At 43.8% G+C, this 112,758-nt stretch overlaps 2 protein-coding genes across 2 annotated transcripts; both read right to left on the bottom strand.

Moving 5' to 3' along the window:
* Nucleotides 1–8,261: 8,261 nt before the first annotated feature.
* On the bottom strand, nt 8,262–64,304 carry LOC106497269 (inactive cell surface hyaluronidase CEMIP2-like). Its single transcript, XM_067305790.1, has 23 exons — nt 64,036–64,304; nt 59,554–59,789; nt 58,722–59,283; nt 58,196–58,365; nt 57,690–57,878; nt 57,165–57,334; nt 55,997–56,206; nt 52,040–52,245; nt 50,340–50,409; nt 49,481–49,609; nt 48,132–48,217; nt 46,637–46,768; nt 46,481–46,516; nt 45,701–45,853; nt 43,415–43,592; nt 38,146–38,361; nt 29,492–29,700; nt 18,356–18,538; nt 15,886–16,108; nt 15,284–15,385; nt 12,622–12,782; nt 11,223–11,332; nt 8,262–8,623 (listed from the first exon to the last, which is right to left on the bottom strand). The coding sequence occupies exons 1-23, from the start codon at nt 64,302–64,304 to the stop codon at nt 8,442–8,444; spliced, it is 4,182 nt and encodes a 1,393-aa protein (XP_067161891.1). The 3' UTR covers nt 8,262–8,441.
* Nucleotides 64,305–69,209: 4,905 nt separating this feature from the next.
* ABHD17C (abhydrolase domain containing 17C, depalmitoylase) lies at nt 69,210–105,787 on the bottom strand. The gene is made up of 3 exons (XM_067305340.1): nt 104,865–105,787; nt 75,387–75,566; nt 69,210–70,713 (listed from the first exon to the last, which is right to left on the bottom strand). The coding sequence occupies exons 1-3, from the start codon at nt 105,395–105,397 to the stop codon at nt 70,494–70,496; spliced, it is 933 nt and encodes a 310-aa protein (XP_067161441.1). The 5' UTR covers nt 105,398–105,787; the 3' UTR covers nt 69,210–70,493.
* Nucleotides 105,788–112,758: the final 6,971 nt, after the last annotated feature.

The raw sequence follows: 112,758 nt of genomic DNA, 5'->3' as shown, positions 1-112,758 counted from the left end.
AGTAGCCAGCACCCCAGCAAAAACAAATAAGCAGTATCATGAAAGTCAAAGTTAGAATTAATGCGATTCCACCCGACGTTCTTGACTGATTGATTCTGCAACTCTACCCCATGCTGGTGACAATTTATTGACATGCATATTCACACTGAGGCAAGGAGATCCAATTCTGCAAGTGTTCAATGATCTATATTCATGAGGCACTATTTAAAATTCACACATGGTCCATTAGGTTTTATCGTTGAAGCCCGTATCAGAGGAATATGGAGAAATTTATTTGTAACTGTCATGTCACATCACAATGATAAAATAGCATAAATGTATGCATCACATGGCTTAATTATACATGGCAAAAAAGCAATTGAAAGAAACTCCAGGGTGCCCCAGTTTCTTCAGGGCAAAACCCACATCTTCGTTTTCATGTCACTTGTTAATATAAAACAAACCAAAAAAAAAAAAAAACAACAGAAAAAGATATGCAAAAAATGGGGATTTAGTCTGGAGCAAATTTTACAGTGTAAACATGCATAACACGTGTCTGTACTCTCATAGAGGTGACATAGTTCAAAGTACAACGATACATTCAAACCACTCGTCATCCAATGGTTGTATTAAAAATAGCATTAGAACCAGATTTGTGAGGAAATGTTGCAGCAGGAAAATGTTTGCTTGCATTGGTACGGTGCATTTGACAGCCGCGAGCTCTGGAAACGGCGCAGACTCAGGACCCAGTGCAGACAGTCTATCAGGTGCTGAAATGCTGTTACAGAACAGCAGAAAAGAGGAATGCACTTAGTAATGCTATAACTTCAAATGATATACATTATCAGAGAGCAATAACATCACCGCAGAATTTGTGCCAGAACCGGGCTGCACGTGTTTGACATTTTAACGGTATTAACCATCAGCATTTGATAAGCCAGGGCTCTTTTAAAGAACATTGTAAGATAGTTACGCCCAAAGTACAGCAGTCACCATTAAAACATCAAGATTTGTTAACGATTATTGCAAAGCATAATCTGTAAACCTGGTCACTAGATTCTGCTTTAACAATAGCAAAAAACTGAAAGACTAGTAATATCACAGGATGGTCATTACAGATAAGAGTGTTTATTACCATGTGGACACAAGCATGTATTGGCATTGCATAAAGTCAAATTCCAGCTGGCAAGGTGTTGATTTTATTATGCAATCACATAATGCCAAAGTTCATAGAAATGAAGGGACTGAATTTATGACAGTGATGGCATGCCTTTGCTCTCCCGCTACTGTGTCGGTAGCAAAGAAATTTCTTTTCTATGGCCCATTAAAACCTGTGGACTCAGAGGAACAGCTCTGCTGGTCAGAACAGCAATCCATCCAGCTTATGATCCATCTCTGACCATAACCAGTAGCAAATTGGTAGGAAAATTGTATAAGGAATTTCACAGTCCTTGTCTCCTTTACAGCCAAGAGCTGCCCAGTACTTACTATCAGGTTGTCCCGAACGGCTTTTGCTATCATATGTTACTCACAGGCGGATGCTTCCCTGATTGCATCCGCCTTCATTAGCAGAGACCAAAACGAGCACTCAAACAACACTGAAAATTCATCTCATTTTTGGAGGAGTCAGGTTTATGCTGAGCTCTAACATTTTTGTAGCGTCTGATCTGCTACACGCCAAACAATATCTTGCTTATTTTGTGAGCTAGGTAGGGCAATGTTTAATTCAGCTCTCAGTGAGCAGAGTTCACTGCAATGTTAGCATTAGGTGGCATTCGGGTTGGAAAGGCTGAGAGCTGGGCAGGCCAAGCATGGCTGCTGCTACCAACGCTGACTCCTCTGATCCAGCCTGATTAACACAGTGCCGGTAAAGCTCTGCTGGGAGGATAATCTCAGGAATTTTCTTTTGAAAACATTCAATTTAGCATCTTCCCCAAAATGAGATATAAACAGTAAAGTGTTTAATTTTCCTCCTATAAGAGGAGGAAGGGATAGTAACTCTTTTCATTAACGTCTCCTGCTGGAGAGGATTCAGGAGCAGTTAGTTATCTCCTGCCAGCCGGCCGCTGTGTGAGCTCAGCGCGCGGAGCCGCCTGGGAATAGAGCTATTGCACTACATCGTACTTGAACGGCCGCCACACTGCTGAGTTCAGCTATGATGTAACCACTTGTGTCAACAAATCTCCCCGTAGGCTCAGGCACTCCGCAGGCGTAAGGGCCATACAAGTGTCCTCCCAAGTCTATCTCGAAGGCTTCTCAAATACCATCTGTGAATCCTCTCTTGGGCGAGAAAAGCTTTTCCATCTAGGCATGGAGAGCTGCCTGGCGATGGCGAGCGGGACGCGTATCCCCAGCTCTGGCAAGGCGCGCTTTCTGAAATGATTCCCAGCTGTTGGATCGCTCCAAAGAGTGAACAATAGCAGCAGACAATGCTAAAAGTAGATACAGGAAACCATTAGCACTTAGCCGGCTGCTACCACAGGTGCCAATAGCGATGCTGTACTAGAAAGCGCACGCCGTACACAGAAAGCCTGGTCTGCCGTGGTCCCTGCAGTTTTAACGCTCAAGCCAACATGGAGCAGACGATGCTTAGGGCAAAACGGCAAACCAATGCCCTGGGGAGGCCGGATTCCCCGCAGGCTTTGGGGCAAAGTGGCACAGAGGCTCTCACGGAGCCCAGGCTTTGGAGCAGAGCTGCCTCCCAGGCAGCACAGCAAAGCGGGACTTAGGAAAACAAAAACCAGGCTCTGTCCTGGACTCTGCACTTGCATGACTTGGGGCCAATCACACAAAACTTCAAAAAGTAACTCTTGTTATTGGGTATTTTAAGGGGCTTTTCAAGCCCAGCTTGATACACTTTGGAGGATGTGCCTTCAGCATGTGCTGAAAATGAGGCTCCTTTCCCATACATCAAGCGGGGCATAACGGGAGCATTAAGCCACTGGTTACTCAAAAACAGCGCAAGGACAGAATAAAAGCAGCAGCTACCTAATCTCCCCTGAAAAAAATGCCAAACAGGAGCAGCAAACCTGCCAACCCCCCGACAGCTGCTCCTGCTGCTCCTGTCCAGCCACCAACCCACGCCAGGGCTGAACGGGGGCTGGAGTTAACCCCAGCGAAGAGAAGGAAGAGCTGTACAAGCCCAAAAGGAAAAGGTCCCATTTAGCCTGGCAGGGGTGAGCTTCTCTCAGCAGCTGCTCGTCTGCACAGGTACTTAGAGGGCCTGCAAGTAAAATCTGCGATCCCGTGGGAGGGTCTGCATCAGGCAGCTGGCACTCTTGGAGCCCATGCCGGGACCCGTGCCGGGGTCGTTAGGCTCCCGCTGCGCAATTCAGGGGCCAAACCCCAAACCTTCCACGTCTTGGCTAGAAAAAGAGCAATCGAAGCTGATGATGAGGTTTTAGTGGTTTGATGACTGAGTCAGAAGTGCTGCTAGATGCCTCCTCATTCATATGCAAAGAAGCCTAGGTCAATTAGGAAGCTGATTCCTAAGAGACAGAGGAGGTGTTTAATTAGTGCCTCTGCTACCTTCCTGCTGACACTGCACAGGCAGCAACTGTGCCCTCTCCCGCACAGCTCTGCTCTGCTGTCTGCCTCGCACTGGGAATTTTGCATTTCAGCCCCAGCTGGGAAGACTGATTTGACTGGCGCATTTGCCTTTCTGACCCGAGGAAACGTCAGCAGCTTGTTACTGGGACATTCCTGGGCAAGGGCAGTCTTTGCACACCGATCCGCCAGCACGGTTAAAGCCTTCAGACAGCCTTGCAAATAAACAAACACATTTCCAGGCATCGGTAATGAAAACACCTTCCCAATCCTGGCGCGAGCAACACAGCTGCATAGCTGCTCCTGCTCATCTTGAGCTTGTGTTTGCCACCAGTCATTAGCCACTTTTTTTAAATAGAAAGAGGAGAAGGATTAAACTCAGGATCAGACCTTACTTTTCAATAAAATCAGTACTCAGGTCCAAAGCACTGGTCTGATGTTTTTCCCAATAAACCTGGGTTCCCTAACAATTTGCCCAACATCTTCCCTACGAGGAAGATGGTTCAGCTCACACCTTCCATATATAAACATCGCTGCAAGTTCCCTAATTCCTGATATTCATAAAAACAGATTTTGAATGAGGAACTGGAGTTAGAGGGAGGTTTTTACAATTAATAAATTAAAGGGAACTAAAGTGTTAGCAAATTTGGTATAACATTGGCAAACAATCTGGGGCCAGGAACAGAGGAAAATAATTTACACTTAATTATTAAACTATGCATTTTTTCAGAATTAACCTCATTTTTGCACAGGTTACAGACCTTGGAAAGGAAAGGAAGAAATTTTTGGCTGGGCTAAAACAAAATCATTTGCAATTCACATCACTCCACCCATTAGAGGCTCACTGACTTCCATTTTCAAATGCTTTTGAAGTGCTCAGCATTTCACCGCACTAAACCCTCACCCACTGCATAAAGTTTTCAAAGCATCAAAGTGATGGGAAGCTGAACACCATTTTCTGAAGCTCAGGACACACTGAATTTACTATGCCCAAAGACAATAATTCTACATACATACATCATGCTTTCAGGAAGCACCAGAGCTACCGTGCATCCATGCAGAAATGCTTTGGGGATAACCAGGAAGGCAGTATGTCCTGAACGCATTAAATTTACCGAATGTGCCTGGATGGGCTGTAGGACACAGGCACAGTCCGTGTGGACTTCAGCATGCAGGAGTGCATACTCCTATCCAGGAAACCCTCGAGACGAACACAACAGTACAACAAAAGCGCAACACCCGCACTGCACTTACCACCGCAGCTTCACACACACAGACTTCTGGGGCATGCAAACTCAGCAGCAGCTTTTGCAGGCATTGTCCTGAGTGTCCAAGGAGGAACCGTACCCTCAGCTGAACGTCCTTGGTTTTGAAGTTTGTTTTCCCTCTCCAGGTAAGGAAAATGTGTGCAGTGGCTCAAGAGGATCACAGCATCCTAAATCCTCTTCAAACTGCTGCTTTTAACTACTCAAATATCTGCATCAGGATGTAAATATTTTTCTTTTTGCTTTTGTGGTACTTTAGTGTTTGCATCTGGCTCACCACGGCTCCTTGCCTTCCTCTCCAGGACATTTGCCATTTGCTCTCATTCTGTGGCAGGAGGAGGAAGCCAGATTTTTCAGAAGTTTAGGCACATTCCTCGCCTTCCTTCACCAAGCTCTGCCTTAGCCAATTGTTTAGTCTCAGGCTGGGGTTAGAGCTCTGCAAAGTTTTATTGGGATCCAGGGTCTGGACCTGTCACAGATTATCAAATAAATCTCCAAGAAAATAAAGAGCTTGTTCTGTAAGTAGTTGTTCCAATGTTGGGCTAAAGCTCACAGCCAAAAACATCTTGCTTTTCTTCCCCTGAACGGCCTCAGAAATCATAACGATTAGGCACTAACAGGAGTTCAAAAGGACTTCAGAGTGTTACTTGGAGGGTCAGTCCCAGCCTGCTCCAGCTCTTACATCATTCCTCACCTCACCGAGGGCTCCCGCAGTGCCTGCTCCAGCCGGTTCAGTCCACCGCATCCCACTTTACATTACCTTCCCCAAGCACCAGCAATGACTTTTTCACATTTCCGAGCAAGCCAGAACCTCTGCCCTCACCAGACCTGGCTCCCACCTCTCCTACCTGTTGCAGAGATGGAGCCACAGTCTGTTCCTCTCCTCCGCCTGTCCCTGCAAACCTGTCAGGTGTCCTTTTAGCTCCCGGTCCCTAGGGACCAAAGGGCGTTATGTATCTGATGGAGGTAAGCTTCTCAGCAAAGGAGTTTAGTCCCAGCTCAGTGGCACAGTATCAGCTGGACAGCGGGCGCGGATGCCAGAGCGACTTACTCACCAGGGAGCAAAAGTCTAGCCAACAGAACTCTAACCTTTCTCTGCAGCAACTTCTTTGGCCATTTCTGAGAATTTCAAAGAAACAACGGGACATTAGTAATGAAGCCGTCACCTACCTGTTGAATAACCTGCATGTAGCTGTCAGGAATTCAAAGGAGAAGAGAACTGGTCATGTAAGCCCCAAGTGAAATAAGGTTTAGCCTTGAAATGCAAGGCTCCCGTTATACTACATATACTGGGAGGAAAAGGTCAACTACATTCAGTAGAAGAGCTAGAAAAAAACATGACATTCCATAAAGAAAAGGTCTATAATGTTACACAGATCGACATATAGACATGGATTGCATGTACCCATTATAGACGTGAAGGCACATTTAGGGATGCACACATTCACTTGCATATCTGAGTAGTAAATGTACCAACAACTACATCTTTAGATTTCTCTCTGCTAGACAAGATCTATCACCTGTCGGTTTGCCTTATGTGCAAAAAAAGGATGAGGCAAAAATGAAGTTCTCCCTATCTAAAGAATCAAAACTTTGGCCTTTCACTCTGACCTACCTTTCTCTTCAGTTGGATGCCCTCAATCAAAACCACAGCACCAGCCCTGAAGCAAGCAAGAAAGCAAACTATTGCCAGGGTGACCACAAAGATGCTGAATCCTTGCTAAAATGCTACAAACCCATCTCTTGGGCCAAAAGCAGAGGAGCAAACAAACGGTAGCAGGGAATCCAGTACAAGCTTTTTACCAGTCACCTTGAAGCAAAAACGTTCAGTTAGGTTTCTCTGACAATATAATAAGAGCTGATAACTGGAAAGTCCAGCACCATCACGGAGGAGGTACAGGACAGCAGCAATAGGACATGTCCCTTACGCCAGCCTGTACGCTGGCATGTTCCAGTTAATTCTCAGTCTGGCAGCCCAAACCACTAACAAAGTCATTACCTAATGCCAGCTGCAGAGCTGGCAGCTCTGGTAATGTTGAGCTCCTCCTGGGAAATGCTCTACAGAAAACACCATCCGATTAGCGAAGTGATCAAATACCACTACTGTGAGCAAACAGACACCCACCTGCAAGTTTTCTTGCACTCTCCTGTGTAAATACAAAATGATTTCTGTTTAAAACCAACAGCATCCTTTACTGGCTTTTGATTTCTGCACATATAAAGCAAATCTAGGATTTTAGATGCAGGTTTAATAGTAGGCAAGTCAATAATAACAAAAGGAACACCGTAATTATTTTAGTCACCAGTGCTGGGAGTGAAGGTGGTCAGAATCTCAACTTTTCACTTGCCTTTGGTTTTGTTTTTCCTTCCTCATTTCTACCAAGTAACACCTTTTTCCTCCTTTTCTTGACAAACCTCTTCTTCATACTGAGTCAATACAGAAATAGCAAGCACCTTGTCTCCAATCAAAAAAATGTCATCTTCCATCTTGTAAGATTTTGGAGTTTTTTCCATACAATGGCATTTTCATTAGCAGTCAGTGATACCTAAATACATTTTATATCCCGATGTCTTTGGCTTTGACAGTTCTGAGCATTCTGGAAATTTGTTCTGAGCCTGTAAAGAAGTCTGTGATAAAAACATGGATAGTTTGACATCACTCTCTCCTTCACTGCTGTTTCCAGGTAACATCATGTTCAAACCAAAATGAGCACATTGTCATTTCAGGGAAGCTTTGTAACTGTGGTCACTGAGGTTGTTAGTTTTTCCCCAGTTTGTATTCAAAGCTCTTATTTTGCCTTTACTGCAAAAAAAAAAGCAGCATAAATGAAAAAGAAAGAATGTAAGCTACAAATACCAGAAGTTGCCCGGTCCTCAATGGCAGAAGGAATTCAATATGAGCATTGTCTGGAAAGAGGAATGCAAGATTTTACCCTACACAGCATGTGCTTTATCCTGGTTTTCATTCCTGTTGGTCTTTAATTAAATACTCACATCAGCTGGGCAAATATCATTTCACCAATCATTAGCTACAGACAGAAACACATTTATAATTCCTTGTTTTGCCGTATATATTGTTTGATTAGAAGACATTATTGTGAGATCAGTGCAGGCTTATCCATCGACGCAAGCAGGTTTTATTAACTTGAGTTCACCTACAGAGCCATGTCAGATGGACACGTATTTTCTTTAAAAGCAGACATCAGTGTACGGAAAATGGGATGAAGGGAGAATTCCCTACCTCTACTGTAGCTCATCTGTTTCTCTGGATGCTGCTAAAATGTCCACGCCAAGTTTCATTTCCAGTTCCTATGATTCTGAAGAGTGTTTTTTACCTTCAAAACTTACCGTTTTATACCAAATAGTAGATATGTTCAAATACTTCTCATCTTCTTGGGAACGGCAGCCCGCAGGCTTTTCCTACCCTGCCCTCTGAAGCACTGTTTGAAAAAAGAACTCTACTACAGATGATAAGGTGAGAATATATTTATTAGTTATAAAATATACAAATGAACAACATTGGCTTGGTACAATCCCATAAAAACACTGGCAAGCTTTGGTAACAGCAGTAGGATTTGCCTGGCTGATGTTGTGCCAGGGAGGCAGGAGGATTTAGTCGCGGGGCTCTGCAGTCTCCGCAGAGTTGTGCTGCTAGTTGTCCTGAGACAAAGCCAATTCTGGGGGCTCGTTGGCACTACCTGAACATTGATATTCCTTCAGCTTCAGGGGAACATAATGCTGTAGAGAAGCAGCTTTCTGATAAGCAGCATGATTAAGGATTTTAATCCAGGAGGGCTTGGCTCGCCCTTTATAGCCAAGCATAGCAAAACTCCCTGAAAAACAGACACAAAGAGAGTGACCCTCTGGATGGATCAGTTCACTGATTAGCGGCACAGCATGGACTCACTCCACACACCACAGAAACTTCTTAGCCTTTTTTTTTTTTTTTTGCCTTGGATTAAAATAACAGAACATTTAGGAGACAAAAAAGGATGATGAAAGAGGGAATAAGCCTTGCTGAAGCTGTAACCTCACTGCAGCACAGATCTGCAGGTATTTCAATAAACTAAGATAGATTCCCGGATGTGAGTTAGCAGGAATATTGTTTTACTCTTTATTTTTAAGCATTGGTACTGTTTCATATTTGACTACATGAAAATGGTTAGGAGCTTTGAATCCTTCTTTTATTAGTTTACATCAGTTTCTTCCTGCTATGGCTAAACTGTTCCCCATGTCATCTCCATTATGGTTCTCTGCCATCACAAAGTACAAAGGCATTATGTCTTCTTTGATTTTAATAATAATGTCCTGTGTTTATATTATGCTTTTCATTGCAAAGACTCCCGAGGCTATTTGCAGATGGTTGGATTGAGACTATTCCTGTAAACACTTCTAATTCGAATAAGGTTTTGAAAAACCAGGCAACAAGACCCTAAATCCTGATCCCACTGGTGTCAAGAGGATCACGGTTTCTGCATTACCTTTGGTAGGAGCAATATGCACTTAGGAGAATTGTTTTAACCTTCCCTAAAATGCAGCCACCCCCAGAGCGGACCGCAGCGGCTGCATAAAATCATTTGGGAAGTTGGGAAGACAAATAGTGCACATACCTGAAGCAGCAGGAGAATGCTAATGAATCAGAACATAATTACCCGGCCTGGAAATCAGGGCAGACCATGGGTTAACACCATGGCTCTTACGAAAAGCTTAATAGGAGCAACATGTGATCGGCCAGCAGCGGTTTAGTCCAGCACAGCATCCTCTCACGGCACCCTGAGCAAGAGCAAGGAGAAGGCCACCTGCAGCTCCTTGGCTTTTCCCTAGCACTGGGTGTTTTGACTGCTCCTTTTTATGCTCCGGCAGCGGTCGGGGCTGGAGGCAGAATTGCGAGTGCCACGCGGAAGCGAGCAGCACAGGTGTTTCAGGGAAAGGAAGTTCGGCAAAACAAACAAAACAAGATTACTTTTTAATCAAGAAATTCCTTCCAAAAGCATTCAGGGCTTTCATGAAAGAATGAAGCAATGAAGTTCTAGGACAAAAAGGGAAAAAGAAAACCTCAAATTTTTGCTTTTAAAATGATGAAAGAAAAAACAGCTTCTCAGGAACCAAACAGGCACCAAAGTGAAATTGCTGCCTCGGCTGTAAAGAATATGTTCTCCTCCTCCTGGGACAGTAGTAGGAAGGAGCTTTAGACCTTGAACCAAAAACTGATGTACGTTTCAATAAAGCAGAAGCAAAGAAAGAAAAAATTTAAACAGAGCTGAAAATACTGCCAATTCTGCATCTGATTTCTGCTTAAGAGACAGCAAATGAATCCTCACCAAGCTGGCTGGTTGCTCTCCTGATTTCCTTATCAACTGAATGAATTATTTCTCCAAACCTGGACTTCAACAACCGCCTGACTTCCAGTAGGAAACCCAGCGCAGTAAAGGCAAGGTGTGGAGAGCAGCTACCTGCACCCTGAGCTTCCACAAGAAGTTTAGCTAAGTCGATCAGAAACAGGGAGTTCAGACCGAGACCTGTGCTGCCGCAGAAGGGTGCCGGTCGGAGGCGTCGCAGTGCGCCGCGTGGCACGTGATGCTTGGAGCAGCTCCGTCACAGCAAGGACGGACAGATTTCTGATGGGTGCTGCAGGCCGCTGCTGGGGGCAGCACTGGGACCGCAGGGGAGCTGCTCAGACCTACGCTGGGCGGCCTTTGCCTTCCTTTGATTATTTATATTATAGGGATGTGCGGCTGCACGATTTCGAGATAAGACCCCAAAATACTCCAGCAAAAACTTGCTGCCTTCTCACCCCGAGGAGAAGCGTATTGCGGGTTGAATAAAGCTTGACTGATTGGGATTGGTCCCCTGTTTTCTGCAATGATTTTTCAACTTGCCTTCTTGTTTCTTTGAAAATGCAGGGGCAACGTTTCTAAACCAATGCTCTAAAACTCTGCCATGCAAATCCACTTGGATTATCTGGACCAATGATACCAAGGTAAAAATATGGTAAGAACTTTCCCAAACTGATGATTTCACTTTCCTTCCATCCAAAAAATTTTTTTTTCCTATTTCACTTCAGGCTATTTTCTTTTTCATCAACCTTTTAGTTTATGGTTGTTTTCCCTTGTAAAGCATTTGAATTTTAGAGATGGAGTCTTTATCAAATGTTTACCAAATGATTTATTTTTCACTGGAAAAAAAGGCTCTTTTTAGGATGAAAAATTTGCAGCATGCAGCTTCTTACTGCTGAGCTAGGGTCAAAAACTTAAAATAACTCCTCTGCTTCAGACCATCCCTGAGCCAAGAAGTTTTTACTAGATTACATTGGTATATTTTATAGTAGCAAATACACTGATAAACACTATGAAAGTTATCTGTATATTTTTGCTAAGAAAACACAGCAATAATTTTTAGGCAAAAAAACCATGACAGAACAAATATATTTACCTTTTTTATGGAAGATAATAGGCTTTGCGGACCCTAACCTGGTGAAGACAGACGTTGCAGAACTCCCCGCCATTTCTGTGATATCTCTGGAGCACACAAGAACAAGTGATCTGAAAAGAAGGGCAGGAATTACCGCATGATCACAAAATGTGACTTTTGTTAAGCACTGCAAGCCCTTAAGCTCCAATCCAGAAAAGCACTTAAGAGCCTGCTCAACTTTAAGAACACGCTTAAATCTCTTTGGTTCCAACCACACATGAGCCTCCATATCTTTAAACCTCTGTTTAAATATGTTCCTGAATTAAACCTGTGCTTCACATGGAATCAAACACAGCATGAATGATTGTTTGAAAGTGCATCCCATGGGAGAGAAAGATACTCGGCTGCAGAAGAAATTCAGTTACTGTGCAGTCCTGAGACCCTGCAACCCTCTATATTCTGGCTCTGATTTTCAGTCAAGCCTCAGTCTGACTTTGGTCCTCACAGATATGCTTTAAGCCCTCAGTGAGCTGTACCTGCAATGAATTACAGGCACAACTGGTTGCACTTAGTTGAATGCCCAGGCTTGCAAAATATGCGTCCATAGGAGAAAATCAAGCCAAAGGTACACTCATCACATCATCACTCATCATTCATGCACTTTACATACAGATACATGCTCATGTGCATAAATAAAGATGTAATAACTCTGGAGCGTTCAAGTTGCTGGTCATGAACTGCTCAGAAATGTCTTGGACTGAAAGTCTGTTTTCTGGTTATTTGACCTGCTTCTGTCAGCAGCCAAGAATTTATCTATAAATCTCTGTTGTTCCGTGTTTATGTGGCGACACATAAAACCACAAGGAATGCGGATCAGACACAGACAGAGATGATCCAGACCGTTGCCAGCGCACATTCAAGGTAAGAGAGCCGGCAGGCAGGCAGGCAGGCCTATTCGCGGCTTGCCCAGGAAAAATCGTACTGGCAAACCCGGCACGCCTAGGATTTTTTCATCTGCCGAAAGATGCAAAAACAATCAGCAAGAATAAACAGAAGCCAACTCATTTCAGAAATGGAAAACTACATCATCAGCTGCCAGGAAATTGCTGGACATCAGGATAAGTGGACAGAATTGCAAATGTCACTGCAAGGACCTTATCTACCCCATACTGGAAAATGAATTGTTAATTTAGAAGGAATTGCCAATTTTCCAGAAAATCTGTTTCTGTCTGCTCTAATCTGTGCAGTCCTGTCAGAGAAACAGTGCTTCTCTTATATCTGGCCGAAACTTGGTGTCTGAATATATTTAATCTTTGCCAGATTTCTTCAGCGCACAGGTTCAGGTATGAAAGTAGGTCATTTTCTTTTGTCTGTCACCCACGTGTTGCTACATGAACTGGGCTTTCAGCACTTTGCTTACCTCTCTTTTATAAATGTTTGAACATAGTCAGTTATTGAATTGGCAGCATTTTCACCACTGACTGTGTCAAAGTGCCGCCTACTCACGACTGCTCCAGAACATGCATCTAGCACCACGAAGAATATCCCACGGCTATTGAACAGGAAAATTTTATCATTTATCTGCAACAAAAACACAGGTAAGTTTTATGGAAGCAGGCAGTAAATGACAGGGGAGCTTCATATTTTGATCCTACTTTTTCACAAGATGGAAGTTACAAGCAAGGAAAATAACAAGCACTTACATCCCATAATTTTAAGTGTGTAATTAGTACAGATGATGTGAAATCCCTTACAACTGGTGAGTCACAGGAAGCAGGCAAAATCTTATTTCTCATCGACTCTGGTATGCCCAATGGGGTATAAAAACATGAGAAATAAGGTCATCTACATCTTTTGTGCATTATGAAGATAAAGTTGGGAAGCTGAGAATCCCAGGAGTAAAATGTTTAGTTTAGTCTTAATACAGATGCTTTTCATGTGGGTTGAAATTACTGTCACTTAGCAAAGCAGATTTGACCAAGTAGCAAAGGAGAGGTGCTGGGACAGTGGATGGGGAATAGAAGTAAAAAACTGGACACTTTTATTTTCCCTGGAAATGTGATATCAAAAGTTTCAAAACCAAAATATTTCTTCTTTGTAGTGCTGTCCCAGTGCCTCGAGGAAGATCTAGCACAAGTGGCTTATACTCGCCACCTTTCCTAAAGCAAGGGCTCCTTCCTCAGTTTACATCTCTCATGATGCACCACCATCTTCATGTTTAGCAGTGTAAGGGCTCTCTGAGGTGCCCGGCCCTGGTGCATCTCCAGGGCATCCCTGGGGGCCAGCCCAGCCGCGAGGACAGATAGCACACAACCTCCTCCAAGCCCAGCAATGGTGTGCCACAGCCAGGTGGTGAGAAACCTCAGCCCAGGCCACACGCCACATACTCCACGTAGTCTCCGAAGCCCTCAAACGCTCAGGAGCTCAAATGCCTCCCGTCCATCTGAGACAAGCGGATGCCTCCAGGGAATACACAGCCAGAGGGAATAGGAAAGGGAAGTGTTAAAAAGCGGCTACTGCAAGATGAGGAGGCTGAACAGGATGGTGAGTGCAATAGAGGGTCAAGGGTAAGGGAAACATGAGTGTCTGGGTCATGGGTGGGCAGCGGGGAGTTAGGACGAGGATGTGCAGACGGACTAAATCCTTCACCGCGGTGCTGCCTGTCCCAGGCTCCTCGGACTAGGAAGCTTCAGCATGTCAAATTCTACATGCTGACAGGGCACAGATCAACGACCTGAACGTGAGCAGCTGGCAAAAAACCAGCCCACTGTACGCCTACCTCCCCATTGCATGCTCCCGACGGCTCCTCTGCGCCAGCCCATGGCTCAGGTCCTGCACTGGGAGCAGGACCAGGGCACCGCGAGGGGCTTCAGCCGCCTGGGGCGGCTCCCCGTCACCCCGCAGCCGCACGAGCCCTTGGGCCAGCACGTGGGGGAAGGTGGGAACATGTAGCTGAGGGCAGGATGAGGGAGGGTGGGACTGTCCCCCCCTCTCCTTAGAAAGAAAATTAATTCAAGCCTCATGGAAGCCTGGATTATAAACTTAAAATATTTTTTGAGATCTGAGTTTCATTTGGCAAAACATGAACAAAACACCTGCCTCAGTAGTGCGGGGCTTCTCTCCTTCATTACATTCTTTCTATATTTCTTCAGCCTTTTAAGGTTGAGCGTGAGAATCCTCTTTCAAACATTAGTCCTTATTGTTTGCCTAGCCCAGCCTTTAATTCAGCTAGGAGTACGTGTGTCTGAAATAAAACTTTCTTTGGAAAACAAAGGTTTGAATTAAAGCTTTGGAAAATGCAAAGAGGCTTTGTGGATACCCCTAGTTTTGCCACCTCGCTGAGCAGACTTGGCTATGAACAAAGAGCCCGTAAGCGCGGCACACATGCGGGGCTTTGCAATTCCCCGCAGGTAAGGAGGATGCTTCCTCAAATAACTCCTACTTGCTAATGGTTTTGAATTAAATGTTGACAACACAGCCAGTGCACATGGCAAAAAATCTTGGCTGCTCTGATTCCTTAAGGATGCTGTACAAGCTTTGCTTGGCATTTGTTAGCAATGATTGCAATTCAGTAGCATACAGGCATGTTAACCTGGATAGTGTCCTGGCAAACATGGTTTCATAGTCACCCTTCTCCATCTAGGCAGACATGTAAGATCTTCTAATCTTGTAATTTTATTTTTTATTTTATTTTATCTTGTAATTTTACTTTTTAGTGCAGTGCCAGCAAAGAGAATCAGAAAAACAAACTTGTTTTTGTCCCCTAGGTCCTTTGTAAACAGTGACTTTTGGTGTGCTTTTCCCCACCATTCCTCTATATTAGAGTGGTGGCGTTAATTCTTCTTTTGAGGCGATAAAAGGCTTTTTTTTTCCCCCCTAAGGGCTCAAATCCTCATCTGAATAGAATACAAGCTCCTGGCTGCTTTAATGGAGCTAATTATAGAGGAGAACAATGTAGCTGGATCTTCCACTGGAACATCCCATTTCCTCTTGTCAAGGCTCAGCAAGGTTTTGCAATAACTTTCATTGGAGATAAAGTTTCCCCTGTTTAATCACCATTTCAAATGTGGTAAAACACGTACCTTAATGAACGCAGATGTCAAGTGGTTTTGTATATCAGCCGTGCTGAGAGACTGGATCTGTATTCTTACATACTTGATTGAGGGTTTGCTAGTGATAGCAAGCTGCAATTACATGAAAGACAGAAACTTAAAAACTGGCTTGCTAACTAGTTTTCATCACCAAAGGACATCAAGTACCAATGCTTGTACCTATGACTGCAAAACTTTAAGAATTCACTTTTTCAGATTATGGTCCTTGTTCACATATAAGTGCTCCTTAGCAAGACAGCTTTTATCAAAGAATCATGGCAATATTGGTTGGCAAGGACCTCCGGAGGTTGTGTAGTCCACTTTCCCACAAAATAAGTTAAAAAGTTGAGTACGAATTTCAGATATTTTGCCTGGCTATAAAATTGGTATGAGCTTGAAACAATTCTACAGGATTTACACCTTTGACACCCTACCGTCTACGTTACATGATGCTGGTCGGACTCGCAAGCAACTGGGAATTCCCTAAGACTTCTCCTTGGACACTATGAAAATGAATTGACTTTATGCAGACGCACATACACCGCACAACCTAGACGCGGCTGAACGCGGCAAAGCAAGCTGCCGGGGGGTACCTGAGGGGCCCCGCAGGCCCGGCACGGCCCGGCCCGGCGCTGGGACGCGGGGCACCAGGGAGCCGCCGGCCGGCCGCTGTGCTCCGGGAACGGGTTCGGGGCGCAGCTCCAGGAGCCCCCCGCAGACATCTCTGCCATGATCTTAACACGTTCGCAGCCCCGCTCAGAGCAATAGCTGTGTCCTTCCCGAGCTTCGTGGGCTTGCAGGCGAACAAACAGGTACCTGCAGGTGAGAGCAAACGGAGGGGTCAAAGCCGCTGAGGAAAACCTGACCAGGGACAGGGTCTGCACTTGCTAAATTGCATTAACCCTCCCGTTTCCCAGCATCACAAAATAACTCTGTCTTACGGTTGTGTCATGCAGCGCTCGAGCAAGCTGTGCTTGCAGAAGGGGTCCTGGAAGGATGCAAGGAGAGCTCCCCTCTCCTCCCGGCCCGCCGAGACCAGCGGCGCTTGCCGTGTGCCCAACGCGTGCCCGAGGCGGCCACCTTCGCCGTGCCAGCTCGGCGCGGGGCCGTCCCCACCCCACCCTGTCCCCACAGCGCGGGGGCACCCTGCAACAGCAAGAGGAGCCTCGGTGCTCACCCTGTCGCGCAGGCACAGCCTAGCCCGCGGCATGCACGCCAAGCACCCGCGGGCAGCCGGATCCACCGGCCTTCCGAGTTCGTTTTTTCTAGCTGTTCTGAGCTGTTTTCAGTCATGTCCAGTTTGTTATTCAGGCCGAGGAAATTATATAAACAGCTCAGCTCAGCTTCAGGATCAAAAAGATGCCTGAGCTTTAAAGGCATTTTTCTTTCTTTTCCTTTTAAAAATAAATATTTGTTTGTATTTTCTGGAAGCAAGAATGAGTAAGCTTGGTTCCTCGCCAAGGACCCAGCACGTGGGGTTAAAAAAAGAAGGGGAAACATCCCACTTATTATGAAATCAAGTCTAAAAAACAACAACAGGAAAAGAAAAAAGCCAATCCCCTAACTTCTATCTTCTGAAAGGCTAAAAAAAGCAACACTGAATTAAACAAAGAACCAAAAGGCTAATACTGCCAGAATTAAGTTAGGTTAGACCCATCAATCTGCACATACCAGGTCCAGATGGCTGCTGGCAGTTCATGGCTCTGCCCCCACAGACCCACGCGTTTAACTGTTTTCCCCACCCTTCACTAGTAAACAACCTATTTATAGAATTTGGGTGACATTTTATTTCCAAAAAAAAAAAAAGGAGGATTGATTAGCAAATTGTTGTTTCACAGTTCCAATCATGAGAGAGACTTGCCTATCACCAAGGCCTGGTGAGCAAGGAAGGCATTCCGGGATCTAATTGCTCATATGTTATGATTGAATGACTAAATATATCCCGTCTTATTTTAAAATCTGGCATTTGTGGATTGATTTCCAAATGAGCTGTTTAGTTAGGTAAAGCATCATGGGACCCATGGTTAGACCACAAAAACACTTTTTTCCTCCCCAACTATTTTAGCTGACCGAGAAACACAGTTTCGTAATATGTTTTTTTAACCAAAGGTGTTCTAGATTCTTTCAAGGGTAGTATTACTATTACTCATTTTTGGTACTGTGCTGCATCTTGAGCTCCCAATGATAAGCCCCGAAGATAGGAAGATAAGTAGAGAGGTAAATAAATGCACATTTGCTCCTCTGAAAAGGTGAAAATTAATAGAGTCGGCCCCAGCTGCGGCCCTGCTGCACGCTTGCGTGTCGTACAACGGGCAAATCCGGCCGGGGAGGCTTTGGCCCTGCTGGAAGGCAGCGACGCACGTCCCATGGGAGCACGGAGGGCAGAATATCGGAAAAATATGACTCCCGCTGACTTGCACCTAGTCACACGCCTGATATTGCACTCAGGGCTTAACGCAGTTGTGACACCTACCGGAGACTCACACATGGAGTTCGGGCACAGAAGTGTGTCTTTTCTACCTGAAGAATTTCTTTAAATATGACTTGAGGAGCAACTGGTGCATGTTCTCTAGCACTCATTTTATGACTTCAAAATAAAAGATGCGCTAAGATGCTCTCCTTCGTTTTAAACAAACTATTTTCAGAGAGTGTTAATTTTAAAAGTCTCTCGTCAATATGAAGCAGTTGAAATTTCCCAAACTCTCTCGGTGTTGGAGTCACGAGAGGGCTCCTTGTCATGGTCCTTTGGGATGGATGGATTCTACCAAATATTTACACCAGACCCACAGCTCCAGCAATGTGAACACCAGCAGCCGGGATGCCTCAAAGGAGACAGGGCCGGGCACAAAATTAGCCTTTTTCTTAACAGCAATGCAAGGCACTGCTCAGTGGTACAGAGGCAGACCTAGACCAGAGGCTCCAGTCTGCAACTGCATTTTGGCCTGAAATCCAGTGAGAGGAGCATGTGAGATGGCCACACCGAATTTTAACCGGGAGAGAGGGAGAGGAGGTGCCGGGGCAGGCGAGGAGGATCCCCAGCGTCGGCCGTGCGGCTCCACTCACCCTGACGCCCGGTCGAAGTAGAAGAGCCGCTCGCTGGTGCCACCGAGAGCACCGTACCGGGAGGCAGCTGCCACGTAGTGCTTCACGCTGTGCACCGTCCCTGTCCGTCGCTGGTAGACATCCGCCATCACGTGGAAAACGGCTTCCCGGGGATAACAGAGGGCAACACGCAGCCAGTCTCCTCTGTCAGCAGAAAAGGGGAGGCAGAGGGAAAAAGAGAAAAAACAGTTACAGGCCTGCAAACAGGAGAGATGGTCTTCAGCCAAGAGCTTAATCTTTAGGGGAAAAACAAAGAAATGCCCCTTGAGGTTCTCCTCCTCCTTAAAAATAAAAATAAAAATCCTCAAAGCCAAAGAAAAGCAGAGTTTTATTTTCTTTGTCTGGAAACAACGACTGCTTATTACGAGAGATGTGATCCAGAGACCTTGATTGACCTCAGAGGACTCCGAGTCAGGTGCCAGGACTGCTTAAAACCGGAGACTTTCTCTCCCCGGCCCCCTAAGGCGGAGGTATGACCAGTCGCATATCCACGACCACGTCCTGCGGCACCCCGGGCTCCATCCAGCGCATCCAGAGCTGCTGCAGGAGAGGGAACCAGGATCCAGCAGACGTTTCTCCAGGGGCACAGATTCAGGAATTACAAGTAATCTCTGACTTGAACCAGAGCCACGGTTTAGAGAGACCTGCTTCCTCCACTTTACTGCAAAGTTTATTATTATGGTTTCCATTCAAATCTCTCTCTGCCCTGCTCTCTCTTCAACATTCAAAGTTCAGAATAACTAAGGCCAAAGTTAAAGGGTCTTTTAACTCGTCTGCCAGAATTTCGGCCTGCACGTCTACATCAGCCAAACAACTGCCCCTATGGCTTTCCTTTGCCCTCCAAATTGCATCGCCACCCTTGCTGAGAGGAAAACTGGCTCCAAACTATCAACCTATGTTACAAGGATCAGAGCCAAAGATGTTGGTACAGTGCGATTCCGACACTGATGGGAAGGATCCTCCCCAAAATCCCGAAGCCCTGATCTTCCCGAGTGAGGCACTCTGCTGGGAGAGTGCTCCCTATGGCTACCAAAAAGCAGAAAGCCACAAGCAGGTTACACTTGCAAACAAAACCTGAATACCAAGGTAATTAGCTTAAATATTTTTTTCCTCTTCAGCCTCTGAAGTGGCTCAGTGTGCCCCATGTAGGTGTCTGAACCTGTGGCTAACCTTCCTTATATTACCAGAAGCCATCCAGGCTTTAAACGTATACTTTTAATTACCGAGTTCCCTGGTTAAAATGTGAGAATATAAAGTTGGCTTAGAGATAGACAAACAAAACCTTCATCGGCCATCTTTCTGGGTCCTACAAGGCTGCGCAAGACAAGGTTTCTCCAAAGGCTCCACTGAAATGACACGTCATCCATTGGGAGCAGTGAGTGGGGGGAAACCCCTTTGATTTGGAGACATCTGGGAGTCTACATGCCTAGACCTCCACTTTGCATTATACATGAACAGCGCAAGAGCAAAGCTCTGTCAGTCTTCTTCTGGTTTTCTCATTAAAACAAAAGAAAACAATATCTACAGGATGGAAGGGGGGATAGGCTGTTCTAGAATAACAAATCAAAGCCATACAAAGACCTATCGGCTTAAGCCAAATACTGCCCTCTAGATTTTAAGCAACTCCAGCTGTGTCATAACACAGGACGGCTAGAAATGGATATATTTTCAGATGATTTGGCCACTGACCAGAGGAAATGAAAAAAAATGCACTGGAGCCATGTCTGTAGAATATTTTTAGGACAGAGTCCCAGGACATTCAGCTGTTTCATAAGGGTGATTTGCATTGCGTTAGCACATTTCATCCCCCGAAGACACCGTCACAAAAAGACCTTGTCATCTCCCTCGAACACTGGGAACCAGCTTCAGTGCAGTGTTACACTGACTGCCACCTCCCCAGGGAACAAGAAAGGCACTAGAAAAGGAAATTGGAGGGTGAAGGAAAAAAAGAGTGAAAAAAACCACAGCTGTGACTGTCTTGAATCTCCGGGCATTTGGGAATATGATTGCTAGAGCCTATTGTGCATGTGAGCAGACTGAGTGAAATACTGAAATATATCATATCAAGATTGAGAAGATCAAATGAAAAGCGCCTACTTTGCAGTTTGTGGAGGAAGAGATGGGAATAAGTACATTCCCCCAACAAAGGGTTTGGGAGGAGATGTCAGATGAGAAGTTATTAGAAGTTATCCTTTACGTAAATATAGAAAAGAGTAAGGTGGTTGTTTTCTAACTTAGTGGTATTAAACAGCTTCCTTCTTAGTTCTTTACTTTGGTTTTGTTTCTGCAGCTTGTACAGAAGCCGTTGTAAACCCTCTCCCATATACCTGGCGGTGCTGCTGAATTGGATTCCACTATATCTAGGAAAGCAAAGCAAGAAACAACAGAGCTCCTGAGAGATGGCCTGCAGGACTCTGCCTGGCATCTGGCAACCAGATAGGGCTTAGCTGCCTTTCTTCCAGTCATTGCCATAACTAAAGGAGAAACGCAACCTCAGGCTATGAGCTGTAATCAAGCATGGAGGGTTTGAAGATTGTGTTCAAAGGGAAACAGAAGCGCATGTGCCTTCCTTGGCCACTGCACTGGCCACAGAGGACCTTCTGGCTGGATCTCAGGTGCAGGAAGCCTTTCTCTCTCTGAGACTGATCAGTTAACTGTGGCTCCTCATTTATTTCTGTACTCAAACCTCTCTGTTCTGTTTTCTTTTCTACTTGCTACTTTGGGGTGAATATTTGCAGACAGAGGAAGAAAAATTTGACCCATTCTAAATGCCCTGTAAGAACAGAAGTCCTTGTCCTGCCACTCTAGGCACCAGCATAACATCGCTTGGGATCTTCACGGGTGACCGGGAGACTTAGGAACACAAATTGCAGTAGCAGTCAATAGGTCTTGTGCTGTCAGTCACTTTTGGAGGCATCTCTGTTTTCAAGAAGAGAAAACACTGAAATCGTAATACATCCCAAACTATGAATTCAGACTAATTTCAGACCCTTGCCTGAGTCTCCTGGGAGCACCTGTAGCTTTACTTTCTCTAATGCTCAAAGACTTGCACAAACAAAAGGGGGAAAAATCATTTAAAACACAAGGGGTAGGAGCCACACTAAGCAACATACAAAATGCTATCAAATGTAGCGATAAGCAAGGCCTGCCTTTCTTTCACTCTTGGGAGTTATTTGCAAGAGAAACAAAAATATGCTCAGGTGGAATGCCCAACTTTTGAAATAGCTGTCGCCTTAAGTGATAGTCATATTAGCATGTATAGAAAACTATTGAGCTGTTTAAGATGTTTTCATCCCAAAACTAAATAACTGTGTTCACAATCTTTTCTAGTGATAAAGTTCAGCTTATTTTAGACATAAGGAATATTTTTCTTTCCTTTTTTCTTGTTTGCCAGCATTTGCCAGCAATGTGCCAGGCTAGCATTTTCTTACCAAAAAATTGGCATTTGAAGAAGCAAAATTAAATATGTGCTAGCACAAAGTCACTTTTTAGTGAGTTGTACCGGTTTCAAACACCACTCTGAAAATGTTAAAGGGTCTGCTGAAATCAGCCTGTATCAGACCTGACACTCCTGCCCCTCTGTTACTGTCATCCAGCAATCCACATAGCGTGTTTCATGTATTTTCATGAACGTATTTAGTCTGTTTTTTTCCTTTTGGAGATGGCTGGGTGAAACAAACCCAAGAAGCCATTCTTTTTTCACCAGGATATTGACATTTGCAGCTCTGGCTCCTTCGGGTGAAGCAAAAACACCAAACAAAATGTTAAAAAAAGTATCCTTGTGTTTTGGCAATGACCAGTCTTCCCGGGATAACTGAAAGCAAAAAAAAGGAAGCAGGAAAGACAAAAAAGCAGGCAAGAGGTTTCCCATTCTTGGACATGTGATAGATACATGTTTGCACATACACACATACATACCTCATTTATAGGTCTCAAAACAACCCGTACGGTTAAACCCCAAACTCCAAAAAGCAAAAAAACTCAAAAAAACGTGATGAAGGCAAAGGAGGAAGGGAGACTCCTGTGAATGGTGGGGACCAAAGTGAGTAACACAACTTGGAGATGGGATCTGGCTACAGCAAACATAGCAAGAGTGTATTTATGGGACTCCCCCCTCCAGGGAGAGGACCAACAAACACTGGTTAAATATTGTGAATGTGTCCCTTGACTGTCTAGGATGGAGCATCAGCCCTGGCAAAATGGGCATGATCTGGTGCTGGGGTTGGTGGTTATACTGGACAACAATCCTAGATGTGTTTTAGCCAAGGGAACTTCTAAGCTGATGAATATTATTCTAGAAAACAACTTCCACCATGTTTGTTGACATGGTGTGTCACGTAGCTGATGACCATGGAAGTGCAGAGTCCAAGTCCTGATCTCACTGATGAAAATCTGGGGTAAGCCAGTGAGGAATGCAGCATGCAACTGAAAAATTACTTATTTTTTCCTTGGGCTTGAAAAAACAAGAGACTCTCATGCAGTGAGTCAGCTTCCCCCAACTGTTATTACTCCTATTAAAAACAATCCCTCTGACATTTTGGACAGACCTATGTGAGCCGAATTTTCAAAGGGAATGAGACAACTGAGAATTTGAAACTTTCCCTTTCATAAAATGGGAAGCAAGCATGAGTCCTCGTGTGCGGCTTCTGTATGTTTGTCTCTCATAGACCAAATTTTGCACTTCAAAAGGCAAAAAAAGCAAAGGCCACCATTCAGCCTCCAGCCCATGTCAAGAACAAATCACAAGCGGTCACTGCTACACACTCTCAAGGAGAACACAACTCTGATTTTTCTCTCCAACAACATCTCTTGACCTCAGGATAACCTGCCCCGCACCAGGCAGAATCTCCTCCGGCACAAAACTCCCGTTCAACAAGTCACCTCCGGCCAAACCAGCATGCCTGTCCAACCCGGGGAAAACAGAGTGGGAAATACCCACGCCTCTCACTGCTGCTGAGACGGCACGAACGGCTGCAAGGAACTGGGATCACGTCCTTGCCGCCCTCTCCCAGTCTAAGCTCTGTTCCTTGAGTCCCCATTTGCCACCAGCTCACTGGCGCTGTCACTCACTCCTCCTCTTCTATATTTCTTTTTATGGTTCTGCCTTCAACTCAAGTCCATTAAACACATCCAAACCCCCATGATGACAAATACAGCTACTGGGCAAACATCCAACAATTTTTTTCCAGGACCTTGTTATTCAGGCTAGACACTTCTGGAAGACAGCTTGCTACAGGGCTGCTAACAAGTTAGGTATGTGTTTAGCTAACTCTAGTTGTGTGTATTGAGATTTAAACGCCTTTCCTAAATGTTACCATTCAGGATATGTCAAATGGCAAAAAATTATAGCCCATTTTTAAATATAAACTGAAATTTTTCGTTTTACCCATGTACCTCCTTAGGCAAAAGGAATGATTTTTGCTTTCCGAAGTTCAACAAGTTATATAACGGATCCTGCCCTGAGGCACACTCCTACTGTTCCTCATGAAACCAAGTTCTCGGTCAGGCAGCATTTGGCTCACAGACAATTGAATTCAAGCAAAAATAAGAATTTCCTGTATTTAAACACAGCACATCATCTTATCATCTTTGATGTTTTTTCCCCACCCTACATGCTTTCTTGCAGGAATTGCACAACAATTCTATTTGTCTCTTTTTTTAACGAGTTCCCAAGCACTACCTTGCTGGCTATCATGTGTGTCTTCCTGTTGATGTGCCTCAGAGACATGTGTAAGGTCAGGGGAGGCTGGTGGCCCGGAGGCGCTCAGAGCTCCAGTCCCTGGGTCAGGAGAAGGGTGAAACCAAAGAAAAACCTGCAGGTTTCATGGGCTGGGCTTGGAAGGGACAAGCGGCAGGGTCTGCCTCGGACACCTGGGCCCGTTTGATGCTCGGATTGCTCTAATTCGTCCCGTGAAACAATCCACTCCATGTGGATGTCCCTCCTTAGAGTCACCTTGTTAATCGTGTCCCTGCCACTGGGCCAGCCATGAGCATACGCCATGGTGGGCAGAGAGCAGTGAGGGCTGTGGATGCAAGGAGGCAAAGACGGGTGTTTTAGGATTGCTCCAACACAGAAATGCCGGCCCCTCTTTTGGCCCAGCTGTACCAAAACAGTGCAAACTGCAAGCTACTCTTTTGGCAAATGTTTTAGCTTCGTTTCCTTTCTTTAAAATATCTTCCATCCACTAATACCTGTGGGTCAAAGGATATTAAAAAAGGCAGAAGGGAGTGTAAATATATCTGCTGACTTCTGTGGTGGTTGGATGATTAATTTTGAATTAGAGATGCTATTGGCAGGGGCAAACTATGAGACCCAAATAGACCTTACTTATTATCATGGAAATAGCATTGGTGTTACTGATATTACACCCAGATCTAGAGGATCTAGATCAGAACTCCTGTACATACAAATAACAAGAAAGCAGTCCCAGATTTAAACTATTAGCTCCACTTCGAAATACTAATTTCACCTTCCTGTGCATTTATCAATCTGGGAAGCAAAGGAAAAAGCTCAGATAGCAATTAAGCTGAAAAAGAAACAATTTAGGAAATATCCATAAACTGGGTGAGTCTGCAACAAGCACATTCTAGCCTTGTCTCATTATCTTTGTTTTCCTCCAGACCTTATCACTGCTAAAGAATTTAATCGCAAAAATGACAAGTAGCTGAAAGTATGAATCAGACTGGCATTGAAGAAAAGTCAGAGGAAGAACACCCACCTACACAGCCCTGAAAACGACAAATATAACCAGTCCGCTGGCGTTTCAGTGTGGACGCAGGGTCCATAGGTTGGTTGGCTGCATTTCTGGATGGAAGTGGGTTACAACATCCTGGAGGCTTCATATCACCAAGTGTCTGAAGGTCCCACTGTTTTTCACTCTAGACACAAGCTCATCCCAGGCTCTTGAATTTTCAGATAATTAAGATTATTTTCTCGTAAATACGACAACAAGCCCTAGCGCAGAACGCAGTCTAGTGAACACAGGGATATAATGCACCTGTGCCTGTCCCCCCACAAACGCAGTACCACGCGGAAAGGCTGAACACGCACCCAAGTACAAACACGGACATCTGCTCTTTCATTTGCTTTTGATGAGAAATTTGGTCAATCCCCACCATAAAATCTTTGGAAAAGCTCTCATAAGGATCCGACTCCTGCAACAAGGCACGAAACATCAATACTACAAGCTTCACTGCATGCCCAGTGTCTCTCCAGGTGAAGCTAAGAAGGGGCTGAAGACTAAACCTGGGGAAGACCGCCTTGCACTTTCCCTTGGAGCCAGTGTCCGTTGGGAGAGCTGGGGTGCAAAGGGAATGCCTGCTCGTAGGACTCTAACATCTGAGCTGCAGAGAACACCCTTCCAGCTAGCTGTTCACATACACCCCAAAATTCTCTCTGTTGACCCACAGCAGAGAGCCCTAATAAGGGAAAATGCTTCCCTCCGAGCCTTAATAGACCAAGCATACAGATATTTGTCTGTGCTCATAAAACACAAGGAAAGTTTAATCTAATTGCCACTGCTTTTCAGGCCATTTCCAGAATGCGATTTATTACACAATACTTCAGATATGTACTCTGAGGAGATTTAATTCTTATCTTTAGATCTTCTGATAACACAAATAAGCCAGACTGATTTACTGAACTACCCTGTGCCTTTGATAATAGTATTTGCCTTAACTTCTTCTGCAATTAGAAAATTTGCACACACACAAAGACTCAGTCATTAAACTGAAGGATTTAATTTCTGACTTTGCTTACCGTATAAAGTGCCAATCTTTGCACTGTTTCCAGCACCTGAAAGGAAGCGCTTCCTTGCAACCAAATAATGTTTTCCACGCTCTCCTCCTGGCTTACCAGTCCCTCTCCCCCTTCATACCAAGCCTGACACTTTCAGGAAGGGGATAGCAATTTTAAGCAAAGCCCTTAACCTGGTTTTAAAGATAATCCCCATTCTTATGTGAAGCACAAAACCCAAGAAAACACAGAAACAGCCCTGAGGGGGTGGAAACTGCTCTAACAGAGACAAAGCCCATGGTGGAGAGGTCTAAGGTCCCCGTTCATGAAGCTTTCGCACACACTTTATGCCCACTGAGAACAAACTTCAGAAGGTTTGGACTGGTTCTGGAGCACACTTTACTCCTGGTAATTAAAATTCCAGCCGGCACTCGCCTTCTGTTCACTTGCCAAACATTCAGAAGCCGCTTGTTCTGCATTAACTCTTTCAAGAAGCATCAACAGCAGGCCTTCTTCTCATCCTCACAACAAAACTCCCAGCCATTAGTCAGACAACCCTACCCATAGCTAAAGAAAGGCATTTATTCTGAGCCACCTACATTACCCAGTAGCCTGAAAACACAACCTGCAGGTCTCAGCCATGGCTTTAAATTTGCTCATCAGTCAGCTAGTGGCACAGCTAACAAGATAAATACAAACAAGTATATCTCTCATTGGAAGGGAGGCTGGACTGCATTAGACAGCTTGCTCACACGCGAGTTTGCACTGCATAGTTGCAGCTAGCAGCAAGTGGAGATACAGCAATTTTGCTTGGTTTAATTACATGTTTTGATGGAAGCAAAGAAATGAAATAGGGAAGGTTTGCGGGTTTTTTTGGGTCCCCTTCCCAATTAGTCTACACTTGATTTGAATCAGTCCACTGAAGGCACATGTACCGCAGCAATCCTTCAGGTGTCCGTCGACAGAAAGAAAAGGATCTGCTCAGTGACTGTGCCGTAACTGGTGTCCTCATTCACTCAGTAAATGTGCCCAAGCAGAGCCTCCAAATGCATCAAACTGGACTCGCAGCGGGCTCAAACCAGCAGCGCTGCCAATTCCAGCTGAATCACATGAACTCATCCCAACGGGGCTCCTGCTCACCTGAGGAATCCTGATGTTTCAGCCTTTTAAACAGAAACTGGAATTACCTCCATTGGGTCTTTTTACAGCACTTCAGAGGCAGTGAAAGTGTTAATCATACAAATATTCAGCATCAATACTATGCCTGATCTCCAAAGAAATCCAAATCCTGGTACACATCTCCCTGTCAAATTCCTTATTTCCCCTCTGACCTTCTTTTAGCCAGCACAGAGCAGTCAGTCCAGAAACACGAGGGCTGTCTCGCTGAGAAAGCAATGTCCTGGATACATCTATCCTTCGGTTTACAATGACAGGATTAAAAATAGTTTAATTGTTCAATAAAGCTATGCCTGAAATTATTAATCCTAGAATACTGTTATTCAAGCTCGTCAAACTATTTTGGTTTGCATCAAATATTTTTTGCACAGATGTTACTATGTTAAGAGCTCATTTTTTTGGCAGATTATTCAGTATTTTGGAACAGCAAAGAACAAACAAAGCATAAGGCCACTTGAGACAGGTAAAATCTTCCCTGATTTTCTAACTCTGACTGCTTTGGGCTCCACAATTTGAGATTTCTTCCATTCCAAAAGTGGTTGGAACACAATGTTTAATAAAGGTCATATATGGAACTGCTTAAGCAGGAACATGTTTTTCTTCAAACTCTTAAATCCTCTTTTTCACCTCAATTGCTGTACCCTTCCATGAGAACCACTTTTGCCCATGTTTTCCTATGCTGTCTGGACATTTCATCATTGCTATTGCATCACCTTAAGTCTGACAGTAGTTAGTGTCCAGTGTACTCAACATCAGAGAACTGCTGCAAGTTTCATTCTCAATTATTTCTTAGCAAGATGCTTTTAAATTAAATGAAGCAAAACTGCGGTTTTCTCCTGCTACAACATATTTCTTATTTATAGTTCTACAAAACAGACACTTTGCCAACTGTTTCTGGATCAGAAAAGTCTACAAACCTTTGCCCTGTTCAAATAACTTAATTGGTTTCACAAGAGACAAGGAGAACCACAACCACATTGTGGTTTTCAAGAGTGAAATGTATTTATGTTGCTGCTTGAACAAGGGGTAAACATCAAGCTGAGTTTTATCAAAGACCCAGTGCTTCCTTAAAATTTGAATCCGTCCTTGAGGACAATGGGTCAAAGCTTCAACAAGTATTAAGAGACATAGTGATAGTGCAACCACCAGTTACACCGGCAGAAGGCTTAGCTCTAAAATTGCAAGGAAATAGCTAATTATTTTACGACAGATAATAATTGCAAAGCTCAGCTTGTCCACGAGTGACTGATGGGTTTTCCTCTTCCTTAAAGTGCACTGTTATACTAATGCAGAATACAGTAATTTATTTCTAATAATTCCTCTGTGAAAGGACTGTCCAAATATTGATCCTCCAGCAACTCAGTCATGGCTCTACAGCTACCTATATCTTTAATTCAAAAACCCCTGCAGTGCCACTGCCTTGATGTTTTGTGCTGTTCATCTCTTGCAGTGTGTCTGTATAAACCATGACAATGTCTGCCACCAATAAACTGAAGGGATTGCAGGACTCTCCTGGTAGTTACACCAGTGCAAAGCACAAGTAATTTCACTCATGTAAGAAGAAATTTGGTCCTGAATCAGTGCTGAAAACTGTAAATGAAATTATGCAAAATGAAACAACTTGCAGGGGGAAAAAGTAGGTCTAAAATGGGTCTGTCATGCTTTTATGTAACACTAGATGAGATGGAAGGAAACATGGAAAATAAATGCAGCACAGCCTACAATTTTGCTGTACCGAGTTGTAATGTTTTAAAAATTCATGTCAGAAAAACAGGGGTTGCAGTGCTGTTTGGATTACAGAAAATGTAAACCTCTGTGCACATTCTGATGTATTTCTGCACTTTATACATATGGGAGATAAATTATGTGTGCAGCAAGTAGTACAAACAAACGAACAAGAGCCAGTGCTCCTCTGGAGTGATTTCAGGCACAGTAGGCCAGGACTTACTTGGATTCTGTTTCAAAACGTACTGGAAAGAGAAACATCTCTGCACATCAAAACCACTGGAATAAAGTGAAAGCAGAGGCATCTCTTTGCATCAGTAAGTACCAGTCATTAACACCTTGCTTCAACGCTCTCAAAAATTGCTGACACATTTAAGAGCCTGGTTGCGGAGAAGCTGGAAAATCATTACAGCTCCAGCTCTGTTGAAAACCGAACATTTTCTGGCAAGATAGGGTGGTACCTGTTGAAGTTGATGGGGTACAGGATAACATCCTCAGGTGCTCTGCCGTCCCACCAGATGATATAAGCCTGCTCGAGCATGACGACTGGCTGGTACTGCTGGTATGGTACTCCTCGGTTCACGCCTTGCAGCCGCAAGGGATGGGAATGGTATGTCGCTCTGGCAATGGATAAGGTCAGATTCTCAGGGCGTCTGGCCTGAATATAAAGCTGAGGGTAAAAGAAAAATGACAAACATATCCATTAAACCTGCCAGGCTCAGCCATAACATGTGCATTTGATCATTGTTGCCTGTAAATGGCTTTTGCCAGCAAAGAGCTGAGAACATTTGGAAAGTTGCTGAAACATTTCCAGTTCAAATACAAAGGTAAAACAGAAATAGCATCTGCAGCCATTCGTAGGGACACCATGAGGTGAGATAGGAATTGTGCAGCACCATGAATATGCTCACTGTTCAAACTCTTAAGGGAGTTTGAAATATCACAAAGTAACTTCTTATTTATGAATTCAGATAACTGCACTCTAAAATGGGCTTATTCCATTGAAAATGAAGAAAACTCTTAATTGATTTCAACTGGCTTTGGATTCAGGTCCCGTAATCTAATGGAATCCACATCTCTGCTCTCAAATAGCAGACAAGGCTGAAATTTTGGGGGCTAAAACTTAATGGCTTGACTACATGCCCTGACAGGCTAAATAACGTTGCACATGCTTCAGTGGAGAGCTCTTCTGTACAGGGACCGGAAGATGCCCCTGGCATGGAAATCAATGCTACAACCAATTACAAAACTACACCCCAACTGTATGTTTTTCTCTGTCCTGTCATCACTCAAATGAAAGCCAATTCATGCGGAAATTGTTAGCTTTAGGGCTGAACATGTGATGTTCACCTGCCATGCCCCATATGAAATTCTAGTGCAGAAGGAGGATGCACAACCAGTCACATAAATCTGTTTTGGCATGCGGGGATGTAGCTTGTCATATTCCTGAAAGGTTTCAAATACACAGAGGAAAGCTGAGAACACCTATGATGCTGCTTCCTTCCCTCTCTTACATTCAAAGAGTGCTCTATGCACGAAGAACTTAAAAATCCAAATTAACTCAGAAATATCTATGTCTCTATATGGACATCTATCCAGCACAATTATTTTTAAACTCAATTTCTGTCTTTGAGGCAAGTCAAAATGGAGGCAGTAGTCTTTTAACATATTTTAATACCACGGGCAAGAATACAAGCAGAGCCAAGACTAGCAGAGGGGTGAGACACTGCCTACTGGGATATATGCGTTCTCATGTGAGTGTTTTCTGGACCTTGCTATGAGACCTTGGCCCTTCGCATCTCTGTAACTGCTTCTCTTCCTCATCTCGTCTGCTTAGATTGAAAGCTCTGCAGAACAGGCCATCTCTCGCTGTTTTATATATGGGCTTGTTTTAGTTGGGGTTTCTAGCAGCTATGTACTCATGACAATCACAGCTATCATGTCCTTAAAACACAAGAGGAACTGCTTTACCGACTCCAAATCACAGCCAAGAGGCGGGTGCTTGCCATGACATTTGGTTTGCCTTTTGGTGGACCACATGAGCCCAAAAGCGGCAGCCTCTTGCCGCTTTTTCCTTGGAATGTAACTCCTTGGCAACAGCAAATTAATTTGACAGAAGACAGAGGTGGGGTATCCAGCATGGGGGTTATTTAATTTGAAGTCTATTTATGGCATGATATTTTTGGAATTGTTTTAACTTAAGATCTAAAGCTGCAATATTCCTGCCTGGAAATTGCCAGTTTGGCTCCCAGTTCCAGTTTCATGCTCTAACAGAGGCGCTTGGTGCTCAGAAAAAGCCTGCACTTGAGCCTGTTCTTGGCTCTTGCTGAGTTTGGGCTCCTCAGCACCTATGAAAGGCAGGCCACTTCTGCCTAATCCCTGCCTGGCCCCTGAATCCATTCAAGTTGAAAATCTGGGCTGCAGGTCAAAAAAATTGTCCAAAAGTGGTCGTAAAAGTTTCTTGGATATTTATTTAATCCATTCCTCCTTTTATACCAGTGCAAATCTTTAATGATGAAACACTGCTCTGAGTAATATCTATAGATCCTTTGAGATTAATGCTTATCCCAGAATTGTATCAAACACCAGATTTTCTTCATGGCCAAAAACTATTGATCAAGTAATTTGCCCCAGTCTCTGAGTAGCAGCTCATTTGCTCATTCTTCGTGACTCAGGAAAGAACAAATTACTTTTACCATCTGATAAAAGACCTTTTTATCTATGAACCCAAAGAGGAAAACCTATTTTCCCTGAAAATTCAAATGATGATCGGAAAGTCAGTTTATGTGCAATGCAATAAACCACATTTCAACCTCATTTGCCCCCCCCCCCCCAGCCGGTGTAGCACTGAGGTCAGAACAGGTGATCAGAAAGGTCCTTTCTGATATGGAAGCCCATGAATGCATTAATCATTCTCAATCAAAACAACATTTTTATGGCAAAGAACAGTTCAAATGATATCTGATACTGCAAAATAATGCCCCACTTGTGTCTTTCTGGATAAAAGACAACAGTTTCTGCCCTGTCACAGTAAACTTCAATGTTATTTCCTTCAAATATGTGTCACAGAATGTTAAAGGTAGCAGCTTCAGTGCACTTATTAGAAAATTAAAAGCAACAATAATAAAAGAAACCAAGAAACTACAGAAACACATTCAAGGCGACCCAAAAGTTCCTAAATTCGAGAGTACCAAGAACAAAAGGTTCCTATATACTTTAAGGTACTTGACTGTGTTAAAAAAAAAAAAAGAAAAGAAACACTATGCATAGCCTACATTGCTTACTACAGCTACTGTTGCTGGGTTCAGTAAAGTACTGGAAGAGCTTGCCGTATGCTACAACAGTAAGACGACAAAGAACATGTGTCAGGTGTCTGTTGGTAATATTTTCTCAGGTGCCTAAGGACCCAGTCACAGGCCTGACATAAAAGGTAATAGTGACAGCTGGTTTTAGAACACGACAGGAATTACTAGAACAAGAAAAACTGTCATTTTTGTGGCTTGCTAGAAATATTTGTAAACTGACTTTGTCTCTTGTGATGGCCAATGAGTGAAAGTCTTACAGAACTGCAAGCCACCAGGGATATAGTTTTCAGTCCTGTAGAAAAACAGTACTATACCTGCTGGATCTTTCAAAATGTTTATCACTAAAGGAGATGACAGTGGGTAAATGCCCTGATCCAGAAATCCAGATCCGAATCCTAGGCGGAGCATCACTAAGTCAACAGGACTCTGCACAGGAGTTCCTTTCACATTGCTTGGCTGCGTTGTTGGCTGTCAAAGTGGGGCAAAAGATCTCAGAAATGAGAAGCTCAGAACATCAAGACGTTTCCTGCAGCTACTGACCTCAGCTCAACTCCCTGCTGTGATGCCAACTAATGTCTGTTCTAATACTGGGTTTGTGTTACCCTTTTGAGACTACAATCAAGACCACCAGATTACTTTAGAAAAATCCCAGAGGCATCATCCACCAAAGGCTACTTTTAATTCCCAACAACCTGAGTGAAATAAAAAGAAACCTTGAGCTCCACTGGCCCAAGGTAGATGAAGCATCAGTCACCATCCCTGCATATTGTTCTTAGGAAGTCACAACATGGCCTCTTTCTTCCTCAGTCTTTCACTCTGTCACACCTTTGCTCACTTGAACTGATCTTGGAGAACTTTATCGCTTTCCTTCCTTGCATCTACATTTGCAGGGGCAAACACTGGTGAATAGGAGCAAAAAGGAGTGTAACAAGAGAATTTTGTTCTAGGATAAAAATCCAGTCTTCCTAGTAACATCTGATTTTTCATTAGATCTACCAAATTATTTAAGAGAAGAAAGTGGGTAATAAAGATACTCTAAAATATGAGAAGTGGTGACAGTTTAATGTAGTAGGAGAAGAAGAGCTAGTTAAAATGTTATAAAATGTGATCCTACTACTTGCCTGGATGGTTTAATGGACATAGTTGTCATTTTAGCTGCTTAACACTTCATGCTGGAAAGATGTGTCAGATTTCCCTCTGCTTACATGGCAATTTTCCCAAGTAGATTGTGAAACTGAGAAGATAAGTTCTTTTACAATTCATATGGGATTTGCTATCCAACTAGGTAGTGAATATGAAGATAAGCAACATGCAAAGTACTGGAACAGAAAGTCTTGGTTTCTGAGAGACTGCTTGCTTGCTTTCTAGTTTCTTTAACATTGCTTGGCTGCTCTGTTGGCTGTCAAAGTGGGGCAAAAGATCTTAAAAATAAGAAGCTCAAAATACACGTTCTGCTCTTCTGGTTGTTTGACTGGTCAAGATAGGCTTATTTCCCAGGACAACAATTTTTTCTCTATGAGGTTTCCAAATGAAGACCTTAAAATTCCTTCAGAAAGAAAAAACATGTTTTTCTTTCTGTAAGACATGCTGGGATCAGTTCTGGCCCTAAAAACAACAGCATCTTTTCTGATGTCAGCAGAACTACCTTGAATTTCTACTGGTGTGCATCAGAGACCAAAAGTGGACCTCTTTGTCCACATACGGACAGTATCAGCAGAAATATATCCTGCAGACCTTTCCTTCTCCCCAGCCTGTGAGGTGCTGACACTCCTCTAGCACCATGGATTACAGGTGCACGTGCAGTTTTGCCCGTGCTTGGAAAAGCCAACTTGCCCTAGCACAGCTAGGTATGTCCTGCATCTCTTGCTCGCTTTCCACGTAGAAACATCAGTGTCCAAACTGGCTAAGCAGGCACTGAACATGCAAGTGGATGCCAGCTGAAGGTACATAACTTAGCACAGAGAAGATGCAGGATCAGTGCAATCGCAAACACCCACCGCAGAAACAGCATTAACAGAAATGGAACAATTTCTGTTTTAGCCGTCTGCAGGAAGGTAGTGATCAAGTGGAGTGAACTGGTGAAAAATCAACAACCTTGCCTTAAATTATTTTATAGTAGCTAGGCATCCATTTTTCTTTAATTCAGAACTTACACTAATTGAGCTATGCGTCAGTCTCTTATGAATATCTAACATCATCTTTTTATGCTTATTTAAGAAAATAGCACGTACCACCCAAAACACTGCCTATTTTAATAAAGTATCAAAAAAGAGAAGTTGCACAGCCTCTTCTGACAAATTGCTGCAAAGTCAGTGAGGAAGCAGTAATTCTGCAGCTTCCACTGTCCAGTGGGAGCCAAGGCACTTGTCTTTGGATTTATATAAAAATCAGGCATTGTTTAAGAACCTAATTTACATTTTCTGCAGTAACAGAGGCATTGAGGAGTCTCCAGTTCCGTGCCTTGGGAAACCTCACCCACCTACATGGAGATAATTACGGGATGGGCCGCTCCCTACATTTTTCTTTTATTACAGGCCTTTGCAGCAGCTGAATGGCAGGTTGACAGGGCACCTAGGACAGGATTTCAGCGCATGCCGACAGAGGCTGTGTGAGTCATCGAGACTTGCCAGAAGATGTGGTGCTGCCAGCTCCTGTGATTTCCTTGTGAGTCTCACTCTATTTGATGTTCTTCCTTAAAGCCTCGCTGTATTTATATTGCAACACGACTGTTTCAGTGGTCATTAAAAAGAAAGGGGCTGGCCCTGTTTTGACAGCACAAACCCTACAGACTCCAAAATGAAAAAGGGAGGACAACAAAGACCTGACATTTATTACTTGTGTAAAACTCATGATTTCAAGCTGATCCCAGAAGTCTTTGCCAGTAGCGAAAAGCTGGCAACCCGGGCGCTGCAGCACGGGGCACTTCCCAGGGCTCCCTGACGAAGGGAACTCAGGGAAAGTGCTCAGGGAAGGCGACAGGATGCGGCTTGGGGACAGCGAGGAGTGAGGGACACAAACCAGGAGGTGGGACACCACGAGGAGGTGGGAGCGCGAGCACGAGCTGTCAGATTGAAAAACCCCGAGGAAAGCCTGCCGGCAGGAGTTTGCAGAGCTAGAAGTGCTGCCCAAGGAAAAGGCTTTCCCAAGACTTTTCCTTTCCTAGGCAAACTAAATCCAGGAAAATAAGAGCAAGAGAAATGAATGAGAGAACACAGGCAGGAAGGAATTCACTGAACTCTAGGCACTTTGCTCCAAAAGGATTTGGCTGCAGCACTAGCTGAAGGACTTGGAGCTCATTTTTCCGTGCCAGGTAGCCCATCCCTAGTCTAAGCATCTTGGGCCCAGCTCAGCAGCAATATGAGAGTCACTGTTTCCTTGAAGGGAAAGGGCATTTTCACCTGCTTGCACTAGGGAAGAATAAAAGTTCTTGTCTAGCACTGCTACACGAAAAGGGAAAGAAAAATATGTCTTGTAATAGAGCTGCTAAGATCAAAGTAAATCATCTTTCTCCATAATTGGATTCTCTCTTTTAGGCTTTTGGTCTGAAATATGATACTCAGAATTTAGCACACAAACAAATCATCAGTTTGTCAAAATGCTGAGAATCAGGGTTATGCTCAACTACTCCAACAATTATACCCTGCAAATTAAATCAAATCCTGCTGCACAGGACAAATTTAATCTACATTGCATGCATATACGTTTCCCTACCCAAACCCATAAAGCGAACCATTTAATCTGAACTTTGCTCTCCCTGCTGAATGTTGATTAGATGAAAAGCGCTGGTAAGTAACGGATCCCAGAGAAGCTAATGTTTATACTTGCCTAAACTTAGCCAAGGAAATTTTCTATGGTGGAAAAACTGCCTCACCACCTAAAGTGCCATAAGTGGGAGGGTAAAAATAGAAATAAAAATATAAATGCCTACTTATTTACAATTCTGAATTTAACCGTTAGGTTGCCAGAGCACAGAGTATTATTTCTCTAGAGACACGGAGTAAAATGTAGGTGCCAAGCACAAAACCCTCAGTTTAGTGGGGTGGTTTCATAGGTGCCCAGTCCTGTTTCCGCCTGTCAATAGTAAAACAGGGGACACAAGTCCAGTATCTAGAGACTTAAAATATCAGTTCCTGCTCTCTGCTGTGCAATTAAAGCAAATGCATAGAAACACATTAGCTGGATATGAGTGCATATATTATGAATGCATAGAGGTCTCAAAGACAAATAAATTCCTAAAAGTTTCATGCAGAAAAGTGCCTTGGAGAAAAAGGAGCAGAGTGCTGTGAGTGATGGCCTGAGGGGATGCTCGAGGCACAAGTCCACACATCACTACACATCAGAGAAGCCACGGAAAAAGAGCCTTCAGGAATCCTCCGATGTGGAAAAAACATCAGTCTAAGTTTGCAACCCATCGCCAGACATAACTTGAGGCAATCAGGTTCTGTTAATCCCTATGCTCACAGAACTGCTTGTGAAAAAGTGAAACCTGACAGTCCGCTCCTCTCAGGGGTCAATTTCAACACTACTCTGTCTTTGATGACTTCAGGGTGGGTTTTATTCCGTGCTATCTTATCCTACTGATGTCTGGGTAATGATTACTGACTCCTGATGAGATACAAGTTTGCAGTGTGCTGCCAAATGCACAGAAGAATCTTAAAAAGAAAAAAGACAAAGAAGAAAAGAAAAACAGAAAAAGCACCGGCTGTATCTAATGAACTCTGATCTTATTTTAAGATTACTCCATAATCCATTCTTGCCTTTCAGACCCAGCAGTTCACCCCATCACACTCTTCACTGAATGGTGAAGGGCTGTTCTTGGGGGTAGGGAGAACATCATGTCCCTTTCAAAAGCTGTATCTCCTGGGGGCTCCCAGGACATGCTCTCCAATCACAGTTCACGTGGTGCTGGGGGCACCTGCCATACACAGTCTTAAAATTCAGCTTCTTCAACAGAAGGATGAAGGAGGGCTGGCAAGATTTCCAAGGAACTGGAGTTTTGAAACACCTGCCACCTTTCTGTGTAAATGCACGAATAACCTTTAGAAGTAGAGGAGCAAGGAGAGCTGCCTGCAGTCTCTCCCAGGTGACTAAGGGAGATGTGAAGAATTGCATATTTACAGCATGCTCTATCTCACACACAGAAATCCTGTGGAAATCTAAGCAGCAATATGATGAACCACAGTTTGATTTTGAGGTCATATTCCCCTCAATTTACTATTCCATTCTTTCACAGCCCTTTTTACCAAAATGTTGACATATCAACTAAGGCCTCTAACTCACATGTGCTGCAGAAAACTGCTGAGACCACCCTGCCCTAGACTGACCTGTCCCTCAGCCAACAGTTTCTGGAGGGGAAGCAAAACTCAATGCAAGTTTGTGTCTCAACCACCCCATTTCATCAGCTGGGACATAGGGGATGTGTCAGGGGAGTAACATCTTCCATTACTGAAAATAGGGTCAACAGTTATCCACCAGACCCCCAAGACAGAGTGGACGGATTGAAAACAAGGACTAGAAAACCTCCAAACTTCTCCTCAACTGGATTTCAACTTGCAACCTCTTGGGGAAAATGGGAAGTGAAGGGCTTCTTGCAGCCATGGGTTTCTGGAAGCTGCAAAGTAGGGGCTTTACTGACTCCTTGGAGATAGGCCGATAACACCAAGAAGAGTAAAATTATACCCAATTCATGATTCAACTCTCTCTTATCTGATGCAATGTTGAATAGGTTGCACTCCAGCACCTCTCACCAGCATGTGAGAACATCCACTCCCTGACATGCACTAATGTTGCCTGCAGCCTCCCCACGTTACCTGGGCAAATTTCCCGGTACATATCATCCCGTTCCACCGGGGCACAGTGAGACATCCGGGGTGACGAAGCAAGTAGTTGTCTGCTCTGCCTACAAAAGTGTCTGGGTAACCTGTCACGGAGCCATCCAGATCATGGAAGATAGACATTTTGTCACCATCATTATCGTTGTTTCCAAACCACTGGCCTGATCTGCCAAAAAACACTTTCAGTCCAACCTAGCAGAAGAGAAGAAGAGGAGAAATTATTGGTTAGCTCTAAATGAGTACTTGGATTTGCAGTGTCTTCAGAGACAAGTCAGTGATACATCTATAACTAGAAAGCCCTGTTGTTTCAGTAAGGCATACTTTTGCCTCTTCTATTTAGAAACATTTCTGATGATACTGGTTTTCCCCCTTATTTCTTAATCCCAGGAAATATTTTCACAAAAATTAGATTTTTGGTTCTTCGAAATGCACCTGCACAACCATTATTCCTTGAAATCACACAGTAATAAATTGTGCTGTGTCAAAAAGAACAGGATGACTCAAAGAGTAGGGAAGTACTGGAAGGTTATGAAATTTACTGAGTAGTAGTCACCCTCTCTCGCAGTTGTGTTTCAAGAGAGAAAAAATACTAGCTATATGGTGAATTTTCTTGCATATTTTCAATGGCTGTCCTAAGTGGCTCTGTAAGCGCCATTTTGTTCTAATTTGCTCCTCCTAAACCTTATAAAACTCAGTATTTGACAGCAATTCTCAGAACTGGCTCTTGTGCACATTCTACCATATCCTCTGAAGAATTTTTTTTTAGAAAAGAGAAATAACAGGAAACAACATTATCCTTATTATGCATAGCTGTGTTTTCAAAATTGTTCAGTAGCTAAGGGAAATAATCTGTCCTGATATGAAAATACAGCAAAACAGGGAAACTGCAGACGTTCAGCAAAAAAAAGGTGTGAAATATCTGAATGTCCATTCAGCTAAGCTATTACAGTGCATGATGATTAAGATCTGAGGTACTCAAGACAATAAGTACTCCAGGTCAAGTACTCTGAATGAATCCTTCAGCAATATGTATTTAAGGAGACAGCATAAATAGTGGCCCGATCATGCAGACCCAAAGGAATGTAACTCATTCCACCTAATTCCATTGATTTTATTTGGACTGTGCACATGAGTAAGAATTAGAGTCAGGAGGATTAGGCTGCAAGTTTACTAAGGGTTTTAACGGCTTTACTTTCACAATACTAAATAGAACAGCTTAGGAGAATAGTAAGATCCTTGTTACTCTTACTTAGACGGAAAGTCCCATTGGCTTAAAACGAATGACCATTGTAGCAAGAACTACTTGCAGAATAAAAATAGTCAGAAATTTAACTGTTCTGTTAAGTTTTTATTACTTTAAAACTAAATTAGACCCTAGAACCATTTTTCTGCCACCTCCTTGTCTATGTACTAGTCTCATAAACAAACAGCTGAAGCAGTCTCATTTAAAGGAGATTCAAACATATGGAAATTTAATGTGTATTTTTGAGTGTTTCAAACCCTTTTCCTACTGCACTGCAGGATTTTTTTGCCCAAAGGGTTATTTGGCAAAGAAGGAAGATCCCCAATTTTTTTTTTCATTTATAGAAGAGGAAATATTAGCAAAACACACGCTGTGCTGCAGCTCCAATCTCCATTATAAATACTTGGTGACAGTGCACTTCTGGGGTTGAACATGAAAGTGGGAAGAGAATAAACTCAGCTGTACTTCCAAACAAAGTAAGGTACACTCTGTACAGCTTACATTTAATTAAACCATTCAGTGTTCCCATTCAGGAGCAAACAGTTTGGGTGCTAACACCTTAATCTGATTTCTAACATTCTCCTCTAAAAAGTCTGAAAGTCAGAAAGGAAATGGAAATGTTAAAGAGCAACGCCACTTGCTTTATAAATCTGAGGGTAACCTTACTTTTGTAAGCTGAGGCATACAGTGGGCATTGAACTTGCAGTTACAGTTATGGCAACATACTCCTTTCTAAGCAAACACCCACAGACAGAGAAAAGACTCAGCTTAGCAGGTACACCCATTTGTGGCTCGAAATGAGATAAAACAGAGTACAGAGATGGGTCACCTCTTGCTATCACACTACTATTCAGATACCTAATTCTCCCAAGGTGCGGACTTCCTGTGAGTGACATGGTATAAAGGAGATGTGGACCTTGCCTGAAGCATGGCAGTGGCACCTGATGGATGATGGTTACGGGAGGACGTAACCTTCTAGAGAGGAATGTAGTAACTAAACCTCTCCAAAGGCAACAGCCTAACACACCTGCAGAAGAGTCCCAAGGACTGCAGGGGAAATCAGTAACTTCTCTTTAGATTAAAAATTCATAGTGTACTGTAAAATATCATAGCAACTCACAGCTTTTTCTAAAACTCAAGTGGCGGCCCAAGCTGCCAATGCAAGCTGTGTTGTTGTATCACTGTAATCATTTTAAGGAAACCATTTTTAACAAGTTTGAATCTTCCTCTACTTTATAACCAGCAAACTCTGCATGCGTTAACATGGCTTTTACTTTGATTGAGTGATGTAAGCCCTGATCCTGCAAGTCCCCTTTGGTCAGGAGTCTCTCTCATCCAAAGATGCCACTGTGCTGGCACAGCTAGGACTAAAATAGGCTTGAATCCATCCTAAACTCCTGACTGCAAGGCAGAAAAGGAAAAAAAAAAAAAAAAAAAAAAGCAAAAGGGACTATTAAAAATGGATGTAAATTAGGACAGTTTGTGAGGTCTTCAGCACCTGCTGGAGGTGGGCTCGTTCACTGGAGTCCAAAAAGTGACATAACGATCTCTTGCTCCTCTCCTCACTCTACAGGAGCCATGCAGCAAAAAGATAGAGGGATTAATGGGGTGCTATTTTATGACAAAATAGAGGGATTAAAGGGTGGCTCTTTAACGACTAAATAGATAAATGTCAGATCTTCTTAAGAAACGCTGCACAATGTCTTGTTTGGGCATGGTTCATGCCCAAACATGGTTCTGAGCAGGGGCCATCTCCTCTGAGCTCTCCAAGTCCCATGGACTGACAGCAGACAGATATACAGGAGACCACAACCATCAGTCATGCCCTCATCTGGATGAAGACCATTACTGCTGCCATTGCTTTGAAATAACCTTTAAGGAGCATCTGAATTAAAAAAAAGCCTAGCAATAATGATGTTATTGATAAGCAAAGAAACATCTTCATACGTGAGATGTAGGTTTGTCAACAGAAAGGCAGTTAGAATACTTTATGCGGGATATAATGCTTAGTTCTTTTGTTCTACCTGACTGTTTATTTTTATGCGGGTGTTAAGCAAGACCTGACTGGATTTATTATTTTGTTGTCTAAGCAATCAGCCAATTAGTCTGAATAATTATACAATTATTCCTTCTGCATGACTAACAGTTTTATTATGACTATACAGCTTGCAGTAATGGTTAATTTATTCTCGAAAACAACTGTAAAATGATTGTCCTTTAGGGAATGAGTACTAAGTTACCCTTTAAAAAGTAATAAAATGAAGCCTGGAGATGGAAAATTAATTAAAACAGTCTACATGCTCTGTCTTAACTAGTCAAAGACATATTGTCCCATATAGCAATTAGCAACAAAACAATAAACTAACCATAGTCCTTCAAGTCTGAAATCAGATTTAGCACATCTGGGTTCAATCCAGATAAAATAGAATCAAAGTGAAAAATGCTGGGATGCAGGTGGTTATAAGCATAAATGGCTTTTAAGCTGGCAAAATACCAACTTCAGAAATGGACACATTTGTTGGAAATATATATACAAGAAATAATTATTTGGATAATGTCATTATTTTTTATAATAGACTGAAGCTGTATTATTTTAATTTACTTTACAGAAGCTTTTAGTAAGTCTTCTGATCATATTTACCTTGAAAACCTCAGATTTATAGGTGTTGCAGTATTAAACTCTCTCTTAGACAAAATATGCTGGGATATTTAATAGGCTCATTGGCCTCAAATGGTGCAACTGCATTTTCAACTATTCCATAGGTAATTATCCCCTTTGCTAATGTGCACAAATACAATCTCTCTGAAACCATTCTGTTGCAAAGAGTCCTACAGTCATTATTGGATGAAAATGTCCACTCTCTTCAGATCCACTGAAGGATCCAGTTTTTTCATTTTACATTTTTCTCTAAGCACCCCCTTCCTGTCCCATGTTGATTGTCTCATTCATGTTCCCCACAATCGTCTTGTAACCTTTTCCCCATGGAGGACATAAAAACGGTACAGCAGATTAGCCCTTATTCTCTTTCTAATGTTCCTTACACTGCCTAAGATAACTAAGGTCTCTTTACCGAAATGCACGGGGACTGTATTTTCCTTAAAGGAGCAGTCAAGTGACTGCAATCAATACCACCTTTGCATAAAAGACCTTCCTGTTGTTGGTCAAAAGTGTAACAGAGTAGGGACAGACAAATTGACTGCTTGCCAGAAGTAGTGATATTGGTCAGTTCCAGAGCAATGGAAATTTTCCTTAAGATAAAGCCAAACCTCAAGCCAAAGTTACTAGAGTTCATGGACTTCCTAACAAGCATGGACCTTGTTTCAGGAAAGCTAAGCAGAGGTTGTGATCCCTGGGAGTAAGCCAGGTGGAATCTATCATTTCCCAGGCCAAGTGTCCAGGGACATGATACCTGCATGAATCCCGGACAAGGACTGGAATTGCTCAGCATCCTACGGCTCCTGCCAAGGCACATATAAAGAGCCCCATTCTGCTGTCATTTCTCAAGAAAAGTCCCTGTTGTGCTCAGCAGAAATTCCACTGCTGACCCCGGAATGTGGGCCATGGCTTTGTTTCTACTTGCATTTGCTTATTTCTTTATGAGAATTGTACTGCAGCTCACTGACACCTGGCATTTCGTTCGTGCCCTTCTCAAACCCCGAGGCCAGGTCCTCGGCACATATAAGCGGGCAACGCCTCACCAGCTAAGGCTGCTGCTCTGGATGCTCTGGTTACAAGGTGAAATCTTCCTCTCCTGCAGATTTTTTCCTGTATGTCCTCCCAGGCATGAGATACCTCTGTATCAGTATTTCCCAATTTTTACTGGCTTACAAATAACCCTCGTTATAAAAAAAGAAAGTGTTGCCAAATGAATCAATGGTATGCACCAATGTAACACACACCACAGCCTGGAAATTCCCACTCTAGAATAAATCTCTCACCACCTATAAAAACTTTGAAAACTTGCACATCTAACAGCACGTATTCCTGCTTTTCTTACTTACACTTCTCTCCATCAGGATCTGTGACACATTATTCTGGGGGCTTATCTGCCAGGAGTTTTTCATGAAGAACCCAATGGCGCTTGAGTATCTGTCAGCAGTCGGGGTGAACTTCTTGAAAGTGCATTTTGCCATCCTGACAGGCCCATCATAAATCTGGAATCCACGAATAGGGAATGTCCTGTGAGATTTAAAACAACCCACAAATCTGTATTAAAAAGCTTGGGCAAAGTCTGAGTCCTCTCCCCAAAGAACAGAAAGGTATTAACAAGAGCTAAAACTCTTTTTCCTTCTGAAACTGGGATCTGGATGCTCATCACACAATTAATGAAAGGTAAAATTCTGCTGAATGTCCTCCACAGGACAAAAGGCCTAAAAAAATGACCCATACACCCAGCTTATGGCTTGTCAGCTGGGGTAAAGCAGTTCAAAGCTGTCATCCCTTGCCTCTGGGGACTCACTGCTATGAGGAAACCCCTACGGGTATGGACTGTGTTGGATCCTCCTGTCGGGTTTCCTGTTCCAGGGTAGACGGGTTTCTCAGGAAAACGTAAGTGCGATTGAGAAAGCAGTATCAGTCACTCCCTGGAGGCCAGAATGGCTCCTTGGAAATAACTCCCGGGTCATGCAGCACAGCGTCTCCTCTCCCTACCAGCTACGTTGTGCGGGAGATCCCCAGGATCTACTGCACAGAAAGCCGATTCCTTCAGCACCGGCATACAGATGCACTGTCAAGTTGGCAGAATTGAAGGAGAAACCACTGGAGTCGCAGGTAAGTACTTGTCTCTTTCGTGTTCGGTTTTGAGAAGGTACAGGGTTTTGTTTGGCCCCGCACTGCTCGATTAAAGGGCAGCCGACTTCGATTTCATAGCCTGTAACGAAGTGACCAGCAGAGAGCTGGAAGGGCAGGGCTCTACCCACCCGTTGGCAGAGACAGCTGGGGTGTTCAGACGTAAGGGCCACAAAGCAGACAACACGAACCTGCAAAGGGCTCCACGGGGTCTCTCTGGTCTGTGGATAATGGAGGCCCAGATTTCTCCTAACCCCCTGTCTTTTTCCTTACCATTTGGCTCTAGGGACTCAGAAATACTTTGCCCATTGAAAACAGCAGTGTTTCTGCTTGCTCTCTTGTTTGTTGCTTCTGCCAGCAAAGTGACTTTGATTTCTGGCGTGGTGAGCCCAGTAGCAGGGACTGGTACCGCCTCCATATCCCATTTAGCACCGTGGCGTGTGGAGAGAACGAATATCAGACGTTCTATCATATTCCTTCTTTTCCAAGAGTACGTTGCTTAACAAATACTGCAGATGATTAAAGGCTGATTAAACTGCAGAGGAGCTGTCTTGTAATTGCAATTAAAACACCACCACCAGTAATAGCTGAGGATTGCTCTGATTGTTCCTGCTGCCTCACCCAGGTTCCCATTCCTATGTCAGTTATGGCTGAGACAAGCACAGTGAAGGCTCTGTGCAAGACGTGTCTGCTGAGTCCTGCTTATTGTTTAACTTAACATTCCTCACGAGAGGGTTTAATGATTGATGAACATCACCAAGAACATACGTTAGGTTAGAATTTAGGCTCGAGAAAGCCTGGCTTACTCTGGGAGCGTGGGTAGGTGCAGCCGTTGCTGAAGAGGAAGCTGTGCTACCATCAAAACAGAAAATAATTTTGAAAGCGGGATGAGATGCAAAATAAAGAGATCTTTCCCCTCTGTCAAGCTGGCCCTGTTTGCCCAGCTACCCTGGCAGGAAGAGCGGAAAGCAGTACAGCACCATCGTGCATGTACGGACTTTCGCCCGGGCATTTCTGCGCATGTCTGCGTAGGGAGGCTGCGATTCTCCATGGAGGCTGCAGGTAAGACGTGCGAGCAGCCTTCCTCGCCTTTCCCCCTCCAGCCCAGCCGGGACTTGCACAGCTTTCCCTGTGATGCTGGCTGGCACGTCCAGGCACCGTTTGTGTTTCCAACACAGTGAACGGGAACTGGCCCCATCGGCTCAGACGCTGTGTGTTACCGAAGCACTAAGGAAAAGCAATCTGGTATCTCTCAGATTCTCTAATCTACTCTCCAGTGACCAATAAATTAAGCAGAAAATTAAAACAAACACATTCAGTTGTGGAAGCTCTCAAACTGTTGGCCTGAAGGAGGAGTTTCTTCGGACGCTTATTACTTCTGGCCTGTACAATAATTTAAACACCCGGTATAGATTACTCTTTGCTAGTCACATTAATTCCTGAGGCTTTTATTCTAGCTTCTGCTAATGCCAGGAAGAAGTGGCAGATAAATAACTTACTGGTTTCTGGGCAGGGTTCTGTATTGTCCGTTTGCCCCTCTTCCCCAGTAGCTGTTTTGGCCTCCCCGGGAGCCACGGTTGCTGCTTTCTCCAACAAAAATGGAGCGTGAAACCTCCAGGCTGGAGCCGTCATCTGTTGGGAAAGTTCCATCGCTACAATCACACAAAGAAATACAAGATAACTATGCAGCGCAGTGCGAGGGATGAATTGATGCTTTTAATTACACCTCTAAAACCGGGAGAATTTTTTTAATTTGAAAAAAGCGCATCCACCAGTGTAACAGCCTGCTTTACAACCTCTTTAGAAAGCAGCAACCTAGTACCAGTGACAGAGGTAGCTTAGCACTTGGCCATCGGGGGGCTTTGGACGTGGCTCTTCTTTGCGGGTCCTCTGCGAGGGGGTGGGCTGGGAGCAGCCGGAGCATGTCCGGACGCCGGCGGCAGGAGCCGGCCCCGCTGCTCGCCCCGCAGCGCCCCAGCCGCAGCTGCCTTCGCTCGGCCTCGCTGCACTGCGAGGAGAGTCTCCTCGAACGCAGAGCCAGATGTTTAGTCTACTGGTTGAGGACCTACGGTCCAAAAGGCAGTAATCAGCTCTAATGACATGTTCCCCAGGCAGAGAGCGTGAAAGGCCAAATTGCCCCTCCTATTAACTGCTGCGCCGGGAAGGCTTGATGTGATCTGGGAAGGAAACGTGAGTTTTGCTAGTGCCTTGCCGTAATTATCAGCGGAATGTTACATTGTGGAAAAAAATGGAAAAAAAAGCGCATTTTAAGAAATTACCTCGCTAGAGTGAGTCCAATTCCGTTGTCTGAAAACCTAGGAGAGAAGCAACGCGAAGGTGTAAATCGCTAAGCATGTCTGAGGTACGGCCGGCCTGCAGACCTACGGACGTCTGTCAGGAGGAGCGCGATACACCGCAGAATTACAGTAACCTACCCGGAGTTGCGGAAAATAATGTCGCCGCCCCTGGCCCAGGCCCCATGGTCGTTATTTTTAAAAGCAATAAGACCATCAATTACGGCAGGAACTCGTGGCTTTTCGGGATCGGCGTCTTGATGTGGGCGAAACCTGAAGCGAGGAGCCTGGTTAATACGGCACTAAAGAAATAGGAAACAACCTTAGACGCAGGAGGTCCTGCCAGTCAGAGCTCAAAATGTTTCTGAATAGGATGGGCCTGAAGAGGTAATATTACATTCTGGATCACAGTCAGACTATTAGCTTGATTTCATTACTGTACTTTCTTACAAAGCAGAGTATAATAAACCTTAATGAGGGTGAAAGCCTGGTCCTGGTCAAACTGACAGGCGATGTCTCACTGGACTTCAGTGGACCCACAGTTATTCCTTAATTTGATTGAGTGTGATTTAGAGGCATGGAATGCATTTTTCCCAGTCACTTGGGCCCTTTGTAATTGCCCTTACAAGTCCCATTGAGAACCCCTGGATTCATGCTAGAAAAATCAATTAGGTGCTTTCAAAATCTCATTCAGCAAAGATAACCAAGTAATTGGAGATGCTTTCATTGCATCTACACACACTTCCATATGCTCCTTGCTCTGCCAACAGTGAAACTATCACATGAAAAAAGGATTCAGCCTAGAAATTTGACGCTTCTCAATTACTTTTAGAATATTTCTTGCCACACTGGCTGTTAATGGGAGACTTGTGCCGTGTTTGGGAAAAAAAAGCTGTGTTTATTCTCAGTCTACCTTCACATGCTACTTCTTCCAAGTGAGATACTGAGACACATCCTAGAGTCCAAGGGGACAGCCCTGGCAAAGAAGTCACAAACAGGGCGGCAAAGTCGACCTTTTCTTTTAGCCATAAGGGAGAATCATATGTGGCATTAATGATGTATGAGAGAGCAGGAGAAAAGCCAAGACTTGGCCCAGAGCAGTGGCTGATTTCTGCCATGTCCTTCTCACATAGGCCCACAGGACTGCAGTGAGCAGGAAAATGGCATTAATTTACCTGCTTCCTCTCTGTGAAAGGAAGCTCAGAAAATTTCAATAGACAAGTTTATATACTGACAAAAAGCATCGAGACTGCATTAGCTGAGCCTTACTTTCCTCATTAATCACAGACTTGTCTCAACAATCTCTTATGTCATCTTTCAGATTTAAAATCCTCTAAATAATTAATAAACGACGCTGAAGTTTCCAAACCTGCTAAAGGAATAATGGAATCTAGATCCTTTCTCAAGTGCTTCACTGCTGAGTGCTCGTAGCCCCAAGTGCACGTGGATTAGTTTTGATCAGCAATAACACAAATGATTCATAGCTCTGAAGTATGTGCCTCTAGACATCACAGATAGCTTGTGTGTACTTTCAGATGTTCAGCCATAACGAGGCATAACGACGTGCTAAATACAACGCAGAGGCCAAGAAGCAATACAAGGAAGCAAAGCACTTAGCCGTACAGTGTGTGCTTACCTGGCATTATCTACAGTGAGATACTCTCTGGGATCTTCAGCGCTGGCTCTCGTTGTCTTTACTCCTTTACCAATAAACAAACCAGCCTGAAAATACATGCAACACCAATTATTTTAACAGACTGCACCTCAGAGACTCGCGGTCACAGATTTTATCAATGAACGGGGGCAGCCAGCATGCTCAGGCACAGTGAGCGCCCCAAAGCCCGGGCGTGCGCTGCCTTTTCTGTGTCACTTGGCACCGCTTGGTGTGACACAAGCGCTGGATGTAGCGTGCCGAAGGCGGGACGGAGCTCTACGCCGCCATATGTTATGCATCAACATCTTGGGCTGTCTTCTGACCCAGCGCAAGGCATTGAACTCCCACTCACTTGCTCGCTCTTGCAGAAAGCAGCAAGAGCTGCTGCCAAGCTCTTGATAACTTTTTGGAAAAAGAGCGTTGTTAAGAAGCGAGGCTTTAGCTAAAGAGCGCCAAGTCCCCCGACATTCAAAAAAGAACGTGAGCCACTGTAGCCAAGTTAAAAATTTTGGGAAAGCAACAGCTGCCATGGACCAAGATACAATATATGCAAGGCACAGAAAGCAGCACTGATTTCAGGTTAGAATCCTAAGAAATAAGTTTAAAATGCTTTTTATAGCTTACAGTTTAAGTTTTCACGTCAACAGTATATTTTGCAAAAAGAGTTTTTCTTGCAGTTACTCTTGAATTTTTGGTCTCATTTTGCAAAGGTGATGAGCAAGCCCTGGCACGAGCTCCTTTTGCTCACCCCGTAACTCCTTGCGGCACTACAGCCAACAGCGTGCTCAGTGTCCTGCCTGCGCTTCCTTAGATCTCACCTACTGGTAGGTGCCTCTATGGCCTGGATGCTTCTCATCTACCACAGGCACCCAGCTGAAGCACCCGAACGAGGAGCCTCATTCTGCTCAGCTCCCTCTGTAATCAGTGGAAAGAGCATCCCCAAAAGCTGATTGTCTCTTGGCGATAGTGAGCAAAACGCACTTCACTGTGGCACCCCAGTTAACCACCTAAAGCTAAATGGGATGAAACCAGGCCTTCATCTGTAGCAGTATACATCCTCCTATGTCGTCCCTGTAGCAAGCAGCCCTTCGAACCATCTCACTGCACCACGCGTCAGGGAGCAGATTACTGCCTGCTGCCCCTTTGGGCAACCAGAGCTTAAACACTCACCTACCCCATGAGGGAGTAGCACAAAAACACCTGCTCGTGTTAGAAGACCATTACGAAAACGTAAGGCACCCACAATGATCTTCTGATATCGGAGCACCGCACACGGTCAGCCCTAAGCCTTGCTATCACATTGGTAGGAACATACAAAATCATCCACTTGCCTTGAAATTGGAGTGGACTCTGTTGTTGTAAAATATGCCCAAGGGGGTATGTTCAGCCTGTCCCTCTGGATATTGCCCCTCGGACTGTCCAGTCGGAACCCGGTGGAAGATGTACCATATCCCGACATCCTAAAAAACAGCAGAAGGTCAAAGAAATGGGGCAGCACAACTAACGATATAGATTATCCCACTGTGCTGGCCAGATTTCTAAACTGAGCCTGTAAAACCTGTATGAGTCCTGGGGACATTGGCCAGCCCATGATCTTATACCTCCCAACTTATCCTGTGGCAAGCACAGTGCGCCCCGGGGACACACACACATGGATTTTAAAAATACATATATTATGGGTGATATTCAGGTGGTTTATTAGAAAACATAGCCTCTTCTATACAGGCATATTAAACACAAACACGATTTGAGTAAACATCAGAGATGATAACTAGCCAGAATACAAATACATGTAATTTTACTGGGCATATTAACCATTAACTACAAATAAAAACCAACATTTGCTAAGAGACACCACACACCATTTCCAGGCACAGTTGTGATGGAAAACTGTATCGGAGATACCAGTGTGAGAGCGGGAGGCAAACAGTCGTTCTTAAGAGAGACAAAGGCACATGAGGCGTGTGAGGCTGCTCTTTGGGTACAAACAGGACTTTCCAGACGATATTCTGTGATGTTGTATATTCAGACTGTAATTTCCTAATTGCTTTTGGACTCATGTGGAAATATATATCCAGATTTTACAACGATGCACTAAAAATTCATTGCCCTCATGCTAATGACATCAGTAAGAGCAGAATATATGGGAACAGGAGGCAATATATAGCTCTTGCTGTTAAATGATTTTACCTGAGCACCAGCTGCTGCATTCTCTATTAAGTTGTTGTTTGGATTTGCAATCCAGAATGTGCTGACAGCCCTGAAAAATCAAAATCAAAATGATCCTAAGCAGTTACCAAACAGGAAGGGTTACATTTTCATAGCACTGTACTGGACTTCAGCCACGATGCTCCCATTGACTTTAAAACTCCACACAACCTTTTAATGACACTCTTTAAGGAAAAAAAAAAAGCAGCTAGTGATGTCAGACGTGTTCATTTATGGAACCACATGCTGAAAGTATTGTAAATTATAGGAGACTATTAACACAAAATCCACGCTCTGTTAAATGCAGCTTAAGGAAACCTGATGTCATTTTTTTCAAAAGTTAAAACATTTGGAAAATGTCTGAAAAGTAAACTTCTGTTTTGGTTTTCAGAACTTTGGGGGAAGGGCAGGAGCTATGGGATTCTCTATGGATTTATGATGCCTTTACATGAAGCACAAAACAAACGTCCTTGCAAGCCACAAATGTCTCATTAAGTGGGAGATTAAGGAGGTATTATTTTGACATTTGTTCAAATAAAGATTTTTTGCTTCAGACAGAAGATGAGTAGTGGCACAAACAGAAGCCAGATGTAGTTATGAAAATATTATCATCTGTTGTCTTACTTCATTTGATAACATCTTTTGCAATAATAAGAGCAAGTGTAAAACACCCTAAATATTTTTCTAATGATCACACCAGTTAATTTGATCATTTTAAGCAGAAAATCCCAATATTTTTTTATCCACCTTAACTATTACATATTCAAGAATCCACACTCCTTTGGATGAACTCAACCACTGAATAGGTGCAAAATAAATCTATATTAACCACACAGTCAACTGTAGCATTCTGACAACAATAATTCTAATTCATTCAGTAGGGTTATTTGAATAAGTAAAAATAAACAGTGTTTGGCCCCTGGATTCTTTTCCAGAAAACATGACAATATAAACTTCCTTGGCTAAACTATGTTCTTACTTGCAAACACCAGCCAGGTCAGCACTTGGGTGACCTGAGCACCCATATTGCAGTAGACCAGTCTCCAAAATGGAAGCGAACTCTAGCCAGTTATAACAGATATTGTTTATTGTGTTATAAATGAGGCTCACCATAATTTATGCTAATCTCTACATTCTCACTAAATCTTCTAATTTACTCTAGACATTAATGTACTCATGTACTACTGACTAATTTGCTCTAGCTGTTGCAGCCCAAATTCATCCCTGGTGAAAACAGGCAAAAAACTCTCTTGGAAGTAAGTGATATTTATGCCAGCTTAGACCAGGGCTGAAACGACCTACATTTATCAGACAGATTTCATGAGGCCTTCAACATCCTACTTAAAAAGAATTAAAAAGAGTCCAGAAATGAGCAAAATGCTCTAACATATTGATGATTCCCAGGAACATAACAGGAATAAACAACAGCAAATATGCATCGTTAGGATTCAGGCAGATGTTAACAGGTGTCTCCACATGTGAAACACTGTCAAGTAGCCAAATTATTTTAAAATGAGAAATGATATGAAAAGCTACAGTTTTTCATTTGACGTCGAATGGCACTATGTAAAATGGAGATCGTGCACACTCCCCTCTGAAAAGTTTAGTTTCACCACAACATTCTTTAAGCTAAAAAGCGCAATGCAAGAGCAAACAAGGACTACGGGTGCTGGGGAACTTACATGCAGTCCGTGCTTGGCATGGGAACGTAATTCCCATAGACGTGGCTACGGATTGCAAGGCACATGGCTTCATTGCGATCCGAAGGTAAGATCGTTCCCGACCTCGTGAGGAGGCCCAAGTTGTGATAGAACGTATTGCGTTGCTCTGTCCCATCTTCAAGGAAGAAACAGTGTCCCAAAGTGTCATAGCCAATACTGTCTTTCACCTGGAAAAAATATACAGGCCACAGATTGCAATGTTAATAGCAGCAGCAACTGTGAATGACATGCTTTGCTTATCAATAAACTCCAAAAACCTCACGGAGGGGTTTTGCCACCTTTCTGCACAGCGAGCAGCACCTTCATTCGCACCGGTTCTGGGGCTAACTCAAACTATTTGCAGGTTGCACGAGAGTGCACCGACCTTGTTACACAGCAAAACTCCTATTAACATTACTTGCAGGAAGATCACATGCATAATTAAAGGAAAATAGTAAAACACTAGATTTAAAACTGGCCTCAGTTCTAGGAGAGAATATTCAGTTTGGTGTCACGGACTAAACATCTTACATGATCAGCCAACAGAGCAGCCTGGTTAATCCAGAAATGTTCATGACTGCAACACTTCCCAAATAAAATAAGATTTTTTTAAAAATTTGCCAGGCAAAATAATTTATATTAGCAAAGCTTCTGATCTTTCTCCTCCATTCTCAGAAGCTGCAGGTCCACTTCATTCCTGTAATGCCCAGCTTGTGCAGAGAGTGCCCTGCACTGTTTCAGCCTATTTAAGACTAACTGACATGAGCAGAGATATTGCATTAAACCATAATTTGACCAAGAGGACTTAGCACAAGCCTCCTTTAATGCATGGTCTTATGAAGACCAATTTAGAAATTCTTCCTTTAAATGTGAATAGCAAATCAGGCTAGTTAAAATACCAGCTATTTATTACTAAATCTTTCTGAAATGTAACTTTGTGCTTCAAATGGTCCATGTCAGCACATTTATTCACTCTTCAGGCATACAAAATTCCTGTTGATGTCAATTAGAGTTATGTCCGTGCAAGACTGCAAGATTACCTAATCTTAACCTACTTGGTCACTTCTATATACAGAGGGATACTTGAACTAAATCCATTTTGGTGTCATATCCCATGACTACCCTGTGATGAACTGCAACTGTACATAACAGCTGGAGTCACAAACAGTGCAACTCCCATAGGATTATGTCTACTGGATTTCACTGTTTTCCTGGCAGTCGCCCCTCAAACATGTCATCAGTTGCTTTTGTTTCTGCCTCAATGAGGTGTTCAAGAAATAGTTAAAAATAATGCAAAACGCAGCCGGGCAACCATGCCGTAATTAACACATTGTTGGAAATCAACTGAGACCAGAATGCAAGTGCGATAGCCCCAAGTGAGCTATGAGGAACATACAGAAAATCGCATGCAGCGAGACCGAGGGAAAGCATCCCTATCAGTTGAGTCTTGGAAATACAGATAGTTAGGAGGTGAATTTACTTAAAAATGCATGTTTCTTTGCCAACCTGCAAAGAACAGTAAGCCCAGCTACTTATATCCTTCCAAGTGGTAGGCAGAAGACTATTTTTGGAAAGAAACTATAAAGTAAACCTCCCTCTGCCATAAAGGAAACAGCATTTCAATTGTAGAGTTTTGTTGTCATGAATTTAGCTGAAGTCTAGATAATCTGTGCTTCAGAGGGGTGCATTAAAAATCAGCCCTGTATCTGAATCCAGATTTTAGCTTTCATTAATATGATTTGTCACAGCTTCAGAAACGCATGGCAGCCCTGAGAACTTTCATACTTGAAACTAAACAGACCACCCTCCTAACCAGAAATAACGTTATTTAAAGATCATTTATATTTGCGCAAAAAGATAAGGGTCCAGACTGTTAGGACAAAACTTGCAGTAATAGGACTGACTGGTTCTGGCCTGTCACAGACAGAAAATACAGGCTTGGAAGCGAGAGCCTACCTGTGGCACCGTGACATTAGGAGTAGCGTATTACTGTACGTGTCAGCGTGCAACATCGCCCGCAATGTGGTCTACAGCCCCTTTGGTGCGTCCAGCACAAGATAATTATGATGCCTTCAAACATTGAATTATATATAGTTCAGCAACACAATATAAGTGACCTTTATGCCCTGCAACATTATACATTAAAGACTACAGTATTCTGCGGTATGCGTGACGTGTGCCGGGGAAGCGAGAGGCAGGTCGCAACCTGCTTTTTAACCCCGGCGAGTAACCTGAGCCGCGCTGCCGCCAGGGGCCCGAGGCTGGCACGCAGCAGACGATGGGAGCAGCGACTTGCACGCGGCGCTGAGCCACCCGGGCACGGCGCAGCACAAAACACAGCATTCCCGCCGCGCGGATCTGAAATTACATCGTCTAAACACCGCGAACGGGAGGGGCAAAAAACCTCCCCGTCTGCTTTAATCTGCCTCAGAAGTTGAAGTTTCATAACCTAATGCTAAAGTCAGTACTCATCTGTATTACTTAACAGCCTCACTCTGATATACATGCTGTTCTCTGGTACTGCAAGTTATTTTAATTTATTTTAAAGCAAGGTTTTTTAATGCATTTTAATTACTCTGTATTGTAAATACTATATTGAAACCACAGGAGTCTTCCACAAAATCACGTATCTGTCCTTGGTTATCAAATCTATTCACTGATTCAAGGACTCAAAGCCTTCAACGGTCAAGTGCTGGGGGACTGGACCTCGCACTTGGATTCTTACTGCCTTCACATCTGTTGGATCACACATATCCAGCTAAACCCTTAACAACGTCATTTCTGATAAAGACCAAGAGCACAAGCCGTACTTCTCAGGAACAGTATTCAGGTAAGGCCTAAGCTTTCATCCCAGGCAGGTTCCTTCAATTCAAGAGGTTAAATACTGAGGGGAAGAGACAGGGAGTTACACCACTTCCATACATTTTGGGCACATCTCCTGCTATCTGAGAGCTCTGTAAACAACAGCAAGCTCTGTATGCAGAGAAAATCATCACGTATGAGAGAAGGTAATCAATAATTTTGGGTGATCTAGACAATATAAACACAGTGCAGGATACATGGAAAGTGCTCTCAGCCATACAAGTCCGGCATCGCATTTTCATGCATATATTCTTTTAAGTGGACCATTTTACACAGCGTCCACCAATGCGCGTTTATGTCATATCTTACAGCAGCTTATGTCCGGGGTCAAGAAAAGTTGTCAGAAAAAAACAGGGAGTCACTGGTAGTTTGGGGAGCGTCTCTGTCTAAACACACTTTACCTGGACGAGGAAATGCCTGTGGACACCAGAACACCACGCAGTGTCCTGCAGAGCACACAGCAATTGGACATGTCTGGACTAGAGCGGGGATCTGTCTTTCCCAGCTGAGGCACCTTTTTTTTCTTTTAAAAATATGTTCCTCTCCACAATGCCCTTGCTAGGATCTAGGTCAAAGCCAAGTTCCTGAGGGCTTTTCTGGCACAGAAGTGGCCGACTGGGTCTGTCCCTCTCATATTTCATTCCCTTTGTCATGTGAATATTTTGGATTCGTGACACATAGCCCCTGACTTGGACAACTCCTGTCTTTTATATCTTCTTTGCAAGTTAAAGGTCTATTGCTTCGAACCTTACATTTTAAATGAAAATTTCTATTATCACAAACTGTTCAGAATAAGAATGGCAAAAATTTTACTATATTAGATCAAACAATTAATAATATTAATTAATAAGACAATACTAAGAACCTGAAATTCGTTTCAAAGAGCAGTACCTGCACAGCAACAGTCCTAAACCCATCAAATGGAGTTGTCAAGTCAGGACATTTCTTAGGGAAAAAAGATGCTGGATTCTGATTTCTCTTTGTATCACAAAGCAGCAAGACAACTCATACACTTCTACTGTTTAGCAGTGTGTAAGCACCGAAATTAGCTTGGTACTAATAAAATGTGTCTCCTACCAGAAGGCCATGAGTTCCATGTATGGCAACACACCTAGAGAAGCAGTGGTGGATAGCCAGGTTATCGAGGTAAGTTGGGTGTTCGTATCCTCCTCTCTCATCCACATCTCCGGCCAGGTGAAAATGCACAGGGTAGCTGCCCAGGATTTGCTGCCCCATGTTTTTTAATTCCACTCCTGACATGTGAACAGAGCTAAAATTCTTCTGGATCTGTTGACACAAATGTAGATCCAAGTAAGGCATTAGCAATATCAGAACACGAGACAAGAAAAAAAAAAGCCTTTTTTTTTTTTTTTTTTAAACAGTAGGCAACATGTTTGCAGTGTAACCCAGGGCCCGATGGCGGAAGGAGGCGTCGGAGCCCTGCTGCGCCTCAGGCCAGCGCAGCACCTGGAGAGGAGCGTGCCAGCAGCTGGATCCCTGCCGGCAGGCGCTGCCACCAAGAGCTGCCAAGCAGCATGTATGGCATTTATTGACAGCAGCGCGCAAGCGTGTGAAACAACTACGGACAAAATATTCCTGCTAGCTACAGAAAAGCATAGCATTTACCAATAGGCTCTATTTCCTGGTGAAACTATCTCCGCCAAGTGACTTTAGGGCAGAACATCTGCACAGCTCCCCAAATGCCACCAACTGGGGCCACTTCGGGTCGTGGCAGTGGAGGAACTCACCAGCCAGCACTCAGAGGAAGTGCAGAAAAGCCAAGTATCTGCAGCTTCCTGCACATGCGCTAAGGTTATCTGCGGCCTCTGCAGCAGCAACACTTTGCATTTCCACCAGGAGCACGCGGGCCATGCAAGAGGAGGCAAAGGAAAATGAGGGGAGGCCCAGCACTGGAGAAGGTTTGCTCTGAAGGAACCACAACGTCTTCAGGGACATCTTGCAAACTGTGTAGCTTCACACCAACCCTACTGACAGTGATGGCTCTAAAGAATACCCTCTAGCCCAGAAAAGAGTGTATTTTTGCATACACAGCGAAGAAAATGTCACAGTCTCATCTGGAGTCTAGTTCTGCAAAATAGCCCAACCAACCTTCCCCTGCTTTGTAGACAAGCATACTTTTTTCCCCAGGCACAGTGTTAGTTTCATGCATTATATTGCTTGTTGACAAACCAAGAAAGCAGCTATCTGGAACCACCTACAGGCATATGCATTAAAAGTCACTCACTTTAATATGTCCTCCAAACGTGTCAAAGGAAAAAAACTGGCATTGATTTTGTCCATAACAGGAGTCTTCCATTTCTCCTTGAATAAGTATATTTCTTGTCAGAAGACCAACCTCTGCCCTCATATCTATGCCATCTATAACTTCTCCAATGTGAAGATAAAGTGGACTGCCTGTGAAAACCAGAGCTCTTTTTATTCAGGGTGAGTACGGTGTCTTTGCTATCACATTGTTCTAAACAAGTGCAAACGCTTGATTTACGCAATCACCAAGTTTTGGGGAATTGACCAGTTGTTAGCATCTGATCCCAGAGGTGATCCCAGAAGCCACTTCTGGCTTCTACAAGGGACCACCGCCCGGAGTCAGACTTTAAAGTCTCACTATCAGGGGCCTTCAGCTCTCACATGTCAGGTGCCCATGCATTTATAGGACAAAATGTAGCTAAAAAGACAAGCTGAATATTGACAATGTAAATATTTACATTACTTAATAGCTTAACACAAAATAGCTTAATATAGTATTTCATACCATCAATTTTCACTTGGTTACTTTTACATTCAGTGCAGGGAAGGAGATTAAACTCTTCAGCTTGATGCATTGAATAATCTGTACTGGCAATGACTATTCTGTCACCAGGTAACCAATCTGTAACCTCATCCACTAAATGAAGAATTATTCCTTTGGACACTTCCACTTTAAATCCATTATGAGGCACTCCTGAAAAATGAAGCAATCAATTATTTTTACAGTCATGCATGACGCTATCATGCAATTAGCCAAAGAGCGTACCAATTTAATTTTATCTAGACAACTGCGTGTGTGTGATAGCAGGGCTCTGGCCACTAAATATTTCAATGTCATCTCTTTCTAGGCAGCTAATGTTATTTTACGAGAGCATTGTGGTTTAGCTTGGTCACATGCACATGAGCAAAATTCTACAATATTATCATCATCGTATCATTCAGATTTGCAGCAGCCGGAAGAAAAACAGAGCAAAGCAACAGAAGAGAGACAACTGTAGGGAGACACTAAACCTTTCACCCATCCGCTGAAAGCAGTAACGGTGAAACGGATTCCGTCGTAGGTCTGGAAATCTCTTTGGGCTACAGCTAGCCCCGTTGTCCCGTTCCCATGATATTCTCTCTTATCTTCCACTGTTGAAAGCAGATCCCCTCCGAGGATCCCCACCAGAGCCCAGGGCTGCCTGAGCGGGAGCAGGAAGGAGCACACCAAATTACAGGCTGCGCCGGTCTTGAAGGAGGATGGTCAGCGCTTCGCGGACAGCTTTGGGCGGGAGGGGACGGTGCAGCGCAGCCTGCCCTGTCCGGCCCCCTCCCGGCTCGCTGGATGCCGGGCGCGGGGCTCGAACCCCCCGCGCCGGCGCCGCCGCTCCGTCGGGGCAAAGCGGAGCCGGGCGCCCAGGCGCGGCGGCCGCCGGCGCGGAGCTGTCCATGGTGGCGCCGCGGGTCGCCCGCCCGCCCTCCCGCCCGCCGCAGGCGCCGTAAGCGCCGGGCCCCAGCGCGCCGCGAGTTCGAGCCCCGCGCCCGCCGCCGGCCTCACCTGTGCCCCAGGCGCGCGATGTGCCTGCTGCCGAGGCGGTCCCGCAGGAGCCGCCGCGTCCCCGGCGTGAGGCTGCGGGCCGCCGAGTCCCCCACGGCGGCCGCCACCACCCTGCCGGGCGCCTGCAGCGCCAGGAAGTCGCGCAGCCGCCGGCCCTCGCCGGGCAGCAGGTGCGTGTCGAAGCGCCCGGCCGCCAGCACCCGCGCCGTGCCGGCGTCGAGGATGCGCAGGTTGAGCCCGCGGCTGCCCCAGCGCCTCTCGGAGGAGTAGGGGCCGTGGCGGAGCCCGCCGGGGTGCAGGGTTTTGTCCAGGAGGGTCCAGGCGCGGGGCCGCCGGCCGTGCAGCTCCAGCACGCCGCCGCGCCCCACGCCCACGAACTTCTGCCCGAAGCCTTCCACGGCCGCCCCCTCGGCGGCCCGCCCGTACAGCGAGATGGTGGCCCGCGAGCCGTAGGGACACCGCTCCGAGCCGATGTGCAGCTCCCCGCCGTCCTGGATGAGGATGTAGCGGGCCCGTAGGGTGATGGGCGGCCCGTGGGGGCGGTCGGCGAACACCAGTCTCCCTGGGGGGGGGCAGAGGAGCGGGGTTAGGGGGCGGCGGGGAGCGGGCACACCCCGAGGGGACGGGAAATGCCGCCTGCCAGGCAAAGGCACCCTCCTCCCCCCAAATTAAAGCGGGAGATGGCACCTGCCGCGCAAAGCACACACCTCCACCCGCAACATCGCAAAGTTGGACGGCGCCCCCGGAGCGCGGCGATGGGGAGGTGCGGAGCCCGGGCGAAGGATGCAGCCGCAGGCGGCAGGACCCGAGGGGGCGGCCCGGCCCGGCTTACCTCCGTCGCGGATGACGAGGGAGTGGAAGGCGGCGGAGCTCTCGAGGCGCAGGGCCGCCCCCCGGCCCACGACGGCGGCGCGGCGGGTGTCGGAGCCGGGGCGCCACGGGGCGAGGTGCGGGGCGGGCTCCGGGCAGGGCCCTGCAAGAGACGGCGGCAGCGGCAGCGGCGGCGGCGGCGGCGGGGCGCGGAGGGGCGCGGAGGGGCGCGGTACCGACCTGCTGCGCTGCCGCTCGCTGCTCGCCGACGCGTCCCGCGGCGCCGGCGGGGCCGGTCCGCCGCGACGGGCAGGAGGAGCCGGGCGGCCGGGGCTCCCGGCGCGGGGCGCGGGCCGGGCCCGCCGCAAGCCGCCGCCCGCGGCCGCGGAGCCGCGGGGCAGCCCGCCGGGGGCACGTGCGCCGCGCCAGCTTCTTCTCCGCGGCGCTGCGCGGAGCCGGCGCAAATGCACATGGTCTTTTTAACGGCGCGCTACCGTTTTCCTCCACCTCACCTAGCAAGAGCGAAAACTGCAACTCTGCCCCGCTCCGCACAGCCCCAGACAGCGAGACCAACCACAACAGCAACACACACAGAGCCGGCGAGGAGAGGGGAAAAAAAGAAAACCTAGCGGCAGCTCGACGAGAAGCACCGACGAGCTCCCAAGTCCGGCTGCCAGCGCCGCTTACCTAACCCCGGCGGCCCCGAGCCGCGAACTTTTCACGCCGCCTCGCGGTTCCTGCCTCGGCCGCGGCTGCCGGGGCGCTCGGGGCCCCGCGGCGCTGCACCCGGCTGCAGAGGCTCGGCCGGCAGGCGCAGGCTGCTCCGCCGCTCCGCTCCGCCTGCCTCCCCTCCGCCTCCCTATTTATATCCATCTTCCAGCCGCCGGCGGTGCCCGCACTGTTTACAGCAGCGGAGCCGCTGGCTCCTCCCAGCCGGGGACGATCCCTCCAGCCTGGACGTATATCGGCGACCGGCCCCCGCCGCCGGGGCCGGGGGCAGCCCCCCTGGCCCGCACGCCGAGGGCCCCCCCGCGGGGAGCCTCCCCCGGGGGCACCCGGGGCCCTGCGCAGGCCCCCAGCGCGCCCGGCCGGGGGCGAAAGCCTGCTGCGAAGCGCCGGGCCCGGGGCCAGCTGCCTCCCCAGGAAGGGCCGCGGGCTGAGCCCCCCAGGCTGTCGCCGGGCACGCCTCGGCCCTGTCCGCCCCGGGGAGGCAGCGGGCCCCGGCACCTGCCCCGGCGGGCTGCCCTAACGGCCCCCGAGCGGCGGCCCGGCAGAGGGGCACCGCCAGTCGGCCTCGCGGGATCCAACCAGATCAACCTGCAGTCAGCGCCCGCGGTGGAAGAAAGGAAAAATCCCTTCCGCTTTAGAAGGTGCTCTGACAAGACATGGCCTCGAGGAAACCATGTGCATTTACCTGCCCCGGCCCGGCACTGCGCTCCTTGCTTTTCCCGGGTCCAGTCTGGATGCCAGTGGACACGGCCCTGCCTGCAGCAAGACCCCTGCAGACTGCTTTGTTTTCTAGGAAGCAGAATATCACCTTTTCCTTAGCTCTAAAATATAGCGTAGCTGAGCACCCCTTCCCGGGACACACAAAGATAGTTAACTGCTTGTTGCGGCCGCGGCCATCTCCTTCCCAGAGTCTACCTGAAAGCCCTCGCCTCCCCCCCGGGGTCCAGCACCCAGGGAGAGGAGCAGCCAGCAAAGGTGCCCACCACCGCTCCTGCCCAGGGCCAACCCGGGGAGGTGCAAAGCCACAGGTGCTGCTGAGCCCAAAGACTTTTGTGTGCCATCGTCTGGCCAAACCGTTCCAATCTGTCACCCCTGAAATTTATTCTGGTGCGGGATTTCTTCTGCCGGAGGGCACAAAGAGGCTATAGTTATGTTAATAAGCAGCGAGCGCTGTCAGACAAAATATGAGAGCAGCCTGGGAGCAGGGGGATGGGGCGAGGGGCACAGCCGTGCCCCCACCAGGCAGCCGCGCAGAGCGGGAGGAGCACGCGCTTGCGCTGAAGAAAACGCATCCCTCCTCTTACACCCTATTTTAGCACACAGAATATTACTGAATATTAAGATAAGCATCCAGCCTAGAGAAACAAATCGAGGTAAAACTCCCCCATTTTCGTACTCCATAAACACAAGGAAATTCTAAAGCTGTCACCTTTGCTACCGGCTGTTCATCTGTCACTTAGTGCTGGCACTTCTATTCCCGTCTCAGACGGCTTTTGCCATTTTGCTTCCAAAAAAGCAGCTTAGTCAGTATTGTGCCTAGTTCATACCTGAATATGACATGTATGACTATAGGTCACGGGGACTCAGAGTTGTTGCTATCCGCGGTACAGTGCCTGCAGTCACCTTTTTGGAGAAAGACTCCACAGGTGGAAGTTTCAGGCAAGACAAGACAAGACTATTCTGTCTCTAAACATACTAACTAAATTATTAGCTCTCTAAATTCAGTGATTGTAGAAGTGTCACATTTGAGGTAGAAGAGAACTTGAACCTTTATTTTACTCCTGTCGGGGCCCTACAAATCTCACTCACCTTTAAAATATTTACTCTGTGTGAAAGATTTCATAGGCTTGTAATCCAAACAGAAGGAAATACATTAAAAATTATTAATTTACATAGTATCAGTAAGAGCCAATGTAATATAGGCTTCAGTTAGCACTAAACTTTGTGTAGGCCTTACAAAATTATTAGCAAAGCCAAAGTCACTCTGGTTTAAGTATGACTTTTTCTGACCAAGTACTGAAAGTCTCTAAGTGCAAGTGCTATTCAAAGGCACTTTCCCTCAGCAGCCTCAAAATCCACACAGATACAATGGTCTGATTATTTTTCTCAGGAAAAAAACACTTTGAGGTGAATGATTTCAGCGTCATTTTCCCCCAGTATTAACTGGCCTGAGGAGGAAAATTACAGAGCAAATTAGACTGGAAATATCTTGTTTTCCTGAAGATTCACTTTAAGGGAAACACAGAAGTGCCTATTGTTATCTGCATCTTGGTGCTCGGGAGCTAAAATGTTTTCCTTTCACTCTTTTCCAAATTTCATTTTTCAGGCTGATTTTTGTTTTTGCAACAGCACCAGTTTAAAGCTTGCACAATAGTGGTCAGTAACAAGACACATCCTCAGCGTAAGACCGTTTCAAAACATCCTCACACCTGCAAGTGGGAAATGGTGACTAACACTCTTCTGCCTCAAGCATACTACCAATATCAGCGTGTGCTTCCTTGCAGGAAAAAAAAAAAAAAAAGCCTCACCGGAGTGTTATTGCTACTCTGGGTTAGAAACTGAAGTTTATCTTTCTAACAAACAACATGGGTCATTTTCCAATGCCCTAATGGGCTACAAGCTATTAGGAAACCTCTAACATGTCATGTCTCAGCATGTTGCAATGACTGTAATGTTTTCCCTGCAGATATGACTGTAACATTCAATAACAAATATTGACGACTAGCGAGGTCTCACTGTAAGGCAGGGACAGAAAACAAACTTTCTCTAACCTGAGTCAGCTGTGGCTGGATTTGCTCCCGCAGCACAACCACCTCTCGCGAGGGCTGCAGGTGCCACAGCGGGCTGCGCGCCCCGCGGCGAGGCCAGCCTGCCCCTCACCGCTGCGCAGGGCGAGGCCGGAGAAGCGCAGCCCCCGGCTGGCGACCCTGCCCCCGGCAGCGGCGGACCCGCGGCGCCGGGCCCCAATCCCGCCTGCCGCCGCCCGCCCCGAAGGGCTGCGCGGGCACCGCGCCTGCTGCGCCGCGGCCGGCCGAGCGGCGGCGCCCTTGCACCGGCGCCGCTGCCGCGCCGCGCCCCCGGGCCCCGCCGCCCGCCCGCTCGCCCGCCCGCTGCCGCGCGGCTCCCCCGGGCTCCCCCGGGCCCCGCCGCCCGCCCGCCCGCTCCCCCGCTGCCGCGCCGCTCCCCCGGGCCCCGCCGCTCCCCCGGGCCCCGCCGCCCGCCCGCGGCCCCGCAAGCCCCTCTCGGCCCAGCCTTTCGGGCAGCCTGGAAATAGGGGACGCGGGTCACCAGCTCATACAACAACGCTAATTAACAAACTTTTTTTTTTTCCTACTCCTCCTCCTCGCTGTCAAATGCTATCACCATACTGTTTTTGTTTTTGTTTTTTTTTCGGGACAGAGCAGCATCCCCACGCAGATCTGCAGGCAGCGCTCAGCTCGGAGCGGGAGAGCAGGCTGGTGCAGCCGCTGCCCTGGGGAGCTGTGAACAACACACTGCTAACGACCCCTGCTTGCATTACGGCTGCTCTCAGAGGCCGCCACAGGACCCGCGGCCCCACAGAGCTGGGTACAGCACTACCATAATGTTGCTTTTAGTGACTATATCGACTCCCACAGACTGTCTCCTTATAATGTGGCTCCCAATCTATGGCCCGTCTGCGGCGACTGCCTTCTGCACCAGCGTTCGTCTAGCATCTCCTATTTTGCAGACAGCAACTGCTTCCTCCCTACCTACTTCACGCAACCCGACGAAAACACGTCTTCTCCTTATGTACCTACCACTTTGTTCCACTTTGGGCTTCGGCTGTATTCCCCTTGTTTCAAGCATTTGCTCCTTCAGCAGCGAGAAGGCCTTGGACTGCTGCGCTTCAGACAACACTCCCATACTCCCGAGGAGCTGGAGCACCCGGCGTAGCAGGAATGGCTTCACTTTGTGCCGTGCTGCCTTGAGAGGACTGATACGAATGTTAGGCTGATTGACTTCTCCATCACAGTTATAAAACCGGAAGAGATTCCAGGCCAAGCTAGGTCCAAAGGTGTCCATTAAAACGTATCTGGAAAGTTTAAGGAGCATGTCACAGGACACCTGCTTTCCTTGTGATTTCTGGCTCAGATTCTGACTTAGCAAACTCCTTCTTTCCTCGCGGCGCACGAGAGAGCTGCTTCTGAACAGGCCAGAGGGTTGGGAAGAGCCCGCGGTCCCTGGAAGACTTTTCGTACTGTGGAACAGTCCCTCATCATCCACATCCCACAGAGAACTGTTGGGATTCAGGCTATTTTCTGAAATAATCATAAATACATAAAACCTATGAAACATAAACAGTGAAGAACAATCTTCCTCGTGTATTTCTTAAAAGATATATATATATATAATATAAATACATTTAGGAATGTTCTACTCTATCCCTGAATACACTATAGTTTACTACACTACTTTGACAAGCTTACTGTACATTTTGATAGGCCAAATCAATAGATTATAAGGACTAATAATATATTTAGTTCTTTGGATTATTTTATTAACTCTTTTCAAGTACTATAATATAATAAGTATTATTTGCTAGTTTTTATTTAAACTAATGTTTTCTGTAATGGATGCTCAGGAAAAATATATTTCTTACACATATATTCATAGATTCCTCCAAAATATCAGTGTCCAAAGGAATATGTTCTATTCCATATAATTTTCTGGAAAAGACTAATAATAGCCATGACTCCTGTTGCAGATTACAATTGCACCTCATATATTGAGCGGATTGAGATAAAGCCTTCTTCATACATGGCTGAGGAAGGAAGATGTTCACACTCTTGCCGGCCCATCTGCATTTTGGGTCCAGACCACTAGGGCCTAACGCAGCTTCTACGATTCCAATAGATATAGGGAAGGGTTTGAAATAGTTAATGTTTTAACATAACGACATACTGCTAGAGGTCATGTCCTCAGAGCCCTGGAATGCGGCTGCAGCATTCCCTTTCATTGCTGAAGGGGAGGACGAGATTTTAAAAAATGTTCTTCTATTTCCTAGAGGCGGATCTCCATCCTTCTGTACATTTTAGAAGCTTCAGATACTTTTTTATTTGATCTCAAGATGTGGGTTATCAGCTTGAGGTAGTCATGACTGACAGTCAAAGGGCTTACTTGCATATTGCAATCATATTAGCTACCAGCTCTATTAAATTGTTAGAATTTTACATATTAAAATATATATTTATGGTTGTAATTTCATCACTGTGAAATATAACCCTGTAAGCTGCAAAATAAGACTGCCAGGACTAGAAGGCAATGGATAACTCGGAAATACGTCATAACGATACAAGTACTTTGCATGTTTACCACACCTTTCATTCAAAACAACGAAAAGACATTGCAAGAGTCCTATTTGTAAGACCCCTGAGGGACGAATGAGTTCTCTGACTCTGTTATTGATGGGCAAACTGAAGCAGAGGGGAGCAAACAGCTTGTGCAAGATCAGCGGGAGGAACAAGGAGAGGGAAAGGAGAAAGCAGCTAGGGTTTGCATGGCCCATTGCTCCTGTGTGGCCCACGCACGGGAGGGCCGTAGCTCTGTCCTGCGTTACGACGGGGCCCCGGGCCAGCGCCTGAGCATCCCTCCCTAAGTGCACTACAGCACACGGTCAAGGCACCGCGACAGGGAAGCGACCTTAAGTGTAAGCGATATCACATCTTCGAGCAGGTCTGCAGACTTTCTAGAATGAACTATGGCGGCATTTAGAAGGAAGAAGACAGCAGAGGTACGATCAATGCTTGCACTTCGAAGGCAGCCCTTAATTAACGAAAGGCCCGAAGAACAAAAGAGGAAAACGCGTTACGGGCCCACTGCGGGCAGCCACCCCCAAAGCCGCAGCCAAATCCCGCTGCCTAACCGCGCCTTCAAGCCGAACCGGCCCTCAGCGACGGTTTTCCCTTCGTTTTCCCTCCAGGTAACACCCCGAGCTGCCAGATTCCCCCTCCGATCCCCAGAGCCGCCCCCGCGCGGGCAGCGGCGCCGAGACCCCCGCGGCCGGGCGAGGGGGCGGCGCACGGCGGGGCCGGGGCCGGGGCCGGGGCCGGGCCGGCAGCGGCGGTGCCGCGGGTCCCGCGCAGCCGCCAGGCGGGGCCGCCCCCGAGCCGGGAGCCGGGAGCCCCGGGGCCGGGGCCGCCACGTCGGGAGCCCCGGGGCCGCCCCCGAGCCGGGAGCCGGGAGCACCGGGGCCGGGGCCGCCCCGCCGGGAGCCGCGCCCGCCCCCCCGAGCGGCCCCCCCGCGGCCCCGCGCGGCTACTGACCGTGGGAGCGGGCCGCTTGCGCCGCGGGCCAGGCGGGCAGGAGCAGGAGCGAGGCGGCGAGCGCCGCGGCGGCGCCGAGGCCCCCCCGGGCCGCCCCCCGCGGCGGGGAGGCACCTGCAACGCAGAGCGGCGCCGCGGCGCCGGGGCCCCCGGCGCGGCCCTTGCGCGGCATGGCGCTGCGGGGGGCGGCGCGGGCTCCGCGGCTCCGGGCGCACCGCGGCAGCGCAGCGCAGCCCGCCCCGGGGCGTCAGGCCCGAGCCGGAGCGCGCAAAGCCGCGCGGTGCCCGCTCCGCGCCCGCCGCCGCCCGGGGCGGCAGCGCCATGCCCGCGGGAGAAGCTGCAATTAACGCACGGAAGGGGGGTTTTGCCTTCGGCTTCAGCGCATGCACGTTAATCTAAGTTTGTTTGCGTGGTTTTTTTTTTTTCTTCAAAATTAATTTGGTGACTGCGGGAACCCAGCTGCAAAACAAGACAGTGCTGCAGGCACAGCTGCAAAGGCACATAAGAAGCAATATGAGCACCAGCCCCTCGCTTAAGAAGTAGATTTTACTTGTTAACTTTGATAACTGGATAACTTTAACTTGGTAACTTGTTACTTTGTTACAACAAAGTTATAAGACCCAAATATTTCCACAGTTGAAATACCATCTCTTACTTTGGAGCTCATCTCAAGTCGATTGAAGAATTCCTGCAGGGCTTTGAAGCAACACAAACCCTAAGCAGAGAGTTTTTGTGCTTGACCTCCTTCACCGTAGCAGAGCACTCGCCAAGCCTCCTCTTACCCCTTGCAACACAAGCATCTCGGAACGAGGCTGGGTGGTCATTTCCACAAAGAAGGGAGGCTGGACATGGAGATAAGTTAAATGGACTTAAACCAGATCATTAATTTACATTTTGTGAGAATGGACCTGGAGGGAAAAAAGTGTGTTCTCAATGAGAAAAATTAAGGTTTACTGGTGAACGAATAACGAGAGGAACACAGTGAATTGGTTCTCCATTTCTATGTTTAGCATCAGTTAGAAAAAACAAATACGATACAGGGTTTATAAGAGATGTGTACAATGCTAGGTGAAGATACAGGTTTGGGCATTAGAAAGCTAATTGGTCAGCACCTTGAGTAGAGTTGCCACAAATTACAGAAAAGATATGGAAGAACTGGAAAAAAAGTGCTGAGGCATCAACAATAATAGATCTGCTTGTGAACAGAAGTTAAATTTAACAGTTACATAAATTGAAACAGAATACATATCAAACTCCTCAAAAATGCTACTTTTAAAGTGGCAACAGATTTTTTCCTCTGGCTTTTTCAAAGTAAAAACATTAGTCAGTCACTGATAAAAATAACAGATGAGCCACACCTTGCCTTCCATTTGCACTACTAAAAAAAGTTGTACTTCATATACAGTTGTACTACATAAACCAAGACAGGTAAGTTGCACAAGAAATATGGAAAGAGCATCTGCATCAGGAGAAAAAAAAACAGAAAACACCACACACATATTAGTTAGCATTTACACTCTTGGAAGACAAATCCCATACGATAACTTATCCAGTCACACATAGCCAGAAATTCATTTTTACAGTGACACCTTGGTAACTAATATATGTGGAACAAGTTCTTAAAGGCCAAAATTATACATCCAAATGAGAAAGTGTTAGCAGCTTCCTGTTTTACGGACTGTTTTTCTAGCCTAATTCAAAGCTTCTCTTTCGTAACATTACATAATCCCCTTTTTCCATAATCTAAAACTTCTGTTTTTTTTTCTTTAAACAGGGACCTCAGATTTGCTGTCTTATAAGCAGTTTCATGAGTTGACCACAGACTTCTTTTTTATTATTAATTCTAATGTTGTCCAGCAGTAGGGTTTTTTTGTTTGTTTGTTTGTTTTTAATGTCTGAAAGAGTGATGTTCTGTTGAAGACAACTTTTGGAAGTTATCCAGAGTACCTATACCATGGACATCAGCTTTGTTTCCAGAGCTGAAGTCTGGGGGACAAAAAGAACGCCCGCCCATGCAGAAACGGGAAAACACCCCCTCTGGATTTATGAAAGTGCACAGTTAGATATGGATATGAATATTTGAAATAAATGAGGGAAGAGGCAGCCTTGAGATGAAGATCAGGCAAAACCTGCCAGTTAGGTCACCAAGAGAGCTGCTTGGAGGCCCCATAGCCTGGGGCATTTAGAATTAACACTGGACAACATGCATACAAGGATTCAGACCGTAAGGACCCAAACGATGTGGAGAAGGTCGGGTGCCTTCATTCCACCCCCCCCCCCCGACTGTAAATGAAAATTCCAATGTTCTTTACAGGACTAGGGCCAAGGGAAGGCTCAGCCTCAAAGACAGTATACACACTTCCTTTGCCGACCATTAACAGCAGGCCTTTTATAAGGACTCATGACAGTTGCGTTAAAACATCTCTTCTAGGCCATGAAACACAATTTTTCATTCCACAGCTGAACACCATTTTAAAATAATTATTTTTACATTTGATTTACATACAAAGGTGAGTGGAAACGCAGCTTTGTGCTTAAGAATATTTTTCCACACAAGGAACGAACCAAGCACTAAAATTCAAGTTACCCTACCAAGTTTTCTGCACTTTACATTTCTTTTTTGTATGAAAGTTATACCCCAAATAAAATTCAAAATTCAGTAAAATCTAATCCATGCATCCTTTATTCCATTACAATCACTGCATTGCGTTCTAGCAACAGGACACAAACTGCAATCAATTGCGATCAATTTATACAACAATCTGAGGCTTACAGTACATTTAAGGCCTTTAAATTTGGAAAAATTAGACCTATGCTAGTAGTGTAACAATTTTAAGTGTCTTGCATTTCTGATGCATAATCTGTGCGATTCCAGTGTCAAAGAATCAAATTACCTCTAAACTAAAAAGATCAGTTCAATGAAAATTTAGTTACATAAATTCATCAAAACATAAATGTGTAAATTGTTTTGTCCTGGAAACTTTATAAAACTTTAATAGCAAAATAATATAGGGATAAAAACATATTTTAACAAAATGTATTCAATCATATACAAACCAGAATTTTGCAGTTTATTGTAACTAGACTTAAATTAAAACTACCAATTAAGAATCTATGCACAATGAAAATTCAAATATGTACAGTACTTTTAAAAAGTCTACAGGAATGCTTTACAGAAGGAAATATCCGTTATGGCTATTATTCAGACCATCTGAATATTAAAATGAGTTTTCTAGTAGTAAATTTACACATTTATTTCTAAATAAAAGCAATTTTGTCCATTTTTCCTTTAAGAATATTCCAGTTATGTTTATACAGGTGATTGAGAGGTCATTACAGAATTTAGCCCCATGTAGTAGTTTGCTTATTTTCAGGAAAAACTATTTAAATAATTTACTTGGGAAGATCAGTAAGTTAACAAAAGAACACAAAAAGGGAGGAGGGGAGATCTTCATCACAATAACTTTCCAGTTACAATACCACAGCTAGAAAAACTTTACAAAGAAAGTACTCCCTTAGATTGAACCCCCGACTGATTGCTTAGGACAAGCTGCAGCTCATGACGGTTGTGTTCTACATACTGAGAACATCGGAAAAAAAAGTCTTTGTAGGACAGAATTAGAAACGATCAGAAGTGAGACAGAAAACTGACCTTCGATTAATACAGCACTAGGTAAAAAGTGTCCCCATAAACAGCTAGTATTCCCATTTCCTTCAGGGCAACGAAGCTAAAAATTGTTGGAATTACAGTAGTTGACCATATTGTGTGCATTAGTAGAATCATCTCCAGATATAAAAGACAAATTTCATCAGATGTTTGATTAGAACACCCTAAAGTCAGGGCATTTCTTCATAGTATAAAGCTATTACAGCTATCCAGTTAAAGCATGTGCAAAAACAGGTAATTTCTTCCGTTCACAGTAACTGAGGTAAAATCAGGTAGACTTCTTCAGGAGTTGGGAAGTTCATGAGATATGAACTGTTTTAGTCTCTCTAAGTATTGTGCATAAAGCTCTATGTCATTATGCCCAGCCCCTTCCACCCAGAGGGGCTCTACCGCTCGTGGACATCGCTCGTACATCGCCAGGCCGTGGGAGAAGTCAATGACCTCATCTTCGGTACCATGGATTACCAACACAGGAGAGGTTACCTTAGATATCTTGTCAATGCTGGGGGATGGAAAAGAAAAACATTGCTCAGTTTGGGGCTTTTTACGTTTGCACTATTTAAGAAAGCAAGTTTAATTAGCGCTGCGTGTTTTTAACACCGCAATACCTTTGGATTTGTGTCCACGTGCAACAGGACGAGGCTTACTCACAACGCGCGCGTGAAGACGGCAGCCTGCACTACCGTCGCGCTGCCAGCTCTAGTGACACAAAGTTTGCACGGGCATCAGCACAAGTGAACTTTGGTGCAAGAGAACAGCGTGCACATCTACTCACAGAAACCACTGAGGAAACCCACGGAGAGGCAAAGACGACCCCAAGTGACATGTTACCAAGGCAGACTCTTCCCATTACACATTATCACCCTTCAATTTAACATATTAGGAGCCATTTAGCTGCATTCTGGTCACCAGGCTTTATACAACAACAAAACCACTCTGATCATGAGGTTCAAAGCCTCTCTTATAACCCCCAAATTAGGCAGATTCAGATAAAGAAAAGTGATCTGTCCTTTATACTAACTGTAAGTTCAAAGGGCAAAAATGCAAATGATGCAAGAACAGTGCTACATAGGGATATTTAACAGCAAACAGAAAGAAATTCAGACAGGATTTTGTTGTATGCATCTGACTTCTGCCCCAGCTCTGACTCAAAAGTGGCCCAGAAGTCAGCTTTTACCCCTGGTCCCGGCTGCGCTTGGCAGGCAGCACCCGTAGCGCACTGCCTCTCGCAGGGACGCGGGTTCAGAGGGAAGCAAAGAGCCACACAGACACCTACATACCTGTGAGGTCAGGCCTGCAAACCCTAAATATGAACTAAAGTGGCAGCACATGAACTTCAAAGCAATCAATAACACCTTTCTCAGACTGCCCTCGTGCAGGCATGGACTTGAATTTCCAGGCAGCCACCCCACCAAAGTGGTTACCAATAACTGCAAGTCAGTACACAGGTACTGAGGCTAACGACCTCCCTGCTTCCTAGCCAGCTCCGCTCACATCAACAGATGCAGGAATCGGCCAATAACAGAATTATGCTTTGCCTCAGGACACGATGCAGAGTATGGGATGAAGTGGGTGGAAAAATTAATATCGGTAATATTTGATTTCTTAAAGCTAGCTAGTAAAAGTGTATGGATTTTCCTACTCCAGAAGGAGAAAGTATGCCACTTGGGTAAGGCTAGAGACTTTACAAAGTGGCCAGTCTGATTGCTTAAAATAATTAAAAATACAGACCCCAACATACACTGATTTAAACAGGTTTAAAGAAGCTGTATGAAAATATGAAGTTAATTAAAAATTAAGATGTAAATCAAAACAACAGACTTCACATGTATAAACCTTAGCATCTAATATTCTAGAGAACAGTCATTGGTATTCCAGTAAACAGCTGACTGTAAACACATTTTTGTCCCCGTGTCAGTGCTTTGCCAAAAAACAGACTTTGTGTCACTTAAAGAGGAAAAGTGTTATTTAAAATTAAAATGCAACACATTTCACTTTTCCTGTCTGGAACTTCAGTTGTGTTTAGCTATGCAGTTATGTAGAAAAGTATCCCAAGAACATAAAAGAAACATCAGAATAATGTATAGATAATTTGTTTCATAGTTTTCATCACCAAATTCATACCACAGCCAAAATATAAATATTTTATCATTAAAATGCTATATAAACTGATGTCTTATGCCCACAAAGGGTCTGCCGCTGAGTTCCATGATGTGACAGCTATGCCAGCTATGTACAGTCACTTACATACAGATTTTTATATATCACGTTGGTGGCTAGATTTTAAATTCTCATTTATTGTAGGAAACCAGGGAAGGCCTTTCACTACAGTACTCAGTTAATGAAACTAATTTTTCACATCTATTCACAGAACATTAAGCTAGATAATATTTGTATTTTGCAGAAAATTGGAAAGCATCCCATTGCCAACTCAGAGCCTCATAAGGCAGTATTTAAACTGCACATTAGACTTACTTAGTATTCTTAGTCACACCACTCTGCAGCTAGAAAAATCTACAGAGACCACATTCTCATGGAGTCCGAACATAAAATGCACATAATAGCAATTCACTGTAGTGCACATAGAACTATTTTGTTTCCTACCGTGAAGACAGACAGTTGAGCTGTGCACATTCACGGAAGCGCACAGATGTTTATTTTCACTGCTTACAGTGTAAGTGAAGTCAGACTGACAGCAAGGAACAGCTTAGTAGGTTAAGAGCAAAATACTCGTGCACTACAGTCCATCTGTTTTCAACGTCCTCCCCCCCTTTTATTTCTTTTTAAACTGCTATTTGATTTAGCTGATATCAGCTAATCACTTAGTTTTGTGAACAGAGCTATTTTTAAAGCTTTGTTTTTCCTCTAGCAGAAACATTTGCTAATATTAAATTTAAGGATGAACAAGTTTGTGAAAAGGAATTTCAAGTTCTGACCACACCTTCAACAATTTACATTTTAACTTATTTGCAAGAATACTGAACATTGGGACTGAATATAGTTACTGTGAGAGCTATGTACTTGGTCATCTGGCTGTTTAGGCATACAGATTTATAGATATGATTCCTAACACTCCCCCCCCCGCTTCTAATTTTAATCTGTTGAGACCAAAACAAGCATGATAAATGCTATGAATGTCCCCTACTACACTCATTACAAACGTGACCTCCTGAAGCAAAGCCAAGCTTCGCACAAGGCTTCAGCAAGTCTCTTTCATATGCTCCCTGCCATGGACCATTTGGACTTTTTTTTTTTTTTTTTTTTAATCTGCCTCTCCCCCCACCTCCCCCAAGTCTGCACACGCTGCTATAAAGAGACCGGCTTCCCTCTCACATTCTCAGTGCCCAGCTCCCACAAATAGCTTTGTCATTGTCTTGAACTGTCCATCTTGCTCTGGAGAAAGTTGTGAGATATTTTAGTGGTCCACAGTCCCACGAAGGAACTTGTGCTGAGATCTGAAGGTTATCAAGAGATTAGCGACTACATACTTGTCTTCTTAAATCATGCTTATTCCTGCCACATATACTTAAGCTGTATTTTTATATATGACAAACCCTGTCCAGGAAAGCATCAACATTTTGCTCAATCCTCCTTCTGCTAAACATAATTGCAAAGCTCATCCTAGACAAGCACCGAAGCCTTTCTTATTTAAATGAATGTCTCAAAAAATAATACATTTTTAACAACATTGGAAGTTTAACTGTACAAAGTCAGTCAAGTGTTTTAAGGTATTTTCTTAAACATCTGTAAGAGGTTAGTAAAACTAAGCCCAAATGATAAAACATGCAATGTAGAATGTAGTCAAGTTTTAGAGAATCATTATGTAATTAATGACATGAAGACTGACTGTGAAAACAAAAAACTAACTATGAAGTCAGAGGTATGGTTTGTCCTATCAGCTCTACAGAAATGATTTTTTAAATTTCCATTAATAAAATCCAAGCTCTTTCAAGAAAGATAAAAAATCCAAACACAGGCAAAACAAAGCATCAAAAAGGAACTTTTGAAGATTTTCAAATGTATTCAGTATTTTGAATAGTGAATATTGTAAACATCAAGTGCAGACACCTAAAAATATATAAAAAATAATTAGTAAGTTTCATTTACTGATTTCCAACTCTTTGGACTTGGCTTTTGTGTAATCTAAACTGGGTCAGATGAGAAGTTTTAAAAGACTCCTAGAACATCCGTTATTCCCAAGCATTTGGATTTTCTTTTAAGTCTGTTGCAATTTCTTTTCAAATGAGATACTAGGCTATAAAGACAAATGCTCTCTCAAAACAAGTCGTATACAGCTTTCTGTATGCGAAATGTTAGAGCTCCTTAAACAAGCTTGGCATCTTCGGAAAGAGGGACAGCAACATACTTATCTTGATCACAGAAGTTAGGAGCTTACATGATCTCCACTAGCGAGACCTGCATTTGTTTCTATTTTTACTGATTTTATGTAGACAAGCATACCAGGGATGCAGAATTGTTTTACTTACAAGAACCAAAGGCAAAAAAACAAACCCAAACAAAAAACAAACCAAAAAACCCCCCAAAAGCCACACACCACTGAAAGGCATTCCCCCAGATCACACAGGAAATGCCGAACCAAGCAAAAAAGGTGAACCACACCAGACTAACACTCCAGCTTCTGACCCTCGCTTGTTCTCTCCCTTTAAAGCAGCCATCATCTATTCCTTTTTCTTTGCTGATCTGTGAAAACTAGCAGTATACTAGCAAGCAACTTGAAAACAGCACATCCATTTCATGATATCGTACTATCTTCTAAATCAAAGTCAACTGAAACATTAGTGTAGGATTACTAATTTGTTAGTCATTAGCCTGAAGGATTCAGCAGTGCATTAGCAATTGTTAAGCTACTATTCCAAAGTTGATAGCATAAAAATTCTGATGTTAACAAGTCATAACACACAAAAAAAGGAGGAAAGCAGATGTAAACACTAAGACTTTTTATGTTCACTAAACTGACTATCATGTCAGTTTGAGACTGAGATCAGCCTGTTTATAGGATGAATCTCCGCTTTGATTTAGGTGTGCATATCTGAAGTTCAAAATGCAGGCCACAATTTAAGACAAGCTCCCTAGAAAGTTACCTGACTAGGTCCTTTCAAACATCTAAATAGCACACTGAGTACAGAACAATCCCTTTGCAGCATTTATACATACCTTGGAAAAGCATCAAAACAATAGGTTTTCCTAGTGTCAGGAAAGGCTACCCGTAATCCAGACATCAGAGGAGAATGAAGGATTACTGCTGCACACTCGTACCGAGATGCCAGGTCTACTGTAGGGACAGTACCGATACTCTGACCATACAGAATAATGTTCTCAGGACTAACACCATACCTGTAGAGAAAATAAACATCAGTTTAGAAAAAAATTTTGCATCATAAAAGCAAAAAAAAAAAAAAAGGGGGGGGGGGGAACGACAAAACAAAGAATCCCTTCCATCCACTGTAGCTCTTTAAAACTGACTCCAAACAGGCATGAATTTACACGTCTATACTTTAAAATGGAGCTGTAACTAAATAACTGAAATATTACATAGGTTTAATAGAGCAGTCCTCAAAGGAGGAGCATCAGTTTGTCAGTAAATCTACACCATCTTCGTAAGTACCTCTTAACTTTCACTCCACAGCATGGCAAATTAAAAATTAGATTCTCTCCTACCCAGGGTCACACCCAAGAATTTCATTTAGATATCCTGGATGCTAATAATCTTCCCACCATTTAACAAAATAGTTACTGCTCTGCCCCTCCCTCTTTTCCACAAAACTGGAACAAAAAGACCAAGTTGCCTTGTTAATGCATTTGAAGACACTATGCTTTCATAAGGATTTTTTGAGATCGTAGTTTTGGTAGTTTTTTGGTTTCTGATCAATGTAAGTTATTTCTCATTTTTCCTTTCCAGTTTAAAATATCATGCTAAATGTATTTTACAGTGGTAAACGTACACCATTCCACAAAACTCAGGGATCAGAGGGAGTCTTGGATGGCTCCCAAATATTGCTATTTAATCTACAAACATCCTCACTTGCATGCTGCTTCACAGCTGCAAATAAGTAGAATCTGAATTAATATCATCATCAACTTTGAGTATGCAAAACATAAAAGAGTTAAAAATATCTTCCAAATTGGGAGGGGGCAGGGGGACAACAGAGGGTAGGAAGAAGGAAAGAGTTTAATAGCATTTGGCCACCACAACTTGTTGAGAGAGCTACAAATCAAAAGGTGTTACTCAGCTGATTATAGAATATTTATCCAGAAGGCTTCTGTGCCTTGCTGAACTGCCTATTACAGGTTGTATAAAGAATAATTCAGTGTGGAAGATAATATATCTGTAGCAGAAAACAGTTTATTCAGAAACTCTTTGCCAGTCTAGACTGGCTATGAACCTGCTGTTGCTGCTCTGACAATGAAAATCAAAAGCTACAGCTTAGGCTATTCCCGCTGTACACTTGGAAGGTTTCAGCTCCTTTCCCAAGCTGACAGCAAGGTATCTGGCAGGCCTAGATAACACTTGACTTTCAAGCAGCCAAATGAAAAGGTACTTGCAAAAGGGAGAACAGAAGTTACAAGAGAAGACTAGTATAGCACTAATCATCCAGCTACAGGCCGTCAAGCTTGCCCGGTGTTATGATGAAGTGAAACCAGACTGGATTGTGGCCTCTGAAACTGGCATTTCCTTAATGTTTCTGTATTGCTGAGCACAAGGGAGCTTTTGGCCACTACTGTAATATGAATAAGCAACTGTATAAAAACATCTCCCTGGAGCAATATTTTATCCCCTTGGTAACCAAGCAGCAGCTCACGTTGGTGGTCTGTCACCACAGCCAGGGCACGATGTTTTTCGAGACATGCCGTAAAGCTCTTCTAGGAGAATCTGTTTCCCCTTACTGTTAGAAACAGTCCAACATACAGTAGAACCGAGCTGATTCCGACGAACGTGTTACTAGGATCTCAGAGCAAAGTCTCGCCCGCACTGACTTCATTCCAGCTGTTGGTGGGGTGGGCAGCATATATCTTTAAAGGCAACATATGGAAACTATGCATCCAATTTTGCTGATCTACCAGCTGTTGCAGCCTAAAAGGCAGGCAGAAATGCAGCAACAGCACAAAAATGAGGAACAGGAACCTCTATGTGGCACTGAAGTAGGGATGGAGCGGTATTAATGCTGATAGGCTTTGCAGCACCTGAGCTCCAGTATCATGATAAATGCAAAGTTCCCTTTCTAAGTGGTTTACAGCCTAAGTGTACTATGGAAACAGATGCATGAATAAGAATCACAGGACAACACCAGAAAGCACAGGGTAGCAAGAGAATTCCTTTAACACATACAGTTGCTTTAGCATTGCAGTTTTCTTCTACGCTGATTTGCTTTGGATTCACTTGTGATGTTAGTCTGTTTCTGAAAACAGCTTATATTTTAAGTGAAGCACCTTGCTGCCATGGCAATACATACTCCAGAAACAAAAGTCAAGACAAGCTCAATTTCATAGGACGCCAGTTAAATAGATACAGGCTAAAGCATTATTAAAAAATCATGAATCTCTAAATTTAAAATTAGCCCTGCATCACCGAATAAATATTCTAACTATTCCATATTCTAACCCTTCAGAAAGCCAACGTAGCAGTTTTGCCAGTATCTCCTAAGACACTGACTTAGTGCACGTTGTAGCCTGATATGCAGTAAAATATCTTTTCTACTCTGTAGTACTACTACTAACAGAAAACTAAAAGCATCTCGGATTGTTTTAGCTAGGGACAGACTTCCCAAAACAGAACAGTTACTGTAACAAACTTATCTTTCCATGCTCATTACCATTACACCACCCATCAGAACATGACACATCAAGCTCACCTCAAACATCAGCACAAATGTTGACACATAAAATATATTTACTGCAGGGCCAAAGGACATTTGACAACTCCTAAGCAAGGTCCATGCCTAACTGACGTATACAAGGTGTTTTGAGTGGACAGCAGAGGTTTGGCTCTGTGGTATCCTTATTCTTTATAAATGCTGCTCAGCCTGTGACTCAGGAAGCGCTGTTGGTTTAACTGAGGTGCAAAATGTCCCAGGGGTTTTATTTTTAAGACAGTATCTTTTTAAACTAAAGGCTGGCCCCCTTCCCTACTCTCCATAAACTCCTTTACAGTATTAGAGATTCTTATGAACTGGCAATGGTCATACAGAAAGTGAAACAGGAGAAGTGAGGAAGAGTAGCCTTGGACAAGATGATGACAGTGAAAGGGGAACATGAAGTTATGCAGAAGAAAAGGAGAAAGTGAAGAACATGACAGAAAAAGGCAAGAGACACTTTTCAGAGGAATTCTGTTACAATTTGCTCTTCTATTAAGGAAGAAAGTTATTCCATGAGCTAAACAGCACGTCTAAAAATATCCTTGAAACAAGTGATTTGGTCTCTGTGGAAACGGGACTCCTGTGAGGGAATGGAAGACCCAAGTTAAATTTATGGGTACACCACTGTATTTCTCCTAGGGAGCCCATCTGCCTGTAACAGTTTCAAAGCAAGCAGGTGCCATTTGGAAACCAGCCTTCAGAAAAAGCTAAATAGGAAGCATTTCAAATAGCTATCATTAGCATATGCAAAAGAGTGATTTGAAAAAAGAAAAAAGGGGGCCTTTTTTGACCAGAAGTCGATTATTGAACAACCTGAAATGCTTGCTTTTTTTTTTTTTTTTTAATTCCTCCCTAGCCACAAACACATGCCAGGTGGCAAAGTTCTCCAACCTTGTCCACTCTCGATAAACCCCAAGCAGATTATGTGGATTGTGGACTCCATCCCCTGCAGGCGAACCAGCTGCCCTCGCAAGCAGGACAGCTCTGCGCACGTAGGACTTCCCCCTTCGAGTCAGCTCTAGCTAAGACATTACTGCCTCAATTTATATCAATTAGGTGAAAACATGCATTTTATAGCAATTCTGGTCTGCTTATGCTAGCACAACCTGTACTCTGGAAGTCACAGAAGTTAGCTGTTACGGGTGTCACTTCCAAGACTTTTGCGCTTGCTCCTGTGCAGAGTAATGAGAGATCTCAATCACAGCAACAGGACAACAGGAGGAGGGAGACTGGGAATATCCCAGAGGTCTAGGCACAGCGAGGGGGGAAGGCAGACAGTTATTTCCAGTTCAGTCCGATTAGCTGCATGGTTGTGGGAAGGGCCACATCTCTCCCCATGCCTCAGCATCCTCATACCACAGAAATGATGGTATCAGTTGTGTCTGTAAAGTACTTAAAAGATTTCCGGATGTCTGTGCTATGCAAGAACCGTGAATTGCCATAAAAACATCTTTAATTATGAGCATAAGATGCTGAATATTTTTTTCTTTCAGGATTCAGTTCTGAGCAATACAGATGGAAAGTTTACCACTGCTATTTTTACTCTCTTCTTTCTCAGCTGAAAGTGTTAGTGGAATAGCTGCTTCAGGGACTACAAATATGTCATACATCTGAAGCCCTGCGATGTTCGCGGCCAAAGTTATAGTATCTGTGCCAGTCCTCAAAGGTGCTAAATACATATTCATTAATGAGGCCAGTTCTGTTTTCAGGCTTACTGAATCGGTGAAGTTAACCACACCTGAAGTTTCATGGTGTTTACTGTCCCAACATTCCCTCATCAGCTGGAAAGCATATAGCAGAGCATGGACACAGCAATAACAGCAAATCAGAGTTTTCAAGCTATTAAAACAGTCCCAGTAATTCTGTCTAGACAGAGAACCCCAGAAGCGTTCAGACTACAAAAAGCCCATTTCATAGTGCTGTTGAGACCTATTGTTTCGCTTCTACTAAACCCTTAGGCAGCTATTGGTGACCAGCTTCTTCGTCATAACAAAATATGTAAGTCCTTCTTCCTTTCCCTTTACAAGAAGGGAAATGGCCAAAAAAACCCACAGCAATAGGCCTGCGTGTTCTTCCAGGAAGATCGAGTCGGAAACTGGGCATCGCTTTCTCAAGGGAACTGTTGCTACAAAATAACTCAGTTTTGTGTAAAGCAAATCCAGCATACATCGGGAACGACCCAATTCATGACACATTTGGAGGCAATTGGAGACTTCTAGAGTATCTTTACTAGAATATATACCTGCTCAGACATAAAACTAAAACCTTCATAAACCATTCATCATTGCAAGTCTGTTTCTTCTTCTTTATACAGACCCCTCCAACATCCCCTAAATTATTATTTTAAAGATGTGTGTATTTTACAACATGGGGCTCTACAATAACTTCAAAGAGCAAAAATACCCTATTAATTGCTGTTAAAGTATTTCATTGAAGAAATCTTCATAAAAAAAACACACACACACACACAAATGATCTTTATAATCTATTAAATCCTAGGTCAAACTATCTACTTGGCATATGTTCATTTGTCACAACATGAATGCTATTTATTCATTTTTCAAAATGCAATGAATTTGATTATCTCTAAATGTCATAATCTGGAAAAATTTAGATCACTTAAGAAACAAAACCATGAATAGTTTTTTCCTACAACATCATTATACACTTCTGTAAGAGAGATCTGTAATTTTAGAAATACTTTTTTTAATCTGGTTTGAATTTGAAAATCTAATTTTTGGGGTGGAAAGGAAAACAAAAAGCCCTCAACTAAGTACAACCCCCACATACAGACTGCAAGTCTTGAACATGAGATTAAAGTGGGGAACTCTTATGTTAAAAAAACTCAGCCAGAAGTTTGGCCAATAAATACTACTGAAAATAATTATTTACACAATCAGAGCAAAACACTGAATTTCATGTCATGCTTCAGCAAGCACCACTTAAGCATCTAGGCCAAAATACCACAGAAATCACATGGCGGATTTTCAGCATAAATGCCAACACTGACAGTAAGGCATTGGATTACGGATTTTTGTGTTAACCATAACATCAACTGTCAATGCGAAAATTAGAATTATTTCAAGAATCACAGGAACCCTGGCACACAACAACATTCCCTTTGCCAGTTTCTCACCCAAGTTTCCTTGAACTCACACAAATACGGGTCTAAAAGTCTTAAGTGTTTTACTGAGCACAATAAGGTCTGATTCTCTAAATTATGAGGTGTCTTTCTCCTCTTCCTCCTTCCTTTCCAACTCTCAGAGGAAGCACTATGTGATTGAAGTTCAGGTATAGCGGACTCTTTTTGACTTCACATTTTCACTGTAGTAAGAGCCAAAAGAAGTTTGCATAGTATCCTGGCTCATGAAACTGCAAGAAAAGAGACCTTTTTTGCATGTATCTGAACACACTGTCACAGGAGCAGAAAAATATTTCTGCAAATGTGTTCACACTCAAAACAATTCAAATGGCTGCCAGAAATATTGAATCAAGGAATCTTACACAGTTTGATAACACTATTTCTACTGTTTTACTGCCACCCCAAATAGCCTCCAGTGTCATTTGGTTAAGCTATTGAGAAACCCCAGTACTAATACAGCCTCATTCTACAACTCCATTATTAGTTACCCCATGACACTTAAATATGCTCTTAAAGGCTATTTTGCAAGTTCCCTACTTGCAAATACCACAGTAATACAGGTTTGCTCGACTATGTGACTGTAGCTCTAATCCACTGATGCAGCATCTCTTTTCTCATAAACAAATGGATCAAGCAGAAGTAACTTGGCCTCCTCTAGCCACTTCTTTAGAAAGGTAATTTGCACTGTTTCTACAGCTGCAGTAACTTATCCCCAAAGCATGAAATCACTGCTTCTTGGTCACTGCCTCATGATAAGCAGCTACATATTATCAAATATTGAGAACTGTGCTCGAAGTTCAACCAACTCCTAAGTAGGATAATAAATATCACTACTTAGTGAGTTCAATCAATCATGACAAAAAACAGATGATCTACAAACTGCAGAGTAGCAAAGCCATAGAAAGTTTGCCCTGAACAGCTAGGGTAGGTTTAAAAAAAAAAAAAAAAAAAAAAAAAAAAAGCACTATTTCATGGCATTTTCCTGGTACAAACTGTAATCAAATTATATTTTAATTTTTAATTGAATTATGCTGAATTGTTCCCTACCACTACTATTTGGAGAGAAAGCCTACAACTGTGAAATTAGGGTAAAAAGTTACAGCAATTTTTAATCACTAACCAGATGCATTTCTAAGAGCACAGTCTCAGTCATGTAAGTCTTATGGCAGCCATAACAAGTAATTACCACCTCCCACAACACTCAGGCACTTACTTCTTTTCCAAGCACTGTACTGCCACAAGCATTTGTGCGATCGCAGAGTGAACTGAAAGAGCTAAAAAAGCTCCTCTTTTTTGCAATTATTTTTCACCTGGATTAGTTCAAGCATGATGCATAAGGTGAGGGCAAGAGCAAAGATGGGTAGTAGCTTTGACTCACTAAGCAAAGAAAATACCTTTTGTTAGACCAACAAAGCAGGGGTGTGGGGAGAAACACAGGCAAGCTTTTGGGGCAGGCAAACCATTCTTCGGGTGTGTACCCCCCTTTCCCTCCCACTTAGACTAACTGGTCTAGTGAACAGTCATCTCTAGCAACCAATCTTCACATCCTCAGACCATTATGGCTATAACACCACTAGCAGAAAAGCAGCTTAGACAGCACCACTGCTTAATCCAATGGCTAGCCCATTCCTTATCTAGCATAGAACCGGTTAGGCCCAGTTCTGTAAGAGTTTGGTTGATCACAAGTTCAACAGAAGCTTATGTCATACTGTAAACACAGTATTCAAATGTGTCAGATGTTGAGATAGAGATTAATCCTTTCTGTGAAGGAAGAACCAGGAGATTCTGGTTCTCAAACTACTGCATCTCGTCTCAGGCACCACACTTCAGAAGAGAGGCAGAGACTTCAGAGAAGAGCAGCAAGAACAAGCAGGAATCCAGAAAAAAAAAGCCTGTGAAAAGATTTACAGAACTAAGATGTTATTCCAAAGAAAGAAGGCTAAGAAAAGGCACAACAACAGGTTTCAAATAAGAGGTAGCTGCAAAAAAGGAAGGAAATAGAACCCGTTACGCCCAATTTGAACAGGATGAGATGTAATGGGCAAAGATCACAGCAAAGCTGTTTAAGTTAAAATTCTTTCAGCATGTAACCCGAGGAAGCACTCCAGCAGACTGGCTAGTGAGAGCGCAGGATCCCCACCACCTAATGTTCTCACTGTCTTCAAGAACAGGTGAGACAGTCACTGGTCAGGAACAGGCTACAGGTCCTGCCTTGGGAATGGATGGGATGGGAATATTGGATGTCATTTGAGGTCCGTTCTAGCTCTGTCTTCTTCAGTTGTGTGTTCAGTGGGCTTCCTCACTAGAAAGTTTTTTTTGTAAATAAATAAGGATTAGTGCTTGGCATAAACCAAACAGTTTTATACAGCTGAGCTACACTGAGTAGCTTGGGGGGGGGGGGGAAGCTGAGGGGGGGTTATTTTGTTCATTAAAAACACTAGTTTCTCTAAAAACCTGCCCCTCCCTTTCAAATACAGCTTTAAATTACTTTGTGTTCCTTTGCCTTAAATGTAGACTGCTGACGATGTCATGTTTCCAAGTGTTAGATGCCTTCCCTAACCAAAGCAAATCTTCTGCTCAGGACTCTGAGCAAAAAACAAGCACTCACAAAAGGTAAACCCATTCCCTTCATTTTTTTCCAGCTTCAACAGTATCTTCAAATACAACCAAGTCCCTCCTCTCCCCACCCCCAGTTTTGTTGGAAGATTTCATACCACTCCACAGCAGCACTAAGACATGCTTGTCTTGCACATTTTTTGAGCAAGGTTACACTGTCCTAGTGCCTGGCCACCCATGGCCCCAGCTGAGCAGCTAGTAGGTAGCAGGGTCAGTCTGCAGACTGTCTTCTGCTCTCCAGAAATCAGGCTCTATCCACACCACTGCTTATTGCTAACGATCTCAGAGCAGAGACCATTCTACAAGCGCACTCAGACTGCATTCAAATTTTTCTAAGCATTTTTCTGAAATAGCAGAAAGATTCATGAAACATAAGAACATAAAATACATTTGATAGTATGCCCCATCAGCTGGGAAAGAAGGCTTCTGCAAATTTGCATTCTGGCAGAAATCTCTTCCAAGGTAGCTGAGCAGTTGCAAAATGTTGTGATACATAAAACAGAACGGGCAGAAAACACGCAGTCTGTGCTTGCAGAATTTTTTCTTTACGAGCTACCTAGTACGAACTCCTTTGTTTTCTCTTGAATTGAGAACTCAGTAGTATTTATAACCTCATTTCTTACCCTAATAACCTAGAATACTATTTTTTTTTTGTTTTGTTCATGTTAAGCTGCTCCTTTGTCTACCTCATGAACTAGCTTTTATAAACAACATACAGCTTTAGAATAGTTGCTCCCGCAGGACTGAGATCTCTATACACCCCCCACCCCCACCATAGCACCACCTCTTAATATATGAGAGAATAACAGGGTTATCATTAAACATGCATTGAAATTTAAGCATGAACTTGTCCCATGGGCACACCAATATGAAAAAAAATGACTGTTGAGGTACATTATTAACTCTTTCATATTGAGGGAAGTTTAGTGAGAAGGCCACTGACAAGCAAAACTGGGCTCTTCTAGGCCACACACACACCAATTAGCAAGGATGTGGTCGAGTTCTCTGAACTTCTACCTTTATCATTCCACTATTTTACAGCAATACGATTAATTACAGCACTCTAATACTCAGTGTGCATTCATGCAGCAAGAGGAAGGGAGCAGTTTCCCAAATGAAGTCCCCTGGAGTTTTTCTTCAGTTTACCCGCTGATAGAGACCTTGACTGGTCAAGGGAGCACGACAGAAAAACAGTGTGGGAAGTCATGAACAAACTATTCCGATTCCAGCTGCACAAAACACTGTTTTCTGCTTGCAGGGAAACCATGGTTTACCTCTAATTTTTACAAAATATTATACATGTACTCCTTGTAGAACTGGTTGCTCAGTTCTCTGACTTTATGAATATTTTCTCCTTAAAAAAGGCTTCTTTTCTATAGTATATAATTACTTACAACTGAACAACCCCTGCTGAAAACATTCTAACATACAGTTACACCAGAGAAAAAAGCAAGAACACAACAAATGCATGAAAAGATGCTATTATGAATGTCATCTGGCATTTGCATCGCCTTCAGTAAGCTTCTGCTTTATGTGAAAATCTTCAGAGAGGTAACACCTTTCATTACACCAAATTACATAGTCAGAGAAAAGATCAAGTCTAACAAAAAAGATAATTCCAAACTAAACAAAAGGACAGGGAGTGTCTTTATATAATATAAAGAGTTAACCTACTAAAACACTTGAGAAGGGCACAGTATTCCTAGATGAAGACTATACACCTGCTGTGTGTTATACTGACAACAGTTTTCGCATTTCTCAAAAAGTGTTTTTAAATCACATTTAAACAATGAGCAGAGCTTTCTGACCTTGAGGACCTGCAACTAAAGACTGACTTCAAAACACTTCAAAAGTTATCAGCCTCTCATGAGTACTCACGGGGAGGGGAGAGAGACTCATAGTCAACATAGAAATAATTGCAAATTTAAAAGCAAAAAGATTTTCCTCTTAAAGGATGACAATATATAGGCATTATTCATCACCTTCTGAACACTCAAAAAGCCTATACACCATAGTTATTTGCTTTACACTTATTTGCTCTTCAGTTATAAGAAAAAGGCATACCTTGACACCTTAGCAGTTTTTATGATATGAGACTGTAGTTTTGTTTTGTTTTTTAAAAAATCTCCCTACTCACAGGTGCAACTGCAATCAAAACCATGGTAAATTGAAAAAAGAAGCTAGTAACAGCGGAAACAGAAGTAAACAGATACATATATTCAAGTGTAATTTTTTTTTCCTTGCTTTAGTAATGTTAGAAACCAACTAGGGTTCTCTGCATTTGGTCACCAAGTTCAGGTTTGAAAACACACGCATGCTCTGCTCTCCTCAGTTTCTTTGCTTCTTCCAAAGCACTTTCTTAGAGAGGTCTTGCTTTATACCAGTTAGTCCCAAGACACGAGTAGATGGCATACTAAAATGAATCTCTCACTCCAGTTAGTTTAAAAATAGAGCATTGGAGTTACTTTAACTAAGTATTTTGCATTTAATTAAGATGCTCTGTAGCACAGAAGCATGCAAGACAAGTCTTGAACTTTATTTATCAAAGACAGGAAACCTTTACTGGCCACTAAGAACTACCTTTATTGACCACAGCATCAATAATTCACAAAAACTCAGTCAGCTACATTCCATTATATACTCTTTACTGTAACCGGCGTACAAAATCTATATAGCCAGTCTCTGCGGTACGTTTACATAACATGAGACAGAGGAAATTCTGTTACTTGCACAGTGAAGCCCAGTCCACAGCATCTCCAGGAGCGACGAATTCATTATCTTCACCCCCAGCTCCTCGCGCTCACCTCTAGCCTGCTGTGGTATTTTTATTTAAGCTGCATACATCACACCGTATGTTTGCTAATACAGTAGAGGTAAGACAAGTGATGATAATCCTCCCAGCATTTAAGAATGTGACATTTAAAAATATGGCAATCCTTTTAGCATTGCAAAATGCCTGCACTTTTGTTTCGGATAGCCTACACTCAAAAGCAGAAAATAGGATAAAAAATACACCTAAAATTGTACTCCTATACAGGCTATTAGGAAGAACAAGAAAGATTTGATGATCTCCATGTGCCTAAAAGGTATCTTTTTTTTAAATATACAGATTTCAGGTAATACATGTGTCAATCCAGAAATTGTTCTTGAAAAGTCTCCTCCAATTCCCTAGGCAACATTTAAAAAAACTGAACGCAAATATTAACAGTGGTTGTCCAGTCCCACAAATCTTGGGCTTTCACAGCCATTTCTTAAGTTTCAGCTGCTTCCAGGCGGGGGAGAACGCTGCCTCCTTGCCGAGGCAGGGATGCAGGGTGAGCGCAGGCCGCCTGGCTCGCCTCCCAGCTCCGGCAGCTCCCGCTGCTCTGGCGGCCCGTCACGTAACCCGCTCGCCAGCCTCGGCTCAGCGCTGGGACCCGGAGCCTTTGCCGGCCCGAAGGAAGCAAACTGCCTGCTCTCAAAGCACTTTTGTTAGGGAGCAGCGTTATTATTCCTGCAGTACCTCTTTACTGAGGCATCTGACACCTCCAGTAATCCTCAGCGGTGCTCCTAGCCTGACTCTGCTCCACGTGAGACACTGAAGCAGCTTTCTGAACATTTCCCTTACCTCCACATACCTACAGCACCGCACAGTGCAGTTTGAGGCATACCACCCTCCTGCAGCCCTGACAGCCGAGGGCTGCACCTATTCTGCATCTGTTCAAGTTTTACACCTCTGAATCACGAGCTGAGACGACTTATCCGAGAGGGAGCGTGGTGGTTTCTGACCCCGCTGCCGCCCGCTCCACCCATCTCGGAGGTTTCTCCCTTTCTTCAGGAGCGGCTCAGCTGCTCACGAAGCAGGAAATAACTGCCGAAGTGCACAAGCCAGATCAGGCGAGACAAAAACGGCACTAGCTGGTTTTCTTTAAATAGAACAAGCTACAGTTTCTGCAAGTACACTTATCACTATATAGGCATATATGCTGACCACCCTGCCCTCATGCAGCAACTCGTATGGATTCAAGGAAAGGTATTCCTATGGGTGTTATTTACTCATCCGTCTTAATTTGGGGGGGGGGGGGGGGAGAAAAAGCATTTATACACAGTATACACCCTTTTTACCAACCAACATATGGCTTAAGTAGTACACAAAAAGTTAACTAGTTGAAAAATAATCCTTGCCCTAAAGTTTGTTTTTGACATCAGCTTTAACTGAACAGTCTTCACTAGGCATACCTATCTCAAGGAAACAAAACTAACCTTAACTTTTAATCACACTGCCAAACTCACCTAAAACTTCATTCTTCCAGGTTTGCATAGCTGATTAGATATACACACAACTTAATGAAAAAAGGCACTGTCAACATATCAGGATCATAAAACAGAAGTGCATGCAAACACTTCTGGAGGCAATTGTCTAGGTCCTCCTAAATATAAAAGAGTAATTTTTGGAAGTGTTAAACTAAAGAGTGCTAAAACCAGCTCAGTTGAAGAGCACTGTCCTACCTGCGTGACAGAGGAATTAAATGGTTTGCCAAGCCGAAATTAATCCTTTGGAGACAAATATTCTAAGAAAAGTAGCTGGTTACATGTCTTCACCTAGCATTTGGGAGGCTAGAGGGGAAAAAATTAAATAAAATTCAAAGCAGATCACTCTACAAGATTCAGAAACTTTCATTCATATAGGGCTGGGCCCTGAAACTGCTCATACAATTAGCTCCACCACTGAAACAGAAGGAAACGGCTTAGCTTTTTCTTTTGCTTTCTTTTGCTTTTTTTTTTTTAATTTTTGCCTTCCTTTTACATTTTCTTCCACCTATTTACTGTATTTTTATTTAGGTTTCAGTCTCTAAGCAAAAAGTCATTTCATCTATAGGTTTTACAAAGACCCTCATGTTTTCAGGTGATGAGAACAAAAGATTAACAGTATTAAGTGACTAGTTTTGCTACGGTTCACTGATATAACTTGCAATCTATTAAATATAACACGAGGCATTGATACAGCATTTTCCTCAAGTCATTTATAGACATTCATGGCTATATCCAGAAAACAAGCTGGTGAAACAGATGATACCAAACTGGGAGGAGTGGCCAATACACCAGAGGGCTGTGCTGCCATTCAGAGAGACCTGGACAGGCTGGAGAGGTGGGCGGAGAGGAACCTCCTGAAGTTCAACAAAGGCAAGCGCAGGGTCCTGCACCTGGGGAGGAACAACCCCCTGCACCAGTACAGGTTGGGGGTTGACCTGCTGGAAAGCAGCTCTGCAGAGAAGGACCTGGGAGTGCTGGTGGACACCAAGTTAAGCATGAGGCAGCAATGTGCCCTTGTGGCCAAGAAGGCCAATGGTATGCTGGGGAGCATCAGGAAGAGTGTTGCCAGCAGGTCGAGGGAGGTGATCCTCCCCCTCTACTCAGCCCTGGTGAGGCCCCATCTGGAGTACTGCGTCCAGTTCTGGGCTCCCCAGTACAAGAGGGATGTGGCACTACTGGAGCAAGTCCAGCGAAGGGCCACAAAGATGATTAGGGGACTGGAGCATCTCTCTTATGAGGAAAGGCTGAGAGAGCTGGGCCTGTTTAGCCTAGAGAAGAGAAGATGGAGAGGGGATCTTATCAACGTGTACAAGTATCTTAAGGGAGGGTGTCAAGAGGATGGAGCCAGACTCTTTTCAGTGGTGTCCAGCGACAGGACGCGAGGCAACGGGCACAAACTGAAACACAGACACTTCCATCTGAACATGAGGAAAAACTTTTTCACTGTGAGGGTGACAGAGCACTGGAACAGGCTGCCCAGAGAGGTTGCGGAGTCTCCTTCTCTGGAGATATTCAAAACCCACCTGGACACGATCCTGTGCAACATGCTCTAGGTGACCCTGCTTGAGCAGGGGGGTTGGACTAGATGATCTCCAGAGGTCCCTTCCAACCTCAACCATTCTGTGATTCTTTGAACTGTTATATCCCCACAACAGAGGGGAACAAAAAAAAGTTGAACAGACTCAACAAAAAAGCAGGTGCTTGTATCTCAAATCCTACTACGGGAGGCAAAGTTAAAGCCGTTTTCACACTATTCTTCAAAGATCCCTGGAAACCTGAATGCAGTCTGTTACACAGAGCACCAAAGCCAGAGGCCTGGGAGGATTACGGGTGAGCTGGAATGGAAAATATCTCACAAGTATGAGCGGACAAGCTGGCTACATCACTTCTTCCCATCCAGAAGCATCAGTATAGCTCAGGTCATGCTTTGTGAGTCTCTCACAGAAAGAGGTAGCGAGGCCAAGAAGAGGGCAGAAAGGGATGACGAAGGAAGAAAAAGGCAGAGAGGCCCTGCTACAAAAATTGTTAGGATGTATGAGCTGGCCTAATATTCCTAAAAAGGACTGGCTACAGATAAATGTATCTGTTCCCATTATATGAATATTTTATCAACCAGCATTATACGAGGATGACTCAGCTGGTAGTAGGATTTCTCCTTCCCCTCTACACTTGCACTAATATCCTTATACACTATAGAAGAGCAAAGTTATTTAATAAGACTGGACTTCTCTCAAAGCTATGCAATATCTGATACACATTTAAGGGTTCTATGCAAAAGCTAAGTGCAGAAATGTCATGGCCAGTGTTATCCAGGAGATCATGTATCCTGTTTGGATAGTCCTCTTTAATTCTTTGGAAATATTTAATTTTTCTTTGAGCTACTCTGTAACCATTTCCATAGGTTTAAAGAAGAGAGGCACTATCTTCTTTGCCTTTAAAATGAAAACAACCTGCACTTCCATTGCACCTGCACTTTCACTATCTTGCGAACCAGAAATAGGAAGGCATTCTGCTTGGGTAAGCGACACTGCAACCTCTCTTTTTCCCCACACCCAAATAAGTGGAGAAAACGCCTATCAATTTCGTAAGTGCTGCAAACACCCTGAGCTTTATTACAGTGAGACACTGCACTTAGCACTTAGGCATCTGCTTTCAGATAAGTGGAGAATATTCATGGCCTGATAGAGAAACACTACTCTTCTGATGAATCTCTCCTGCCTTCTCTCAATTATACACTTTCAGCTAGATACTTTAATTATTAAAAAAATACCCAAAGTGATAACTGCCACATGGAAGAAGATAGTCACTTCATGAAAACAATCTATTACTAAAAAAGATTTTTCCAGTATCTTTTCAGAAACAAGGAAATCTCAGCATTCTTTTGTTTCTCACCATTTTTTATATTGGCATTCTTACTTTTAAATCAGACTCATCAATTCACTTCAACTTTTGATATGGTACTCAAAATCCAATCTCAGGGTTTTAAGAGTAATTTTACAGACATATTCTAATGGAAAAAGGTATGGGGGGGTAAAAAAAGTGAGGACACCAACAATAGCTTAGGCAATACCTTTATAAATAAGCATACATTAATCATTCATTTCATGTTGATGTTAAAGATTAACTTTATGTTACAAAAACTTTTCCCTCCTATATCAACTACAGGTAATTTCTTAACTACATTTCAGGAGAAGGTGTATTAATAGGTACAGGGAACTAAAAAAAAAAAAAAAAGTAGCCTAAGGCTTCCTCTAGTTTACATCAAAGTCCTATATAAATGGGAAGTTATATTTCATTCCTAAACATCCTCAAGTTCTTCCACTCCTGTCTCCCAAGCATAGGCTGACTCGACCCTACCAGGATTAAAGAATTGTTGCTCCACAGAATCTATGCATTATCAAGACAATATTTAAACTTACACTATTTTACACTTCATTCTCCTCCTTGTGCACATTTATTCCTTTGATGAACTTTCAGCACATTGAATGTTCAGGCCCAGGAATACTCAACACTCGAATATAAAGCTAGGATGATTTAAAAAATTATATAGCAATCATCAGGATTAACAGCACCAGATATTCTAAAACAGCAGACCACAGATAACTGGTTTAGAGCTTAAAATCATATTTCCTAGTCAAAGCCTTTATCTTCACAAACCCAGGGGCTAAATCCCTCCTCCCCTTTCTCAGTTAATATTACTTGAAATCACACACATTAAAGTTTAGCATACAGTCACAGTTCCTCTTGTGTGTTCAGTTGAAGGGCTCATAAAGCCTGCTTTGTGCTCTCCAGGAGTGGGACAACTTAGCACAAAACTAATAATTTATTAAAGAAACAGAGATGTTTGCATTTAATTACAAACAAACAAATTTAGTATCAGTAAATTTAGCTATATTTAAGTAACAGATGCTAATCTGAGAAATAGACATTTCAATAAGGGAGAATCAACAGTATTACTGGTCTAAATATTTAGAAAGGTATTAACTTTCTCATAACTTCCGTACATCCACATCGGAAAAATCAGTCCTGTAAGAAGGTCATATATCCTTGTTCAGCTTATCCAACTACCTTATTTGGCATCATCTCTGGTTACTATGGAGTAAAAGAGGTTTTAAAGATAGTCAAATAGCATGCCTGCATACTTTGTTTTCTGCCAACACTGTATCTAGTCAGCAGGACCAATTACTTTTGGAATCAATCTGGTGAAAGATTTCTTGCTAGCCAGCTTCTTTTCCCTCAAAAGAGGATGCTTACCAATTATCAGACAGCTACTCCAACAGCAGCACCAGTACCTAGCTGTGCATCAAGACCAATTATTAACGCAATCACTTAAGTGCTTCATTCCAGCTGATGCTAAAGGTAGAAACTGGCTTCCCGGACTATGATGTTATTCAGCGTGTTGTTTGCCTCTGTCTGTGATGCAATTCTGGCAAACCAAACCCTACTTTGTTGCAGTATCACCAGAGAACAACTGGTTATGCAGGAAGAAGTGTTATCAGTTCAGCTAAGTGCTGCTTTGGCACTCAGCTGCGTACAATAAACCAGCACAGCATAAAGAAACGCCTTGTGTTGTTGGAGTTCCTAATTTTGAAATAAAAGATAACAGCGCAGTGTTTGAAGGAATAGGTGTATTAATGTCTACATAAGGGCTGAACGCCAATTTGGATAGCAACATTATGCCTGTGGAGGTTTTCTGCAGCTTCACCATTCCATAACAAATGCACTTTTAGTTATAAATCGCCGCTGTGTTTCCCCAGCACCACTGTTCACAGCTAGCCCTCCCTGCAGTTACATTTTACGAGTGAATAGTTTTTCCCCTTCTCCTAGTACTACAAAGCCTGCAAGGAGGAAGCAAAATAGAAATATTTAATTAGAATTTTAAAAGAAGAATATTTAAAGAAAGCATGATCAGATATTACTCTGAATGGCAGAAAAGAACACCGTTCACATTGGATTATTGCCCAGAAACACTGGGAGCGGTGAAAGAAGGGAAAAAGAAGAGTATCAAACCAATGTTTTTAAATTCAGTCTCTCTTCTCCTCCTTAAAATCCAAGTAACAAGATGAGCTAAGTTTAAGCTAACATTGCCTTCTTTTCCAAATTGACACTTGCTTCATCATTAAAAAAAAAAATTACTGTGACTGACCAAAGAGACTAAGAATCCTTGGTTCATTTTTTCCTGCTGCTGAAATGCAACAAGTTCAGGACTACATCCAGATAAGAAACATCCAAGATACTCAGGTGGAATGTTCTTCATTATGATCATTATTTAAGTGCATTTTTGGATGGAGAGGGTAGTTTCCTGAGATAATTAGAAGATGCCAGTTTCTATTTATGTCAAGTGTCTGTTCAGCGCCATATGCAAAATGGACTACAGCTCTTAAATGAGCTTTGACAGAAGGGCATCCAGTTTGGAAGGGTGGTGTATTTGGCACCAGCTTGCTCAGTCTCGGCAGAATAATAAAGGATAGAAAAGAACTCAACAGAACAAGGAGACTTAACAGCCTTCATACCCTCAAAAAAAAAAAAAAGGGGGGGGTCAATACGGAGGATTTATGACAATCTAATCTTTTATGGCAAAAATTCAGATCCAAGTCATATTCAAGACCATTCTGATCTTTTAAACCACTGGCACCTTGGCTCTTCGTTAAAGCAAATACAAACCAAAATAATTTCTTTCTTGGAAAGACAACTATATTTGAGCTTGTATGCCTTCACAGATAATAGCTTCTGTATTATCAGACTAATTTTGAGCATAAATCATAAAAACAGGATATAGAGCTAACTGTACTGGTTTTGTGGACAAAGGACTTTAGAAGTGAAAAATCACATTACATGAATAATTAGCAAGAGCTCAGGTGAAAGGCCAGAGGGTTTCTGTATCAGAGAAAAAGGAGTTTGGAAGCTGGTAGAGAGTCAGCATAAATCTAAACCTTATAGGCATCCTGGTCAGGTTTTAGGTTGAACACCACTTAGTATCTTAAACTACTGTTCTGACTTCTGAAAAGGGTGCTTCTTATGTCAAAAAGATTCCTGCAACCCATGCAAAGTCACAAGGTAATTATTAACCAGTTTGAGACAAAGGTTACATGCTCATAAACTACTATACATAAAAATAGCAACACCGGACCCCACCTCTTCCTACAACAGCTTCAATACTTTTACAGCAGGTTAAGCTTGATAAGATATTCATATCTAGACTGAAACACTAAAATTTTCTATAGCATTATCAACACACATTAAAACTATGCCTTTACTAGAAAAAAAGACAAGACTTTATAGTAGGGAGCAACGAAAAAATTATTGTGAATAAAATGTGCAATACAGCTCAATATGCAAGTTGAGGGACATCTCAGACTAAGGGGAGGAGAACACTGACTGGCTCTTGACCAGCTGCCCCAAGGTAAGAATTATCCAGGGAACACTCCCAAAACAGATTTTATGCAGAATGGACTATTTCAATTAAGAAAATAACACACACATGCTTTTGGAAAAAAAAAGCTATAAAACTTTGCTAGTTTTGTAGCGAATGAAGAGCAGGTTGGAGAAGGGTTTTCTAAATTTGCCCCTGGAGGACATGCTTCAAAAACAAGTCTGTTTTCTAGAAAAGATGCCACTTTCCCTAGGCTGTCATAAAGCTAACATCCTACTTTCAGTGGTATAAATTCATCAGATGTTGGGGAAGACTATACAGAGATTGGACAGAGATCAGTATCTGCACAAACAAACCAGTCCAACACTTAAGGCAAGCTAACTACTCAAAAATTCCCTTGAAGTGTAAATGGTTCCACATACAACAAATGCAAAATGCTTAACAGAAGTCTACCCCATATTACCATTGGCTTCTCTTTTACTTTGCATAAGATTTTCAGTTTACTGTATTGTGTAATAGTTGATATGACCTTCTCAAAGGCAAATGTTCTGGTTTAATTTATTATTAATAACTCTTAAATTTCCTGGAATAATGATTAAATAATCTAAATATTATCTCAGTTCATCTATGCACTGGAAAGAATGCGTAGTAGGTTTTGCTGCTTTGTTGATTTTGAACACCATTTTTCAAGTTCCATCAGAAGACATCCAAAGCAAAGCTAATAGCAAGTCAGCAGTACAGAAGAATGGCCAGAAAGATTTTACAATCTGAGCAAAACCCTTTCTAAACAACCCTCTTATTAAAAGGAAAACATTTCAAGCAGAATTATTTCAAGAGTGCTTTCCTAAGAAAAATGTTGAAGCTGGTTTCAGGATTTTCAAACCTGTTGGATCCCATTATTCATTAGTCCATATTTGTTCATTTGCTGTACATACAAATGAAGTGGATGCACCATGTCACAGAAAGTTAAAATTAATGGCTCTAAGCCACCAGTATCTTAAGAAATTTGGCAGTGTTCTGCTTAAAAAAAAAAATCATTGAGAGCTACTAGCTGACACTGCCTGACTTGAGAAGGGTTATTTGCCAGACACTGATGTATGCAGCTTGTCTCAGCACCATGCCTTGGCTGATAAACAAGGCTGACGAGGGTCAAAGTTCTTAAAGTGAAATTTCTATATGTAAATGGCATTTTTGAAACTGGTACAGTAATACAGATCTTTGTAAAAGCCTACCCCAAACTGTCTAAACCACCAATGAATTTCAAATTAACAGTAGAAAATAAGAAGTATTCTCATCTTGAAAGATGTACCTAGAAAGAATTTCAAGCAACCATACCTATAAGCAATATTACTTTTGGGAAAGCACAAATTTTTCATAAATTCACATACAAAAAAGTTGAGGCAATACTTTGAGATTACTGTTAATTTAAATGTTTTCCTCTGGACTTTTGAGGCAAATGCACTAACTTAAACCCTTATCTTGCATATCAACCTCATTTTGCATTTATGAACCCACATGGAATTTCCCTACTTGAAAGTTCTGTGAAGATTTCATGGATATATTTCATGATTGTAGGGGTTTTCCCAAAGACATGGAAGTGCTCATAAAGACAGATGAAATCAAGGGAGGCAGGTGAGGGTAGGAAATCGAGCCAGATCCTACTGTTTAGCACAGTGTTGCGCCTTTGCATTATTTGGTCTTATGGTCAGCAAATCCAACCACAACATAATGCCAATGTAGGAAAAGTTTCATTCTACAAAACTAATAGTAGTTAAAAAAAATAGGTATGAGATAGATAGCACCAGTATAATACTATCATTACACAATTGGCCTGTATTTGCACTTTTCTGAGACTGTATGCAGTCAATCTAGCTTCATGAGCAAGCTTGCCACAAAAGTGCATTTTTCTCCAAGTAACCTTTGCAATAAGGAATGCAAATATGTTCTCAGTCCTTAAGCTGATGCTCTGTACTATTTATCCCATTCTATATTCTTAGTTGTCTATTAAGAGCACCTTTATTTCTCCGTGTTCATTTATAGTTTGCTCAGTTTACAAGCCACACATCCCACATGCTCACACAACCTGGAACACAAAAAAATAAAACGCCAACAAAATGCTCCTTTTGACAGCAGGAATGAAACACAGCTTCATCAGAGGTCAGCCTGAGCGTGCAGCCACTTATGCCACTCATCTAAAAATCTGAAAGCAAGTCAGTCAAGATGAAGTAAGACTTATTGGATCATTGAAACTGCTTATTCACAAACTGGTCCCACGTGTTCTAACAAGAACAAAATGCTAAATCTAAGCTGTAAGCTTAGCTCCAAATGCTAAGCTTCTGCTTCATGTCCAAGCAACTCAGCTAACTTTTGAACACCTGTACTTACCTGGGCAGTCTCCATCTCCACTGTAGTTTCCATTTTCCCTCCCTTCTGTAACAATTCCACCTTGGATCATACTTTGGTGAAAGTGAGATTTTCTACTGCTAAAAGTTACTGATATGTGAAAGTGAAATGCATATTTCTCTAGTGCATCACACTTATAAAAAAACAAACACAACAAAAAACAAAAAACCACCCCACACTTCATCCAAATCTTTCCTTTTATTAAAAATACCAACACAGAATTCTAGAGCTAAGGTCCAAAGCTCAACCTTCCTTCCATCACACTTGCTTTGCATCTTCTCCATTTAGACTGCAGACTGGAAACTTCCTCGTACATAGCACAGCTGGTTCAGCTTTGAAGTTTGGTTTTGTATCACAAAACAGAACAATGATAACATTAAAAGATTAATTGTTAAATGCTGGGCTTCTTGCTGCTGTAAGTACTAGTCTCTAGTGATCTCAATTCTCCGCTATACACTTATTTCTACAGATGCAAACAGGTTGTCCAATTACTGTATTTTAGTCCCTACAAAATTAATGTTTGAGAGTTAGAACATTCAATATAAGCTCAAAATTATGTGAGGAGAAAATTAAGAGCTACTGCAGTTCAAAAATTGCAGCATGGGCCTTTCCTGGTTTCAAACAAGGCACGTGGATGCAGTGCCTTCAGTTCCCCCCAAGCGCAGTGGCAACTGAAGCGATCTCCTGAAGCTCATCAACAGAAAGAGTTCTGCCCCGCTTAGCTGCTAATTGGCAAAGCAAACTGGTACATGCATGAGCATGTTGCCTTCAACACATTCAGAGCTTATTTTATGATGCATTTCAACTGCTCCCAGCGCAGCCTTGTAATTGAATTATTTTTGTGAGGGAGGGTAGAAAGAAATGTTAGTTATTCATTAAATTTATTACCAGCTTTAGGGAAAAAAAAAACAGCAATGTTATCTGTCCATTTAACTTAGTGCTACACAATTTGGGGACTTGGCTTTAAAGCCAACATAGAAGGCAACTGAGGGATTAGTTTCCTGATATTTTGCTTGAAAAATATATTTGGGGCAGGGTTTAATGGTAAAAGTTGCCATAACCAGATTCCCCGCTCCCCCAGGCAAATTTCATCTTAAAACCAAACACGTAATTCAGATATGCTAGGCTCCAAATGGCTAATTGCTCAGCATTTCTTCTGCACTATTGTATCTTCACGTGAGGAAGCAGCACAGAACCAAAAACAAACCAACCAAAGCCTGTTTTTTCCAATCAATATGGAAATATTCACCTGCTCAAAAATTGTCAAAGTTTTCCTCACAAAACCAGTCGCTGACAGATGACCCTTTGCAGTAGTTTAAATGTTACTCCTCAGATAATTTATTCATGGCACTTCTATCCTCAGGTCTCTGGAGTCCTGGATAATATTGCTAATTATTTTCTTTTTTGGAAGGGGGTAGGGAGGTGGCTTGATTGTTTTGTTTTTTTTTTTATTTATACTTACAGGCACAAGTAATGAGCTACTGTAAACTTAGCTCAGCACTTAAAACACTTCACAATAACAGAGTACCAGTTGGATTTGGGACGGATTTTTTTTTTGTTTTTGAGGTTACAATGGACTGGAGATTCGCCCTGGCTCCAAAGTAAAACCACTGGGGCTTACGCTATTCAGCTCACACTCTACTCTTAGGAGCAAAGTGAATGAATGTAAATGCTACCAGCAACACGCTCAGGTCAGAGAGCCACCTTGTAACAAGGGGCAGCTGAGTCTCAAAAGGCAGCGTACGACTTTATCCAGACAGAGGAAGGCAAGGAGCTTGCCTGCCTGCCTTTCTCATATACAAGTTAATCTATCACATGGCACTAAAAGCCGATGAAAATCCCAAGTTGCTTCAGCACTCAAACCTTAATGATGTGTCCCTCTAGAACCCTTTATGGACAACGCTCCGATTACGTCAAGAGCCAGCCCTATAACCTATATGGCAGGGTAAAACAACACGGCCAGCTCAGGCTGCTGAATTTCAGAACTATCTACATACAGGATAACAACCGTTGTTACCCAAAGGTTCATCAGCAGCTTATTTCCCCCTCCCCAAAACACAACATTAGTTGCAAAGCACTATTGTCAACGAAAACTTCATTTTTTTAAACAAGCTTTGATCTTACAATCCTGACAGAAGTAGGAAAACGCTTAGCAAAACTACTTTCTCTTACTGCAGTGACTCAGCTGTGTAATGTGACACCAAGGCTCAGTAAACATTTTGGATAACTTTGAACATCAGAGCACCTGTTTTAAACAGTTGTTGGTATTTGTCCCTGGGATGCTCATGGTCTGACTTCATCGCTGCTCATCGCCTAGACAATGACGAGAGACTGTTTTGTACGTTTCTATTTTTAAGCAATGTTGTATGCAGTTTTCCTTGAAGTACTGACCATGGTAGGTAGAATAAGTTAAGTTTTAGAAAACAGTTTCTTTAAAAATTAATGAGCATGCATTACATAAACCTTTGCAAACACTGTATCAACACTATTAAAAAACTGGAAGTGGGAATACCCTGTTATAGTTAATGATAGCTATGATAGAAAACCCACAAATCTAAATCCACGGATGTAGTTATGAAGCTGCACTTGTGACAGGCTCAGGGAAGCATATTTAGAACACGTGGAGTCTACTGAGATTGGAGAATATCTAAAAAATATTACCTGGAACAACTGCAGTAAAAGGCAATACATGAAAACACAGATTAGTAGTTTGTCTGTTCAACTTCACCCTACTCTTAAGATCCGCTGTTTCGAAAAAACACATTATCTACAGCTTACCTATAATTTAACCCTGCCTACCAGGTAATAAACCGTGAACAAGGAAGTACAGTGGAACCCAGAACGCAGTATTTATAATGACTCAGCCAAGCACAGCCTTCGGCCATCTAACAAATTTACTTTGCCAATTTTGTATCAAAAGCCCTACATTTTCACTTATATATTTTTATCTGAGGAATACACACTTGCAGTAGCAGACACTTTAGTAGCAACCTGGAGAAATCACTAAGCTGAACACTGACAAAGTCCTAAAGTTTTCAGATTAGCAAAAACATCACTGCCCTGAGAACTACACATACCCTTTTATGGTTTCAATGCTTAATCTATGTACAGGAGCAAACTGTAAACCCCAGCTACCTGACAGTCTTTACCAACAGATTTTTCATAAAATGGGTATATCTAAGTTCAGTGGTAGAAGGGTGATGTGATTCATAGCAAGTGACAGAACAAAATACGCACAAAAAATCCTCTTGGAAAGTTACACTGTTTATTCCTACTATAAAACATTTTGGGGAAGTGTTGAATGTTTCATATTTGTCTCTGTAATAAGTCATGACTCCTGCCCTCCCAACCTTCCCAAATGTGCACATCACAAATCGTTCAATTAAACACTTTGTTGGACACTGAGCGGGAAGAAGCGAATAAGGCTAAATCTTTAAGAGGGTTGCAAGGGACTGTACAGAACAAAAATCTTTAAGCCAACTCAGTGTTGAAATACTCAGTCCAAAGAACTCAGACTAGATGACACATGGCAAGACAGTGCTAATGAAAGACTTTGTTGCAAAGAAAATTAAATTAGAAATAAACCATTCTGATAAATCAGGAAAAAAAATTTGAAGCTATTATTAATTAGGAAGCTGTAGCCACTTAGCAAATCAGAATGGAGACTGACTAAACTGATACAACCTCAGAAGATTAGTTACCACTCTAGACTAATCCAATTAGATGCGTGTCCTGATTTTACTTAAATGACAACTGCAACACTTTTCACCAACTCTTACAAAGGAAACATCAATAAGGGGAGAGAGGGAATCAGCACTGTCAATAATAAAATACCCCTAATAACAGAAGTTTTTAATTTTTTTAAAACATCACATTTGAGGAAAAAGTTTTAAAAAATTACTTAAATTCTAAACAATCTGCCATCCATTATTAAAAGCCCCTGCATTTAATTATATTATTTCACCATTCAATTCCTTTCATCATGGCAAAAAGATGAGTTCTAGTGACTATAAAGTTTCTATTGACAAAAGCTCTCTTATGAACTGAATGACAAACTCAAATGTACATGTTTTGGGAATGAAATATTTAAACGTTACAATAAAATCTGTTATTTATCAAAAGCCTAAATAGAAGCAGAGGATATTAGAATGGTTTATATTGTGCACCAGGAATAAATATCAAGCTATATTTCATTAACTGCAACAAGAACAGCTCTTCTAAGCAATTTATTAACTATGTGTTCTTCACCTCCTTTCAATATCCAGAATTTGGGCTGATATTATCCTCTTTGATACTCTCCTTTGGAATCAGAGATTTGGGGGAAGCAGTGCCTTCTTTCATTTGACTGGGATTTTAAACTATTTCATAAATATTTTCCAAGTGTTTACAGAACCTACAAATTGAATTTATTACAAATACTGTGTACAGTACAAATACTACAAAGGAAGAGTCATGGCTACGTATCTGTACGCAAACTCTAGGTGTGGATCCTGTTTAAGTACTATAAATTTTCTTAACATTAAAGTGTTAGCTCTCTTGCCATGTGGAATTCATGGAAAGAGAGAAAAAAAAAACAAATCAAGTCATTCTGTGTGAATGCTGTACTGAGGCAACCAGATATTAGGATAAGAGTTAATCACATCTCAGTAAAAAGCACCAATTTAAAACCATATGGACCATGACAGAACACAAGGTCTGATATACCTTCTTTTCATTCTGGTTCTATTTTCGGAACAAGCAAAACTAAAACAGCCCAACATGCCTAAAATAAAGTATTCACAAAAAAAGTCACCTGAAGCAATGAAACTAAAGATTTTTGATGAGAAATATTTAGGTACCAGATGGAAATTTGTTAATCAAGTGGATACTGGATGATTATTACCTGATATAGGAACTACAGCAACCATTGCTACAGTTAGACATCTGAAGGAACATCTATTACAAACTCATTCTAAGGAGATAAAAACTATATATATATATCAATATCTTTCTTATTCTGAAAGACAGTTACCATTCAAACTTATTAATTAGTAAAATTAGTAAAATTACTAGTTAAGAGTATATTCATAAGGAGAAATAATCATTTGGCTAGCAGTAAGGAAAATAAGTTACTGTTTATTCCAAGTAAAAAGAAGAAAGAATAGTTCAATCATCAACCTATCTTTAGAGAATAAATGTGAAATTGAACAAAAAACTTGCATGACTATTTTTCATCCACTGTTGATAATGTTGATGATGTTTTTATAATCATTTGTTATATACAGTTTGATACCTCAATGCTTATGTGATAGCAAGATCCTCATTTCAGTAACTTGAGCAGTATGGTCAAGAATTTGTAGCCATATTTGTAATCACAGTCAGTTTATTATCATTTCAAAAATTTGGCAGCAATCTGTTTTGTCCAAGTGTAGTGTTAATTCCTGTCTTACATGGGGCAACTCTCAAAATATTCCAATAAATTAATATTTGCTAAAGATCAGTTGCACTTCACAGGCAAAATTTAAAAATAAAAATAAAAAAATCCAAGATTTCCAGCATTTTAAGGATTCCTTTCTGCCGCCAGGTAGAATGGCTGGTGGACTCAGAACAGCAACAGATTCCCACAGAACTTACACAGATAACTAAATGCTTTTCTATGACATAGTGAACCCGACCTATTTTAAGACTTTACTTTTAACTTTGCATTACAGTTCACTGCCATATGATTACAGGCCAAATATTAGGAATTTGCATCAAGAACAAAAGCATACATATACAAACTCTTGAAAGCAACTACTGAACCCCTGTAACAGAAGTGGCATAATACGACATTTCACATCAACTTGTAGTCTTACAGTAGAATCTTTCACTTAATCGTAAGTTGTATCGATTTATTAATAGAGCTAAAAATGATCAAAGCTTTGCAACATTCATGTTACTGCTTAGAGAATTCATAAGCAGGAAGACTATTGTTTTGGCTCATACTTGTTACAAAGAAAATCATCTGAGAGAACAGATTCTATTGATTTTTTTAAAAGCTTACATTTTACAGTAACTGAAACCTTTAGTGGACACCTCAAATACTGCAATATTTCCTTTAGCTCCTGAAAAATCTTACCAATTGTAACACAACTAGTCTAAGAGGATGCTCAAAAATAGCACTAAGATCTGGGATGTACAAATATAGCAAGGTAGGAGCTGGCAAATTTCAACCCCTCAAGTTAAGGGGAGAACAGAACCTAGATCTTGTATAAGCCACAGAAAGGACTCTCATATAAAATTATCAGACTTCCTCCAGTCATACTTTAATAGAAAGAGCCCAATCCCTTCAGAGCAAGCTAAGCACACGTTGGGATTGCCCATTGCATCAGACTTCAAGAGACTTGAAGTGAAGGATCCCCTAGTTTCTGGATCTTCATTAATTTTAAACAGGTACTAAATGCCTGTCAAGACACAAGCAGTTCCAAACAGACATGAAGGAACTTTCCCAGAGCTCTAGAAAGCTTTCATGAGAAAAATTTCATCAAATAAACAATAAGTGAGATACAGAGAAAGCACAGAACCGAAGGACAAGCATTAGCCAGGCTTGGCTTATACATAGCACTTTTCCTCCCTTAAAGCTTATTTACAGCATGCATATGCATCATAGGGCATTTGAGCCTATATTCTGGATACAGTACATCCAAATTATTTCTTTACATTAGAATATATTACTTATATTCAAACAACATTTATATTTTTTGAATTTTGTAGAACCTGGAAAATAAACCCAGAATCTGTTTTCCTCACCAAAGATTTCCAGGTCAGATTTCCCTCACAATCTTAACCTGACTTGGGTAGACCACTGTCAAAAGTCATTTGGATTCCACAACTGACCAGTCCTTGGATGCTTCAAAAGCCAATTATCAAATTAGTAACAACTCCTGTCACTATTTCTGAAGTGGGCACCTACCCCTACAGTAGACATTAAATACTCATTTCACACAAGCCAAGTTCATCCACACAACCCCAGCGCCAAGAACAGAAAACATCCATAGTTCTTTTCTCTTGCTCTGCTGCAGCAATTCAAGCTTTTTAAAACGCATCTCCTTCAGGATACAATCTGTGAGGTCCCAGTTTAAGAACCACATATGCAATAGCAAATGGAGCTCATGGTTTCTGTGAACAGAAGAGTCAGCAGAGGCCCAGAGCTGGCAGACAGTTGTAGTGAGGAGTCAGAGGCAGCAGCTCTGCTCAGGAGTTCCTAGAAGTCACAGGCTCCCTGTGCTCCTGCTTGCCATGCTGCCTTGACAGAGTCTTCTCATTGCTCTTCTACCCCTTTGGATGCCACCTACTTCGGCATCTCCTCCTGGCAGGATCCCCAGCTCTACTTCCACTTGTCAACACTTTTCCCTTCCACCCCGCTACCCCAGCCAACTTGATAACAGTTATTTGGTTGCCAAAAGCGAAAGACGTACATGTCACATGAGCTTGCATGAAAACTCAGATTCATCACAGAAAGCTAGCAGCTCTTGGTAAGCACTAGCCTAGGCTACTGCCAAAGGCAGTCAATGCTTTGGCTTGACTGGGTTAACTCATAAGCATAGACAATGGTGGGCAAGGTTTACACCAGTGCAAAATCTTGAACAAAAGAGGTTTTTTGCACCCTGCAAACTCTGATTTCAAACTGCAACCCATGCAATAAGAATACCGCCTGCTTGCAGTGGATACTTGCAATGGTGAAGCAATGGACAACACAATACAATTGACTGACCCAGAATTCAGAAAAGCCCAAGGATGAAGCCTTGCCCATCCTTTTAATGAAGCCTTCCAGCAAATTACATTGTAGCTGTTGAGGGAACACCTGATGACACCTCAAAATAACCATCTGCAGACCCTTTCCCTCCACCTCTCAGCAGGTTAGCTGTTCAGACACTGAATTTATTAGGATTAAATGGATATGCAGAAATATCTTGTCCCCAACATCCATTTACCTTGTCCTGAGGGCCTGCCAGGCTGCATCAATGTCTGCGTACAGGTTTTTCTCAGAGGGCTTGCCGGTGCTCACCCCGTAGCCAGAGTAGTCATACGAGAAGACGTTGCAGTTGATGCGGGAGCCAAGGCCAATATAGAAGCTGCACATCTGGCCCAGGTCCACTGCATTACCGTGCGAGAAGAGCAGCGTGTACCGGCCAGTGGGGGCACAACGTACGAACATGCAGCCCAGCCTGTTATCTCGTGCCGTGCGGGAGAAGAACACTTCCACGGCATCCAGTTCCCGCTGTGAATACTGCCAATCCGCCCGCTCGCTCAAGTGCAGGCTGCAGGTGCCCGATCCCGTTGGGGTGCCTGCTCCCGCGGCCGCCCCGGCCTCCTGCTGCTGCTCGGGCTGCAGCACCGTGTACGTGGGCTCCGGGGGCAGGAAGGCCAGCTTGGCAGCGATGCGGCTGGGGCAAGGCGGGCAGCAGAAGAGCCAGCACAGCTCACCCAGAGAGAAACCGTTCATTCTGGGGCCTTGTTCTGGCATCAGAGACACTGGAGAAAAACTAACCTACGCGGGGAAGAAATCGAACCAAGCGGCCCGGAGCCCTCCGCCACCGCAACCTGCGCACCTTCCCGTAAGCCTCCTGACTGCCCTCCCAAGCAGACAACGGCTACCTTTGAGGAACTACAAGTCACCAAAAATAATACGGCTCTTCTAAGCCAGGAAACGCATTCGGAAGAAAGCCCACAAAACATACACCAAGTACAACCGGCCCTTAAAACCCTACAACTGATGCTCCAGCAAATGCAGCCCTCTAAATCACCACCCTAGCTCCCCTTAGACGGGGGGGGAAAAAAGTGCACATTTATAAAACCGACCCCCAAGCCCTACGACTCAGTGCAGCCCTCCGGAATTACCCAAAAGCAGACACCCCCGCACCAGAGCTGCCCCCGCCCGAGCACGCAGCTCGCCAAGGCAAGGCCCCCCCAAAAGCCCCCTCGGGCTCCCCCCGCCGAAGGCCCGGCCCGCGGCAGCCCCCGCCGGCGGCAGCGCCCCGGCCAACCGCCGCCGCGCAGCGCCTGCGCCAGGGGGCCCCGCTCTGCGCGGCCGGAGGCGGAGGAGGGTCGGCCGGGGCGGGCAAGGGGACGGCAAGGTCGAGGCTCAGCCGCGCGGGGCCGCGGGCAGGGCCACGCCGGCGGCGGCGGCGCGCAGGCAGGAGCGGGCAGCGGCCATGTCCCGGCGCTCTCCCCTCCTCGCGCCGCACCGCTTCCGGGTTACGGGCGCGGAGCGGGGCCGCCCGTCGCAGGTGCCGGCGGGGACGCGGCGAGCGCCCGGCGCGGCCCACAGCGCCTTCCCCGCGGCCGGCCGCGGCTCGCTGCTGCCCCCTAGCCCCGCGCTGCGCCGGGCCGCGCAGGTGCGCGGGGGGCGGAGCGCGGGGGGAGGCGAGCGGCGGCCCCGAGCCTAGCGAGGGCGCAGCCCCGCACGCGGGGCGCCTCGCCTGCTGGCCCTTTAAGGGAGCCCCCCGCCGCCGCCGCGGTCACGTGCGGCGGGAGCGCGCTCGCCCCCTGCCGCCCCCCCCGCTCGCGCATGCGCGGCGGGGCCGGGGGCGCCCGCGGAGAGGGGGGGCCGGGCGGGGCGCCGGGGGCCATTTCGCGCCGCCCGTGTGGCGGGCGCCGGGTGGCGGTGGGGGGGTGGCGCCCGCGGCCTCCAGCCCTCCGCGGCCCCCAGCCCTCCGCGGCGCGGCCCCGCGGCCCCCTAGCTCTCTGCCCCCGGCACGCTGGGGTCACCCGGGGAAAGGGCCGGCGCGGCGGCGCCCTCTGGAAACGGCCCGCGGGCGGTCGGGATGGCGGCGCCCTTCCCGGAGCCTCGCCGTGAGGGGAGCGCGGCTGCGGCAAGGCTGAGCGGGAATAAAGCTCCTCCTCGGTTGGTGGCATCCAGAAAAGGCTTGCCGGGTAGCAAGTGTGTGAAATGGTCACACCTGAGAGCACCTGGGCATCTTTTTGAGATTTGGCTGGAACTGGCCAACAGTTTCGGGAGGTACGATGCACCTGCGCAAGCCTCGTTTGCTTAGCAAACCAGGCCAACAGTCCAAATCCCAGATTATTCACTGAATAAATTAACAAATCATTTGCAGCACATGGCAGAACCCAAGAGTCCCTGCATGTGGTGCTATTATTTCTAAGACATTCGTTATTCCAGAGTGTGCAACTTCAAAGATTCTGGACCAAAGATGGACGTATTTATGAGTAGCCTTCTGTTACCAATGTTGGTTATAACTATACCCTTGAATTAATTAACCAGAACTGCACACTCACTGAAGAAACCATAATCCAGGTGAAAATATATGGACAATTATACCCATGCGTCTGTAATCATCATGTAATTCGTGTACCTCCAGCCAGTGCCCTGACTCGAAGCGTACCGCGCACCTCCGCCCGGATAGGAAGTTGTGTTACTGTGTGTCCTTTACCCAGCTTGTTACCTGTGAGGAGCAAAGTTCCAAAAACTGAACAAGAACATTGAGCCGAGGTCGTTTTATCAATAACAAGCCTGAAACTAACTTCTCTTTTAGTACCAGCATTTGTCAATTCTAAGCAATTTATTTCAAAAAACATATACAAAAGAGCCAATCACGCGTGATACTCCTTTGTCTTTAGCATGTCAGAAGTAAGACCAACCCCCCTCCACATCAATCTTTACTTTAGTTTTGCTAACAATGGGAGATATAGAATTGCTTAATTCAGTCAGCAGTAATTGTGTCTGCACTGACTGTTCAGGGAGAAGTTCAAGGCTGTGTGTCTATAACGAGTTTGAAAGCATGGCCTCTGACATGGACAGAATGTGTCCTCCAGAGCGCACACAATATCCCATTCATTATGTGTGGCACCAGGCATGTCCAGCCGGGAGGGTTACAGAGCCTGGGGAACAGGTAGTGTAATGAAGCATATCGTGCCTACGGATGCTTTGGAGGGGGTTGTTTCAGATGACAGACAAAGCCAGTGTGTCCAGCCTACGGACTAGTTGGACATCTGATGAAATGATGCAAGTGACTCCTACTCTGCAGAGCATAGCAGAATGCTCTGGATAAAGGAAATACAGAATACGTAACCGAGGCACCCTGTGAAGTTCCTTGAGGAGCGCAGTCTCGAGCTCCACCTACATTGTTACAAGAGACGCTATTGATATGCTCTATTAGAAGAGTGATACAATGCCTGGATATACCCGGAGAAGTAACTCAGCTGATGAGATCTGAAAAAAGCCTGTCTATTGCTGCCGCTGTGCATCCCTGTCACTGCACACTGAAACCAGATAAGAGCTGGGAGTTGGGCATGTAGCACCAACTGAAAGTAATGTCTCTCAGAATCCTCTCAAAGGGAGTATGACTCGCCTGGAGCCAGACAGCAAAGGCTCTTATATCATAAGTAGATTGCTACTCCGAAGAGAAGACAATTAAAAGGATAACACTTCCCATGCTCCACCCTGGTCCTTCCTTAGATCATGTTTATAATAGTAAGATTAAAGCGTCCTCCCTGAATCCAAGGGGAAGTGTCATGAAATTTATTCCTTGAGTAAACTGGTGTGTGCAAACCTCATTAATTATTAGATTTTCTTCATTGTTCTTATCATACATTCTCTGTAGTTTACATTAATCTCATCCCATCGCTCATACAATAAAATAGTTCCTGCACAGTGGGTGCCTCCTCAGATAGATAACATTTGCCAAAGTTCTGGTGAACAAAAAGAAAAAAAAGGAGCAAGAGGGAGTGACAGAAAAGAAAATCATGCTGGAATGAGAAGGATGGAGAAGTGAGAGAAAGGAGTTGCTGAATACTGCTGCCACCATTGCAGGCTGAACCTCCCAGGATCCCAGTTGATGCTGGGAGGGTTGTTCTGCAACCTGCTGGGCAGAGGTTGGAGGGGTGGCTGTGAAAAATGGGCACAGGTGGCTTTATGCCTCTTTCACATACACCCTGTCCCTGGCGCTGCCTGGAGCTTGGCTTGTTCTCCTAACATTTTAGAGAAGTCTCAGAGCTGTCCTAATTACAGTAGCCCACCCAAGGCCCACTGTAGCCACTTCCATCACCACAGTCCTTGCTGCTGTAGTTCCTCTTAGCTTGCTCCTTCCTCCCTTCAGCCACCTCTTTTGCTAAAGAACTGACACTTTGCCCAGGACAAGGATATTTCCATGATATGCAAAGCCTACTGTGCTGTTTCCTACATCACTCTGTCCAAGTACTCAGATATGGTGGGGACAGAAAGGCAACAGACGGGGAGTGGACAAATATTTCTCATGCTTAGTATCTTAAACTACTATTTGAAGAATGGCTGCAATGGATCTTTTCTCTGTGTTTTCCCCTTGATACTATTGCTTCAGTCCAGCAGTCCCTCTGGTGTCATCTCTCTCTTCTCCTGTTACCCTGCCCCCCCATACTTCTCTCTGCTCTTTTTTCTCCTTTTCATTTTTCAGCCAGCAGGCATCTGCATAGTTTTCACTTGACCAAATACTGTGAAAATGCTCAAGAAAAACAAGTATTTCTGCCTGTTACTGCAGAGCTCATCTCTTTAATGATCTGTAAATAAAGATGTCCCTACTGCTGTGCCTTGTAACTAACATGACACTAAGACTGAGTGAAGTACTCTGCTTCTTCACTAAACGTTAATAAATGACCTGCAAGGGTAGAACATGCAAGCGTTGAATAACAAAGCAGCTGTTCAGATTGTCAACCCCCCCAAAAGGATGGAAAGTAACCCACAGAGAAATGTGTATCTATGAGACATTTACCATCAGCCTTTAATTAATTGGTGATGGATATAGAACGATGTCTCAGATGAGCAGAGAAAACATCCTTCAGATAGCTACCAAAAAGGTAAATATAACAAATAGAGCACCTAATGATTAGTTATGTCTTGATTATTTCCGCCATGGTCTGTAGTCCTGCCATGCCTGTTACGAAGGCAGAACACTTAGCATTCCACTTCCTTTTCCTGAACAATAGATAGACAAAAGAATAGGCAAAAAGACAGTGATATTGAGGCCAAAGAAGACACCTGGCAGCCATGTTGAAGATTGTGTATCTTAAACATTAACCATGTCTGACTTCCTGCTGCCTCTTGCCAACTTTGTGGCTGTTGCAGCTGGATAAACAGTTCACATCCAATACCTGAATGTTGTGACCATCATCTGGCTGCAGGATTGGTTACAAACTCCAGACTCGGACTAGGAAATTCCTTGGTGCATTTCTGCTAATTTCCTGGACAAATAACGCGTGAAGAGCACAAGTGTTATTTCTTATTCATGTAAGTTAGTATCTGTGTATCCCAGGACTGTTCCAGAATATGTCAGAGCAGTACCATCACTGAAAGGCAATGTCTCCCCCAGTCAAAGCATAAGGCAAGAGGTCACAACAGAGTCTACCAAACTGAGGTGAAGGGGAAATAATGAAACGCTACTAATCAGCATGCTTAGCTGTGGTCTCTTCAGCCAAGCTGCAGCTTCCTGGCAATGGTGTGGTGGAAGGAAGGATTTGAAAGAGAAAAATGATTTTGTTCTGTGAATGGAAGGGGCTTCTCTCAAGTACAAGAACATCAGAGGCAGTGTGAAGGTGTGTGTTTGAAAAACATAATGCATGGGCAATAGATGGTGGCACCAAGAGCTGACTGGAGATATACATCACTCTTGTCTTACTGAGGGGAAGATGAAAAGTTGCATGAGGACAAACTGTGAAAGCCTTCTTGTCAATGAAGTCAAGAAGGCTGTATTTCATGTGCTAGGGGCACAGCATTAGCCAGTGGAGTCAATCAAAAAAGAGGGATGATGTGGTCAAAGTGAGCAAAGAAAAAGATCTTTGCAGCTACAGCATGAGAAGGGGAAGACTCTCTTTGTCAGGGCCAGAGAAGAGGATAGATGATGCTGTGATAACCAAAGTGAGGTGATGGTAGCAGTAGAGAGGTACTGGAGAGGTGTTCTCTTCAAAAAATCTGTAATGCAGCAAAAGCTGATAGAGAAGTGGGAGTTGAAGGTGACAGCTACATTATGAACTTGAACCAGCAGTGTCTGATTGTTTCCATATATTCTTCTATCTACTTGTCTTTAGTCTTGTAACTAGATTTAAGCTCTCAATCTTTTTCTTTTTAAGCTTCACAGCTAAAACTCTAGGCGTTAATAAGGAATAATAAAAAAGCATGAATAACTTTGACTTAAGTTACTAAAAGTGAGCAGCTCTTTAGAAATGTAGAGCCAGTTGTCAGTTTCTCAGAGAGGTATGTAAGATTTACTCTTGCTGCCCCAGCAGACTGGCGGCAGAGGAGGCAGAGAGGTAGAGGAAGGGGTGGAGCAGGAACCAAGAGCCAGACAGCCCTGGTGGGCTGGACTTGCTGTTCCTTCTGCTGCCAGGAGGAAGGGAAAGTCAGGGCGGTGAGTGCTCCTCCTGGGACATGCTGGGTCCTCCACCCCACGGAGATCAGCCTCCCTGTTGGCAGTGGCAGGCTGTGCTGCTTTCCAAGACACAGCCATAAACAAAGCAGGCCCTGGGGCAGTCCGACGTGGCAGCCAGCTCTGCAGCAGCCCAAGCTGGTCCTGGCACTTAGTGTGGCCTCGAGAGGGTGGGGGATGTTTCCGAGTGCTCAAGCTGCCAGGTCACCAGACCGTGGTCTCTGTATAGCTAAGACTTTGAGATGTAACACCTAAATTAGGCACCCATGGTAAGCAAGCTAAATATAGCCTTCAGTGGATGGCCCATACTAATGTTTTTTCTGTTGGGTGTATCCTTCCCTACATTGTGCCAGTGGAAAGAACTTTCATTTCTTATTTCTTACTCTACAACTGAGTAAGATCATAGCAGTTTCCTGCCCTGTGAACCCATATAATGTTAAACTTGCGGGTCTATACAGACAAAAGTGCATCCATTACTTTACCAGAATGAATCAAAAGGGAAAAATAGAAGAGAAGAACCACAGAGTTTGAATGAGTGATTTCTTCCAGAGGTAGGAGTCTAAGATAAATGACACTGTTCAGGATTTAAAAGAGCTTTTGCTGAGGTTTGCAAGAGTTTAATCAAGTCCCAACTATCCTCCCATTTGATATGAACACAGCATGAGAAGAATATGCAAGGGAAAACAAAGATGTACAAACATCAAAACTTATGGGAGGGATAGTGGGGGGAAGTAGCAGCTATGTGATGTACAATGAGGGTTTAGAATCTTGATTTGCAGTGACTGCATTTTATGCTTGTCACTGGCAAACTGACATTTTAAAGATATGTTCTTGAGTGCTTTTTCATGTCAGTATCTTTGTTCAGGCTATATCTGGGCTGATGAAAGGAATTTCAATTAAGGACAAAATCCTCTCACTGTATTGAGATGCACAGGGTGGGAGCAGAGGGAAAATGGAGCAGCGAGAGCTCTATAGAGAGTCTTAAGGCATCTTGCTGACACAGGACAAGATAGTTTAGGAATGCCTGTGGCAATGCGCCCTGTATTATCGTTTATTGTGCCTTTACAAAAAAGCAGTATGCATTTGCCTTAGTTCCTACTGCCTGAAGCTATATATCAGTCAAACAGGGGACTAAGGGTTTAATAAATCCTAATCTAGTTTAGTGCACAAGGGAATGGCAATCTAGAGTCATTCAGGAGTGTTGGGGAGGATGGCTGCATAACCTGGCAACAAAAGGCTGATTTTTGCCCTGTAAATGTAAGCAGTGTCATGGGAAATGAAAGGGGTTGTAAATCTGCATAGCTGCATTGAGAAGAACTGCGATGAAGTAGTAGTGAAAACCTTATGGACAAGAAGTGTGAAAAATATTAAGACATGGATAAGAGGACAGTGCATGAGAGAGAGAGGAAAAGAAAAAACTCATAGGAAAAAATAAGGAATAGTAAAATCAAAACCTCTTTATCTACAATGC

Source organism: Apteryx mantelli, chromosome 15, assembly GCF_036417845.1.
Source record: "Apteryx mantelli isolate bAptMan1 chromosome 15, bAptMan1.hap1, whole genome shotgun sequence".
Lineage (NCBI taxonomy): Eukaryota > Metazoa > Chordata > Aves > Apterygiformes > Apterygidae > Apteryx > Apteryx mantelli.
The sequence above is the reverse complement of the archived record's forward strand: the minus strand, read 5'-3'. Positions and strand labels throughout refer to the sequence as shown.

Coding starts and splice junctions, on each gene's coding strand:
- LOC106497269 (XM_067305790.1), bottom strand. CDS start 64,304: ATGGACACCTTTGGACCTAGCTTGGCCTGGAATCTCTTCCGGTTTTAT. Junction 59,284..59,553: donor CCTCGTCATCCGCGACGGAG/GTAAGCCGGGCC, acceptor GCCCCCCCCCAG/GGAGACTGGTGTTCGCCGAC. Junction 11,333..12,621: donor CAAACATTTATAAAAGAGAG/GTAAGCAAAGTG, acceptor CCTTCTTTTCAG/ATCACTTGTTCTTGTGTGCT.
- ABHD17C (XM_067305340.1), bottom strand. CDS start 105,397: ATGCCAGAACAAGGCCCCAGAATGAACGGTTTCTCTCTGGGTGAGCTG. Junction 75,567..104,864: donor TGGCAGGCCCTCAGGACAAG/GTAAATGGATGT, acceptor TTTTCTCTACAG/GTATGGTGTTAGTCCTGAGA. Junction 70,714..75,386: donor TGTTTTGATGCTTTTCCAAG/GTATGTATAAAT, acceptor TCCATCCCCCAG/CATTGACAAGATATCTAAGG.